General features: G+C 45.2%; 1 protein-coding gene and 1 non-coding gene across 2 annotated transcripts; both read left to right on the top strand.

The window, feature by feature from the left end:
• The first annotated feature begins 202 nt into the window (after window positions 1–202).
• SHROOM3 (shroom family member 3) lies at window positions 203–78,852 on the top strand. Its single transcript, XM_061145753.1, is given in 11 exon segments — window positions 203–679; window positions 19,034–19,165; window positions 36,576–36,707; window positions 43,121–46,319; window positions 53,407–53,480; window positions 57,067–57,873; window positions 59,136–59,642; window positions 61,699–61,849; window positions 71,626–71,898; window positions 75,861–76,179; window positions 76,182–78,852. Coding segments are annotated over 11 exon segments (5,751 nt in total). The 5' UTR covers window positions 203–569; the 3' UTR covers window positions 76,229–78,852.
• A 3,003-nt stretch (window positions 78,853–81,855) lies between these two features.
• Window positions 81,856–81,927, top strand: TRNAC-ACA (transfer RNA cysteine (anticodon ACA)). The gene has a single exon. It is a non-coding gene; the product is annotated as a tRNA-Cys (tRNA).
• The last annotated feature ends 39,969 nt before the right edge of the window (window positions 81,928–121,896 follow it).

Genomic DNA, 121,896 nt, shown 5'->3' with positions numbered 1-121,896 from the left:
AAAGTTTGCAAAGCTGAATCCAGAATTTCCTTTAAGATTACAGTCATAACCTGTTAATAATCACCTGTTCCTCATCTAGAGATGATGCTCAGGAAACAAAAGAACTGGGAAGGGAGGTTTGAACAGCATTAACGATCAGAAACAACCTGAATCTCTCCAGTTGATTTATACTGGAAAACGACCCACGGAGGAAAAGGATGGCTATTTTCCTTGTAATGCGAGCTTTGTTTTTTGTTTTTTTTTTTTTTAAGAAGTGAACTTTTTACCTTGTTCATTCATGCTTCATTTGATCAATTACTAACTATATAGCCCCTGAAAAGCGAGCGCGGGCTTTTTGAAGTGGATATTTTGTTCTGGGGTTCCCCCCTTCATTTCAAAATGGGCGGGGAGGTGGAGTTAAGACACCTTTCTGACTGTGAACCGATCAAGCAGCGCCCGAGTGTGTGAGTCGGCCCCCTGAATACCACGAGGACCCGAGGACGTGGACTGCGGGGAGACGGCGAGCGGAGCCCGGCTCTTGCAGCCGGGAATCCTTTTTCAAACCTTCGGGAGCCAGCGCTGCCATTGAAATGCAAATCCCGTCCTGGGCGGCCGGGCCAATCGGCGAGGCTTCCTGTGCGATTACCTGGTGGCGAGCGCGCAGCGAGCGCGGCCCCTCCGGCTCGGCCCCGGCGGCCCGGTAGGCGTGGTGGTCGGGCGCCCCCGCACCCTCCGGGCCCGGCGCCCCGCTTCACCCCCAGCAGCCCCGCGTCCCGGGCTCGCCGCTGTAGCCGGGGCGCAGGGCGCGGCCGAGCCTCCCATTGTTAAGCGCGGCCCGGCCCCGCCGGCGATGCCCCGCGCCGCCTCCTCCGAGCGGCGGCGAGGTTTGAACTTGGCGTCGGGCCCGAGCCCCGCGCGGCTGCGGGGGGCGACCGCGGCCCGGCAAGCGGCGATGGTGAGTGTGGGGCTCGGGTCCGCTTTCCCCGGGCGGGGCGGAGGGAGGGCGGGTACCCCGCCGTCTGCTCTCTAAAGGGTGTCTATTTCGGTCCCCGCCGCGACTCTGGAGAACCCTCCCTGCAAGGATGAGTCCTCGGGCGGGCTTTCTCTGCCGGCGGCTGGGGTAGGTGGCGCCCTCCGAGAGTCCTCCTGACACTCCTGGACCTTGGCTTTTTTTTTTTTTTTTTTTTAAATAATTTTATTAGGGAGGCAGAAACTGCTACTCCGAGAGGAAAAGAATTGCAGATTATTGACAGCATGAAAACTTTTCAGGAGAAATCATCTGTGAAATATTTTAATTTTGATAAATTGCTTCTTACGAGGGCTCCTGCTGAGTTTAGAACGACTGGCCTTTCTTGGTTTCACTGGATTTGTTTCTGTAGGAAAGATCCCAAGAGTGCTTTTGAGGCGCATGCCTGCCCCTCCCCCCTTCCACTTGTTCCACCTCGTAAGGCAGTTTCTTTTTAAAGGTGTGTTCCACTGTCATGGTGCAGGAATTAAATCATAAAAGTGAAATGATACCTGACACACGCTTTGCTGTGAGCTGCCAGAGAGAGAAAAGTGCTTTGCTGAGGGGTGGGGGAGAGGTAATGAAATTTCAATACATCCAGCATCCGGTGGGGGAGGTGTGACCGGCTTTTTCTTCTCTCTGATGTATTTTGGCATTACTTTTTTTTTTTTTTAATCGTGTTATTGTTGTGGTGCACTTTTGTGCATGGAGGCTTTTGGAGAGGAAGGGAATAGAAGCCCACATGTATATAATCTCCATGTGAGATTTCTCTGAGATGTCAGGGTGAGGCAGGAAATCTTAGCACAGGGGCTTCTAATGATAGTTCTGTGCGTCTCCTATTTCTAACTAGTTAATATTTTAAGGCTAGTTATATTATCATTTCCAGCTAAAAGCACATTGGTCAGACATATGCTTAATCTTGCCTCAAATAATCTCACCGGAAGTTGGTTTACATTTTAATTAATTTTGATGGTTAATTTTTGTCTTTAAAAAATTGTTGTCTTAATTACAAAAGTGTTTGATGATCATGGCAGAAAAGGTGGCATATACAGAACTAAACTGTCCTTAACAATAACATTTACGTTCTATTGGTCAGGGCCTAGTTTTTTCATGGAAGCCTAGTTATTTGAAAACTTTGCAGCTGTATTGGAGTTTTTAAAATTGCTAACAAACCTGGTTTAGGAATTTAGGAATTGACAAGGAAATAAATTTATACTTTAAAAACTGTTATAACCAACAATAATTTATTCAACATGGTTCATGGGATGGAATTTATTGTGGCAGTTTCTCTTGAATCAACTTCCCACATCTGCTCCAGACAAATGGTTTCTGTTTGTATAGCCTGTTTTGTAAATACATCTCTACCATGAAGGCAAAGTGCCCAAACACATATGCCTTTCCAGTGCTGGTAACTAGGTTCATAGAGTTAATATTTTTATTGGTTTCTGCATCAGAACTTCCTTGCTGTACTCTTGATAAAACCCTGGAGAAGGTTACCAAGGGATGTTGTAGAGAATTTACTTCCCTGGAGATTTTAAGAATAGGATAAACATCCATCTGCCTAGGATGGCTTTGGTGCAATACTGTTTGGATAAAGGCAGGCAAGGTCACTTCTCAGAACCCCCAAATTGAGAAATTCTAAACAAATTTCAGTCCTCAGCAACCTGAAATCAAGGGAAATAAAGATTGCCTCAGAAGCACCTGAGCCCAGGATGTGGCAAAGCCCTGTTTTGATTTATGTTAAAAAAAAAAAAAGATTCTCCTTTGGTGAACAGGATTTTAAATTTACCCCCAGGACTTGCCAGTCCTTTTCTGTTGATGGATAGAAAATCAACAATGATTTATTTATTTTCTAAGACGTTCTAGGTTGACTAGCACAAGTTCCGTAATTTCAAGTAAATGAGCAGATTCATGGAAATTAAAAGTTCTGCCTCCCGAGACTTAGAAGGTAAATAATCTGCCTGCAGTGCAGAAGACCTGGGTCCGATCCCTGGGTTGGGTAGATCCCCTGGAGAAGGGAATGGCTACCCACTCCAGTACTCTTACCTGGAGCATCCCATGGACAGAGGAGCCTGGCGAGCTATATATAGTATATGGGGTCACAAAGAGTTGGACACAACTGAGCAACTGACCCTTTCACATCTTATGTGTTAAGTCTGGTTACATTTTTACATCAACGTTTTACTGTCTCCTCCAAATGTATTCTTGACTTTCCATTTCCAATGTAGAAACTGTGTGGTACTTTCCCCAAAACCAAGTATTCCTGCATGTAACTTGTGTCGGAGGCCGTCCTCCTGAGCGCCTGCTCTGCCAGTAGAATCTCACGGGTTGCTGCTTCCTCCGCCCTCCGGTTTGACAGAAGTATCCTGTAATCCTAACCACCATGTGACCTCAATTGCAGCGACACCTTCCTCCCTTTCCGTGGGCACTTGATCAGGAATAGCCATCCCTCGCCCTCCCTACAGGATCACTGGGAGGGATTTACTTTCTAGGAAAGGTCATGTCAAAAAAAAGAGTGGGGGGCAAGTCAGGAGTCTCCTGGCTGGCTGGTTTTTTACCCCCACCTCACAACCCTTCAGCTTGTCCTGTTTCTCCCTGCACACCAAGCATGTTTTCTTACGCTTTGGTAACACCCAGAGAAGGAATAGGAGTATGAACAATGATCGTTCATTTGTTCGACAAACATTTGCTATGTGGGAGGCCCAGCAACTGCAGATTGGTCCTCTGTCCTCAAGGAATTTGTCGTATAAAAGAAGAAATCAAACATGTCAATAAGCTAGTGCCATTCTGAGGGAATAGAGTCCAGGGGTTAAGAACTTGTTTGTTATAAAGTTAAACATACATCAACCTTATGACTCAGCGTATCCACGCCCAACTATTTACCCAAACTGACGAAAACAGATGCCCACAAAGAGGCTTGTACTGGGTGGCTATGGCGATGTCATTCATAATTGCCAACAACTGAGAACAACCCTGTGTCCTCAACCAGAAAACAGATAAAGTGTGGTACAGCCACACCAAGGGAATACCACTCAGCAATCAAAAGGGGTGAACTTGTGATGAACACAAGAACCAGGGTGAATCTCAACCATTATGTTAAACTGAAAGGAGGCCGACACAAAAGAATAGATAAGCAGTTCTATTTATGACGTTCTAGAACAGGCAAAACTAATCTATGACCATGGATATTAGTGGTGACTTGGGGGTGGGGATCGAGAGAGTTTGACTGGAAAGAGGTGACTTTTGGAGCCATGGAAATGTTGTATGTCTTGATTTGAATGATTGTTACACAGTTATCAAACTCCATTGAACTGAGCATTTGAGACATGTATTTTATTGTATTTGAAGCATTAGCTCAATTAGAGGCAGGGCTTAGTTCCTGGAGATAGACAAGAGTATATATCTTATCTCTGCCTCTAAGTGTATGTTACTTTGGGCAAGTTATTAAATGCATCTGAACCCGGAAGCATTGGACAGTAATAAAATACCTCCTTCATAGGGTTGTTTTAAGAATTGTTAGATAATCAAAGTATTTAGTTAAGAACTCAGTAAGTGTCCCCTCATAATTTGTTTGGGAAAGACAATGTAAACTTTGCCAAGTCCAACAGAAGCATTTTGTTATTAGAATGATTTAATTCATTCACTAAGCATTTACCAAACGTTTACTGAGAACATATTAACCCCTGGGAATTCAGTGATGAATAATAAAACATTTTACACCCAAAGGTTCATAGCTGCCCTGATTGTGTGAATGTGTGCCCATTTCTCATGGACTTTTTTTTTTTTTTTCAGAGCAGAGGCACTCTCTAGGGTGGTTTTGTTAGTTTAAAAAAAAGTTCGGGGACTTCCCTGGTGGTCCCGTGGCTAAGACTCTGCACTCCCAATGCTGGGGGCCTGGGTTCAATCCCTGGTCAGGGAACTAGATCCCACATGCTGCAATTAAGACCCAGTGTAGCCAAATAAATAATTTAAAAAAAAATTTTTTTTTTAATAGTTTAAAAAAGCCTCTTGCTTAAGGTGGAGATTTAAAATCCTGTTTTTTTTTTCTTTTTTAATGCTGTTTTCTTAGACACCAGAATTTCTTCTTATCCTTACTACAAATCACAACAAAATGGTCTTCCATAAAGGCAGTATAGAATTGTGGAAGGGTCTTAGGCTATGAAAGCAGAGCAGCCTGGGTTTGAATCTGAGCTCTGGTGCATGCGTGCTCACTTGCTTCAGTCGTGTCCGTATCTTTGTGACACTGGACTACAGCCCTCCAGGCTCCTCTGTCCATGGGCTTCTCCAGGCGAGATTACTGGAGTGGAGTGGGTGGCCGTGCCCTCCTCAAGGGGATCTTCCCAACCCAGGGATCAAACCCGCATCTCTTAAGTCTACCTGCATTGGCAGGCAGATTCTTAACCACTAGTGTCACCTGGAAGCCCACATCTGAGCTTTACTGCCTAGTAATTTAGGGTAAGTCCTTAAATTCTTTAAGCCTGAGTTTCCATATCTGCAAAATGGTGATAAAAGAAGTGTTAATATATATTATCAGATTAGGCTGTTTTAAGGATTAAAATATAAAAATAACTATCCTGGCACCTAGTGGGTATTAATATCTAATGTGTATCGAGTCCTTGCTAAGAGTTAGGCTCTGTCTGCAACTTTTCTTATACCTTCTTCATACTTGTATGAGGTGTAGGCACTCTTATTGAGCCCTTTAAAGGTGAGAAAACTCCAAAACCACAGGAGAGATGCACTAGCTGCTGAGGGCATGGAGGTGCCAGGGTTGTAACCCCACAGATCTTGCCTCTCGACTGAGGAGGTTGTTAATAGATGTCAATTACTTTTCCCTTCTTGTTGCTGTTGTTCAGTTGCTAAGTCATGTCCATCTCTTTGCGACCGCATGGGCTGTGGCACGCCAGGCTTCCCTGTCCTTCACTATCTCCCAGAATTTGCCTTTCCCTTTTAGGTGAAATTATTTTTAAGATTTAATTACTGCAGGTAGAAAGTGACACCAATAAGTGGTGCTTAGGCTACAATGTTGGGCGGTGGGCAGGTGAGCACCGGTGATGGAGAGTGGGTGTATCTCAAATACTTGATGTGTCTACTTTCTACCTTATGGAGGGGGACTCGCAGGAGACACGCTTGTAAATATGGTCAGGGTCTTTCCCCAGCCCCTCAGAAGTGTTCCTGTCAGCGGCCCTCTCTGACTTGTGCACAAAGAATGTGGATTTGGTTGAGATTTTGTAGAGCCCTAGTAGGAGCTGACATAGATGCAGTATTATCTTGGTCTCTACCAGCAAGGCAAGGTGAGAAATGTACCACAAGCCCTGAAAGAGAAATGTAGATCCTTGTTGTAATCTATTTTATATATATACAAATATATATTAGTGTATGTCTGTTAGAATATTGTTGTTCGACCCCATGGACTGCAGCACGCCAGGCTTCCCTGTCCTTCACTATCTCCCAGAGCTTGCTCAAACTCATGTCCGTTGAGTCAGTGATGCCATCCAACCATCTCATCCTCTGTTGCCCCCTTTTTCTCCTGCCCTCAATCTTTCCCAGCATCAAGGTCTTTTCCAATGAGTTGGCTCTTTGCATCAGGTGGCTAAAGCATTGGAGCTTTAGCTCCAATATATATGTTAGAATATATATATGACTGAATCTCTTTGATGTACACCTAAATCAAATACATTATAAATCAGCTATATTTTTTAAAAATTCAGAGGAACATTAAACTGTTGCCCCAGGATATTTTATATTCCCCATTTTCGTGGCGTTTCCTCAACTGCCAGATTGTGGAGAACCCTGAGCTAGAACTTTATAAAAGAAAAAAATCCCAAGTGATAGATTGAGAACCCTACTGAGTTAATGAAGACATATGAAGTCACATTGGCCAGTTAAAATAATATGTGGATGCCTTGAGGGGAAGGTAGTTAAACAAGTATACGGACATGATTCCCTATGTAGATATGAGCCTTTTTCACGGAATTCCCAGGCCCTGTCCCCGCCGCCAGAGTACAGGTTTTTATGCAAGATGCTCTCTTAACGTTCTCAGTATCCATGGCTGTCTTCTGTAGTGTAGCTTGTCAGCCAACCTCCAGACCAGTTTCTCAACCACCCAGGTGTGTGTAAAACCCACCAGGGAAGCCCCTCAGCAAGTAGAGTGGGTGCTGCTGGGGCCACAGGCTGAAGCCAGGGGGTACGGAGGAGCCCCTTTACCAAGTGCTGCTTGTATTTAAAGGAACGTCACCATGTACCAGTTTTGTCCACCCAAGTGAGCCATGTTATCTCAGGGCAAAAGTCCTGGTGGATGAAACTTTGGGCGTATCACTCTGAAGGGGAGAAAAGAAATCTGGAGAGAAACCCTGCAGCTCTCTGGTTGTGTCCGAGCCCTGGAGGCTGCTTGGCTCTATTCAGGTTCCACTAGTCTCTTACTCTGATCCACAGTAACTGTGCTGGGCTAAAGCTAGGAGTCTTGCAGGACCGTCACTGGAAGGTCCCTCTCTGCTTCTTCCCCATCGCCTCCAGCCTCTTTCACTCAACTTAAGCCCTTTGTGTTGGTTCCCATGGTTACCTCTTCACCACCAGCAGCTGGAATTCAGTAGTGAGAGGAGGCCGCCTCCCCACTGAGCCAGGTCTGGCTGGGGCGGAGGCCGCTGATCCGCCCCTGGTTCGTGGCACGGGGTCACAGTCCAGTACCTTCTCTTTGTCGTGGAGTCTGTACTTTTCCCAGGCTTGGCGTGCTGGCATTCTAGCGGGAGGGGAGACGAGGGGTGATGTGCGGCTCACAGGGTATTTCCTGCTCTCAGCTGGCCCGGGGTGGACCTGCCAAGCCCCTGCCCATTGCCACCACCTTCTGTGTGCTGGTGCCCAGGCGAGGGGGTAGGACCTGCTGTGCTTATTCGGAAGAAGATGACCACTCACTTTCCCACCTGCTTTTGTTTTAGCTTTTGTGCCCGGCACCATCTGTTTATGCCTGGTGGACGTTAACAAGACCAGGCTCTGGTCTGGAAGGAATTGGCGTCCACGGCAGGTTTTCCTCCAGCTTGGAGGACCAGGCAGGCTCAGGAAACCTGGGGATCATGGGCAGCCCCAAGGTTCAAGAGGAGAGCATAGCCAGCTCAGAGTTCATCTTGAAGCTTCAAATCAGGTGCTGTTTGAGGCCTAGATTCCTACTCGGTGAGAGTTCCATTGGCCCCAGAAACAGGAACTGTAACTGCAGGTGGAAATTAAGCAGCCCTGATGGTGAAGGTGAGAAGTTACCTATAGAAGCCACCACAGACCGTGGCTCCTGAGGATGCCAGTACTGGAAGAATAGTCATGCTTTTCCTGGAATCAGGCAGCTCTATTCTAGAGTCCGCTCCACCTACAGGTATCTGAGCCCCTAGGTGATGTTCGGATCAAGGTTAAGGGCATGCTTCCGAGCCTTATAATGTGTGGAGTCTTGGCTTTACCACTGTCTTTGTGATCTTGCTGTTGCTGCTGCTAAGTCGCTTCAGTCATGTCCGACTCTGTGTGACCCCATAGACAGCAGCCCACCAGGCTCCCCCGTCCCTGGGATTCTCCAGGCAAGAACACTGGAGTGGGTTGCCATTTCCTTCTCCAATGCGTGAAAGTGAAAAATGAAAGTGAAGACGCTCAGTCGTGTCCGACTCTTAGCGACCCCATGGACTGCAGCCTTACCAGGCTCCTCTGTCCATGGGATTTTCCAGGCAAGAGTACTGGAGTGGGGTGCCATTCTCCTTGTGATCTTGAGCAATTTACTTAAATTACCCATTCCTCAGTTTCCCTTTTCTATGAAAGAGGGAGAACACTTCATAGGGTTATTATGAGGATTGACTTTGTTATATAAAAGTACTTTGTAAAGCCCTACACAGGTGCTGGGCTTCCCAGGTGGCACCGTGGTACAGAACCCATCTGCCAATGCCAGAGCACATGAGACATGGGTTTGATCCCTGGGTTGGGAAGGTCCCCTGGAATAGGAAATGGCACCCAGCGCCAATATTCGTACCTGGAAAATTCCATGGACAGAGGGCCACAGTCCATGGGGTCACAAAGGGTCGGACACAACTGAAGTTTAGCACACACGTACACACAGTTGCCAATTTGTAATATTTTTAAATGATGTTCTGAGAGTGCCATGCTAAGCTAAAGACAGATTTTTGTCAGTCTTTAGTTTACATGTGTCCGTGGGTCCAGAATTACCTGGAGACAATAGGGTAGTGTTGGGGTGAGTGGGGACACCCAGGACTATAAAAAAGAGAAAGAGAACCCTGGATTGTATTACTTTAACCCTATAGTAACCAAGGGCTTCCCAGTTGGCGCTAGTGGTAAAGAACCAGCCTGCTAGTATAGGAGACATAAGAGGCACAGGTTTGATCCCTGGGTCAGGAAAATCCCCTGAAGAAGGGCATGGCAACCCACTCCAGTATTCTTGCCTGGAGAATTCCACGGATAGAGGAACCTAGAGGGCGACAGTCCATAGGATTGCAAAGAGTCAGACAGACTGAAGCACCTTAGCACAGCATTGCACATAGTTACAGAAGGAAAGGAAAAATGATGGGGACAAGTAGAAACTTAGCCAGTGGAAACATAGTTACAAACACCTTGAAAAGATATATTATAAACCACAGACCATTACTTTTCTACAAGTTGACTGCAGTTTGGGTACCTTGCCTTCCATTTAAAATGTATTTCCAAAGAATATAAAGCAACAGCTGGGGCAAAGCTTGGGAGACAGAATCCCACTTTGGGTGATAGCAGAGGTTGGAAACATTTAGGTTTGAGATTTGGAGGGAGGTAAATAGCATGGAATGTCTGTTATCTACCCCAAAAAGCAGAACGAATCTTGGATATTGTGGTCACAAATGCAGTTAGCATGAGCTTAAAAAAAGTGCATGTGAGCTTCTTTCTAAGACCCGGTAATCCTCTTGGGCAAAGTAAGGATTAGGCCTCCCCCACAAACAAGGGGGTGAGTTCCATTTTGCTAAGATCCCTCAGCTGTTACCAAATTTAGCCAGGGACCTATTTTCTTGTGATGAATGACCACCTCCATTTACATTTTGCACGTCCATCCCTCTTCTCCAGGCAGGTCTAGGATAGGAGCAACTTATTTGCATGTAGATGGAAGAGAGAAGGGCTTCCTTGATGGCTCAGTGGTAAAGAATCTGCCTGCCAATGCAGGAGACCTGGGTTCGATCCCTGGGTCAGGAAGATCCCCTGGAGGAAGAAATGGCAACCCACTCCAGTTGCCTGGAGAATCCCATGGATAGAGGAGCCTGGTGGGCTACAGTCCATGGGGTCACAGAATTGGACATGACTGAGCGACTGCACCCGCATGGGAGAAGGAAACCCCACCTCCCACAGACTGCAGTCCCCTCCCTTCCAGAGCCAGGGTCTGTCACCCACTCCCACTTGCAGGAGGATAAGGGGTCTCACTCCCTAGAGCCTGAGGTGAGAGGACTCCAGAGGCTAAAAAGACCTGGGCCCAACCTCATCGTGTTTTGAAAACAGCCATGCAGACACATTCGCTGATTCCCATCCCTGCTCAGTGCCTGAAGCTCCCTCTGCTGAAACGAGGCTTGTAGAAGAATCCTCAGGCTGATGCTGTCAGCCTTGATGCTCCAGAAAAGCATTTCTTTCACACTGGTTGCTGGGCCTTCTGCCCCAGTCTGTTCCTAAGGGGCCCAGGGAATGCCTTTCATTTCCTGTTCTTATATGCGAGAACTGTGACTTTAAACATTTATATCTCTCACCAAATGCTTTGGACATTTGCAGTTGCCCTCTGTAAGGAATGAAAGAGCCAATCGTTACACCCGCATCCTATCACACACCCATTGGGTGCCTTCCCGTACTCATCTCTCTCATGTAGGCCACTTGGATCATATGATAATAGCTCCCTTCTTGTGGTGGTTATCACGTGCTAGACTTACCAGATCCCACAGCTGTGTCACCAGGCAGATAATACTCTGTCCCCTTTTTACAATGAGGTCCTAGGGCTCAGATGGAATAGTGGCATGAAGTCTTTCCATTGCCCAAACTTACTCCTAGGGTAGTACATCCACTGTCATTTCCCGACAAAGATTTTCCTTTAAAAATATAGAGAAATTATACTGAGATTCATTCTAGTGAGGAAAAAGAAAATTAAGGCTGATTTTACTTTTTCTGATAACTATAATCATAAATGTTAATTGTAAACAATCTGCAAGATACAGAAAAAGAGAAGAAAAATATCACCCTTAATTCTATCACCCAGTAGTAACATTTTGGTACTTTTTCTGGTCTTTTGTCTTCATTCATAGCTTTCTGTCATATATGAATGGCAAAAGGGTCATGTGGCAGAAATGGTCATGTGGATTGGCATGTGGCTGATGCCTAAGAAAAAAGCATGCACAGTCTTGGGACCCTCAGGCATTGCATGAGGAGTGGTGTGGTCTCCGGCCAGACTACTTTCTACTTGTCTTATTTCTTTTTGCTTTCTTTATCTATGTGAGGATCATTGCTGTCTCAAATGATAAGATTAATAACCTATTAAAGCACAGTATCTGGTACACACCATGTGTCCAAGAAATGTAAATTTCCTTTCCATTGATAAGAAGGAAACACTGCCAGGCACCGTTCTAAGAGTGTGTTACACATATTCATTCAAGCCTCACAACTACCCTTTGATATGGGTATTATAATATTTATAGGGGAGGAAACTGAGGCACAAGAGGCTGAGTGACCTGCCCAAAGTCAGACACCTGCTAGGTGACAGAGCCAGAATAGGAACCCAAGCAGCTGGCTGCAGAATCCACATTGTTCATACAGGTTATGCAGCCTGCCACTTACTGTGTTGATTTAAGGTCACACTCTTGAGTGTGTGTGGCTGGGGCAATACGCTCCAGTGGTAAAGATGTCACCACTTTAATATAAGTGAGGGCCCTTGGTTTTCTTATGCACTTGCCCTGGACTGGTCATAGGGCCCTGGAGGTGGTAGCATTGCAGTCCAAAGTAAATATGGAGCAGATTAAGTATTTAATAGGTAGGTTAAAAGATCTGGCTAATCATTTGGCTTTTTCCCCTACCCACCCTTTTCCAGTCTTCGTGCAAGTTTGGCATTGAGGGTCACTGGCTTAAGATCTGGAGATAGTTAGGCTTATGGTTTCGGAAAGGGTCAGAAATATGCTGAATGTTGGTGTTGTAAGTTGTACACTTGTTCCATTTGGGAGGTTTCAGGGGAAATCAAGTGAGAAAAAGCGTCAACACGAGGCACAGGAGGTACAGGTAGACACAGGGCCGAGACCTACAAAGCACCTCTGTGCACGGCTGAAGGGTTATGCGTGGCCTCCTGTAATAACCATACTACCAAACCAAGGAGGGTGAGCAGAAAGAGGAGGTTTCTTTGAGGACAAGTAAAGGGCATGCCTGGAGTGTCCCTGGTAGCTCAGCTGGTAAAGAAACCACCTGCAGTGCAGGAGAACCCAGTTCGATTCCTGGGTCAGGAAGATGCCCTGGAGAAGGGATAGGCTACCCACTGCAACTGGACTTCCTGGTGGCTCAGATGGCAGAGAATCTGCCTACAACGCGGGAGACCCAGGTTCAGTCCCTGGATGAAGAAGATCCCCTGGAGGAGAGCATGGCAACCCACTCCAGTATTCTGGCCTGGAGAATCCCATGGACAGAGGAGCCTGGTGGGCTACACGGGGTGGCAAAGAGTCAGACAGGACTGGGTGACTAAGCACAGCACAGCAAAGGGCCGCTGACAGTGGAACTCACTGAAGAGGATGCAGGCCTGAGGGAACACAGAGTGAGCTTCTTAGATGGTAAGTAATAATTTAAAAAGCAAGTGAAAAAAAATAAAAAAAATAAAAAGCAAGTGAAGTGGAAGTCTCTCAGTTGTGTCTGACTCTTTGCAGCCCCATGGACAATACAGTCCATGGACTTCTCCAGGCCAGAATACTGGAGTGGGTAGCCTTTCCCTTCTCCAAGAGATCTTCCCAACCCAGGGATTGAACCCAGGTCTCCAGCACTGCAGGCGGATTCTTTACCAACTGAGCCACAAGGGAAGCCCCAAGAGAGGGGAAGAATGAAGATGACCCAAAGGTTCCATCTAAATACATAGGAACCAAAAGATCAGTAATAGGAACAAGGGGCTTTTCAAGAGAGGGCAGTTCATTGAGAACATCTGTGACACCTTTGATAGATGCCCAGTCATCAGCCAACAAAGAACAGCTACGTTAGGCCAAGAGCGGAAATCTGAGTCAGCGGGCATGGGTTCTTAATATCTTCCTCCACACACTGAAGGGGCGGAGAATCCACACCCTCTCTGCCTCCTAGAGACTGAAGGGAAGCAAGGGGCTGGGGAACCTGAGGTTCTGATACGAGGAGAGGCCTGGAAACAGGATGCAGAGAGGATGACATGCAGCTTCCTGCATGATGGACTTGGAGCAGCAGAAAGAGAACATAGGGACCCAGGCACCCACAAATGCAACTTCACAGAGCAAATTATGAAAAATGAATACGTGCAAGCACCCCGCCTAAATCTAAAGGAATTTCTCCAGGGAACTCTGAGGACAACTTAGCCCAGTATAAGTGCACTTCTGTCTGTTTAATCTCAAAAAGCATTTTGGCGGCTTCGAAACATAAGGCAGCAAGATGGTGCTGAGCTGTGCCAACTGTTGGGTGAAGGGCGTGGTCATTGGTCCCCCTGCACTGTTCCTGTCTACTCCATGAAAGCCAGCTGCTGTGACAGGGTCCAACAGTTAGAGACAAATTCTACTTTATAAAGGAATCAACTCACAACCTTACATGCTGTTGTTTGTTTGACAGCTCAGACGAGTCCGACTCTTTGTGACCCCATGGGCTGTAGCCCGCCATGCTCCTCTGTCCATGGGAATCTCCAGGCAAGAATACTGGAGTGGGTTGCATGCCCTCCTCCAGGGGAATCTTCCTGTCCCAGGGATCGAACCTGCATGTCCTGAATTGTTGGCAGGCGAATTCTTTACTACTGAGCCACCAGGGAAGCCCTCACAATTTTATATAGAAAGTGACTAGAAGAGGTCCCCACCTTCCCTAAAACGTGTAAACAATTTAATGCCTTTAAAAGTTGAAGGGCATAGAGCTCCATTTTGTATGCATCACACAATTCTTCCCTTTACAGTCAACTGTGATTGCTTCTATAAATCTGCATTTTTTGTCTGCCTATCATGAGCCACTCACTGAGGCCCTGGGTATGTAGTGGTTTAAAAGCACAAAACTGAAGAAAAGCCAGCCCTGGACCCTGAATTGGCTGCACTTTCTGTCCAGTGCAATCCGTGTGGAAATAAACATTTACCTGCAGCCCCAGGTGCAATGACAGGAAAGACCAGGTACCGGGCAGAGACTGTATGAGGCAGATGCAGTGGTCTCTAAGGAGGCGGTGTGCTCCCTGGACCAAAAGGCTGAGGATGAGCTGGCCAAGCAGAGAATCAGGAGGAAGACTATTCCAGGCAAAGAGAACCACATGTGTGAAGTGGAGGGCTTGGCAGGCTCGGGGCGCTCAGGACAGGCCAGCGAGGACTGGGCAAGCGAGAGGGGAGATGTTAAAGAGCAGGCAGGAACCAGGTCACTCAGGCCTCACAGTCATGCTAAGGAACTTGGATTTTCTCCAAAGTGCATGCGGAAGCTACACAAGTTTTATTATTAGAGATGACATAATCCACTTAGTTTTCTTTTTAAAGGTGGCGCTGGTCCCTGGGTTGGAGGGGGACTGGAGTGGAGGTGGCTGGCGAGGAAGCTTCCCCAGGCAAAACACAAGCAAAAGAACAAAACTGCTGATTGTCAGAACTGAGCTCTTCCTAAGGCTGTAACAGCCCATGCTAAGGAGATTGGAGCCCCCTCTGCCCATCCTCATGGAAATGTAGTAGAAATCAGGAGCTAAAGGGATCTGGAGAGACCCTCCCCAGACACCTCCCCTTGGTGTTCAAGAGAGCTACAGGAACAGGGCGATCTGGAACTGCTTCTTCAGTATTGGCTGAAGCTCAGTTCAGAAAGCAGGTAAGGACTCTATTAAAATACCAAAGAGTAGAGCAGTTAGTACATATTCATATCTTATGACGTACATATTCATACCTTATGACCTGTGCTGTTTTTCAGTAGCTAAGTCGTGTTTGACTCTTTGCGACCCCATGGACTGCATCACAGCAGGCTTCCTTGTCCTTCATCATCTCCCAGAGTTCACTCAAACTCTTTGAGTCCACTGAGTCAGTGATGCCATCCAACCATCTCATCCTCTGTCATCCCCTTCTCCTCCTGCCCTCAGTCTTTCCCAGCATCAGGGTCTTGTCTCATGAGTAGGCTTTTCTCATCAGGTGGCAAAGTATTGGAGCTTCAGCTTCAGTCCTTCTTCAGGGTTGATTTCCTTTAGGACTGACTAGTTTGATCTCCTTGCTGTCCAGGGAACTCTCAAGAGTCTCCTCCAGCACTGCTGTTTGGAAGCATCAATGCTTTGGCACTCAGCCTTCTTTATGGTCCAAGTCTCACATTCATGTATGAACAGTGTGGGCTGGGAATATGAATGTACTTATCATAGGAAGTAGAAATACATAGGTGGTTGGCCTGGATTTCTTGCTTCTTATCTGGCAGAGAAAGATGACACTGCACTAGTGCATCACAATCATTTTGTTTTAGCCCCTGGTAAATCTTTCAAGTCAGCTCTGATTTCTCTTTCCTTGTTCATAGTTTGTGGTACTGAGACTGGACAGTAGTAAGAAACAATATTAAAAACAGCCCTCAAAAACATCTCACCAGAATTTAGAAAGATGGTAATGATAACCCTATATGCAAAACAGAAAAAGAGACACAGATGTACAGAACAGACTTTTGGACTCTGTGGGAGAAGGCGAGGGTGGGATGTTTCGAGAGAACAGCATCGAAACGTGTATATTATCTAGGGTGAAACAGATCACCAGCCCAGGTTGGATGCATGAGACAAGTGCTCGGGGCTGGTGCACTGGGAAGACCCAGAGGGATTGGGTAGAGAGGGAGGTGGGAGGGGGGATCGGGATGGGGAGTACATGTAAATCCATGGCTGATTCATGTCAATGTATGACAAAAACCACTACAATATTATAAAGTAATTAGCCTCCAACTAATAAAGATAAATGGAAAAAAAAAAAATCTCACCAGTTTGGCCAACAAGATTCACTATGGAATTTCTTTTCACTAGAGCATGTGAGTTTAAAAGTTGTTTATTTGTTGCCCCGATTATTCCAGAAAGAGTTTAAGGCAGAGAAGGTGTGTTCTGGGTGCTGGTCATCCTTCCTGCCTTCCTTTCAGCCTTGCTTCCTCCTTGGTGTCGAGCATCCAGGCGGCCCACACGGGAGCCTTGTAACCAGCCCACCCAGGGTGGGGGGAGGTGAAGATTGGCAGGGAGGCTGTGCTGTGACTTAGCCTGGGTGCCACCGTCAGCAACACGCAACCTAGGTTTTCTGAGCGCTCACACCTGGTTGTTAACCTCAGCCTGGTCCCCCAGAGGTCATTGCTGGGGTGCTGATCTCTGCTAGGGGTGAAAAGAATCCTGCATGAAAAATCCTTAAAAGAATAAAACAGCCTCCTGTTCTTCTTGCTTCCATCTCTTTCCTATTTGCCTCCTCTTCCTTCCAGCCCTTCACTCCAGACAGCCTGCACCTTGGACCTTCCATCCCTTGGTGCTTCCCAGGGAGGGGTAGGGGCTAAGGAGAGAGAAAAGGGCTCAGTCATTGTGCAGAGAGGGCAGAGCCAGCAACTGTGGTTTTGGCCCCAAAATGAGGAAGTTATTCAATGCCACAAAGGTTTTGTGAAAGCTTAGGCCTGGTGTTTCTTTTTTTTCTCCCACGGACAGCAGCAGGATCTAGAGGAGAACCGGAAAGGCAAGCTTGCTATCCAAATGGATTCTACCAATGGGTGGCTGTGGATGTACTGTGTTATCTTTACATTCATGGATTTGATAAGATGCCTTTGAGTCTACTTTCCACCTCAGCTTAAACCAGATGGCCACTGGGGCAAAAGGAGCCTTGTCTGGAGTTAGCACGTCAGAGCTTTTTCTTGTGGCTTAGGGCTGTAGGAGAAATCCTAATTAGAGACCACATGATGAATTCTGCAAAAGGCTCTGACGTGCTAACTCCGGACAAGGCTCTTTTTGCTGTTACTTCCAGCATAAATTAGGTCTTTTAGTTGTGTCTATTTTACATAAAGATCTTGGCTGAAAGGAGCTCTAAAATGAAGGTTGAAGACAATAATGAAAATGATTCATTAATTAAGCAGATACCCCATGTGTAGGCAGTATGCTGGACAGTTAACAGACATTATCTAGAAGCTTGATAGCAACTCTGCAGGATACATATAATTATAGGAGCTGATTTGCTGAGTGCTGAATAAGTGAAAGTTGAGTTGCTCAGTCGTGTCCGACTGTTGGCAACCCCAGGGGCTGTAGCCTACCACGCTCCTCCGTCCATGGGATTTTCCAGTGCTGAGTAGGTACAGACATTATTCTATGTGCTTTACCTGAATTGGGCTTCCCTGGTGGCTCAGATGGTAAAGAATCTGCCTGCAATGTGGGAGACCCAGGTTTGATCCTGGGTCGGGAAGATTCCCCGGAGAAGGGCATGGCAACCTACTCCAGGATTCTTGTCTGGTGAATTCCATGGATGGAGGCTGTAGTCCATGGGGTTGCAAAGAGTCCGACACGACTGAGCAACTAACACAGTACTTCTCAACGACGCTATGAAAGCCGTTGTTCCTTGCACCTGTTTCAGAGATGCAAGAACAGAGGCAAGAGGGGACACGGTCACAGAGTTTGCTCAGTGGCTGGGGCCAGGACTTGACTCAGACTCCAGGGCCAGGCTCCTCCTGCACTGTGGGTCCTGCCATATTCTCAGGTCTCCCATGAGGAGCCCGAGGCTCACCATTTACTTGCCCGATGTCATTCTCGGCTCACAAGTGACAGAACCTCAACCAGGGCTTCAGACTTCCAGTCTAGGGGAATATTGAATATATTCCAAGTCAGGCATCCTCAAATCGTTGAGAAACGTAAGGTAACAAAGGAGGCGATTACACTTAGATGAAACTAAAGACAAAAGCTTAGAAGTGGAAGCTCCCGGCTGACTGCCTGATCATCTCCCTCCCTGCCCTGAAATACAAAGAAATCAATACCATGCCTAATCCCACCACTTCTCACCCAAGGCCTGTGTAGAAGAGAAACCGCAGGTATTTGCACCTTCTTCAGATTCCTGCTTATAGGAAGTGGTGTGGAGGCTCTCAAAGAGACATGAAAGCATATCACTGGTTCTCAGCATGGCAAACCTGCCTCAGAGCCGGATGCAGGGAACAGACAGACTCTGATTAAGAGGACACCTTGAAGGTGCAGTCAGGGTGTTTGGAAATTAAGAAGCCAAGACTTCCACAGAGAGGAAGTGCATCTGTTCCCATGGGGAACACACTGGCCACTCGGGGCTTAACATTTTTCTCTGGCTCCCTGGGTGTATGGAGGAAAAGTGTTAGGGAGATGGTGTTAGGGACTGGGGGCGGGAGGGTGGATTTAAATGGACACACAAAAGGCTTGCCTCCAGTGCAGTGGAATCTAAACCATCTGAAATAGCTTGGGCTCCAGCGTTGGCTTGTGCAAACGGAGCCAGGGCTGGTGCTCTGGGAGTTGCTCTCCTTCCAGCTACCCTGGGTCGGCAGGCAGCAGAAACTTCTCTCAGGAAACCACCTCCTTTAGTGAGTTCAAGTTTTTCACTTATTCACTAACAGATCCTAAATTATAGGCGGGTTCTTCTTCATAATGGTCAATGCTCTTTCTCCCCGCTTGGTTGGAAAAATCTAGAATTCTGAGATTGGGAAGTACACCTTATTGCTTATTGTAGAAACACAGATAGGAGAGGGTGACAACCCCCACCAGTACAGAGCGCCTGGGTGGGTGCAGGCTTAGACCTCTGCACTCAGCTGCGCTGCTCTAAGCCAGCTCCGCGGTGAATTCTCATACCTTATCCATGTTGGATTCATTCATCCACCCTGCCTGTGAACACCACCACACTCAACTTCTTGTTTTCCTCTTTTCGCCAGAGATGCATGTGCAGACCCAGGCCCTGCAGACACTGGCACCTCTGACTCCTTCGGCCCAGAGCACCTCACCTCTGACCCCCAGCACAGGAAAGTGGCATGGTCAGGAGGGGTTAAACCTCGACTGAAGCACAGGTAAGAGGCACGGAGGACCTCGTTGAGTGGTCTGCAAGAGGGACTTGGCTGCGGAAAGAGGGGATGAGAGCCGAGGCTGGTCACGAATACAGACGAGTGAGAGAGGTGAGGAGGTCAGGCGGAAGCTCGGAATTCAGAAGGATAGCCATCCTGATGACAGTTTCCAAACTAGGTTCTGAAGAAGCATCGGGTTCCTGGCAGGTAATCTGAGGGGTCCCTCAAATCATTTGATGCAAATATCTTTTTAAAAAATACATTCACAGCCATTTTTAAAACTGTAATTAAAAACACTCAAAGAGATGTACCAATGTCCTACACTTTGGAAATAACTCATGTGTTACACTGTACAACAAGATGGATTCGTCTTTGAGCTGATAGATACTCATTGAAAATTTCTCATCTCTAATTGAGAAATGTCCTGAGATTACAAAGTTGGCCTAATGAAAGCTTGCAACTACTTATCTGAGCCTTCTGTGTGCTAGGGCTTTGCGTACCTCATTAGATTCTCACCCCAGTGCTGTGAGGTTTGCACTAGTGTAAAGGCATCTAGTTAGGAGGTGGTGGGTTCAAATTCAGTTTGAGCTCACAGTCATTCCATTCAGTAATCAGCATAACTGCGTACTTCATAGGACAGTTGTGGGGATTCAGTGAGATGAGGTATTCAAAGCACTTAGCACAGAGCCTCCTCATGGGGAATGAGATATAAATGTTAGGAAGTAAATATTAGGTGCTGGTATATTGATGATGTGGTTCTCATTACTATCATCCTTTTCATCACTGTCATGTAAGTCTGTGTGCCAGCATGAAAGGCAGTATAATATAGTAAGATGGGGTCCATGGAATCAGTCTACCTAGAATTCACATCTTAATTCTGCCTTTTAATATATAATGCAGGGGCAAGAAGGATGGGGTGGGATGGATTGGGAGATTGGGCTTCCCAGGTGTGGGGCCTAGGGGTAAAGAACCTGCCTGTCAATGAAGGAGACATAAGAGATGTGGGTTCAATACCTGGGTTGGGAAGATCCCCTGGAGGAGAGCATGGCAACCCACTCCAGTATTCTTGTCTGGAGAATCCCCATTGACAGAGGAGCCTGGTAGGCTACAGTCCATAGGGTCACAAAGAATCGGACACAACGGAAGTGACTTTGCACGCACGCACACATGTATAAAATAGACAACTATTGAGAACCTACATGAGGAACTATAGTCCGCGCTCTCTGGTGACCTAAATGGGAAGGAAATCCGAAAAAAAGGGGATATACATATGTGTCTAGCTGACAGGCGATGAGATGGCTGGATGGCATCACCGACTCGATGGACGTGGGGTTTGGGTAGACTCCGGGAGTTGGTGATGGACAGGGGGGCCTGGTGTGCTGCGATTCATGGGGTTGCAAAGAGTTGGACACGATTGAGCGACTGAACTGAACTGAACAATGTTTCACTTTGCTGTACAACAGAAACTAATGATTGTAAAGCAACCATAAGCAATAAAAAAATACATCTGTATATAACTGCAGGCAAGTTCTTTAAGCTCTGTGTCCAATATGTAAAGTATGTTTAATAACTACTCTTCGCCATTCAGTTGCTGAGAGGATTGAAAGCATATAGAACATTTAGAGTGGTACCCAGCCCATCATAAGCTCTCAGCATGTCAGTGATCATTCTTCTCAGTTATCCTGATTTCAGTTTGGGGGCGGTTCTTTCATGTAGACATGTGAGCTTGGATTATAAATAAATATAAATTTAGATTTATTCAGTGACCCTTTTTATGAATATGCAACTATACATAAATATATATTTTATGCAATCAAACATTTGTATCTGATGTCTACATTAGGATTCTTTGTAAGGTTTCATTTGAAAGAAAGATTCAAAAGCAGTTTGAACATACCAGATGAGGACAGGCTGAGATGTGCAGAGGCCTCCATCTATGAGAGAAGCTGCTGGTGTAAGGTTACCCCAGGGACAGCCCAAAGAAACAGCAGCCCCGAGGTTATCTCTCTTCCCTTCAGCCTCCTAGGATCTTCAGAATGTAGAGGATCAGAGCCTTTTATTTCACGAGACTCCATGAGCTGTGTAGGTTAATGTAGCATCAGTGCCAAAGGACTTTAGGCCAGAAAGTTGTAGTTAGGAAGTTAGTGTAGTGGCCTGAGCAGACAGTGATCAAGACTTGAACTTAGCAAGAGGTGATGGGACAAGAGATGAGACAGATTTGAGATGAATTTAGGAGACATATCAAGAACAGGTGAGGGTGGGAGAAAATATTAGAGTGTGACTCCCAAGTTTCTGCCACAAGGCACTGGCAGGTAATTGTGGGGCCCATTCACCAGGTAGATGAAGGCAGGTAGAACTGAGATTAACTGGGGGCTGAGAAGGTGAACAGTGGAATCACACAGATCTGGGTTTGAGTTTGAAACAATTGAAGTGTTTCATAAAACAATGAAAAATTTTATGAAAAAATTTTTCGTAAAAAAATCCCCTTAACAGCTGGATAAAACAGACAAACCTAAATGTATATCTAGGTGGTATCCTAACCATGCAGAGATTGTGCTTATAACCATGAAGGGATAGCTTTGAAATAAGCTGGGGTTGCCTTCATCATGTTCATGGTTAAAACTGGCTCATGATGCTGGGTTTCTATGAAGGGAGACTGTAAGGGAGCAGCTAGACTTTTTCCTTTTGAAAAAGGCATACCTGCTTATATCCTATCGGCCGGAATTTTTACTCTACTATCCTCTAAGGATTTTACATGTGTGTATCTTATCTCCACAGGTATATCGTAAGTCCCTACAATAGTCCACCCATAATTCTTTCCTATGCTCTTAGATCTCTGCAGCCCAGGTTTTACTGATGTAGGACTGAACCTGGAAATTGGTCTGGTTCTCATCCAGTTTATTCAGATCTCAAATCCTGCCTGTTTTGCTTCTTACTTTTTATTTTGAAATAATTTTAGACTCACAGAAAAGCTGTGAAAATAGTAAAGAGGTTTTCTATCCATCCATTACCCAGCTTTCTGTAATGTGAACATCTTTTAAAACCACAGTGTGAATGTCAAAACTAAGGACTTAGTGTTGGTGTAGTACTTCTAACTACAGACTATAACCCTTGATAGACTTTAGTCAGATACCACCACCACCACCCCCCCCCCACCAGTACCCCCAATACCCTTTTTCCATTCCAGGATCCTGCACTGTGTTTAATTGTCACACTCCCTTTCTTTAGTCCATCATACTTCCTCAGTCTTTCCTCATCTTTTATGACCTTGACACTTTTTGAAGAGTATGGACCAGTTATTTTGTCCAATATTTCGGTTTGTCTGGTATCATCTCATGGTTGGATAGAGGTTAAGCATTTTCAGCAAGAATACCATAGAAACGATGTGTCCTTTTTAGTGGGTCATTTCCAGTGTTACATGGTATCAATATGTGTTATTACTGGTGATGTTAATCTTGATTACCTGGTTAAAGGTGAGGTCTCCAGGTTTCTTCACTGTAAAGTTGTTAGTCTCCTTGCAATTGACACATATCTTGGGTAGGGGGGAGGTAGTTTTGAGGCTCTGCAAAACATCATTTCTCCTCAGACTATCTCCCACTGATTTTTAGCATCTGTCGATGGATGTTGCCTGTGACAATTATTACTGTAATGTTCTAAAGATGAGTCTGTTTCCCTCATTTCTTCTGCATTTGTTAATTAGATGTCTTCTGTAAGGAAGAGCTCTCTCTTTCCTCTGTTTATTTATTCAACTATCTGTATAAGTAAGAACTCCTTCATATTACTTTATTCTGTGGGTTATTTATTTTATTGGTCGAATTGTTCCAGCTTTGGCCATTAAGAGTTCTTTCAAGTTGGCTGTGGTCTGTTGTTGTTCAGTCACTCCGTTGTGTCTGACTCTTTGTGACCCGGGGGACTGCAGCACGCCGGGCTTCCCTGTCCTTCACTATCTCCCAGAGTTTGCTCAAATTCATGTCCATTGAGTCAGTGATGCTATCTAACCATCTCACCCTCAGCCACCCGCTTCTCTTCCTGCCCTCAATCTTTGCCAGCATCAGGGCCTTTTCCAATGAGTTGGCTCTTCACATCAAGTGGCCAGAGTATTGGAGCTTCAGCTTCAGCATTAGTCCTTCCAATGAATATTCAGGGTTGATTCCTTTTAGGATTGACTGGTTTGATCTCCTTGCTAAGTCCTGTTTTGAAACAGGGGAAGGGGTGAAATGCTGATGTCTTTAGAGAGAGCAGAAATGATGTGTTTATTATCTTAGGAGTCTACAGGTTTTGAGGTGGAAGGTTAGTAGTGGGCAGTGAGCAAGTCTAATTCATGACAGGCCGTGGAAGCCTACACCAATTTGGAAATTGAAAAGGGCTGGGATCATGTCATGAGCCAGTTCCAAGTCCAGGGGATCATGGATATATATAGCTCCTTTTTCATGGAGAAAATAGAAAGGATTTTCTTGCTTATTTATAAGAAAAAGAACAAAAAGAAAAACTCCCTCCTCCCAAGTATGTATAGGGACCTGCTAAATCATCAAGTTAAAGAAGAGGTGAAGCTCTTAGTGGTCCAGGGCCTAATGTTCTCACAGATCCAGTCCTATTCTTTTCCTGGTTGGATCCCGAATTCTCTTGTCCAACCTGTCAGTAGGAATCCTATGATCTAACTTATCTTGGCAGAACTTCTACCTAAATCCTGTCAAGCCTCAGGCTAGAGTTAGTCCAGTGAGTTAGTTCAAAAGACAAAATATTCCAGCTTAAAACTCAAGATTTTCCAAGCCAGTGCTTTCTCCATAAACGTCTTGTCCCCTCCTCACCCTCCACCACCAGTCACCATCATCATTGTAATGACCGTCTCATCTAATTAGTAAGTGCTTACCAGACATGGTGATATGTGCTCTGTTGAGATGAATGGGCCGTAGAAACTCAGGCTTTGACTCTCTGTTCCGTCTCATTTGGGCAGCAAGTTTAGCTCAGCTGGTACTTTACACTTCCATTGGCAGTGAGTTCTGACGCCAACAGTGTGTCTCAGGAAACCTCAGTGGATGTTTGGTATAGGACCTCCTTCAGTAGTCTCCCAAACTGTGGGAAGCTTAAAGCCATTAACACACATTTTTGCAGACAGTGGCATTTTTGGATGTGGAGGAGGGCTCGGGTTCAGCAGAGAAGATCAATTAAAAAGGAAACTTCCTGAGTACAGTGTGATGCATTTTATCAGCAGATGGTTTTCCTTCCTCCTCTCCTCCTCCTGCCCACAGGATAGAGTTCTGGCATTCCTGAGCTGTGTGCTGCTGTCTGAGATGCTGGTTCTTCTCAGAAGTTACTGAGGGTCAGTTTCTCTTCTTCCCTCTTAGAGAGCAGGAATTGAGTTTTAATTGGCAATTTACAGAGGTGGCTGGAAATGAGTCCCTCCCACTTGCATGAAGCTTAGTGAGTTCTGGGTGGTTCAGGCTGTCTGATGGGAGATGCTGGCATCATTGAGGAGCCTTGGCAGCCCCAGAAGCAGCAGAAAGAGTAGTAGCAGAGTGCAATGGCTTTTTATCCCACTCCTGAGTATGATGTGCAGTTGGCCAGAGGGTTGTTATCTAGGATGTTTCTCTTTGCCACAAGGTAAGCCCACGGTTATGTTAGAGTGAGATTTAGAATCTTGCATTGCAGGATTCTCAGCTGACAAGCCTTTCACAGGTGTCTATTTGATGTTGTGCTATATTGTATTAAGTTTAAGCCCATTTCTCTAAATTGTCCTGTAAGTTCTCATTACTTGAGCACCTCTGATTATTCTGTGTACTATCAATAGTCTTTTGTGGGAATTTTCAGTCATTCTCTCTCCGACATGTACAGTCAACTGTATTTCTTATGGTGTATGCATTTAGAGTGACTTTTATCTTTTTCAAGTTAGCAATTGCTTTGCGTTGTGTAACTTCGTGGTTTTGCTTCCCCATTTCCCCAGGGAATTTCAGAGTAGTAATTTCTGTTTCTCACAAGGAATGGCTACTTATCTATGTACTTGTAACCAAGTTCTCTATTCTCTTTGTCAACATTTGCATAAAGAAAAGGAACCTGCAACTGTAGTCTCAGTTTTAAAGGAAAGGTGTAGTCTTCTCTGAGTTTGCATGAAAGAAGTGTTTATTGAGATTGCTGAGTGTACCTTATTGACGTCCATCAGAATGGAAGGCTTAAATATTTGACTATCTTTTCCTTTATTCACAATAATTCAAATTCAGCTTGTGTCCTTATACAATCTTTGATTTGAAAATTTTATTCAGAGCTGTGCCAGTGCTTGCCTCAGGGATGCCTCTACTTAAAATATGATATGGCAAAGAACAGGTGGCTGCACCAGTTGTGGTCTTGTCCTGGATCTCAATGTGACTTGAATATTTATTTATTTTTATCATTGTACCATGTAAAAGGTAAAAAGGAAAATGAACTGCTTAGATTATAAAGCACGTATATCGAGAGAAGGATCCAGGGCTGGTTTTTCAAGTTTTATTTGGCATTCTTTCACTTAAAGGTGAATAAGAGAGAGCATTCTTCCAAGTTTTATTATTTTCTCCCCAGAGTGTCAGGTTATGTGTGAATGGTGGTAGCAATTAAATTCCTCCTTGCTGTAAAATTTATCATGGAAATGTTAGCAAGTAGGAACTGAGGGGCTGGAGCAAGTGTTCATAGAGTTTTCAGCCTCTTTGCCTTAAAACTTTCATTATTCTTTTCATTCTAGTTTCAATAATATTTGAAAATTTTAATGAACATTCTTTTCTGGTATGATTTTTAAAATATAGATCCTTCTTTTGATCATTGATTAAGGTTCTTATCTAAAATTAATGCTTTCTACTCTTTTGTTTGTTTTATTGTTGCCTTTAATTCCTCATTTGTTAAAAAAAAAAAAAAAAAAATTCCTCATTTGTGTCCTCTTCATCTAAAGAAAGAGAAACTGGTATAGAGAAGAGAAAAACATAATACAATGCATAACACTTACTCCAAAAGAGAATCATGTCTTTAGTGTTGGAGATTTGCAGAGCATTTATTTCTTTTATTTTTTTAATTGAATGGTGTTTAGAAAAAAATCACTACCAATAGATAAGGCTTCTATCTCACACACACCATACACCCTTTCTTTCCTTGTTTTGGCAAATGAAATTTAATTCATACTTTAGCACTGTATAAAAATTAATTAGCTTGCTTTTGAAATATCTTGGTTGGTATTTGATGTAAAGGTTACCCTTTATACATACTCTGGCACAAAGAAGTAATAGGGAAGAAAAAATTTAACTTGTAGTGTCTGATATCTGAAGAAATCAGTAAAAACCAGTCCCTCCTTCCTTCCTCCAACAAAAAAATGTCTAGTTCCAAATTGAGAGTTGAGAAGAAGAAACTGTTGTTAATTAGAGCTTATGCTTATCTATTTATTCTATGCTTTTTTACTGTAGTTGAATTTGAAAGTCAAAGAAAAACAAAGACGAATGCTATTACAGAACAAAGATCCTGTTGGTGTCAACCTCTGCCATCACTTATAGGCAGACTGTGAAGTGTGGGAAGGAGAGTTGACTGTTCTGATTTCTCTGTAGATGTCAGAGTTGAGGGGAGGAAAAAAGAAAGAGGGCATAGTGAGAAAAGACATTTCAGCATTATCACCCATTGGTGACTAAGTGAAAAACACCCACCCACCCCTGTGGCTAGTCCCTCTTTTTTATGGTAATAGTTTTGTGTGGTCATCAATAAAATTTAAGCTTAAAAATGTTTCAAAATGAAGGGTGAGGAGGAGATAAACTAGTAGTGAAAGGATGTTGGAACAGGTGTGGAAGAATGGCGTAAAGCTTCTTACAAGAAAAGATTTTGCTTTTACTTTTTATGCAAATTTTAGAGGTTAGACTTCACTCTTACTTGTGATTCAGTTGCCAAAGCCAAAAGTCCCCAGGGCGTATTATCAGGATGTGACATTTAAAAAGAACTTCTCTTTCCAGAAAGGACTGTGTGTTGCTATGGGGTTATATTACCTAACGCATACCTTTCTACCCACTGAGCCACTTTTTAAAGACACAGAAGTTAGGCAGTTATGAAAGCCTTGGAAATGTTTGCTTGTTAGATTTTTCTGTGAATCCAAAAAATCTAAAGTATAGCTTTGAGGAGCCCAGTAGTCACAGAAACTAGAGGTGAGGGATGCTGAAAAGGGCTAAAGGATATCTCAAAAGCAATGCCTTTGCCAAAGAACAGTTCCCACCTTTTTTCTTCTTCTTCTTTTTTTTTTTTTTTTTTTAACATTTTGGAAGATGATGGGTTTTGTGTTTGAGGTACATCATTTTCCCATAAACTAGAAATGCCTGAAAAGACATTTTTGTTCAAATACAAATAATGTATTCTTCTATACTAAAGAAGATATAATATCCTCTAAGAATCACTTGCACAGTAACATTTAATTATTCATGTTGTTTGTCTTCATGTTGTTTTCTGCTTTAAAGCAGAAAAGGGGCAATTTAGCAATAACTACCAGATTGCAGTGGTTCAGTGGTAAAGACTCCACATGCTAATGCAGGAGCTGCAGGAGACACAGGTTCAGTCCCTGGGGCCGAAAGATCCATTGGCGTAGGAAATGGCAGCCCACCCCAGTATTCTTGCCTGGAGAATCCCATGGGCAGAGGGGTCTGGTGGGCTACAGCCTATAGGGTCGCAAAGAGTCGGCCTGACTGAGCAACGCTGCAGCAGCAGACCACCACATAACTTCCCTATTGTGAAGGGAGTGGATAACAAATCACTAGAAAAGATAGATAAGAAATTAACCACAGAGATTAGCTGGAGGGAGGAGAGAAATGGGTGGAGAGGGCTGGGAGGAAGAGTAAGCCTTCACAAGTGTCCTACATCATGAGTACAAAGGTTAGGTGAGAAAATATGTCAAGTGCCCAGAATGATACTTGGCACTCAGTAGGCACTGAAGTATTTTTTGAGTGGATGAGTAATGCTCTGATGCTGTTTAATATTTTTTCTCCCATTCAAGGCTCCGCCCCCAATAGGGTTATAAACTCCTTGAGGCCATCTGTGACTTCCCTGAGGTCCAGTTGTCCTACATCAAGCTGGTGGTGGTGTTCAGTTGCTCAGTCGTGTCCAACTCTTTGCGACCCCAAAGAGGGGTCTGCAGCATGCCAGGCTTCCCTGTCCTTCACTGTCTCCCAGAGTTTGCTCAAATTCATGTCCACTGAATTGGCGATGCCATCCAACCATCTCATCTTCTGTCGCCCTCTTCGCCTGTCCTCAGTCTCTCCCAGCATCAGGGTTATTTTCCAGTGAGTCGGCTCTTCACATCAGGTAGCCAGAGTTTTGGAGCTTCAGCATCAGTCCTTGCAATGAATATTCAGGGTTCCTTTCCTTTAGGATTGACTGGTTTGGTCTCCTCACAGTCCAAGGGACTCAAGAGTCTTCTCTAGCACCACAGTTTGAAAGCATCATTCTTTGGTGCTCAGCCTTCTTTATGGTCCAGTTCTCACATCCATACATGACTACTGGAAAAACCATAGCTTTGACTAGACAGACCTTTGTCAGCAAAGTGATGTCTCTGCTTTTGAATACACTGTCTAGATTTGTCATAACTCTTCTCCCAAGGAACAATCGTCTTTTAATCTCATGGCTGCAGTCACCATCTGCAGTGATTTTGGAGCCCAAGAAAATAAAATCTGCCACTGTATCCATTGTTTCCCCATCTATTTGCCATGAAGTGATGGGACCAGATTCCATGATCTTAGTTTTTTGAATGTTAAGTTTCAAGCCAGCTTTTTCACTCTCCTCTTTCACCTTCATCAAGAGACTATTTAGTTCCTCTTTACTTTCTGCCATCTGTGTATCTGAGGTTGTTGATATTTCTCCTAGCAATCTTGATTCCAGCTTGTGCTTCATCCAGGCTGGCATTTTGCATGATGTACTCTACATATAAGTTAAATAAGCAGAAGCAGGGTGACAGTATACAGCCTTGAGGTACTCCTTTCCCAATTTGGAACCAGTCCATTGTTTTATGTCTGGTTCTAACTATTGCTTCTTGACCAGCATACAGGTTTCTCTGGAGGCAGGTTAGGTGGTCTGGTATTCCCATCTCTTTAACAATTTTCCAGTTTGTTGTGATCCACACAGTCAAAGACTTTAGCACAGTCAGTGAAGCAGAAGTAGATGTTTTTCTGGAGTTCTCTTGATTTTTCTGTGGTCCAGTGAATGTTGGCAATTTGATCTCTGGTTCTGCTTTTTCTAAATCCAGCTTGTACATCTGGAAGTTCTCAGTTCACATACTTGAAGGATTTTGAGCATTACCTCGCTAGCACATGAAATGAGGGAAACTGTGCAGTAGTTTGAACATTCTTTGGCATTGCCCTTCTTCAGGATTTTAATGAAAACTGACCTTTTCCAGTCCTGTGGCCACTGCTGAGTTTTTCAAATTTCCTGGCATATAGAGTGCAGCACTTTAACAGCATCATCTTTTAGGATTTGAATAGCTCCACTGGAATTCCATAATCTCAACTAGCTTTGTTCATAGTAATGCTTCCTAAGGCCCACTTGACTTGCCACTCCAGAATGACCACACCATCGTCGTTATCTGGGTCATTAAGCCCTTTTTTTGAGTAGTTCTTCTATGTATCCTTGCCACCTCTTCTTAATCTCTTCTGCTTCTGTTAGGTCATTGCTGTTTCTGTCCTTTATTGTGCCCATCTTTGCATGAAATGTTCCCTTGGTATCTCTTATTTTCTTGAAGAGATCTCTAGTCTTTCCCATTCTGTTGTTTTCTTCTATTTCTTTGCATTGTTCACTTAAGAAGGCTTTCTTATCTCTCCTTGCTGTTCTTTGGAATTCTGCATTCAGTTGGGTATTCCTTTCCTTTTTTGCCTTTCACTTCTCTTCTTTTCTCAGCTATTTGTAAGCCCTCCTCAAACAACCTCTTTGCCTTCTTGCATTTCTTTGTCTTTGGGATAGTTTTGGTCACTGCCTTCTGTACAGTATTACAAATCTCTGTCCATAGTTCTTCAGGCACTCTATCAGATCTAATCCTTTGAATCTATTTGTCACTGTATAATCGTAAGGGATTTGATTTAGGTCATACCTGAATGGCCTAGTGGTTTCCCTACTTTCTTCAATTTAAGTCTGAGTTAAATTGAATGAAAACCACAATCACAGCAAGGTAGAAGGCACATGGTAGGAGATGAGTGAATACTGCTCAAAAGACATGAACTAATTTATTGTAAATTTCTCCAGAACATGCTTTGCATTCAAATCTCTCTGTGTGTTAGGACAAAATCATCTAAGAAGGACATAATGTCACTTGCCTGGTTCCAGTTTCATCAGCCTACCCATCCCACGCAATGAAGCTTCCTTGTTTGTGGTTAGGAATGCAACACAAGGGCTTTGTTTGAATTACACCCACACACAAAACAGTTTGCTCAATTTTAAAATTAAATGGTCCTCTGACTCTTATTGATATGCTCATGATGTAATGTGCTTTAGGAAAATATTTCCTTATCTTCTTTAAGATCAAAGTGATCCTAAAAGCTAAAGCATGCTATGCTCTTTAGGAATGCTTATTAAATTACTTGCATCATTGAAAAGGTCAATAAACAGCTGTTTGACTTTTTTGGTTATCTCCAGGTACAGTGAATTTTATTTTTAAAAATGAGTTTTTAATACTTGGCTTTTTAATAGGTTACACATGTACATGGTATACAATTCAAAAGTTACAAAAGGAAATACCTGAAAAATAAATGTCTCTCCCCAGAAGCAGTCATTGATTGGTTCTAGTTTCTCAAGAATTCTTCCAGAAATATTCTTTACATTAATCAACAGAAGTATGTTTCCCCCATGTTCAGCAGCATACTGTATGCATAGTTTTGTGTCTTAAGTTTGTCCTTTTACCATATATTTTGGAGATAATTTCCAAGTCAACATGTATAGAACTACTCAGTTCTTTTAATGGCTACATGCATATTCCATTGTTTGGAGGTACCACACTGACTTAACTGGTCTGCTGTTGATGAGCATTTATGTTGTGTTTCAGTCTTTTGATGGAATATGTTAATTAAAAATTATCTTGCTGAATGTTACCAAATTGCTCTTTATTCAGACTCTGAATGTTGGTGGGCTGTATTTTGGTCATCTTTTTCATTGTTCTCTTTCCTCATGTCATCTCTAAATTGCATATTTTGGAAGACTGTTGTAAAACAAAGATTTATCTCTGAAACCTCCAAACATATGTTCTGCATCCAAATGAAAGGGCTGTGTTTTTCAGGACTTATTGATTTGTTTGTTTCACAAGCATCCTCCCCCCAACACACTTCCACCCCTGAAAGGGAAAGTCGCTCAGTCCTGTCCAACTCTTTGTGACCTCATGGACTATACAGTCCATGGCATTCTCCAGGCCAGAATACTAGAGTGGGTAGCCTTCCCCTTCTCCAGGGGATGTTCACTACCCAGGGATTGAATCCAGGTCTCCTGCACTGCAGGTGGGTTCTTTACCAGCTGAGCCTCAAGGGAAACTCCCACCCCTAATCCAAGGCAAACAGTCAACCTCTGCAGTCTACTCTGGAGAAGCATCTTCCCAAGTTGAGTGTCCTGTCTTGGCATTGCAGGTCTTGGGCACTTTATCTTTACTGTAAGAATTATTTCTTTATAGTTTATTCTTTATTAGAGAAATACTTCATTTGGTCCCCCCACCAGAATGTAAGCCTAAGAGCAGAGAACATATCTTAGTTATTCAATCTTTTCAATGTCGTTAGTTTCAACACTTCAGTCCTCACCTGTCATGCCCCTTGGTCCCCACCCACCACATCGAGCCTCTCACTGGTCCCTCCAGAGGACAACAGGTGTAACGTTCAGTCCTTTCAGCTGTCCTCCCACCCTCTTTCATATGACCACCACCACCTTACCTCCTCCTTCCTCATCCCAGGGGATCTGCCTTCTCTTCCACATGAAGTCATGCCTTTCATGTACTTCATGCCCTTCATGTGCTCTGGAATGCTGTCCTTTCCTATTTCCTCATATGAGTCTTAAGGAGTGGCAGCCCCTCTTCAGCTGCACATGCATCCATTCCCTGTCTCATATAGACTTGCTCATACTTCTCATCATTTAAAATAAAACAGCAAGAACAAATCCTTTTCACTCCCCAGCCCCCTCTAGCCTTCTAGCTGTTCTGTTCAGTTGCGTCTGACCCTCTGTAACTCATGGACTGTAGCCTGCCAGGGTCCTCTATCCATGGGATTCTCCAGGCAAGAATCCTGGAGTGAGTAGCCATTCCCTTCTCCAGGGGATCTTCCCAACCATGGATTGAACCCATGTCTCTTGCAGTGACCCCGAGCCACTAAGGAAACCCCAGTCTTCTAGCTATGACCCTCTTTATCTCCTTTAGAGCCAAGTTCTTGAAAGAATTATCTCCCCTTGCTATCTCCGTTTTCTCTCCACTCACCTGTTCAGTTCAGTTCAGTCACTCAGTCGTGTCTGACTCTGTGACCCCATGAATTGCAGCACGCCAGGGCTCCCTGTCCATCACCAACTCCCGGAGTTTACTCAAACTCATGTCCATCAAGTCGGTGATGCCATCCAACCAGCTCATCCTCTGTCAGCCCCTTCTCCTCCTGCCCCCAGTCCCTCCCAGCATCAGGGTCTTTTCCAATGAGTCAACTCTTAGAATGAGGTGGCCAAAGTACTGGAGTTTCAGCTTCAGCATCAGTTCTTCCAATGAACACCCAGGACTGATCTCCTTTAGGATGGACTGGTTGGATCTCCTTGCAGTCCAAGGGACTCTCAAGAGTCTTCTCCAACACCATAGTTCAAAAGCACCAATTCTTCAGCACTCAGCTTTCTTCACAGTCCAACTCTCACATCCATACATGACCACTGGAAAAACCATACCGTTGACTAGACGGACCTTTGTTGGCAAAGTAAATGTCTCTGCTTTTTAATATGCTATCTAGGTTGGTCATAACTTTCCTTCCAAGTAGTAAGAGTCTTGTAATTTCATGGCTGCAATCACCATCTGCACTGATTTTGGAGCCCCAAAAAGTAAATTCAGCCACTGTTACCACTGTCTCCCCATCTATTTCCCATGAAGTGATGGGACCAGATGCCATGATCTTAGTTTTCTGAATGTTGAGCTTTAAGCCAACTTTTTCACTCTCCTCTTTCACTTTCATCAAGAGGCTCTTTAGTTCCTCTTCACTTTCTGCCATAAGGGTGGTGTCATCTGCATATCTGAGGTTATTGATATCTCTCCTGGCAATCTTGATTCCAGCTTGTGCTTCTTCCAGCCCAGCATTTCTCATGATGTACTCTGCATATAAGTTAAATAAGCAGGGTGACAATATACAGCCTTGACGGACTCCTTTTCCTATTTGGAACCAGTCTATTGTTCCATGTCCAGTTCTCAATGTTGCTTCCTGACCTGCATACAGGTTTCTCAAGAGGCAGGTCAGGTGGTCTGGTATGCCCATCTCTTTCAGAATTTTCCACAGTTTATTGTGATCCACACAGTCAAAGGCTTTGGCATAGTCAATAGAGCAGAAATAGATGTTTTTCTGGAACTCCCTTGCTTTTTTGATGATCCAGCGGATGTTGGCAATTTGATCTGTGGTTCCTCTGCCTTTTTTAAAACCACCTTGAACATCTGAAAGTTCACGGGGCTTCCCTGGTGGCTCAGAGCGTAAAGCATCTGCCTGCAATGCAGGAGACCCGGGTTTGATCCTTGGGTCAGGAAGATCTGCTGCAGAAGGAAATGGCAACCCACTCCGGTACACTTGCCTGGAAAATCCCATGGATGAAGAAGCCTGATAGGCTACAGTCCATGGTGTCACAAAGAGTCGGACACGACTGAGCAACTTCACTTTCACTCACCTCTTACCTGATCCTGATCAGGCCTCTTCCCTGTCATTCCATCGCAGAGACTTATCAGCCATCAAATCAAGTGCATGTGCAGGTGCGGCATCAGACTAACCTCTCTGTAGCAGCTGGAATGGTTGGCAGTTCCTTGTCCTTGTTTTCTCCCCACCCTCTCCCTGGAGGATTCTGTGAAACTCCCATGCCCTCCTGGTTTTCCTCCTGCTCCTCTGGAAGCCTTTTGATAGCCCCCTCCAGCCCCCTTCCACTCCAAAATTGGGACAGTTCTCGGAGGCCTGTCTTTAAAGGACTTCCTTTCAGTCTCCTAGGCGCTCTGCCCAAGCAGCTTATCTTTTCTCAAAGGCCATGTGTTTCGTGACTCCTCAATTTCTACCTTTAGCCCAGACACCAGTCCTGTAGCTGCCACTGCCTCGTGTCCCCCACTGCAACCCCCCAGGCACCTCACATTGCACACCCCACTGTGTCTCCCTCCTTCCTCACTCTGCTCCCACCCCTCATCTCACAGTTCTTTATATAAGTGAGTAATATTACCATTCTAGCTCAGGCTGCAAACATAAAGGCCATCCTTCCTCCTGGACTACACTCTTCTGTGCCAGCCACATCCAAGTACTCACTAGGCTGGGCGTTAGATCTGTTGTCTGTTTAAGTTCACTGCTCCTGCCTTAGTGCTGGGTCTTTGTTTAATCTCTTACCTTGGCCAGTCCAGCAGCCTCCAGTCTTTTCTCTCTCTCAGATTTGTTTTCGTTATTGGCAGTATCTTCCTGAAACTCAAATTGGAACATGGCCCTCCTTGGCCCAGGTTCTTCAGTGGCCTCCAATTCCATAGGATACTGTCTGTTGCCTTCAGTGAGGCTGGTTAAGATCTGGATCCTCCTACCTCTTCATCTTCATCTGATGCCTTCCCCTCACTCAACATCTCGTCTCCACTTACGTAAGCTGTTTGTACCACGTTCTTCTGTATTTTCATGCATCTATGCTGTTTCTTCTACCTGGATGTGCTTCCCTTCCGTTTCCCATCCCCTTCCATCTGGAGAAATCTTTCATGGCTTAGTTAAATGTGAAACCCCCAGTGACTCCCTCTTTTGAGTTTACTGAGCACCTTATACACATCTCTACTATGGACCCCGTCTCAGTGTATTACAGTGGTCTGCTTGGCCATCTCTTCTACCACTGTGAACTATTTGGGTCTAATGATACTTTGTATCCCGAGTGCCAGCATAATGACTGCCATGTAGAAAGTGTCTATGGATGCCCCTTGAATAAAAGGGAAGGAAATTAAAGAGACGTCTGGACAGCTTACAGTGAAAACAGCAGCCCCCAACCTTTTTGGCACCAGGGACCAGTTTTGTGGAAGACAGTTTTTCCCCAAATAACTGGGGCTAGGGGATGGTTTCAGGATGATTCCAGCATATTACGTTTATTGTGTGCTTTATTTCTGTGACTATTCCATTGTGATATATAGTGAAATAATTACACAGCTCACCATAATGCAGAATCAGACTGTAATGCAAGCAGAGGGGAGCCACTGTAAACACGGGTGAAGCTTTGCTTGTTCACACACCGCTTACCACTTGCCATGTGACCTGGCTCCTAACAGGTCATGGAACAGTAACCAGTCCATGGCTCGGGGGTTTGGGACCCCCGATTTAAGAGAGCCTTACTGTTGTCTTTAAAAGCACAAAGAGAATTTTTTTTTTTTTCACTTAATCTTTGATGAGACCGCTCCATTGATCATTGTTCTCTACACAGCCTCCTTTCCTGCTTCAGAGTCTGATTCAGAACTTTCAGCAAGGTGTCTGCTCCTTCCTGAAGGAGGTGTACCAGCTGATATTAAGCCTGGGCAGCTCCATGCTACTTCAGGGCACCCCCAAAGTACACAATAAATGTAATGTACACAATAAATGTAAACTGAAATTTCTAGATTTCAGTCTAGAAATCCCTGAAGTCAATGATAAACATTATCTCACTTTTTTTGCCAAAAATAAAGTTCAGCCACTCTCTGACTCAGAACTTGTACAATAGTGTAATCCTCCCTACCAAATTCAACCTTCAGCCTTGCAGTCTGAAGAACACCCACTTTTTCCCTTCAGCTTTGTCAGTTCTGTGTGTATTTAGGGTATCTTAAAGATATAGGTATCTTAAAGATACCCCTTTAAGATCCTGATTTCCGTTTCTTTGGATAAATACCCAGTCGTGGGGTTGCTGGATCCTATCATAGCTCTATTTTAAATTTTTTTAAGGAAACGCCATACCGTTTTCCATAGTGGCTGCACCAGTTTGCACTCTCCACAGTGCACAAGGGTTTATGCAGGAATTAAAGCTTTAAGTTTGCCCTATTTGTATGTAACTGAAATCATGTCAAAATGAAAAGGAAAATAAAAATAATAATAAAGCAGAAAAAAAAAAAATGGTTAGTAAGAGAAATGAACAGTAAGATCTGTTTTCCAGTATTTACCCGACTGTGTTCCATCTCTGAGATATAGCAGTCTCTGCTTCCACGTCCATAAATCTCGCTGGTGAAGAGGTCAGCGGAGACTGCTCCTAACGCAGGGGTCCCCATGCTGTGTCTCCCCAGACGCACTGAACCTGCAGGCCGGCCCCACTCTTGGCACTTGACCAAACTTGGGGAGAACCAACCCGATGCCAGCATGATGCAGATATCTCAGGGCGCGATTGGCACGCCTTGGCCCCAGAGCTACCATTCCAGGTAAGTGAGCACAGCTGAGACCCGGGGGCTGGGGGTGGGGGTTGCTTTCAAATGCCCTGTTCCCAGAAAGGATTGTTTTCTTTTACTCACCCCAAGTATTAAGTCTCTCTACCCACTATCCGCATCCTCTTAAAAGCCCTGACGCGCATATGAGTCATCACCTCCTGGGCTAGACTGGCATGGAGGGAGGCCAGGGTTATTTTGAACACTGACTAGCCATTTGAGATATTTATGGGGTTTATTGATCCTCAGTCAGACATTTCTCAATTACACACTATAGCAGAAAAACTGATGGCTCCTTCCCTTGATGCTTCACATCCTTTCTTTTAGTCAAATATGTATCTCTTTTTTATCTGAATGGTTTTATTCAGTATTTGAACTTCCCACTTGGTTTTCCTCTCTCTGTTAAAGCCAGTTATCCAACTTAGTTCCAGTCAAAGCAGTTAACATACTGAGGACTGTTCATTGTGTTCATCATCTCATGCGGTCCTTCGTATGCACCCTTGAAACAGACACAGTCTTCCTGACTCCATCTGATAGGACAGGACATTGAAGCTGGAGAGATGGGTTTGTCCAGGCTCAAACATCTGCTCAGTACCTGAGTCATGAATCAAATCCAAGCCAGGTTTCACAAAGCCATTGCCCGTAACCTCCTATACTTCCTCTATACTAACTATACAAGTCATCTTTCCTCTTATCACTCCAACAATCAAGGTCCAGTCAGGAAAAAGCAGAGCCATCACGAGGGATGCAGGAGAAGGGATTTATTACAGTAATCAGACCGGACACAATTGAAGGGGACTGAGGAGAAGGGAGCCAAGCTCGACCCACCCCCCCACACCCCCAGACATATTAAAGAATGAAGTCAGGACACCCCTGCATTTACTACAGACTTGGAGCCATGCAAATTAGAATCCATCTCCTGATGCCAGGGAGGCAGGCCCAGTCGCTTACCACCTTTTGGAAGTACTTGGACATAGGTTATAGTAGGGAGGCAGGAGGGCTTCCCAGGTGGTGCCAGTGATAAAGAATCCGCCTGCCAATGCAGGACACACAGGACACGTGGATTCAGTTCCTGGGTTGGGAAGATGCCCTGCAGAAGGAAATGGCAACCCACTCCAGTATTCTTGCCTGGGTAATTCCATGGACAGGGAGTTTGGCAGGCTGCAGTCCGTGGGGTCATAAAGAGTCAGACACAGCTGAGTGGCCAGGTACAAAGTGCTGGTCAGTCTCAGGCAGGGGAGGATGTTGCTGGAAGGATCACTTAACAAACAGATGGTGGCCACGCATTTGGCGAGGCCAAGACTCAGAACCCCCACAACCCACGTCTGCTCAGATCAAGGGCCAGATAAATCCTGGAGCTCGGACTGGTGGACATGGCCTGTTAGGATACTTTTTGGTCGCCCTCCTTGTTACAGACACTGCTTTCCCTTGCCCACAGCCCTCTCCGTAACCCTGAAAAAATTTCACCACCTGAGCCGTGCAGGCACAGTGCTTTGGCTCTGTGGGCATGGCCGTGTTACAGGCTTTTAGAAGGTTAGATGCAGGGGCCCAACAGTGTGAAGGGACACCAGATGGTGAGGTACTTGGGCTTATAAATCAGACCTCAGTTTCAATCTCAATTTCATTACCTACTGCATAAGCTTGAGCAAAGCACTTAACCTCTTTGATCTTGGTTTCTTTGTCTGTAAAATGAAATTAATAATATATATCTCATTGGATCATAGTGAGAATTAAACAAAGTAACATATATAAGACACTTAGCGTAGTTCCTGGAACATAGTGAGCACTCAGTAATTATGAAAAGTAATTATAATAATTAAGACTGAAAACTTGTCCGAGACACAGTGAAACATAATAATGAACTAGGTTAATGGCATGAACCAGTACACATTTATAAAATGCAGGAGTGTATTAACAAGGTACCCCTCCTAACCACTAACCTTTGTTGATGTTCAGTTGCTAAGTTGTGTCCCACTGTTTGCGACTGCATGTCAGACTGCATATCGGAGTCTGCCAAGCTCCTCTGTCCATGTAATTCTCCAGGCAAGCATTCTGGAGTGGGTAGCCATTCCCTTCTCCAAGGGATCTTCCCAACCCAGGGATCAAACCCAGGTTATTAAACCCATTATTTACCACTGAGCCAGCAGGGAAGCCCATTAACCTTAGGAGGCCCTTAAATCTGAAGTCATACTGTGACCTAAATACACACTGGGCTGAAGGCAGAAATAAGACAACTGCGATTGGTGCCTAGAATCACTGCCCACAGTAACTATGGTGAGCTCCCAGAGGCCCCAGGAGAGTGGCAGTGTTGACATCAGAAGTCCAATATTCTACAGGCTCGGCTTTTCCACCTGCTGTTTCTTCCTCATCCCAACCTCCAGAGGGGTTTAGGCAGGTAGAGCTTGCACTGTACCTGCCACTCTGCCCTCTAATGCAAGCTTCGGAGCAGCCTCCCCTGACACAATGACTATCAACACAAAAGATCTGGGTGGGGTACAGGAGGAGAAAGGAAAGCTTGGGTTACCCCCAAAATGACACATACATTTGGATTTTCTTCTACCCCAGCTCAAAGCATCCTGTGGTCTGTTCATTCCATGCCTCGGGTTTGCAGCTCTGAGTTCTGCTTATAGGGGTTGCCCTTTGGCAGCTGTAGGTGGAGAAGCTCTCCTGGTACATTTCTGAGGGGCACAGTGGCATCTAGTGGTCTGGTGGGCAGCATCCCTGGGACAGCCTTCACACAGCCTCAGTCCTAAATGTGTGGATCTGTTTCTCATTAAGAAGCAGGAAAAGGAGAGGGAGCTCAAGGGATGGGGAGGGGCAGGACTGAGGAGAGAGGGAGAGAGATGTTCAAAGAGACAGAAGATACGTAATTTTCACTGCCTGCAAACTGGCTCAGATCTGGAATTTCACTGAAACTGTGTTTCAGCTGCCTTCTCTCAGATCCTTGTCACTGTCTTTCTGCTGTCCTACAGAAATCTCACGATGGTCCTAAAGTATTAGAACTTCTAAAGCACATAGTACTTTAGAAGAAACCTCCAAAAAATCCTGTAGTCTAGTCCCTTCCCAAGAGGCTGAAATAACACCATCAGAATACTTAAGAACCAGTACATGCTCATTGATTCATTCCTTTAATAAATATTTATGGAATACCTACTGTGTCTCAGATAATTTTTAGTTATTGAGAGTAGAAGACTGAGCAAGACATCAAAAAGTAGTATTTATTGTTTCCCCAGGTATGTTCCATAGAATAACAATCCATTAGATGCTCCTTGGGGAAAACTTTCTAGGGTCATATAAGTTTAGAAATCACTGCTTGGGACTTCCCTGGTGGTCCAGGGGTGAAGACTTCGCCTGCCAGCATGGGAGTGCAGGTTTAACCCCTGGTCAGAGAACTAATATCCCACATGCCTTGTGGCCAAAAAATCAAACTACAAAACAGAAACAATATTGTAAGAAATTCAATAAAGACTTTAAAAGTGGTCCATGTTTTTAAAAAAAATTTTAAAAAGCACTGCTTAGTTTTTTGCCTTGAAGAATATCACATGAACAAATTTATTAAGGACTCAGAAGTCTTTAATTACAATTATTTGCCTTATCTAGCCCAGTATTTTCCAGACATATTTCATCATCTGAGGAATTATTAATGTTCTGGAAGTACACTTTAGGAAATGTTTTCATATAATTGTTTTGTGCTCTTTGTTGTGTTTTAAGTATTTAGAAAATACTTCTAAGAAGAAGTGATGTAATGTCAAGTAAGTGCTGTGAAAGATAATAAAGCAGAGTAGCAAGAAATAAGGAGATAAGAGGTACTTTTAAGATAGTGAGTGGCAAGAAGTCTTCTCTGATGCAGTCATGAATAAAGGAAGGGAGTGAGCCAGGTGAAGAGCATTCCTTACGGTGGAAACAGTGAGTACAAAGGCCATGAGACCCTGATGTGGGAACATATCTCATGGGTTTGAGATGCCATCAGCGGCCATCATGCCACAGTGCAGTGAGCAAGGGGGAGAGCGATGGAAAACGAGGGTGGAGAAGTCGTCAGACCACAGTGAGAACTCTGACATGCTCGACGCACTCATCTTGAGAGTAAGGATGTCTCTCTGTGGGCTGGAACTGCTGCGGGATTGAAGACCTGCATGTCAGGTTCTTATCGGCCATCTGTAAGAGTGCCGTCTTGGAAGCAGGAATGGCAGGGGTAATCAGAATGACTGCTTCCAGAATGTGGTAGAAGAGCTTGTTCCTAGAGGGTGATGTCAGGGCATCCATGGCATGGCATTGGTCACTGGGTCTTAGTCCCCAGTCAGCTCGGAAATGAGAATTTGGGGAGACAGAGCTACTCCCTGAGTAGCAGTGAAGGGGAAGAATGGTCCTCATGGGATGCATTCCCTCTGAGGATTGGTGGGTTAAGTGTCCTTTGGCTGCAAGATGGAACCCACTCTACCCTGGCTCTGCTTGGCTCGAGATACATTTACCAGTGAGTTGATATTTCTAGATCCATCTGTATTTTGCGATGGCATTTCCTCCCATTCAGTAGTGTTTCAGTTAACCCATCAGTTTATTCACTTTGATTTTTTTTTTTCACATGTTCCTAAATTAGATCTGGATTATCCTTTTAGTGAAAGACTGCTAAAATTCTTAGCAGTGGGGAGGAGGATTAAGTAGTGTCTACCACCTGCATGGAATTGGTGAGCAAAAACAGCCCTTGTGGGATCAACTGCTTCCATGTCCCCTCAAAGTATTAACTCTGAGTCTTCTGTTAGAGGAGATAAACGGGAGCACAAGTGGGTCATAGGGGATTATCCTCAGTCACGTCATATGCATTTCCAGCACATCCTCTTCATTTGGGGGTGGGGGGGGTAAATGCTGGCAGTGACATATTCCATGACATGGAGTGCCAAGACTGACTTCCCTAATCAACCCTTCCTTCCTCCTTGAATTTATACCTGCCCCTGCCAAAGCAAGATGTTCCATTCAGTAAGTTTACTTGCCCTGATAGAGAAATATTATTCTGGAGGGGGGATTGCTGAAAATGTAGTCTTCTTTTCCTTGAATTCTGCTCCAGTTTTGACTCAGAATATGATCCTTCTAGTCTCTTCCCATATACTCTGGAGACAGTCCAGGAAAGCATTATCACCTATTCAGCCATACACCATATTTACTTACACGAGATCTAGAAATATAATAATAGGCTCCATGGATTTTAATAGTGTTTAAATGCCTATTCATTTAAAAATGAAAAGCCTCAGGCAAGAACTCTTCTTTCTTCTTTTTGTGACCCTGTGGACTCTAGCCCACCACGCTTCTCTGTCCATGGAATTTTCCAGGCAAGAATCCTGGAGTGGGTTGCCATTTCCTCCTCCAGGGAATCTTCCTGACCCAAGGATCAAACCTGTGTCTCCTGCATTGCAGGTAGATTCTTTACCGCTGAGCCATCAGGGAAGCCCTCTTTAAAGAATAGTGAATCACAAATGTTTGAACTAATGAGACTGCTGTTTGATTTTTGAGCTACTTATTCCTTCCTATATCTCTATTCTCTCTCGCCCACCATGCTGGGTGAAGTATATTTGGGGTTTATAATTAAAGTTAGCTATGAGTAATTCTGTTTTATGGCAACTTTTTAGAGGAGCTAGTGTAGGAGAAAGTCTTCCTATCTAGTGTATGAGGCTTTGCCCAGACTCTGGGAAGTCCTCCATGGGTGATGGTCTCCCAGCACCTGAGAGCCTCCTGTGATTAAGACTTCTTATCCAGCCTGCCTCTCCTCCTCTCTCATCCACTTTTTCTAGCTCTCAATTTCTCTCAGTATTTCTCATTCAGTTTTGTGTTTGGCTTTCTTACCACAAACAAATTGTCTCTTGTACAGTGGAAATTCCAGGAAGATTGCCAGGGAGTAGCCCTTCAACTCCATAAAAAGGAAAGATATTAACTAAAACCATGGACATGTGCACAGCTCCCCTCACCCATCCGCGTGCCTGGTCTCTTACTAAGCTTTCCCCTTCTTCCCACAGACGCCCCAAGAGATACAAAATGTCAGTCTCTGTCCCTCTAACTCATCTCGCCCTCCGCTTTCCTCGCCCACCCCTCTCATTTTTGGGGCACGTGCAGAATGTCACTTCCAGCACAGAGCATCATCGTGTTGCCTGAGCCCTAAGGCCCACATGGCGTCGTCTTGCTCCCCACTTCTCCCCTGGCGAGCCTGGGTGATTAATTAGAGACACGTAGGTTACCGTGTTGGGCAGTTACTCCTAGTGACGACACATAGGGAGGCCAAGCAAGGCCCAAATATGGCCCTTTCACCCACCCTTCCAGAAACCAAACATCTTGCACAACAGTCCATTTATAAGCTAGTCCTGTGCCTGGAAGCCTCCTGAACAGTCAGGGCTCACCGCTGACTGCCCTGCCTCCCTTTCTTCCAGCTCCTCCACCAGTGACCTCTCTGGCTATGAGCACGCGTATCTGAGGCAGAGCCCCGACCGGTGCAGCTCCCAGGGGAGTATGGAGAGTCTGGAGCCCGGCAGGGGATGCCCACCCTGCCATCTTCTCTCCCCAGCCAAGTCCACCAGCAGCACTGACCAGCTCAGCCACCTCCACAGCAAGAGAGACTCGGCTTACAGCTCCTTCTCCACCAGTTCCAGCATCCTCGAGTATCCACCCCCTGGCGTCTCTGGCCGGGAGCATTCGGGCTCCATGGACACCACTTCTGCTCGAGGTGGCCTCCTAGAAGGGATGAGGCAGGCAGATATTCGCTATGTTAAGACGGTCTATGACCCCCGGAGGGGGGTCTCCGCAGAGTATGAGGTGAACTCTTCAGGCCTGCTTCTCCAAGGTAGGGAGACTCGAGCCTCGGCTGATGGTCAGGGCTATGATAAATTCCATAATGTTCCTCGAGGCAAAGGCGCGCCCCCCTCTTCCTGGAGCCAGCAGTGCTCCGGTTCCTTAGAGACCGCTGTGGACAACTTGCCTCCTAAAGTGGGTGCGCCCCTGCCCCCAGCTCGAAGTGACAGTTATGCAGCCTTCCGGCAGCGAGAGCGGCCCAGCTCCTGGTCTAGCCTAGATCAGAAACGGTTCTGCCGGCCTCCAGCAAACTCGGCAGGCACCCTGAAATCTCCCTTCATAGAGGAACAGCTGCATACTGTGCTAGAGAAGAGCCCAGAAAGCAGCCCTCCAGTGAAGCCCAAGCACAATTACACCCAGAAGGCCCAGCCCGGCCAACCTCTGCTGCCAACTGGCATCTACCCGGTACCTTCCCTGGAGCCACACTTCGCCCAGGTGCCCCGGCCTTCTGTGAGTGGAAATGGTACCCTCTACCCTGCCCTGGCCAAGGAGGGTGGGTACACACCTCCTCAGGGAGCGTGCGACAGAATGGCTGCCCTTGACGAGAATGGGAACCAGAACGGATCTAGCAGGCCTGGCTTCGCCTTCTGCCAGCCCCTAGAACGGGACTCAGTGTCCCTAGTAGAGAGGAAACCTGAAACTTCAGCCAAATGTGTCGCCTATAAAGTCCATTTTCCCTCAGTGCCTGAGAACGAGGAGGAGACCTCCCAGAAGAGACTTCTCACACCTCTAGAAGGCCACAGCCCACATCCCAGTGAGAGAAAGAGCACCCAGGGCAACAAATATTCTAATTACCACAGCCTCCAATCCCCTCAGGTTCAGGCGTGGCAAGTGGGTGAAGACAAGAGATCCTTCCTGCCCTCAGAGCCTTGGGAGGGGGATTCCCACGAAGACCACAATGCCAACCTCTGGGGGAGGTTCCACAGAGGCAGTCTGGGCCAGAGTGTGCCAGGCAGCTTCAGCAAGACTGCAGCTGCCTTCTCCTCCCTCCAGAACATTCCTGAGAGTCTAAGAAGGCAAAGCAGCCTGGATCTCGGAGGAGCAGCCCAGGAAGTCTATCTGGAAGGCTCATCTGCCTGCGCAGTCGATACCAAGGGAGAAGAGTCTGGAAGGACTGCTCTTGCTGATCACAAGAGCCAGCTGGACAGGTCGGTGTCCTATCCAAGGCCCGAGGGGAGAACCTTGGCCTCTTTCCACAGTTCAGACCCAACATATGAAGAGCCGCCCTCCCCATCCCCACAGGAGACCTCCAGTCTGGGCCGGAGGAGGCTGAGTTCCAGCAGCGCCTCGGCTCTGCAGGGCTTTCAGTACGGGAAGCCCCACTGCTCCGTGCTGGAGAAGGTTTCCAAGATCGAGCAGCGAGAGCAGGCTGGCCAGAGGCCCCCGAGTGCCGGCGGCTCTACCTACGGCTATAACTACAGGCCCCACAGGACACTCCCAGCCTCCAGTACTTTGGGGAATGACTCGGAGGAGACTAAAGGCCGTATACATTTTTCCGAACCCACTGAAGCCCTAGGCAATGGAGAGCAGCACTTCAAAAACGGGGAGCCAAAGTCAGAAGAGGTTTCCTGGCAGCCGTGTGGTCAACCGCCGAGGCGGGCTGCGGAGGGTGGCCGGGGTGCCCCACTCCGGGGCGGGGAGCCCCCGAGGCGGGACGCCCGTCTGCTCCGCAGCCAGAGCACCTTCCAGCTCTTCAGCGAGGCCGAGAAGGAGGCCATGTGGTCGGACGACAGGCCCCGCACGCCCGAGTCGCCCGTGCAGGACGCCCCCTTCAGCCGCGCCTACCGAAACAGCATCAAGGACGCGCAGTCCCGCGTCCTGGGGGCCACGTCCTTCCGACGCCGGGACCTCGAGCCCGGGACGCCCGTGGTCTCCAGACCCTGGCGCCTGCGACCCGCCTCGGCCCACGTGGGGCTGCGCAGCCCGGAGGCGCCGGTTTCCGCCTCCCCGCACACCCCGCGCGAGCGGCACAGCGTGACCCCGGCCGAGGGGGACCCGGCCCGGCTCGCGCCCCCCGCCGCCCGGAGGGGCCCGCGCCGGCATCTGACCCCCGAGCAGAAGAAGCGCTCATACTCGGAGCCTGAGAAGATGCACGAGGTGGGGGTCTCGGAGGAACCCGAACCCGAGCCCCCTGGGCCTCCGAGGAAGGGGCCGCATTTTGTGGAGGGCTCGGTGACCGACCGGCGCCGCATCTTCGAGCGAGACGGCAGAGCCTGCTCGACCCTCAGCCTGTCGGGGCCCGAGCTGAAGCAGTTCCAGCAGAGCGCGCTGGCCGACTACATTCAGCGCAAGACCGGCAAGCGGCCCGCGGGCGCCGGCTGCGGCCTGCAGGAGCCCGGGCGGCTGCTGGAGCGCGCCCAGAGCACCTACCTCCTGCCCGAGGGCCCGGGCCTCGCCGCGGCTTCCAGTTTCTGCTCGCTCCGGGAGCCTAGCCTGCCGCCCCGCAGGGAGACCGCCCTTCTGCCAGCCACTGCGGTGGGGAGTGCTGGGGAGACCCAGCGGGCCTCCCGAGATCGCAGCAGCTCCTTTGCCGGCGGCCGCCACCTTGGGGAAAGGCACCGCGGGGACCCAGCGCCGAGAGAACTGCTCGGTGGAGCTAACAGTGGATCAAAGGGCCCCCAGAGACTGCATGGGACCCCAGGGGAGCCCTCCCCGTGGGGGGCCACGGCTGGGAGGGCCGCAAAGTCCATGTCGGCCGAGGACCTGCTGGAGCGCTCGGATGTCCAGACTGTCCCTGTCCACATGAGGTCACGGTCATCTCCCACAGCAGACAAGCGCCAGGTACGTGCAGCCGGCTGATCCTAGCGCTACCGCTTCTGTCCGCCAAGCCTTAGTGCGACTCCTCTAACCCCTCCTTCCCCCTTTGTTCTCCTTTAGCATGCAAGAGAGTAGCATTTGTTTTCATAAGGGGATGTCTTTCTCAGTGCCCCTATCTGATCTGGGGTCCTTACAGAAAGAGATATTCATAGGTATCTATATAGTTGTGTCTTAGATAGAAACATATATATCAATATAGATATCTATATATGTGTGTCTATAGGTATATATATATACACACACATAGTAGGCCTCATTTCTGGTTTTGCACTGGAATGGAAAATATTCGGGAAAATTCCAGAAAGTTCCAAAAAGCAAAACTTGAATTTGCCAGCACACCAGCAACTACTTGCATAGTATTTGCATTATAAGTAGGTTATATGCAAATATTATGCCATTTTACATAGCATCAGGCAGATTTTGGTATCCGTCCCAGGGGAATCCTGTAGCCGCAGGGAGTCAAAGGTGGCCGCACAGCACTGGAAGACAACTGTATATAATATATATTCACACATATGTTTATATAGGACGTGCATGTTATGTTTGTTCAGTTGCTCAATTGTGTCCGACTCTTTGTGACCCCCATGGACTACAGTATGTATGTGTAAAAATTACATTTTAGTGTCATCGTCTTCTCAGTGTAAGAATTAGATTAGGAAAAGTTAGGGATTATCTTTTTATCTTTCATGTTTTTTGTTTTGCTTCTTTTTTTTTTTTCTTTTACGTTCCTGCGATAGAAGCTGTGTCTTAGCATTTTAAAGAGTTTTATTTTCGTACCCTCTTTGTTTCTGTTGGACTTTTGCGTTAGCAAAATAGGTATTATTATTGACTTTGATCATGGTTATTGAGTTCCAGGCCCTCAACTAAGAATGCTTTTACATTTAGGTGTGGATACATGCACAGTCTTGTCCGACTCTTTGCAACCCCATGGACTGTAGCCCACCAGGGTCCTCAGTCCATAGGATTTTCCAGGCAAAAATACTGGAGTGGGTTGCCATTTCTTTCTCCAGGGTATCTTCCGGACCCAGGAATTGAACCCACATCTCTGGCACCTCCTGCACTGGCAGGCAGATTCTTCACCACTAGCACCACTTGGGAAGCCCCACTTTAACATTTATTATCTCATTAATCCTCAAAATAATCCTGTATAGTAGAATATATTATCCATGTGCTGTGCTGTGCTTACTCACTCAGCCATATCCAACTCTCTGCAACCCTATGGACTGTAGCTCACCAGGCTCCTCTGTTCATGGGACTTCTCCAGGCAAGAACACTGCAGTGGGTTGTCATGCCCTCCTCCAGGGATCTCCCCAGCCCAGGGGTCGAACCCATTGTAGGAGGATTCTTTATCGTCTGAGCCACCGGGGAAGCCCATATTATCCATATCAAATTTGTATCTCTGTCTCTTTCTTTATACTATCTTGGCGAGATAGGAGAATGTCAGACTTTCAGATTCTCACACTAAAGGATTTTTCTCATAAAGGCTCCAAACTGTGGATAGATCATGAGGAACTTTCCCCTGGAAATTTTAGGAGAGCTGGGGATAAAGTCCAAGCACTCTGACGCCCAGGACTCTATTAGTTGCCCTAATTCATAGCCTGTCTTGAAGCTCTACTGGCATGGCAGCTCATTGGCCTACCTCGTGATTCCCTTCCCAGATCAGAAGATACGAGGAAGTCACATGTATGTTACCACACGGGGAGAACATCCCTCCATTGACCCTTCAGAGAGTCTCTTTTCTCCAGCAGAGAGTGCAGTGATTCAGCAAGCATTTGTAGAGCCTATGTTTTATGAACAGGACTGCATTATAGGTTTGAAGGAAACATAAAGGAAAATAAAGGGCATGCCTTTCTGGGGTTTACAATTGCGCAAAGACTATGTACTTATATACAGATAACACGAATGGTGAGTGCTTTGGGAGTGATCATGAATAACATGCTATGGGAGGGACACCGATTAGTTCTAATTGAGGGTATCTGAGAGAGCATCTCTTGAAAGAGAAGGGATTTGAACCAGGCTGTAAAGAACGGGCAAGATGTTGACAAAGGGTTGCAGGTTGTGTGCAGAGGCATTATAGGTTGGAGGAAACAGCTTCACAGTTAGCCATCGCTGCCTGAGTGATCTGTTTGCTCCACTGCTTCTGAAACACACATACACACAGCCTTCTGAGGGAAAATACCACTCCCGTCCAGACACTTTCTCTTAAGAAATATTTTCTCCCCAATATAAACCACCACCCCCCACACACACATACACACAGAATCTATAGAAGCAATTCTCCATAAGCCTCCAATAGCTGTTTTTCTCCCCTTGGAATGTTGAACAGAGCTAATTTCCAGTGCTTATCCTACCTCTAAAAACACTTTAACAATCCATATATGTGGGTCCCCTCTGGTGGTCCAGTGAGTGGTTAAGACTCCATGCTTCTGCTGCAGGGGCCACGGTTTCGATCCCTGGTCCGGGAACTAAGAAAAAACACAGTCTATGTAGCATGCCATTTCAGCTAGTTTGATGGGCTTCAGAGGCTCACTACATAGCAAAGCAAGCATTTTCATTTCTCTCCCCATGTTCTAAAGGAAATAGAAATGTTTAGCTGAAAACCAAATCATCTTCTATTGTTTATTCCCCACTACATGTCATTATTCTCTCCTGGGAAAGTGGTTGGATGGTTCCGAATGTTATTTTGCCTTCCCTTCCAAATATTTCTCAAACCTGATAAACTGGGAAATAGAGCTCAAACATAGGCTGTATAGAAAAATGATTCCAATTAAATCCCAATTCTTGGGTATTATTTGAAAAACTTTCTAGAAAGACGGCATAAATACATGACATTATTTATGTTCTCTTAAGTATAGCGACTGCTGTATTTAGAAAGTGGGGGATGTGACGGGGGAATGAAATATTTCAACGTGAAATACTGCTGCTTTGTTCCTACAGATTCTGAACATAGTTTATCACCCCCCAGATGGCAGCTACGCCAAGACCTTGTTCTCAGGCTTCCTCCTGCATTCCCTTGCTCAGCAGCCTCACCGTGCCTGCCCTGAGACCTGTTCACTGGCAAGATCTGCCCCTTACATCTTCATATATCCATTGTCTGCCTTGGTTGTAGAACTAATTAAAAACAAAACTAGTCTCCACGTAATTATTGTGGTTATTATTTCAAGATACTATTATTTATTTGAATAAAGTCCAGGAACTTTTTACCATTATCATTAAGCTTTGGTGGAGGTGTTAAATAAGGATTTTTCTCATCTCAGCTTTAGAGAACTCTGAGAATTTAAATGACCCTGTAGAAAGTAAACCATCTGCCTGAGTTAAACCAAAAATATGGAGTCTATTTCTGGTGCCAGCTCAGTCAATGGCCTCCCAAACAACTGCTGCTTGCTCCTGCCGGCCAGATGCTAATAGCACAGGATTTTGCAAGTTTTGGACCGGGATTCAGCTCCATTTCAAAGGTCTATTAGGATAGTTTCTGCTTCCAAAACAAGGTCAGCGCAGAAATTGATTTCTCTGTTTATAAAACTTGGTCATTCTTGGGTCTGAAATGATGGCTGCAGAAGGCTGCCACCACTTGTAGCCCAAGACCTGCTCAGACACTCAGCCTTCCCTTAGCCAGCGGTGGTTGTCTCTGAACAAACCGCCTCTTATTCCCTCTCCTTTAATTCCTGTTAATTTGAAAAGTGTAATTGCAGAACAAATGAATATTAGTGATGGAGCTGAAGTGCCCATCAAATTCTTGGCTGCTTTCTGTTTTCTAAGACACTTTAGAAAACTTAACTGATTTAAATTAGGTAGGCCCTGCAAAGCAGCTGGAAAAAATTCAAACATTTTTGCCTTGGAGATGGAAATTTATACCCATTCAATGCATAGATCTAAAATATAGCAGAAGCTATAAAAAGAAATCTTTTGGAGAAATGAGATTTCTGTTGGGGTATTTTTTTTTTTCCCCCAGATGTTGAGGTAGAGTCTTCTCTGGTTCTCACTGTGTTTTCAAAGATCTTCATTTCTTGTTATGTGGCACATTGACCATATGAAGATGTGACAAACATTTCATTGCTGAGGAGATTTGCATGGAACCCCACAGTGTCGGATTATAGTCTCGATTCTGTAGGATACAGCTTGCCAACCATTTTTAGTACTTCTCAACAAGCACCCATTCAAGCTTGGGGATGAATAACAATCACTTTCCACAGAATGTAAAGTTGCAAATAGCTACTATTAATTAAATATACACTATGTGCTAGTCACTGTGTTTTATAAGCATAAAACTAATCCTACATCTATGCAAAGGAGGAGATACTATTGTTATTCCCATATTACAGATGAGGAAACGAAGGCATGGAAAAACTGAGAAATTTGCCCTACCTGGTAGAAGTGAGGTTTTGACTCCTACTGTCTTGACTCCAGAGGTTTTAAGTCACTATACCGTGCTGTCTCCTGGTATAGAAAAATCCTGAGAGATGAGAGTTAACACCTTATATCTGAAAACTCTAGCCAGTGAATTTATTTCATTTTAGCATTTATCAGTTACTGCTACTTAAACAATATTTTTTTAAATTTCTAATTCATTTTGGTAGATACTTGAAGTTGATATTCCAAAGTAGATGAATATTGTCTTCATGTTTTATTGATCTTAGAGATATTAGGATATCTTAATTCAGAACTCAAAGTAAGAGTGAGAATCAGAATTTGCTAGGATTTAAGTTTATAGTTTTAAGTGTAGTGTGCCTAATAAAGAATAAGAACTGGTGTGCTTCTAAGTCAGTCAAACAAAGTTAGAGACAAAAAAACAGACACTTAATGAGTGTTGGTATTACTCAGTATTTCCCCCATAGTCACTGCTTTTTCCTAAATTGTCATAGTAGTTTTTATTGCTTACCAGTTTACAGAAAATCAAGTCGTCTTTAACAGTGCATACATGCCCAATCACAGCAAATATGTACAGCAGGAATGAATCCTCCTTGGGTTTTCTACTGGGTTGGGAAGAGAATTTCCCTTCAGTCCAAATGGTGTTTCCTTTGACAGGAGATGTAGAAATTTCTCTCAGTGGTCTATTACTGGCTCTCAGTTCCTTTATTTTATGCATATCCTCATAAATATCAAGCACATACTGTAATTTAAAGGAAGTAATAGAATGGAAGTATATATTTGAACATTACTAGCTTTGAGGGGACCTAGAGGCTTTTCCACTTAACAACTGGTGAAGCTGAATATTCTTGTCAGCGAGGGAGTGGAGTGGAGAAAGACTTTATTTTTTTTTATTTTTTTGAGAAAGACTTTAAAAGAGACCATAAGGGTTTTGTTTTGTTTTCTTTCATTGAACAATGTGTACGTTTTTTTTTTCTATACTGGAGTATAGTTGATTAACAATGTTGTGTTGATTTCACGTGTGTAGCAAGGTGATTTGTCTTGGACCTATTCAAGTTCTCTTTCTATTTATTTCCCTGGATTTCCCTGATAACTCAGCTGGTAAAGAATCCGCCTGCAATGCAGGAGACCTGGGTTCGATCCCTGGGTTGGGAAGATCCCCTGGAGAAGAGAACAACTACCCACTCCAGTATTCTTGCCTGCAGAATTCTGTGGACAGAGAAGTCTGTCAGGCTACAGTCCATGAGGTCGTGAAGAGTCAGACACGACTGAGCAACTTGCACTTCACTTCCTATTTAGGTTATTACAGAATATTGAGCAGAATTTCCTGTGCTTTGCAGTAGGTCCTTGCTTGTTATAAATGGCCTATAAGGTTTTGCGAAGAGTAGGAATTCCCATTCCCTCTAGTGATACTTGAGCAAATCAGAGACGCGTGGAATTCTTTTTTCTCAAAGCATTGAAGTATTATTGCATCCAACTGAGCCACCACTCAACTTAATTCTAAAGATCACCCTTAGGCTTTGAGGAAATCACGGTTAGAATCCCAGCTCCTTACTTAATTGTCGGTACTACACTCACCCTCTCTGAGCTGCAGTTTCTGCCCCGCTCCCCATTGTTATAGATTAAATTACAGAAGAAATGCCAGGTGCCTGACATGACTCCAAGCACGTCACTTGAGGATCATAAGGAACTTGGCAGAGTGTCCAGCACATAGTAAATGCCCAGTAAGAGGAAGCTGTGGTTATTAATAATATTTAGGCTTGTTTCTTCTTTGGGCCTGTTCCCACCCACTTCTGGCTCTTCTTGCTTACTATTACCTCTACCACTGATTAGGGGGAAGGGGCAGGAAAGAAAGAGAAAGGGGATGAAAAGCAATTAGCCCTTGGGACAGAATAAAGGGGGAAATGCTGAAATTAAGTTTATGGATTACCTGTGGATTTAATTTTCTTGTTTTCTATCTGACTCCTGTTATAAATAATTGAGAGTTTTATGAAGAGCAACATCATGGTCTTCATCAGGAACCTGTACATAGGAACTGATTTTACACTATCAAAAACTGACCTATAACCCACCAGAAACCAGTATATACCCGTATTAAAAACAGAAACAAATAATGACTACCCTTGAAGTGTCCCCAGAGTTACTGATATGACATGTGGATGAGATGTTTTTCCCAGAAAGAATGTATATCAACCTGATTACAAGTCAGATTCCTATCTGATTCTTGGGATTTTGCTAAATTTAATAAGCTCTCCTTTTCTTGTCATCTCCTGTATTTCCCTGTTGCTATTTTGAAAGCTTTGCCCTTTGAATTAATTTTCATCTTTATACTTCAATTATAGCAGTTGTTTCTGAACTCTGAAGGTAATTGTCATCAGACTTCTCTTGTTTAGAAAATGTCTTGGTTAAGAGAGGCACCCAATGAGACAGACTGAGGTTCTACCGCTTGTGACCTTGGAAAAGTTAACATCTTGGGCCTGGGTCCTCATCAGTGCAGTGGGGTTCACAGCACCTCCTGAGGCTTTGAGGATAAACTGGGTTAGTATGTAACAATGCTGCCATGAGCCTGACAATAAAGAGTGGACCACCAATAAATGTTCCATCTCCTTTATACCTCCACCCCCTTGGTAAATTTTAACACCCGTTTGTTGGTAATAACGCTGTGCGTCTCTTCTGTTTTCAGGATGTGCTTTTGGGGGAAAACAGTGACTTTGGTCTCATGAAGGATCCGTGTTATTTGGCTGGCCCAGGTTCCAGGTATGTGTCTATAGTTACGATGCTCTATGCCTCATGAATGCTGCTGGAGTTAAATGCTTCTGTTCGTCTCTACTAGAAATTGAATTAAGATGTTATGATGTTTCATGGTGTCTGATGCCGCCTTTTCGGTTTGTCTAGGCTATGGGAAACTTCTTTATCTACAGATGACTTTGTCTAAGAATGGTACTATTCAGAATAGTTTTGAACATGTGCTGTTGAGGCAGTGGGTGACTTCTCGTATGTTCACATCAGAATGGTTGATGGTTGTGCTCTTCTCCAGCATATCCTCTGACTTTCTCAAACGGGTCCTCTCTGTTGTGGCTGATCTCTTCTGGCTGGGACCCGCAGGATCAGGTCTTTGAATAAAGCACTACGGGAAGTATGATCGTTCATGAACAGCTTCACATAACAAGTCAAATCATTATTGTAGGCACTTAGAAGACAGCAAGAAAGTCTTTTTTTTTTTTTTTTTAATTGCCTTCAAAATCATTTCTCCTTGAAAAAATATAGTGGATAATTTTTAGAAGTAGGATCTTTGGACTATTCACTTGGAGCGTAATGAGTAGGAATTTCCAAAGAGAGTTTCCTCTGAACCACGTGTCTGTATATAATTTTAATGCAGCATTGTAGGACTATCTGCTGTAATCTGTTATAACTAATGGTAATATATTTAATATCATGGTTTTTTTTAGGCCAGTTCTTTAATATTTATTTTGTTTCACTCAGTCGTTGCTTCTCTTTTTCTGTATTTATCTTCTCAATAATTCAGCCTAGTAACTGCAGCATGGTCAGGAAGTGGATATTAAGTTACCTCCTTCACTGCCAAGGGCAGCCTTGTATAGTTGCTTTTGCTCCTGTAGCTCTTCCCAAAGTGAAGCAAGGAGTCAAGGTGAGGCTAAGGGCGTTAGTTAGTTTGGGTGCATTGATTCAGAGCTAGAAAGAAGAGAAGGTTAACTAGAACTAGAGCTCTGCCAAAAGAGGACTGTTCTGAAGTCTAAGGTGAAACTAAAGTCAACCACAAAAAATCAAATTGCCCGATTACACAAAGGACTTGAATAGACATTCTTCCAAATAACCAACAGGCACATGGAAAGGTACTGCACATCACTAATCCACAGAGAAATGCAAGTCGAAAGCACACTCATTGGGATGGCTACAATCAAAAAAACAAAAGAACAAGTGTTGGTGAGGATGTGGAGACATTGGGACCCCTGTGCTCTGTAGGTAGGATTACAAAATGATGTAACTGCTACAGGAAACACTATGGAGGTTCCTCAAAAAATTAAAAATCTATCATGACCAAGCAATCCCACCTCTGAGTATAAATCCAAAGAATTGAAAGCAGTGTTTTGAAGGGAGATTTTTATACCCATGTTCGCAGCAACACTATTCACAACAGCAAAGAGGGGGAAGCAACTCAGTTGTCCACAGGTGGTTGAGTGGATAAACAAAATGAGGTGTGTGCATACACTGGGATATTGTTCAGCCTTTAAAAGGAAGGAAATGCTGTCACAGACTGCAACGTGGATGAACTTTAAGGACGTTATGCTAAGCCAGTTAAACCAGTCAGAAATACTTGATGGTTCCATTTGTATGAGGTATCTAAAGTAGTCAAATTTGCAGAAAAGTAGAATGGCGGTTACAAGGGCTGGAGGAGTGGGGAAAAGAGTTGTTGCTTACTAGTTGCCTAGCTTCAGATTCGCAAGATGAAAATGTTCTGGAGGTCTGTTTTGCAACAATATGGATATACTTAACTGAACATTTTTAAATGAATTTAAAGTAGTAAATTTTATGTTATAGGATTTTTTAACCATATTTTTTAAAATGCTATGAGGAAGAAAATCAGACTAATCAAACTTCATTCATGAATACTATGATTCCTGAATACATATCAGTAGATGCTTGTCTCACACTCGATTATAAAAGAGACTGAAACAAAAGCTTTATGACACTAGTCTTTATTCTTGGAAAACAATCACCAGGAAGACATATTCTCAATCAAACTAAGCATTTAACTAAACTACTATCTTCAAAAATATACAGTTTAAGTGTAGTTTCTATAAACTAAGAAGATTAAGCATAAACTAAAAACATTATATCAAAGTTTATTTCGGCTGGATCTTTAAAAGATACACATTATTTTATTGTGTGTTTTAGTGATGTCTCCCCTTTTTTAAAAAGCAATATGAATTTACAACATGAATTAGTCCTTAAAACATCAGATTCCAGTTATTCCATGTCCTATTAGAGGATGCTAAGTTCAAAAATAATTCATGGCCTACAATCTAAATAGCAGCGGGCAAAAGAGACATTGTGTGTTCAACAGACATTTATTGAGGGTACTTTGTGCCAGGATCTTGGGGGGGTGGGTCCCAAAATGAATAAGACATGGAAGAAGAGAACACCCTCAGCCAATCTCCCACCCCTGGGTTTCTGGTGTACCCATTTGGGAACCCGCCAAGGATGACAGAATAGCCACTCTTGGATATTGAGAGGTTCTTGATAAAGAAGCTGCCTATAAATGAAAAGATCTGTAGTGGGAAGGAGGGTTTGCATCTGAGTGGAAGATGGATACCTTACTATGTTTTATATTAAAGAGAAAATAACGGCAGGAGAAGAGCTAGTTGGGCTCTTTGCAGTCTTTTCCTTCTTTATGCTGCTTTAACCCTCATCTGGCCTTAGACGATTTTGTGGCCAGGACTGTGCTGACTGGCTGGGCCCGAGACACAGCCCCCTCAGGATGCGGGTCTGTGGAATGAAGAGTGCCATCTGCTCTCCAGATTCACTTGCACACTAGGCGGCGAGCTACAGATGTGGGATTTATGAACTGTGGATGTTTGCTGGAGACTTTTCAATCCTCACATTAACTCTTGCATGGCAGGCAGGCAGTGCTGCAGACGTGTTTTCTTTGTTTTGTTTTCCTTTTTTTCCTTTCAAACACAATAACAAAAGTACTGGGAATTGTTGGGTTTTTCCTTGGAGCCCAGAAGACAGCTGTTTAAACCACCGTGCACGCTGTTTGCTCATTACGGTCTGTCTCTTTCTCCAGAGGAAACTGCTTATTAGCTCCTTAGGTGAGACACTCCTTTTCTTTCTTTCTTTCCTTTTGGAGAAATGAGAACACTGGGAATCCAAGAGAAAGTTGTTTCAGCAGCCCATGCAAATACTTTCCAAACAGACCACCCCTGTGGGGGTTCACTGGCAAGAGAATGAGGGAGCATTCTTTCCCCGAGAAGTCAGGAGCTGGTTCCCAAACTTGGTCTAAAAGGAGCAGAAGAAATGTCCTGAAGCCTGTTCTCAAATGCTGCCTTGCATGGTGGAAGGGGGATGAGAGAGAATTAACAAAAAGAAATGCCCTGTAACCCCAGGCTTGCCCTGTGACATTTTCCTGCAGGAGTTTATGGCTGTCCCGCCGCTGCATTTAAACTTTTAAGTTCTTTGTCTGAGCAGCCAGGGGGAAGCAGTGTGCAGTTTCTCCAGGGTCCTTCTCCCCATCAGAGGCTTTTCCCATCTGTGGAATGCATCTTGGGCTCGGCGTTTGCCCCTTTTCATCAGCGCTAACCCACATTACTGTATCCTGCTCTAGGCCATTCAGCTGTTCCAGCCGTGAAGAGATGCCAGCGCTCAGACACCATCCCAGCCCTCACTGGGGGGATTCGGGCTGCAAAGCAGGTAGTGGTGGCACCTCTGTGCCCAACGGGGGTCCGGGGCCGCTGGACCCTCCGAGACAGGCCAGCAGAACGCCTTGCCCTCCGCCACTGTCCTCGGGAGCTCACAGGCATCTTCCAGACGCCAGGGCTGCACCTCTGAGCTCAGTCCTGCCTGCCCCTGGCCCTTTGAGCTATTGCTCACAGGCCGCAGCCCAGCCCTCCACACCAGCCGGGACCCCCAGAAGCGGCGGTGGCCACAGCCCAGCCCAGCCTCCCAGCCCTGAGCGTGGGATGGAAGAGCGCGCAGGGATGCGGGCCTCCCCACCCTGGATGAAGCGGGCCTATGCGGTCAGAGAGGAGAGCCTCCCCGAGGACTCCCCGAAGCACTATCCCAAGCCACGGGATGCCCCCAGCTCGAGCAGCACTTCCGACCCGGATACGCCTCTCGGGGCCCCAGGCATGCCGGGCAGGCTTTCCCTCCGGATCTCCGAGTCGGCCTTGCTGGCTTCCCCGCCACCTCGTGAGGACTGCGAGGACGACGAGGTGTTTGTGAGGGACCCACGCCCCACCACCACTTCCAGCCCCCGCTGCGATGACCTGCTGCTGCCCCCACCGCCGCCGCCCCCGCCGCCAACAACCAGCCAGGCATCCCCGGCCCAGGGCCTGGACCACTTCCCTCCGCCTCCCCCCGAAGCTGTGTGCCCGGCCCAGTGGGAGGAGGGCTACCTGGAGCCCTGCGCCAGGTGAGATCGCAGCCCTCTGCCAGGGGAGAAGGGTCTGCCACCCTGCTAAGATTTCCATGCTGCCGGCTGCCCTGAGCTGCCTCTGCTGGCCCCTGGAGAGCCATGTCAGTTTCACGAGATGACAGAACTGTTTCATCTGTTGACCTTGGTAGTCCTTATGCAGGGCTTCCGCAATGGCTCTGCGGTGAGGAATCCACCTACAGTGCAGGAGGTACAGAGATGCAGGTTCCATCCCTGGGTGGGGAAGATTCCCTGGAGGAGGAAACGGCAACCCACTCCAGTATTCTTGCCTGAAAAATTCCATGGACAGAGGAGCCTGGCGGGCTACAGCCCACAGGGTTGCAAAGTCAGACATAACGAAGGACAGCAACAAGTCATTATGCTAGCAGTCCTTCAGCGCTGAGGAGTGAGACTAGTGGAAATGGAAACCAGAACCCAAGAGGCCAGGTTTACTTCTGTGGGCGTGGCAGGCTCAGAGAGTCTAATAAACAGCATCCCTCTTCCCTGCTGAGAGTTCTGAATCAGAATAAGACAGAAGGAAAAGGCATACAGGAGACAAAAATAATCACTCTTATTACTGAGAGAGCTGATCCTGGAGAGTATGGCTTCTGTCTGAGTATAAGTGAGGCTCCTGACACTGAACCTCAAATTAAAAAGGGTTGCCCACCTAGTCACAGGCTGTGCTACGCACATACACGCAATGAGCACACGTGAGCATGCCAGAGCGAGTCTAGCGGCAGCCTTACTCTAAAAAAGGAGGCTGTGGATGGGCTGTGGGCAGCTTCTCTTTGCAGAGTCACTCTGTATCTATAGGGAGGAATGAAGAGGAAGGCTGAGGGTCAGTAATGTTTAGGGAAAACCTCTTCTTGGAAGCCAGAAGAATGGGGAAGGAGCATTTCCCAACACATAACTCCCTAGGACAACACTGAAATACTCAGCACCTTTGTGGTAACTCCCTCTAAACACCACTATAATCCTCTGTTCACTTTTCATAAAGCTCTGGAATCTGAGAGCAGCATTCACCAAAACTGAACTCCTGTTCAGTCCGTCCCGCTTAATAAGTCACATCCCCCTTAAAGGGCACACATCCCCCTTCAAAGCCTCTCTGTGGCCCTTTTGAGCCCTGCTGTTTGTGGGGATGACAGCCTCAGAGTCTCCTGACGTGTGTGGGAAGCTGCACCCCTGTGCCAATCTCTGTCTGTCTTCTTTCACCCTCTGCTGACTCTTCCCTCACCCCCTCTCTTTTTTAATATCCCTGGCAGCTCCAGCAAACTTGCCAAGGTGACAGTTGCCAAGGAAAGGTCCATGCCTGGTGCAGCCCTTCTGGTTGATAATCAGCTGCTGGGTTCCAGATCGCAAACTTCAGGCAAGAGTTTCGAGGCCAAGGAGACCAACCAGCCCTCCACCACGGGTGCTCTGCCCCAGCCTGCTGGGTCCCTAAGCAAGCAGCCAAGCCCAGGCCAGCCACTTCCCACACAGACCCACAGCTTCATGCACGAGCCAGCCAGTGGGACTGCAGGTTTAGAAAAGCATGTCAGTTCTGGTCCTCAGAAGACCTCAGAAGACATAAGAACAGAGACGCTGGCCAAGGAAATTATCCACCAAGACAAATCTCTGGCAGACATTTTGGACCCAGACTCCAGAATGAAGACAACTATGGACCTGATGGAAGGTTTGTTTCCTCGAGATGTTAATTTGCTGAAGGAAAACAGCATGAAGAGGAAGGCCGTGCAGAAAACCATCAGCTTCCCAGGATGTGAGACCAAGAGGTAAGTCCCTGGCATTGTCCCCAGACAGACTTCAAATTAAATTGCTTCCGTGGGGGTGATGATCCGGTGAGGGGGCTGTGAGCAGTTTGTCTTTTTCCTTCTTTTGATTTCTCCTGGGTTCCTACAGTATTTTCTTGCATGTTTGATTTCCTTGAAGCTACTATGGGAGAGATTGAGTGTTTTTTTTTTTTTATTTTATTACAAGTTTTCAATGAAAACTATATGAATCAACAGGCTGGAACTCCACAGTTGGTGGCTTCAAGACCACCAACAAATCAGAGGGCATTTCATCTAAATTTGGGCTTGCATTTTAGAAATTTCCAACTGATCCTAACGAAATTACAGGAACACTGTGTTTTGAGTTGTGGGGGTGGGGGGGGGAGAAAGGGAAGAACTATGTGGTGTTTCCAGGCTCTCCGATATGTTATCGGAGGCTCTGATCGCCTTATCCAAGCCCTCAACAGTAACCTTGTCCAGCCTCTCCTTTTTCAGTCTCTTACAAAAACTAACAGGAAGTGACTTATCCAGGGCCACGTGCTTAGCAAACACTTCTTAAGCACCCACAATGTGCAGGGCAGTCCACTGGGTCCCCCGTGGACCCACAGGTGAATTTTTATGGATGTGCCGGTCGGTTCACCATGGGTGGTTGTCTTCCAGCCACTCGCGATAGGAAGACCAGAGTAGTTGACACATACATTCTTAGAAAAGCATTTCCTGGCATTATCCCTGAGAACAAAAGTTGAGAAGTGAAATCTTCACGTGGCTCTGGCAGCATGGAGAGCTTCCTCAGGGATTTCAGGAGGATGACGTGCGCCATCTTCTGGTTAGAGTGAGCATCGTCCTGTCGTGTGTGAGACTGCAGATAGCCACTGGGGGCTTCAGGTGATCGGATAAGACGCCCAAGAAGCCCATTTGTAAGGCAATGATTGTGTGGGGAGGCAGGGCATATCAGAAGACCTTTTTACCATGTTTTTTTTCCCCCACCCCCCCACTAACTGCAATAATGTAACTGTATTTTTTAGAGGAATAACCTCACCAATTGGGAAATTAGTGAAAACAGCCTTCTGGTGGTTCTGAATTCCATAGTAAAATGATGGTTTAGATGTTTAAATGATGTCACAGGATTATGTCCGAGAAAACTAATCATGCCCACAGAGTCCTTTATTCAGTGAGTAGGGTCTTAGCTACTGACTCCCTGGAAAAGACCCTGATGCTAGGAAAGATTGAAGGCGGAGGAGAAGGGGACAACAGACAATAAGATGGTTGGATGGCATATGAGTTTGAGCAAGCTCCAGGAGTTGGTGATGGACAGGGAAGCCTGGCATGCTGTAGTCCATGGGGTTGCAAAGAGTGAAACACGACTGAGCAACTGAACTGAACTGAGAATCTTACCTACAGAGTGTGAGGGAGAGCTTGATTGTAATAAAACGAAGACCATAGTTATCAGGTCCACAACTTCTAGATTGTCCTCCATCCTTGAAAAACCCCCTACTGTTTTAACCAGTGAGTAGGTTTTACATTTTGTATGGGTTCATTGTTGACCAGCAAGCTCCAGGTTTTTCAGGCTTACCTGGAGCGTAAGCCTCAAGCGTTCATGAAAAAGGAAAACTGGTAAATGTCCAAGCAACAATTATAGTAGGCATCAGAAACACTATGGAAACTAAAGAGGAGTAGGAAATAATTAACCTAAAAACTGAGTTTGGTGCAGCACCTTGAAAACACTGTCACATTGACCAAGTCTTGGCTCCCTATTGTCTCTCTGTGAAACAGGAAGTCAGTGTCATTCTGATATTTATCACAAGAGCAGAACCATGCAGAAAGGTTAAATGCCCACAGTCCACTCCCCATCGTAATATTGCCCTTGGTGGTTTTCCGTCCCAAATACTGTGGCTTCAAGAGCCCCACACATAGTGATCAGTCAATCATAAATATTTATTAGGTCATCCTAACCCCTGGAAAGATATTACATAGAATTTTTTTACACGTTTCCAAATGGACAGACGTGTGGTGAAATGAAGCTGCATGTGGCTATACTCTTTTGTTCTCTCTGACCCAGGAGTGACGACAAGGAAGCGGTGGGCATGTTGGTCAACTGTCCTGCCTACTACAGCGTGTCTGCTCCCAAGGCCGAGCTTCTAAACAAAATCAAAGCTATGCCAGAAGAGGTGAATGAGGAAGAGGAGCAGGCAGACATCAACGAAAAGAAGGTAAAGAAAGAAAGGGGGCCTTTGCTCTGCTCCCCCAGAAAGAGAGTTCTTGCAGGCTTACTGGTGCCTTATAGCAGCGGTGGGTGGGGGCCGGGGGAAGGCCTGTGACATCACCAACCTCCCTGCGCCATCAGAGATTCTCCACTTGCAAGGCCCTTGGAGCCGTTGCCTCACAGATGTCCTGTCTTTGTCCTTTTTACAAATGGCAAAAGTGAAGGGTTAGAGGGATTAAGGTGGATCTCCTGCAAGTCACAGAGCTGGGACTAGAACCCAGGTCCCCTGCTTCAACACAGGGACCCCAAAACTCAGCAGTTGACCGACCAATGCCAATGGTCTGTGTCATTTTCTTTTCGTGTTTCATGGTCAAAAGGAAAACTAGGAAGTCTAGAAACTTTTAAGGAAAAAGAGACTGATTGTCAAAAGATACTTCAAGAAAAGGAAGAGTTGCTCTTTAGATCCGCTCCCCTGTACCGCAGGGAAACGCTTGAAAGCACAGTGTTGGAATTGAGTTGGTAGCATCTGCTGCTCCTACAGAAATTTTAAATGTAAAGCACCTCCAGAACAACCGTGATACTGCTGTCTTCCCACATGCCCTGGAGATCTCAGCCCAGCTGTGCCCGGCTGCTTTCCCCACAGCCCCAAAGGGGCTGCCTGCCTCTGTGCTTATAGCTCTTCATACATCTCAGGCCGGTCTGCTGAAAAGGGCTCTCTGTTAAAAAACCTCACGCCGTGCTGAGCCGGGAATGTAAGTGCTTCTCAGTGGTGCCGGTTCCAGGTAACCTTCTCACGTGACTCTGTCTCATTTATTCCATAGTATGTGTCCTAAGCTCTCTTGTTTATGTGTTGGAACGAGACCAGAGGATATAGACCGTGGGAGCAAGGAGCAATGGGGCAGGAGGATTTAGGGGTTTTAGAAACACCTCCTTCAGTGACATCCTCTCTTCTGCCGACTCACAGCGCATGGCTAACGTGCTGACATGATGCAGCTGCTGTGGTAACAAAGGTTCTCCCAGCCCAAGGCCTCCCTACGTCCACGCCTGCTTCATAGCATGTCTCCTGGCCCCCATTCAATGGGATTGGAGGGAGGAACCACCTTGCTATAGTCTGTCTATATTTGTCCCAAAGAGGGGGCTATATAAACACCCTTATAGATACTAAGTTGCCATAACATCTTTAACTGAATATCTTACAGTTGTTTTGGTTTTTGCGTGTAGACATACCCTGCCCTGCAAGTAGCAGTGTGCCAAATTATTTGTTGCTTTTTCCTCTCCATCTTAATTCTTTTCACTGCTTTTTCATCACTTTATCATCACCCTCTCTAAGGATTATGTGACAAGAAGTATTTTTAGACTGAGAACTGAAGGAATAGGGGATTAAACCTCACAGGAAATGACATTAGGTACTATTTGTCGAGCAAGTCTTAGTCCCAGATGAGGGCTGTGGTTTTTTTTACTTAGTGCTTTATTACCTTCTTTATTTACACAAAACTGCTCTGATGCCTGTATTGTCGCATTGTAGGCTGAATTAATCAGAGCCAGTCAGGAGAGGAAGAGAAAGGGGCATTTGAGACAAAGGGTATAGCCTAGGAGAAGAGGCAGAGGTGTGATAAAGCATTGGGAGCTAGTGTGTATTGAAGGGCAATACTTCCTTCAAGTGTCAAGGAGGCTTGATATTGGAGATGTATAATAGTCTTGTGATTAAATCAGAATTTACCAAATTTACAGGGTAACAAAGAAAGGCCGTGAATGGCAGGAAGGAGGTGAAATGGGGAGGATTCATGGGGGCAGGAGGTCATGGAGGTTTTGTCTGGGGCTTTGTCTGAAATACTAAAGCTTGGATTTTATCATGTGGCAATGGAGAACCTTATGAGATTGTTTTAATGAACTACAGGTTTATTAATGTGTAATAGAATGTCTGTGTCACTTATATTTATATATCTGGTCTGGAAACAGGAAATATGTAGGCTTTAATTGATGTTGTTGAAGGCATTTATTAATAGATGCAGCATGAAGTTGAAATACAGTTCTCTTCCTGATGTATAACAAGCTTTTCTAAGGATGGTTTTAAAAACGTGATGCTTGGTCAAGATTGTTTTAAGGCCAAGTATAGCCTTCCACCAACTTCTGCAAAGCAATAATGTTTAAAGTTAGTAGTAACTGAAGATGTCTTTCTCGGCATGGAACTCACTAAGAGTCAATGGAAACTAAGGTCCTGATTTATTAATATTTTAAAACTTAAAATTAGCATTTCCAATCCATTCTCCTTTAACATACTTTTATTTATATAGCCTGGATGATGAATTATAATATTGCTCAGACAGTAAAGAATCTGCCTGCAGTGCAGGAGGCCTGGGTTCGATTCCTGGGTCGGGAAGATCCCCTGGAAAAAGAAATCACAACCCACTCCAGTATTCTTGCCTGGGAAATCCCATGGACAGAGGAGCCCAGCAGGCTACAGTTCATGGGGTCAGACAGGACTTGGAGACTAACACGTTTTATATAAGTATTACTTAAAATATAAAACACTCACTGTGTAAACTTCTGACAGACATAAAATCTAAAGACAGTTTAATACTTTCAGCTGTTTGGCTAAACTCTGCCATATCTATTAGACAAAGATCTGCTTAACCAGATCCCATGATTCTCTGTTCTGAAGGCTGGAAGACTTTGGCTTAGAGACTTGGTGGAATATTTCAAAACGCATCTTTTGTTCCTTAGAACTGGCTTTCCCCAGGAGACCACTAGTGACCCACATGACTCTCAACTGCCTGTTTCTGTTGCTCTTGCTTCGTTCTTGAAGTTCCAAGCTTCCTTCTGGTCTGTCTTCCTTTCAGCCCGAAAAACTTCCTTTAGTGTTTCTGTTTTTAAGCATTTTTCTGCTGGTGACAAATTCTTTTAGTCTTCCTTCATCTAGGTATGTCCATATTCTACTGTCATTTCTAAAGAATTTTTACTGGATATGGAATTCTGGGTTGATTATTCTTTTCTTTCAGCCGAAAATGTTGTCCCATTTCTTCTTGCTTCCCTCGTTTCTGATGAGAAATGCACAGCCGTTGAATACTTGTTCCTTCTATATGCAACGTGTTGTTTTTGTCTGGCTGCTTTCAAGTTTTTCTTTCTTTGATTTTTCAGCAGTTTGGTTATGATGTGCATGGGCCTGGTTTTTTTCATTTGTCCTTTTGGGGTTTGCTAAGCTTCTTAATTCTATAAATTTATGTTTATCACTAATTTCAGGATGTTATTAGCCAGTATATCTTCAATTTTTTTTTTTAATGTGCTAATCTTTTCCTTTTATCCTTTTGGGACTCCAGTGACTCAAATATTAGACCTTTTGATATGGCCCTGCAAGTCTGAAACTATTTGTTCATGCTTTTAATGTTTTCTGTCAGTTCGTTCAAACTGGATTATTTCTATTGATCTTCAGTTTCACTGACCTTCCTGCATTCTGCCAGTGATTTTTTTTTTTTTTTTCTTCAAATATTACAGCTTTCAGTTGTAAAATTTCTGTTCAGTTACTGTCTTGTAGTGTCTGGCTGTTATTTCAGGAATGTTTATTTCTACCATGGAGCATAGTTACAAAAGTTATTTTAAAGGCTTCAATAGTCCCAGCCTTTGTTTATGTCAGGGTTAGCACCTGTTGATGGTCTTCCCCTGAGAGCTGCTCACATTTTACTGGTTCTTTTCATATGGGGTAATATGGTATCTGAACATTTTGAGTATTATGAGACTGGGTTCTATGAAAATGCTCTGGGGAATGTGGATTCTTTGTTTTGTTCTAGCAAGCAGTCAGCCTAGTGAGGTTCAGGCTACAAGTTCCGTCCCACCCTGGGTGTCGGTCCCAGAGTCAGTTCAGTTTTCAGGACCTCTGCTGTCTCCTGCATGTCTGTCCCCCACGGGCACCTTTCAGGGCCGAGCTGGCGGCTCGGGTGAGTTCTCCTGTCACACTTCAGTCCTGAAAGCCTCCGCTATGCTGCTTTGGGTCTGTCCCACACATGCAGCTTCTGGGTGAGCCAGGACCCAGGCAGTTCAGACACAGAGGAAGGGGGTCTCCCTTCCCTGCTCTCTCCTGCCCAGTATCCCCACGCCTCCTCCCATCCCCCTCCAGCCTCTGGCTCCCAGAGGCCCCTTTTCCTGGACCTCTGCTAGAAATAGACAAGTTCTCGTGATGTCACTGCAGCCTGCATGGCCATATTGTCTGCATGGGACTCCCCTCAATGAGAGAAAGAAATAGTGGGGAGACCCCTCACAGTTTCGGTCTATGGGGTCATTTTCCCAGTTCTTTAGACAGAAAGAAGGGTTTTTCTCTTGCAGTTTTAAGTGCTCATGCCATGTGGCTGTACAAGGAGAGTCAGCTCGGGGAACAGGGCTGGGAAAGGGGGCAGAAAATGAGAAGGAAGGGGAAGAACAGGATTTCCGCCACAAGCTTTATCCCATAGTAGGTAGGGCTTCTTTCAGCATTCTTGCTCCCATACCATCTCTGCAGTGTTGAGGCTATTCCCAGGGCAGAGCTAGAACATAAAAAGGGGGAGAAACGGGAAGCTCACCCCCATCTGGGTCATCCTCCAGGCTTGCTCCCTCCCCAGTGAGCTGCCAGTTATCCTTGCAGAGCCCTCTGCGGGGTCAGGGTGGTAGCTGTAAGAAGGGAGAAGGGGGCCTGACATGGGCTTCTGACATCTGCCCACCATCAGCCCCCTCCCGGGGTTTATCATCAGGGAGAGAGATGCGGTGGATTTGCATCCAAGAAAGTCTCTCTAGCAGCTACGTGCGGACTCAGACAGTAGGAAGAAAGGGTAGTTGGAAGGGTTACAGCCGCCCAGGAACTTGATGATACGGGTCAGAGAGGGAGGCGCAGTAGGAGCAGTGAGAGAAGCCGATGGATTTTAGTTTTCAAAAGAGGAAGTAAAAGGGACAGCCTGGTAGCAGATTAATATTACACATGGAGCATGGAAGAGAGGAAAGAGGGCTGACTCCGGAGTTCCTGGCTGAGGTGACTGTTGTAACAGAAATAGGAAAACACAGGGAGGGAGGAAGAGGAGCTGCGTTGAATTTTGAGGAATTTAATCATGTTTCTTCTTATATGTCAGGGATTCCTGTTACCTCAGAACCAAGAGATCGAGCTAGGTAAATGTGAGAGCTTTCTGGTCACAAGCCTTCCTGAGAGAAAACGAGAACCACTCTTGACAGAGAACGTGCTCGAGAATATCTGCCTTGGCAGTGGGCACCCCCGACCTTTCTGCTTTGTCAGGCCACACAACATGGGATGGAGGCTTGCTCACGACAGAAACTGCCCCCCGACTTCTCTCTCGAGTGAAACGCAGCTAAAGAGAACAGCCTGTGCTGCTGCTTGGATCCTCGAGTTGAATGTCTTCAGTCCCAGTTTTTACCAGCAGGAGCCTGAATTTCTCTCTGTCCTCAAACCCTGGCCATGGGGCTGTATTAGTCGCTCAGTCATGTCTTTTTTGCTATCCCACGAACTGTAGCGCGCCAGGCTCCTCTGTCCATGGACTTCTCCAGGCGGGGATACTGGAGTGGGTAGCCATGCCCTCCTCCAGGGGATCTTCTCAACTGAGGGATCGAACCCAGGTCTCCCACATGGGCAGATGGATTCTTTACCACTGAACCACCTGGGAAGCCCTAAGGATCCTGAATTACTCTGTTTAGATGAAGACAGGCCATTGGTCGAGGCTGACTGTGTGTGTAGTGACATTACTGGCAACCCTGTCAGCACAAGTCTGCTGAGCAGAAGGCAAAACAGTCTTGGAGGTAGGGAGTGGTTGGCTATATTCCCCTAGGGTCATCTACCCAAGTGACTGACTGGTACGTGTTCTTCAAGGGGCTGGCTAATCTTAACCATAGCACAAAAGAGGAACAACTTGAATGTGTAACACTTTTTATATTTTCCAAAGTGCTTGCTTCATCTTACCTGAGCCTCATAACTTTCCTCTGAGCTGTTTTAACATAGCAACAAAAAGCCTGAATCCTGCAGCTGGGTGACCTGGGTCTAAGTCCAGAGCTGCCTCTTTCTGTCTGCCTGAGCTTGGGCAAATGACATAACTGCTATCCACCTCACCTTCCTCATCAGTAAAAGGGGGATAACAGCACCCATCTCACTGGGTTGTTGTGAGTAGTGATTGAAAATAGGAAAATGCCTAAATGGTGTCTGGCATAGAGAAAGAGCTCTGTAACGAAACAGAATGATTATTTTCAGGCAGGCATCAGGATGCCCGTGCTGTGGATCAGAAAAACAGATACAAACAGTCGAGTGACTGGCCTGAGAATGAATTTCTGTCATAGCCAGATCTCCTGACTCCTGGTCCAGTGTCCGAGTTGGCGCTGGAACCGTGAGGAGCTGGACAGGGCCCAACAGGATTTCAGCCTGCAGATGGCAAGGTGGGAGGGAGGGACTGTTAAAACTGGGTTTCCAGCGAGAACCCTTATAAAGAGCAGCTCAGGCGGGTGAGTTAACAGTTTATGCCAGATGAAAAGTGGTTAAATGTCAATGATTTTGCAAATTAATTAGCTCCTGAGAGACTAGTAAGTTTTTTGTTTTTTTTTTTTTAGTAAGTTATTTTTAAAAAATCAAAACACCTCTCCCCTCTCTCCCCATTGAATTCCGTGGGTATAAGTTGGTAGTTTTTTTGAAAAGATCTGCCTGGCAGAGAAATGGCTATTGATTGCAGCCAACTTTCCCTTGCTACCTTCAGTTATTCAGATTCCTCTTTAACTACGTTTTAAAATCTAAATCTTTGCATGTTAAGGGCTTGGCAAAATGAAAAATTCAAATACCATCCAAATGTGCAACCTTTGGGTCAGGAGTGATTGGTGTGACTGCTCAGTGATGCTGGTATTAGCTGATCTGGCTGGGCTCTGACGGATCACATTACAGCCCCACCAATAGCTTTCAGCAATCAAAATGCAAAATGTAGATGGTTCTTCCTGCAGAAGCCTCCCTGCATGGCTTCTAGGCATTTTCTTCTTGTTCTGTCCATCCTTGTCTCATGAAGCCCAGAGTTCATGTCAGCTCCTGTACAGGCAGACCTATGATTCTTCTGCCAGCGTTGATGTCTTTGAAAAACAAAACAGAGCAAGCGCCCAGCACTGCCCCTGCGGTCCCAAGAGTGTGCAGACAACAGCTGCCTGCCTGAGCCCTGCGAGCAGGCGCCAAGCATTGCCCTCACTGTCCCAGGAGTGTGCACGGGCCATGCATCTGCACAGCGCATATCGAGGGGACAGTGGCCGGCACATGCTGGGGAAAGAGCCAGCCAGCGCCCAAACTAAAAGCAGCCCCTTGGTTCTGGGAGAGATGGCAGGGTAGAAGGACCTGAGCTCTCCCTCTCACGAAAACACCAAAATCACAACTAACTGCTGAGCAACCAATGACCAAAAAGACTGGAATCCACCAGAAAAGATATTTTACATTCAAAGACAAAGAAGAAGCCTCAGTAAGACAGAAGCGGAGGACACTTTCACGACATAATCACACCCCATACCTGCCAGGTGGGCGACCCACAAACTGGAAAATAGTGATATCACAGACATTCTCCCGCAAGAGCAAGAGTCCTGACCCCCCACATCAGGCTGTCCAGCCTGAGGGTCTGGTATCCGGAGGAGGAACCCCCAGTGGGGCTTGAGTTCAGGAGTTCCACAGGGCTGGGGGAAACAGAGATTCCACTCTTGGAGGGCACACACAAGGTTTCACGCACAACTGGGACACACCAGGAAGAAGCAACGCCATAGGAGCCTGAACTGGACCTACCTACGAGTCCTGGAAGGTCTCCTGGAGAAGCAGGGGTCAGCTGTGGTTCACTGGGGAGCAAGGATACTGGTGGCAGAGGCCCCAGAGACTATTGATCAGTGTGAACTCTCCTGGAGGTCTGCCATTGTGGTATCATGACCTGGTCCCACCCAGCAGCCTCCAGACCAGTGCTGGAACACTCAGGCCCAACAACCCACAGGAACACAGCCCCACCCATCAGCAGACAGGCTGAGCTCACAGCCACCTCTGGACACACCCCTTGATATAGCCCTGCCCACTGGAGGGACAGGGCCCAGCTCCATCTACCAGCGGGCAGACACCAGTCCCTCCCACCAAGAAGCCTGCACAAGCCCCAGGACCAGCCTCACCCACCAGGGAGCAAACACTAGCAGCAAGAGGAGCTATGATCCTGCAGCCTGAGAAGTGGAGACCACAAACACAGAAAGTTAGACAAAATGAAACGACAGAGAAATATGTTCCAGATGAAGGAACAAGATAAAAGCCCACAACTAAATGAAGTAGAGAGAGGCAACATATCTAGAAAAGAATTTAGAGTACTGATAGCAAAGATAATCCAAGATCTCTCAAAAAAGAATGGAGGCGCAAATCAAGAGGATACCAGAGAATGTTTAACACAGAGTAGAAGATTTAAAGAACAAATAAACAGAGATGAACAATACAGCAACTGGAATGAAAAATATGCTTGAGGGAGTCAATTATTCTGTTGTTAAAGCAGAAGAATGGATAAGCGAGCTGAAAGACAAAATGGTAGAAATTGCTGCCATGAAACAGAATAAAGAGAACAGAAATGAGGACAGAAACTGACAGATATGGAAAACAAATGTATGGTTACCAAAGGGGAAACGTGGGGGGAAAGGATAAGTCAGGAACTTGGGATTAACATATACACACTACTAAAAAGTAGGTAACTAACAAGGATTTACTGTATAGCATAGGGAACACTACTCACTATTCTGTGAAAACCTATATGAGAAAAGAATCTAAAAAATGAATATGTTTAACTGAAACACTTTGCCGTACACCTGAAACATAACATTGTAAATCAACTATACTGCAATAAAATTAAAGCTAAGAAACCAAAGGCAGGGTCTGCAGAGGAAAGACTGGGTGGGCTCGATGCTGACCCTGGTGGCTATTCAGCCTTCTTTGACCCATCCTTGCCCACTGAACCCCACTCACTTGGTGACTGGCCTTCTAGTACTGCTGACCTGTCACCTTTCATTCAAGGCAGAACTTGGACATTTCAAGGACATCGTGAACCCTACTTAAATTGAAGGAGCCTGAGAAAATTAGGGAGCCAAGCTCAGTAGCATCTCAGAAGAAGAGTTCTCCCTTCTCTTCACCACTCACCCCCAACATCTGAGGACAGACTTATTGGTTAATGCTATTTGCCGGTTAAAACTCAGCACACTCCACTGTCCCAATTTCCTCACCTAGTGCGCTGCATAGATGAGGGAGTATCTCCTAACAAGACTGCTGGGAAGGCTCAGTGAGATAATCTGTAGACTTCCTCACCATGTCTGACTCATAGTAATTGCTCCACAAGTGGTATCTGTGATTAATACTCAACTCAGCTCTGTAATCTTAGGCAAATCCCTAGTTCCTTTGAGTCTCGGCTGCTCTATTTGTTGAAGAAGAATATATACCTTGCCTGCCTGCGGTATTGTTGTGAGGATCAAATGAGAACATGTCTTGGAAAGACTTTTTAAAAGTGAGCCATGATCAAACCAGTTGGGAAGGCAGTGTTGCGCATAGCACGACATGACTGGACAACATTCCAAGGTGACATGTGATCGTGCATAGCCTGTGAGGACTGAACAGGTTCTGAGACAGGAAAGGAGACTGTGGTCTAAGGTTGGGGGCAGTCCATACAGTGCAGGAGAGGGCCTTCAGCTGAGGGTCAAAAAAAAAAGACAGGGAGGATGTGACTAGAAGTGAATCTTATTCCTCTGACCACTCGGCTGGCTAACTTTTGCTGTGTGTCTCCTCTTTCATGACAGGCGGAGCTGATCGGAAGCCTCACCCACAAGCTCGAGACCCTCCAGGAAGCCAAGGGGAGCCTGCTGATGGACATCAAGCTCAATAATGCCCTGGGGGAGGAGGTGGAGGCCTGGATCAGTGAGCTCTGCAAGCCCAACGAGATTGACAAGTACAAGATGTTCATTGGGGACTTGGACAAGGTGGTGAACCTGCTCCTGTCCCTCTCAGGGCGCCTGGCCCGCGTGGAGAACGTGCTCAGCGGCCTCGGTGAAGATGCCAGCAATGAGGAAAGGGTAGGCGGCCTAGCAGTTCCCTTCAAGTCTCCTCCCTACCTCCCCTGAGTCCCATGTACACAGAGAAGTACAGTGAGACAGGAGTCCTTCTAGAGAAGACCACCATCTCTCTGGGGCAGGGAGGGGGGTCTGGCATACAGATGAGCAGGATTACAGAGGGGAAGGCAGCTTCCACGCCACAATGTCGTGTCATGACACCTCAGCCCTCAGGGATACTTCCTAGGAAAGTACAGACGTGGGCGCCAGGGTTTCTTTCCTCCCTTTCTGTCCCAGAAGAAGGCAAAAGGCAGAATGAAGATGGACATTAAAAACAGAGAGGAAAAAAATAAAAATAAAAAAATAAAACAACAGAGAGGAATGACAGAGCTGTTGGGGACAAGGAGAGGGCCCAGGAACGTGAGCTCGGGCTCCAGGGAAGCTGCAGGTGAGGGGCCAGGGACACCGAGGGAGGACCTACCCGCTGTCGTCACCACACCCCTCCCTGGAAGAACATGACCACAGCGGTGCTGACGTGACACAGAATCCCAGGGGGCCCTCTGGGTCGGGCACTGTGGGCTTAGACGCTGTAGACACAGCCTCAGAGAGTTCTCCCTGGAGGCCAGTAAGCGACGCAGCCAGGAAAGGAGTCCTGCTGTGGTCCCCAGGTGTTATCCACGTCCTTGAACTTCACTGCAGAGCTACAGAGCACTCTTCCTCTGCTCATCGGTACAGCAAATATTTCCTGTGTGTCCGGTGTGGGCCACCTTCTCGTGGAGGCACTTGGGATACTATGAATAAAGCCATCAGATCCCCGCGTGCATGGGAGTCACTTACCAAGGAGGTCAGACAATAAACAGAGCTGCAACGTCACGTCCACACCAGCTGTCCAGCACTCCAGCCAGTAAGAGGCAGCTCTCCTGCTTCCTAGCTCCTGGAAATTAGGGATTTCCCAATCATTTCTCCGAATGTACTGCCTTAAAAGGAAAGGTATGTCTTGGCAAATAGATTTTTGAAAGATTAGGAGAGATCTAGATGGTAAGCATTTAGGATTGGGACTCTGAGCACCCAGGACCCCCACCCCCCACCCCGGACCAGTGCCCTCCTGTGCATATGTGTTGGGCCTTTGTTCCCTCCAGACAGTTTCCTTGGAAATTAACTGTCCTTGCCTCAAAAGTGTTGTCCCTCCTGCCTTCCTTCCATCCAGCGAGCAGTGAACAAGAACCTGTCAACTACCAGCTGCTCTGACACTGGCTAAAAACAGGCCCCCCGGAAGGCACTCAGCAGACAGTGCGGGGGACCAGTGTAGAAGCAGCGATTGTGTCTAGTATGCGGCTGCACAGGGGTAAACTCAGGGCCACGAGAGCACTCTTCGTGTGGTGCTGGGGTCAGGAGGGACTTCACACGAGTGCCGCTCGAGTGGTGTCCAGAGGGCTTTCTTAACGCCAGGCGGACTAATGGGAAAAGCTTCACCATTTAGAAGGAATGTTATGGACAAAGCCCAGGCAGACCATGGTGTGTTTAGGAACTGAGTTACATGTGGTTGGTGTGTCTAGAGCATAGAGTGAGTGATTCCTTGACTACTTGTTTTTAAGGGAGACCAAGAAGGGCTTCCCAGGTGGCGCTAGTGGTAAAGAACCTGCCTGCCAACTCAGGAGACATAAGATACATGGGTTCAATCCCTGGGTCAGGAAGATCCCCTGGAGGAGGGCACAGCAACCCACTCCAGTATTCTTGCCTGGGGAATTCCAGGGACAGAGGAGCCTGGTAGGCAAGAGTTGGACACGACTCAGCACACAGGCAAGAAGGGATAATGAAGCTGCTCTGTCCCCATGGGGCTAGCATCAGTGGGCAAGCCATTACCACCTCTGGACCCAGAGCAGCAGAAGGAAGGGGCCCTTATCAGAACTGCAGCCATAGCTCTGGAGGAAAGGTTGCAGCCGCCGCCACCTGAAAGGAGAGAGCCAGGAATACAGGCCTCCGTGTCTGCTTTCTCCCACCTCCCAGGCTCCTGCCGTGGCTGCCCCTGGCCGAACCCAGCACCCAGCAGGGTTCAGCTTCACTAGACATTGAGTCAGGCTGGGGAGAGTGGGTCTGGAGGGGTAGTAGAATCCAGTGCAGAAAATCACCACCAAGACCTATGGGTCAGTACTGTAGAGTTTACCCTAGAGAGCCCTGAACTCATTTCATTACATGATTGGCCTAGGGAGTGGGGAGAAGGATGTTACCATGGGGAGACTTCTAGAAAGATGGGTTTAGGCTGTTAATTTAGACCATTGTCTTGGGAGTGAGTTAGAGCGTAAGTTTGAATCAGCAAGGCGTGTTAGATGAGGGGAAGGACAGAACAGAAGGTAATTCCAAGTTTCCTCTTTGGTCACCTGGCTGGATGCCACAGGTCTGTGAGATAGGGGACACTGGAGATACTTAGAGCAAGATGAGTTGTTCCAGAATTGAGCTCAACTTAACACTTAATGCCTTCTATACTCTTAAGTACACATAAGTGCTTGCTCACTTGCAAAATACATCAGGATTACTTTTTATAGTTATTGTTGTTCAGTCACTAAGTCAGGTCTGACTTTATGCAACCCCAGGGACTGCAGCATGCTGGGCTCCTCTGTCCACTGTCTCCCAGAGTTTGCTCGAATTCACGTCTGTTGAGTTCATGATGCTATCTAACCATCTCATCCTCTGTTGCCTTCTTCTCCTTTTGCCTTCAGTTCTTCCCAGCATCAGGGTCTTTTCCAGTGAGTCAGCTCTTTGAATCAGGTGGCCAAAGTATTATAGCTTCAGCATCAGTCCTTCCAATGAATATTCAGGACTGATTTCCTTTAGCATTGACTGGTTTGATCTCCTTGCAGTCCAAGGGACTCTCAAGAGTCTCCTACAATACCACAGTTCAAAAGCATCAATTCTTCAGCACTCAGCCTTTTTTATAGTTCAGCACTCATATCCAAACATGACTACTGGAAAAACCATAACTTTGACTTCCTTGATAATTGGCCCTTTTTTCCCCCTTCAATTTTTTAATTATGGTAAACTACATAAAGGACTTCCCAGGTGACGCAGTGCTTAAAAAAAAAAAAAAATCCACCTGCCAATGCAAGAGACACGAGTTCGATCCCTGGGTTGGGATGATCCCAACCTGGATTCCTGGAGAAGGAAATGGCCATCCACTCCAGTATTCTTGCCTGGAAAATCCCATGGACAGGGGACCCTGGGGGGCTTCAGTCCACCGGGTCGCAAAGAGTCGGACACAACTGAACCCACAGTACATAGGTTTCTCTGGTGGCTCAGTGGGAAAGAATCCACCTGCCAATGCAGGGGAGGAGAGTTCAGTCCCTGGGATGAGAAGATCCCCTGTAGGAGGAAGTAGCAACCCGCTCCAGTAGTCCTGCCTGGAGAATCCATGGACAGAGGAGCCTGGGTTGCTACCTCCCCACGGGCTCGCAAGAGTTGGACATGACTTAGCAACTAAACCATCACCACCACATATAAAATTTGCTGTCTTAACCATTTTTAGCTGTACAGTTCAGTAGTGTTAAGTGTATTTACATTGCTGTGCAACAGATCTCCAGAACTTTTTTCATCTCGCAAAACTCTGTACCCATTGAAACAAGTCCTCCACTCTCCCCTCCCACCAGGCCCTGGCAATCACCATCCTCCTTCGTGCCGTTAGGACTTTGACTGCTCTAAAGATCCCCTGCAAGTGCAATCCTGATTGTCCTTCTAAGACTAGAAGCCTAAAGTAAAGCCATCACCCCCACCAGTTGAATGTAATGCCTCTTGGGTTAAAGCTGGACCATACATAAGCACCGTAAGGGTAATAAGCTGATTTTCAAAACACTTGCGCCTCCCTACTTTAGAGTGATAGTTGAAATAGCACCTTAGATATTGTCCCGTCCTATAAAAAAATCTCTCTGCAGGCACTTGGCTCTCTTTCCCCCCCACACTGGCCCTCTGCTGACCCACTCATCTCGCCCTGGCAGAGCTCACTCAATGAGAAGAGGAAGGTCCTGTCTGCTCAGCACGAGGACGCCCGGGAGCTCAAGGAGAACGTGGATCGGAGGGAGCGTGTGGTGCTGGACATCCTGGCCAATTACCTCTCCGAGGAGCAGCTCCAGGATTACCGGCATTTCGTGAAAATGAAGTCGACACTCCTCATCGAGCAGAGGGAGCTGGACGACAAGATCAAGCTGGGCCAGGAGCAGGTCAGGTGCCTGCTGGAGAGCCTTCCCTCGGACTTCGTGCCCAAGGCGGGGGCCCTGGCTCTGCCCCCGGGCCTTACCAGCGATGTGACTGCCGTGGGGTCTGCACTGGCCGCGGTGGTTTCCCAGCGGTGACCTCCCCACTTTAACCTCCTCTCCAGTACCCACCCCAAAGACTACCCCTTCTGTCAACACTATTTAATCTGAAAAATGTTTCAGTACAAGCCGCCCGTTAAGCTCTGTGGGTTATTGGGTTTTTTTTTTTTTTTTTTTTTCTGGATAAAAGCAAAAATTCCATCCAGGAAAAAGCCTGTACTTCGCCTTCTCGCCCTTCATGATTGATCTCCCGAGGGCTTGAATGCCACTGGGAGGTGACCCCCTTTCTATCGTTACTTCGTAGTAGAAAGAAAATTAATGGAACTGTGAGCAGAGATCGGAGGGTGTCTGACTGATGGTCTAGTTTTTCACAGGCCGAGGCAACACGGATCCATGGGAGTCACCCTCAGGACCGCATCCACAGTGGCCTTCCCGGCCTGTGGCCAGTGCTTCGTGATGACAAGTACACATACTTATCAGTGAAGGGCCTGCGACGTACCGCCTTAAAGAGAAACACACGGGAGAAAATTGTCCAACCTTGAACACTGTTATTTATATTTTTAAAAATGAAAAAGATCATTGTGTGCTAACCACTTACTTGATTCTGTTCTGTGGTGGATATAGACAGTTATGTTTGAGCTTTGTATTTTGTGAAAACCTTAATGAAATGAAGAATTCCAAAGACAGTCACCTTGAGTGTGGAGACTTTTTTTCTTAAACTCCTGACATGTGAGTTGAGCTTCAGCGCTTGTTTTAAATTGAGTATGGGGAAGTCCCAGCCGCCACGGCTGCCAGCTCACCACTTTACCCCTGCAACAAGCAGAACACCACACTCCTTCCCAGGAAGGCTTTATGCACCATGGTCATCACATCCTTTCCTAGTGCTTCTTGTCATTATCACTGGGGCAGAGAGAAAGCTAAATCCCACTGATGAGGACAACTCTCCAACCCAAGTCAATTCAAAACTGAGTTCATGCTGTCCTGCTATGAAATTTGAGCTAAGTCCAGCTTATTTAGTGAGAGATACTAGCAGGCTGTCTTAATCATGTTTTTCACAAAAGTTTCTTCTGAAATGTCAAACTCATCAACCACACTTATGAAAACTCCCCTCCTCAAACTCTGAAGACTGATTTTGCACTGTTCTGCTTCAATAGCAACATCTGAGAGGACACTCGTGAGCCCAAGCTGTAAGTCTCTTAAGATAGACTGGATGGTGGACAGGAGTGATGGGCCAGTGACCAGGTTGTGTCGTCAGCTGCTGGAGATGCAACAGCCATCCCCAGCTGTGCTTTCATGTTGAATCCTCAGCTGGGGCCCACCTGTGCTGATCTGGGCTACAAGTATGATAGTAGCCAGTCCTAGAGAACTGGGAGGATAAAATTCATAGAATATCTTGGTACAGTTTAATTATTGAAAGTTTTCTGGTTAAGCACTTCAAAAATGTTTAGTTTTGGTTCCTGATACAGATGTATTTTGATGAACTTAAGATCAACGGGCCACCCACAGATTTCTTGTGAACCATAACAAAATCACTGCTACATTCTTTGGGGGTTTTACACTGTCAGACTGCATTACAAGACTGTTCCTTGGTTTCCCAGGAATGTTTTCAAAAGCTTCTCTTGCATCTCAAGGCTCCAGAATCCCAGGAAATTAGTAGAACTGGGGACAGCATGCAACAGCCACCCTGTGTGGTCATTTTGAAGTAAAAAACAGTGCCTCTTACGGACCTTTCACCAGAATTAGGCCAACACAGGAGCCTGAGAGCAACTCCAGCTGGTAGTTAACCAAGCGGTGTGCCTCACTGACCCTTGGTGGTGTCTTGAGGTCAAAACAGGTTAAAGGTAACCAGCAAATGTCTCTGGCAGCTACTAGTGAAATTCCCGAGGGGATGCAGGGCGGGGGGGGTCCCAACTCCCATCACTTTTTTAAATTCCCGATTTCATTATTTATTATTTTTGGTTGTGCTAGGTCCTCACCGCTGGCGTAGGCTTTTCTCTAGTTACAGCAATCCAGGGCCACTCCCCAGTTGCAGCATGCAGCCTTCTCGCAGCGGCGGCTTCTCTTGTTGTGGAGCACGGGTTCTAGGGCGTGAGGGCTTCAGTAGTTGTAGCTCTAGGGCTCTAGAGCACAGGCTCAGTAGTTGGGGTACACAGGCCCGGCTGCACTGTGGCATGCACGATCCTCCTGGACCAGTGATCAAACCTATGTCTCCCCCACGGGCAGGTGGCTTCCCTATCACTGAGCCACCAGGGAAGTCCCCAACACTCTTCTAAATTCTCCTTAAGCATTTGGGAACATCATACACATTCAGTCTTTTTCATCACTTCTCTAACTGATACATGTCAAAGGAAGTGACCCCCCCCAGAGAAGAGCAGCAGGTGATGCTTCAAGGCGCCCCAAGCACCCGAAAGTGATGACACTCTGTGGTATTCCTTCTTTTGCTCCACTGAAATGTTCTGTAATGTGACCGGAGTGAGGAACCGAGTGTGACTATGAAATTAACTTGCAAGTGGATGTGGTATTTATAATAGGACTTGACCTCTGTGCTCTGATGAGAAGGAATCTCTAACACAGGTTTCATTATTAACTTTAACTAGAAAATCCGCCTATTCTTTATCCCTTTCCTACTTCACATTCTTTCCCCACTATTTAAAAAAACAATCATCTACAGTAGAAGCCACATTTTCCCTCCAGTTATCCTCAGCCAAAATCATGAGCACAGCAACCATGAGCAAGTTGCTGGTCAAGATCTCAGGGCACAAATGACATCATCAGGAATGTTTGTTCAAACAATAATTGTCCCTGTGGATGCGGTCCTTTCAGAGAGAGCAAATCTCATGAGAATCAAGAATCAGCAAGGATGGCCTTGCTGCTTATAACTCAAGAAGCCTTCAAAGTTCCAAGGAAGGACAACACTGGGAGGCCTCCGGTGTCCTGGGCCCTTGGAGAAGTGCCTGGGCTTGTTGCTACATGTCATCTGACTCAGCCTTTTCTCATGCTGTTTTGCTTCTTGTGGCTGCTTAACCCCAAAGAATGCAGGGAGGGTCCGTAGTGAAAGTGTCTGGAGTTCCTCCCAGAGGCACTGTCGAAACCAAATATTTTTTTTTCTTTTGCTCCAGGGGATCATTTTAGGTTTTGTTTTGCGCAACTGGTTTTCAGACTTGAACATTAGCCAGTTTGGGTCAGCTCCCAAGAGTCTATTCAGGTGAGGAATGAGGGCTTAACTGAGGTTGGTTGGGGCATATAAAGCAGAAACCAGTCTGGGACATCCCAGTCTTCCTATTACTCCATTATTACTGTCTGATCCAGAGTTACTTCTGAGTTTAAAAGATAGATCACAGTCATTCCTAATATGAGTTCTACCTTATTTGGGATTTTCCCTGGAGGCTCAGTGGTGAGGAATCCGCCCGCAATGCAGGAGCTGCAGGAGACGCGGGTTCGATCCTTGGGTCGGAAAGATTCCCTGGAGGAGGGCATGACAACCCATTCCAGTATTCTTGCCTGGAGAATCCCATGGACAGAGGAACCTGGCAGGCTACAGTCTATGGGGTCTCAGAGAGTCAGACATGACTGAAGCGACTTAGCACACATACAGCTTATTCAGGCATGTTAAGATATTGGGCTGTTTTTCTTCGAGACCTTGAAAAATGCTGGCTTTTTATTCTTCACTCAAGTGTTAGTCACTCAGTTCAGTCCAACTCTTTGCGACCCCATGAACCGCAGCACGCCAGGCCTCCCTGTCTATCACCAACTCCCGGAATCCACCCAAACTCATGTCCATTGAGTCAGTGATGCCATCCAACCATCTCATCCTCTGTCATCCCCTTCTCCTCCCACCATCAATCCTTCCCAGCATCAGGGTCTTTTCAAATGAGTCAGCTCTTCACATAAGGTGGCCAAAGTATTGGAGTTTCAGCTTCAACATCAGTCCTTCCAATGAACACTCAGGACTGATCTCCTTTAGGATGGACTGGTTGGATCTTGCAGTCCAAGGGACTCTCAAGAGTCTTCTCCAATCCAACACCAGACTCAGTCATGTCCAACTCTTTGTGACCCCATGGACTATAGCCTGCCAGGCTCCTCTGTCCATGGAATTCTCCAGTCAAGAATACTGGAGTGGGTTGCCATGCCCTTCTCCAGGGGACCTTCCTGACCCAGGGATCAAACCTGGGTCACCTAAGTGACAGGCGGATTCTTTACCATCTGAACCACCAGGGAAGCTTTTTATTCTTTTTTTTTTTTTTTAGCTTTTTATTCTTAACATGATTCCAAACTTTTCCCTTTAATTTTCCATGATATTATTGGCTTTAATCGGTTGGATTGGAATTATTTTCCTTTCTTGGAACAAATGAGTTTTATTCACCTTCCTGCTGGGAGGAAAAAGGAAGAACTTCAGCCATAAATAACTTTTCCATTTCCAGCCAGACATGGCCAGGTGAATCGAACATGAAGGGGCCTTTCTACACAGAAACAGGTTATTGGGGACGGGGTATTCTTACTGCCTGAACTCTGGGACGAAGCATAGAGTAAAATGATAAAGGCCATTTTAGTATCAGGGACACACGAACCGTGTTCCAGTTTATTCTTATTTCTAAATTAAACTTCACTTTTCTTAAGGGAGCTCATTCAGGCACTAAGTCAGTCATGGTTTCTCAAAATACAGTCAGCATCTTCATCAGAATAAGAGGTACTTGATAAAAAGGCCAGTTACTGGGACACAACCAAGTAGTCTGGGAACCTACCCCTGAACAAGTTCCCCAGTTTATTCTAAGGTATTCTAACATCCAAGAGCCTCTTACACCTGTCATTTAGGATCACAATTAGACTGGCATAAACACATGTCATAAAAATCCCAGAAATTCAAAGCCCTGTCACATTTACTCTCATGATTACATTATTATGAGTTAATATTGTCCCCATGATTATATCATCCTCAGGATTGTGATGTAGGGTTTTTCCCCCCTACTCATTCTCCCCTCGATTTGTTTTAAACAGTCTAAGAGCTTCCCAAGTGGCTCAGTGGTAAAGAACCCGTCTGCCAATGCAGGAGATGCTGGTTTGATCCCAGGGTCAGGAAGATCCCCTGGAGTAGGAAATGGCAACCCACTCCAATTTTCTTGCCAGGGAAATCCTGTGCACAGAGGAGCCTGGAGGGCTACAGTCCACGGGGTCACAAAGAGTCGGACACGGCTAAGCACACATACATGCAAGCTCTTATTCAGGCTCAAGTGCACGAATTATTTTTCCCCTGAAGGAATCAGCGTATCTCTCACAACGTCGCTAATCTGAAGTGCTGCCATGATGCCTGTGCATGCATGCTCGGTCACTTCAGCCATGTCTCTTTGCAACAATGGACCATAGCCTGCCAGGCTCTTCTGTCTGTGGGATTTCCCAGGCAAGGATACTGGAATGGGTTGCCATGCCCTCCTCCTGGGGATCATGCTGACCCAAGCATCGAACCCAGGCCTCCTGCATTACAGGCAGATTGTACCATCTGAGCCATCGTCCCAAGCACATACATGATACCTATACTAACCTGAAATTATGACTGCCATTTCAGTGGGGACCACACTCAGATTTCTATTGTTTTACCACTAGTTTCATGCTATCTGTGAGTTAGAATTTCTCTTGACTTGAATCTGACAGTCAAGCTAATGAAACAAACAATATGTTCATGACTTCCCTGGTGGCTCAGACGGTAAAGCGTCTGCCTACAATGCAGGAGACCCGGGTTCAATCCCTGGGTTGGGAAGATCTCCTGAAGAAGGAAATGGCAACCCACTCCAGTACTCTTGCCTGGAAAATCCCATGGACGGAGAAACCTGATGGGCTACAGTCCATGGGGTTGCAAAAGAGTCGGACACGACTGAGCAACTTCACTTTAACTTTCATGTTCATTTCCTTTGAGAAGTAAAAGATGCCATCACCTGATTTCAAAAGCCTAAAATCAAAAGTAGGTAAGAAAAAGTTGTGAATGAAGAAACCAGTTCCCTTATCCCTATGTCATTCTAAAAATTATTCTCAAATCTTCTGCGCATAGAAAAGTAACCGCATTTCTTGCTAAAACCTCAGTATTGCTATTGCTTTACCTGTGGAAGTTTAAGAAATTACTGAATTTTGATAAACAAGTGTCTATTGAATGTAACAAAATTCTGTAAAATACCCTTGAGCTAAGGAGGAGTACCCAAGGAAAGATTAACTTGGAAAGCCCCGCCACCTCCCTCACAAAGGCCGGGATTCAGAGCTCCTTGGAGAGCTCAGTCCACTGATACCAGAGAAGTTTGCTGGTTTTCCCAGAACAGAAGCCAGTCTGCAGTCCCTGGGCAGGCAGGAGGCAGCCCGCAGCTCAGCTATTCACAGGGAGTGGGTGTCTACAGAGGGGTGTGGCCGCTCAGTGGCCTGCGAGTCAGGTTATCTGCACAGGGTCTGGGGGTGGGTGCTGGCAGAATGCCTCTGGGACATGGACGCAAGCAGAAATCCTTCAGGGGGTGTAGTTTCTAGTCCACAGAGCTGAGACTGAGGCGACCCATGGATGGGGCAGAACTCCATCAAATATCCTCACACACGCCACACCAGCACCAGGCAGCAGCCCAGATGGCAGGGTAGTCCTCTCCTGCCCTCCAGCGCCCTCTACTGAGAAAGCCCAGCATCACACTCAGTGAAGGTGATTAAAGTGACCACCCACTGTCTCAGAGCAAAGGGTGACTGTGAGGCTAAGAGGCAGTAAATCGATAACTGGTAACTGGTACAGATTTATTCTTCTAGATTATTCCCCTAACATTATCTTCTGGTATCATATAGAATTTTGTAGATGTTGTTTCTGTAAGAACTATTCTTCTGATGATAAAAAAACATCAGTGGACAATTTCTGTCTTTTGAAGAAGGTATCAAAAGGAAAGCAGCTTCTCATTTACTTTCTTTAAATGTGTGACACATTCATATTCCTCAGAACACCTAAAGTGATAGAATGAGGCCTGTTTAAGGGCATGTGGAAGTTCTGTCATGAAGAACGCACTGTGGATCAAGTTTAGACGATCTCTAAAATCCTCACATTGCATGGAGACTGTGCTGTGCATGTCTTGTTTCCTGGAGAACTAGTTTATGTTTGGGGCACTTCCCCAGGGGCTCAGCTGGTAAAGAACCCACCTGCTAATGCAGAAGACACGAGACGTGAGTTCGGTTCCAGGGTCGGAAGATCCCCTGGAGGAGGAAATGGCAACCCACTCCAGTATGCTTGGCTGGAGAATTCCATGGACAGAGGAGCCTGGCGGGCTACAGTCCACGGGGTCATAAAGAGTCAGACACGACTGAACATGCATGCACAGAAGTTCTGTACCTGTCTGTCCCTGTCTCTGCCTCTGAACACCTCTGTGGGTCTCTACATCTGATGTGTCTCCACATGGATACCTTTCTTTCTCTGTACTTGTCCACCTCACTCGACAGTTGTCATCTCTCTGCTCTTTCATTTCCCAAATGATTCCAATTTTCTTTTTTGGGGGGAGGGGGTGGGTAACTTAGGATAATACGAATGAGTTAAGAGCTAGAAGGGAAGATGACCTAAGTGTAAAGTTAAGGATGAGTTTCTTTTTTCCAGTTTAGGAAAAAATTTTCACTGCATTCAAGCTCATACAAAAAAGAGAGAGACAGGTACAGGATGATTTTACATGACTGTAATATGTATAAGAGTGAATGAGAGCTGTTTCCCTTCTCTCATGAGAACAGAATATAGGAATTGGCTTTATTTTTCAGTAGTAGGCACTGAGGGGATAGGAAGGAACAACCCAACAAAGAGGACTCATAGGCACTGGACTGAGAAAAGAACATTCATTTTCTTCCCTGACAATTAAAAAAATAAAATATAGGTCTACCTGGTATGAAGTGATTTGGAAGCAGGTTTATTAAAAGGCAAGAAGATGGTCTGACATCCCTTCCAGGGTTAGGATTCTGTGCAGGTAGGTGAGCAGAAAAGTAAATTTCAGCTTAGGATGTCAATAGACATTCCCCGAATTTACTCAAAAAGCTTAATGATGACTTTAATAATCAACTCAGTTTATTAGGCTGGTGCAGAAGTAATTGGGGTTTTGCATTGTTGAAATTTGCCATTTGATATTGGAATACATTCTTAAATAAGTGTGATTATGTTATACATCATTTTAATGTACATTTCTCACTCTACATTTTTTTTAATTAATGACTTACTATTTGCTGTTTATTTTATATATATTTTAGACTATGGAAATGTATGGATGTGAGAGTACTCATGTACAGATGTGAGAGCTGGACCATAAAGAAGGTTGACCTCTGAAGAACTGATGCTTTTGAACTATGGTGTTGGAGAAGACTCTTGAGAGTCCCTTGGTCTACAAGAAGATCAAATCAGTCAATCCTAAAGGAAAAACCCTGAATATTCATTGAAAGCACTGATGCTGAAGCTCCAATACTCTGGCCACCTGATGTGAAGACCTGAGTCACTGGAAAAGACCTCGATGCCAGGAAAGATTGAGGGCAGAAGGAGGAGTGAGTGACAGAGGATGAGATGGTTGGATGGCATCACCAATTCAACGGACATGAGTTTGAACAAACTCTAGGAGATGGTGAAAGACAGGGAAACCTGGCGTGCTGCAGTGCATGGGGTCTCAAAGAGTCAGACACAACTGAGTGACTGAACAACAATGGAAATGTTAGACAAAAAGCAAATTCAAGCCATTTTCTTATTCAAGTCCAAAATGGGTCTTAAAGCAGTGGCAACCACTTGCAACATCACCAAAGTGTTTGGCCCAGGAACTGTTAACAAATGTACAGTGCAGTAAGAAGTTTTGCAGAGGAAACGAGAGCCTTGAAAATGAGGAGCACAGTGGCTGGCCATCTGAAGTTGATAATGACCAACTGAGAGCCATCATCAAAGCTGACCCTCTTACAGTTATAAAAGAAGTTGCCCAAGAACTCAGTGTCAACCGTTCTATGGTCGTTCAGCATTTGAAGCAAATTGGAAAGGTGAAAAAGCTTGATAAGTGGGTGTCTCATGAGCTGACTGCAAATAAAAAAAAAATTGTGATTTTGAAGTGTCACCTTCTCTTATTCTATGCAACAACAATGAACTATTTCTCAATAGGATTGTGATGTGTGACAAAAAATGGATTTCATACCACAGCCAGCGATGACCAAGCTCAGTGGTTGCACTGAGAAGAAGCTTAAAGCCCTTTCCAAAGCCAAACTTGCACCAAAGAAGGTCATGATCACTGTTTGGTGGTCTGCTGCCAGTCTGATCCACTACAGGTTTCTGAATCCCAGTGAAACCATTACATTTGAGAAGTATGCTCAGCAAATTGATGAGATGCACCAAAAACTGCAGTACCTGCAGCCAGCATTGGTCAATTGAAGGGGCCCAATTATTCTCCATGACAACGCTTGACTGCACATCATACAACCAACGCTTCAAAAGTTGAACGAATTGGGTTATGAAGTTTTGCCTCATCAGCCATATTCACCTGATCTCTTGCCAACCAACCATCACTTCTTCAAGCATCTCAACAACTTTTTGCAGGGAAAACACTTCCACAACCAGCAGGAAGCCGAAAATGCTTTCCAAGAGTTCATCAAATCCCGAAGCACAGATTTTTATGCTACAGGAATAAACCAACTTATTTCTCATTGGAAAAGATGTGTGATTGTAATGGTTCCTATTTTGCTTAATAAAGATGTGTATGAGCCTAATTATAATGCTTTAAAATTCATGGTCTGAATTTGTACCAACATAATACTACTATATCACTAGACATGTTTTGATATTATTGCTTAATATTCTGAGGAAACTTTCCTCAAATTAAGGAATAATGACTTTAATCCATGTTTGAAACCCTGAATAGAAACGTATTCTTTACAGTAAGGATGCAGATCCTTCACATCTTCCATTTTTTCCCCAACCTTTTCTACAAATCTTACCAAAGACTTCTTGGTTTTGAACAGTAAAACTTGAAGGTGATATATTAACAGAGTTGAGCAACAAATTGTAAGGCCTCCTTGCAAATGTCAGTTAAAAGCTAACTAAAGAATAATGTGCTTAGGAATAAGTAACTAAGGAAATAATTTCAAGATGTGGTTAAATGATGTGCCTCCACAGGTAGCTAAGAGAAAAGCATCTTTGAGAAGTACAGCAGGAAGTTTGCATGTGGGCCATTATTCTGGAAACATGCTTTGGCATGGCTGAGAAGGTATATCATGTGCCTGCTAACAAAGGCAGCACCACAGCTCTTCAGATCGAATTGATCAGAAATCAGTGGGAGGGGAACTTCCCTGGTGGCCCAGTGGCTAAGATTTCCTGCTCCCAGTGCAGAGCGCCCAGGTTCAATCCCTGGTTAGAGAACTAGATCCCACATGCCGCAACTAAAGATCCTGCATGCTGCAGCAAAGATCCAAAATCCCCCCCAACTAAGACCTGGCATGGCAAAATCAATACATATTTTTTAAAAAATCATTGGGAGGTAGCTAACAAAAGGACTTCTGTCCATCATGCACAAATACAAATATGCATAACACATGAAGATAAATCAGCAATAAAAAGATGACCCAGTTTAAAGAGCTTGGCAAAGGTTAGTTTGGGGGAGAATGGATACATGTATACATATGGCTGAGTCCCTTTGCTATCTACCTGAAACTATCACAACATTGTTAATCGGCTATACCCCAATATAAAGTAAAACGTTTGGCAGTGTCTCCCTGGTGGCTCGGTGGTAAAGAATCCGCCTGCTATTGCAGGAGACACAGGTTAGATCCCTGGTCCAGGAGTATCCCATATGCCAGAGTAACTAAGCCCACGCACCACCACTACTGAGCCAGCACTCTAGAGCCCAGGAGCCACAACCACTCAAGCCCACATGCCCTGGAGTCTGTGCTCCACAATGAGAGAGGCCACGTCAGTGAGAAGCCCACACACCGAAACTAGAGAAAGCCTGAGTGCAGCAAAGAAGACCCAGAATAGCAAAAATAACTAAATGAAATCTCCAAAAAAAAGTGTGGCAAAAGAAGTAATGAGGCATTTCAAAAAAGAAGATACATGAATGGCCAATAAGCACCCAGAAAGGTGATGGACATCTTCAAATTCTCAGAGAAACAGACATTTAAAACACAATGAGATTCCATTGCCCACTCACTAAAATGACTAAGATCAGGTCAGTGTGTGGGGCAAATGGCATTCTTACACATTCTTTTCCCACTTTAGAGAACCATTTGGTAGTTCTTTACCAAAAAAAAAAAAAAATGCATTTATCCCATGATCTAGCAGTTCCACTTTTAGGTAGTTACTCTAGAGAAATTAAAGTATATCTCCACAAAAAAGATGTTTATAGCAGCTTGAATCACAATAGTCAAAAAACTGAAAACAATTCAAACCTCCATCAACAGGTAAACAGATAACCAAACTGCAGTATATTAATACAATGGAATATTACCAATCCATTTCTTTAAAAAAAAAAAAAATATTGGTACATGTAACCATGTGGATGAAAAACATCATGTTAAGCAAAAGAAATTATAGAGGAAGTACATACTGTATGATTCCATTCATATCAAACTCAGGCAAAACTAGCAAGAACAGGCACAACTAATATGTAATGGTAGAAATGATAAAGTGATTGCCTGGGGATGAAGAGAAGTTGATGTATTCAAACTGAACAAAAGAGATTGAAGATGACAGATACATTCTGTATATTGCTTGAGTTGTGGTTATATTGGTATATAAAAATTGTCAAAACTCATCCAACTAAACATTTAAGATTTATGCATAATACTGATTGTTAATTATACCTCAGTTTAAAAAACAGTGATGAGGAAAAGTGAGAAACTATGACAAATTAGTTATTTGATACTGACTAAATAGGTAACTGAGCTTCCCTGAGTGGCTCAGTGGTAAAGAATCCTCCTGCCAATGCAGCTGATGTGGGTTCCATCTGGGTCCAGGAAGATCCCCTGGAGGAGGAAATGACAAACCACTCCAGTATTCTTGCCTGGGAAATCCCTTGGACAGAGGAGCATGGCAGGCTATATAGTCCATGGTGTCACAAAGAGTCTGACACAACAGCGAATGAGAACGAAATAGGTAGCTGGTTTTTATCCTTCATACAATTACTGGAGATCATAATGATAGAAACTCCCAGGGATTATTTTTTATTATGGCAAGGGTGTAGCTCAAGCTGCTGTAACAAATAGACTTTTAAAAATTGAGTCCAGTTCAAAACAGCAACATAGGAGTCTCCTGAATTTACCTCCTCCCTCTGAATCTACAGCTACACATAGAACAATTCCCTCTGGAAAAAAAATAAAAAAGAAACTAGTTGAGCAACTCTTAGACACACACACATTGAAAGAGGCTAGAGAGGTTGAAACACAATCTCACCAAACCCCACCCTGGGTGTAGTTAACAACAGCTGGGGGTGGGGGATTCCTAACTCCTAACTTCTCCATGAAGAGTAAAGGGTTTGGATTACATACCTTCTGCCCAACTTTTACGGCCCCTCAAGGTATCTACCTCTGAAAGCCAACAGGGCTTCCTGTCCCTAAGACTCATCGGGCTATCGTGAAGGAAGAACAGTGTTTAAAGCGCTTGTACAGACTCACTAAATATCTTACCCAGGGCACAGCACAGAGACAGCAGACAGAAAAGCCCAATCTTTCTATGAAAGAGGCCTATTTGCAGATCTTAAAAGCTATAGCTTGAGGGTCAGGCTTCTAATCCAACACATGTGGGGGCCTACCGCAATCCTCTCCAGAGACCAGGGAGGCCAGTGGGAACCATTCCATGCTCTTCATCTACCCTGCCCCCGGCTGCCAGTGTCTCCATAAAAAGGATGTTGTCCACACACCTGGCATCCTGGCTTTCATGGCAGCTGCCCAGAGGACACATCCCACGATGGCTCTGGTGGCCAGCAGGGTGTCTGTTCCTGGGTTCAACAGAATAGTCGTAAACAAGGAACAGGTCTTAACGGCTACCACCCTAGGGCTCAGTGCAAAGGGAAGAGGCAGAAATGTCCATCTCCTAGTCTTCCCCCGAAAGAGGGACCTTTGCATACCTTAAAACAAGATGAAAAGACAACCCTCAGGATGGGAGAAAATCATTGCAAACAAAAAAACTGACAAAGGATTAACCTCCAAAATATATAAGTAGCTCATACAGCACGATATCAAAAAAAGAAATAGCTCAATTAAAAAAATAGGCAGAAGACCTAAACAGATATTTCTCCAAAGACACACAGATGGCCAATAAACACATGAAAAGATGCTCAACATCACTAATTACTAGAGAAATGCAAATCAGAACTACAGTGAGGTATCACCTCACATCAGTCATCAAAAAATCCACAAGCAATAAATGTTGGAGAGGGTGAGTAGAAAAGGGAGCCCTCCTACACTATTGATATGAATGTAAACTGATACAGACATTATGGAGAACAGTTATAGAGAGTCCTTAAAAAACTAGGAATAAATCTACCATATGACCCAGCACTCCCACCACTGGGCATATACTCTGAGAAAGCCACAATTCTAAAAGACACATGTATCTTGATGTTCATTGCAGCACTGTTTACAATAGTCAGGACATAGAAGCAGCCTAGATGTTCACTTACAGATCAATGAATGAAAATGATGTGGTATACACACACACACACATATAATGGAATAATCATCAATCATAGAACAAATTTGAATCAGTTCTAGTGAGGTGAATGAACCTAGAGACTGTCAGACAGAGTGAAGTCAGAAAGAGGAAAACAAAGATCATATATTAAGGCATTTATACAGACTCGAGAAAAATGGTATTGATAAACCTATTTGCAGGGAAGGAATAGAGACGCAGATGTAGAGAACAGACTTGTGGACACAGTGGGGGAGGGAGAGGATGGGACAAATGCAGAAAGTAGCATCGACATATATACACAATCACATGTAAAATGGATAGCCGGTGAGAAGTTACCATGTAACACAGAGAGCCCAGCCCGACACTCTGTGATGCGGGTGGGATGGGGGAGGGGAGGGAGGCGATACACATATTATGACTGATTCGAGTTGTTGTATGGCAGAAACTAACACAACATGGTGAAGCAATCCTCCAATTAAAAACAGGATATAGGGATCTTACACATTCTTTTTTACTCTCTTATCATAGTGATACTGCTTATCAGAAGAAACCTTATGTCATTTCTAAAAACGTGGGGTCAAGGAAACACAGTCTTCTGTGTGACCAGAATGAAATAAGAACTGTAGAATGTCAAACAAAAATATTTAATGAGGTAGATTAATGGATTTAGGGAAACAGATGAATGGACAGAGTATGATAAAGCAAGTATATATTAATATTAATGGTAAAATCTAGTTGATGAGTAAGGGATCATTATAAAAGTCTTTCAACTTTGCTGTGTATTTGGAAAACCTCTATAATAAATGTTTGGGGCCAACTCAGTGAATATACTCTTAAGACTGGTGCATTTTATTGTATTCAAATTTTACATCAAGAGAAAAAGTAAATACTGAATTCTGGTTGATAATAGGTATGTTGAAGGATATAGGGGATGTCTGCAATATTCTTTGAAACTGTCAAAAACTAAAATAGACAAACGGATGGGTGGAGAGAGAGAGAGCATGGATAGATTAGTGATAAAACAAGAAGAGTAAAATGTTAGCGGTAGAATCCAGGTAGTGGGTCTATGTGTGTTCATTGTACAATTCTTTTTGTTTTATGTCTAAAGTGTTCTGAAATAAATTGTCATGGAGGAGGGGTGGGGAACTCAGTGAGGGCAAAGGTCCTGTATTACTAAAACTTAAATTAAAAATGGATACGGGAGACAATTAACAGCATTCCTCAGTGGTTAATGTTTACTTGCTAACTGAGGTGGCCTATTCCCTTCCATCCCACCTTTCCTGGGAGTTATATTCTACTCTTAGAGAGGCACTCCTTTGACTGAAATTCGACCCTTGTTGAAATTTAAATAGCTTGATTGTTCCTTTCTGTCTCCTTTGACTTTGTTTCCTTCACTCCCCCTACCCCTAAGTTGTGTCCACCTCTTTGCAACCCCATGGACTGTACCCGCCAGACTCCTCTGTTCATGGAATTCTCTAGAATAGTGGAGTGGGTAGCCATTCCCTTCTCCAGGAGATCGTCCTGAGCCAGGGATTGAACTCGGGTCTCCCACACTGCAGGCAGATTCTTTACTATCTGAGCCACCAGGGAAGCCCCCCTACCCCTAAAGCTCAGTGTTATTCTGTTTTTTCCTAAATGATTGAATTTATTCCATGGCACCTACTACCCCCATGTAGTTGGCTCCCAAACCCAACACTGACCTCAGTCTTAAAGCTCCATCTGCACTTGCCCAGCTGATTCACATCTAGATACTGGGCTTATAGCACTGCCCCCTCAAAGCAAAACTATCTTTCAAACCAAAACTATCTTCCTTCCTAAACCCATTTCACTTCCTGTCTCTGTTTTCTATTATTAGCACTACCTTTCTTCCTAGGGCACAGATTTACCTCATTCACTCATTCATTCATTTATTCAGCAAATAGTTTTTAAAGTTGACTTTGAAATGCTTTTGCTAGAAGGTGTTGAACAAGACAGACATGATCCCTGCTCTTATGAGACTTGTTTATTACCATCTAGCTAGTTGTCCCTTCTCTCTTCTTCCCCTTCCAAGTTTAATGAATAGATGAGTAATATTCATTTTTATCCTGATGACTTCTAGGCCCATTCCCCTCTCCCAGCATCACTTTGAGCTGTGCCAGGGTTCCAGGGAACTTAAGCAAAGGCCATAGAGGGAGGGGAGAACACCATCAATGAATTGTTACCCAGGATACCACTGGGACTCCATGCATCACTCCTGTTTGCAGGGCCCCTTCAGGCCCAGTGTTTGATGCCCCCATGCCCTGCTTAGGGTATTCAGTTCTTTCCTGAGGCAGCCTCTGTTCCCAGTTTATACATCCCAGTTTACCTGGGCCAGGCCAGTTTTGATTCATGCTTATTGTGAAAGTGAAAAGTTGCTCAGTCATGTCTGATTTTTTGCAACTGTAGCCCTCCAGGCTCCTCTGTCCATGGGAATCTGCAGGCAAGAATACTGGAGTGGGTGGCTTCTCCCTTCTCAAGGGGATCTTCCCAACCCAAGGATCAAACCTGGGTCTTCGGCATTGCAGGCAGATTCTTTACAGTCTGAGCCACCTGGGAGGCCTTATGCTTATCACTCTGGTATAATTATTGATAGTATCCCCATCACTGTCAAATGTGTCCTAATTGGATCAATAAGTTAGAAGCAGGTGGTTACTTTCTCCTAAACCAGACACAGTCATTTCTCATCGGAGTACTTAACTACTTCTTAGTGTGAACCAGCAGGCGAGCAGAGCGACTCTGTTTCTTGAATCTCTTTCTATTAATAATCCAAGGGATTAGGAAGTAATACTCCTTCTCTGCTCTTTTAGGGGTGACTTTCTGTTCTAGGGCATTTCCTGCTTCTAAGAGTCTGGACTTTTTGACACAAAAGCCAAAACAAGGAACTTTCCTGGTGGTCCAGTGGTTACGAATCTGCCTGCCAATGCTGGGGGATATAGGTTCGATCCCTGGTCTGGGAACTAAGATCCTACATGCCCTGCAGGAACTAAGCCTGAGCCACAACTGTGGAGCCTGTGAGCCTTGAGCCCATGCTCCAGACTCCACAACAAGAGAAGCCCCTGCAGAGAAACCTGAACACTGCAACTAGAGAGCAGCCCCCACGTGCCACAATTAGAGAAAGCAGCAACAAAAACCCAGCACAACCAAAAATAAATTAAAAGAAAAATTTTAAAGCCAAAAAGAGCTACCACCTTCTCCAACTTTCCCCAATCAGCCATATACACTGCCTTGGATGGGGGCAGGCAGGGAGGGAGAACATAGAGAAAGGTAAAACCTGACTTCTGATCTCAAAATATCTTAGCGTTAGAGCTCAGTTTTTTGTGTATATGTGCTTTATCTCCTCTGGGCTTCCCTGGTGGCTCAGATGGTAAAAAATCTGCCTGTAATACAGGAGACTGGGATTCGATCCCTGGGTTGGGAATATCCCCTGGAGAAGGGAATGGCTACCCACTCCAGTATTCTTGCCTGGGAAATCCCACAGACACAGGAATCTGGCATGCTACAGTCCATGGGGTCACAAAGAATCTGACACAACTGAGTGATTAACACTTCATCTTCTCTAATGACTAAAAGCTTGTCGGAGACAAAGATCTGTCTTATTTCTTTCTTTACCAGTATTTCTTCCTCCCCATTCCCATATAGTTGTCAAGGCCTTGAAATTTTTCGAACAATCAACAAAAAATAAAGAATTTTGCAGTGAAAACAATATGCTCCCTACCTGGATTCTACTAACATTTTACTATTCTTGTTCTATCACTAATCTACCCATTCCATATATCCACCTATCTATCTTGCAGGGTAGACTCATTAAATGCTTGTTGAAAATTAAATGCTATTAGCTATTTGGACCTTAGTATGAATGAATTGAGGAGGGCATGGCAACCCACTCCAGTATTCTTGCCTGGAGAATCCCATAAACAGAAGAGCCTAGCGGGCTACAATTCATAGGGTCACAAAGGGTCAGATATGACTGAAGAGACTTAGCACACACACATGCATGAATGAGTTACAGTTCTGTTTTCATGTACAGTTCAGTTCAGTCTCTCAGTCATGTCCAACTCTTTGCGACCTCATGGATTGCAGCACGCCAGGCTTCCCTTCTATCACCAGCTCCCGGAGCTTGCTCAAACTCATGTCTATAGAGTCAGTGATGCCATCCAACCATCTCATCCTCTGCCGTTCCCTTCTACAGATCTAGACAAAGAGGAAGAAAGCAGTTCGGTATCTAAGAGATTAGAAAAGTCTATTGGGGAAGTGTAAACAACTGTGGGCAAAAACAAACTCCATTCAGTTCTTATTTGTCCAGCTGAATTTGGCCTCACCTCTTTGTTTCACCCAGAATATCATTCTGTACAAAGATACTAGAACTTAGTTTTCCCCTTTTTATTCACTGGCTGCTTCTCTGTACTATAAACAAGAGTCCCTTGGTTAATAAGGATCCAGTTTTCAATGCTGGGAATGCCTGATCGATCCATGGTGGGGGAACAAAGATCCCATATGCCTTGGAGCAATTAAGTCCACGCGCTACAACTAGAGAGAAGCCCAAGAAACTAAAACCCAATGCAGCCAAAAATAAAATAAATAAATATATATTTTTAAAGGGTACCTGAGCCACCTGCTCCAGAATTCAGTCAGGCAGGCAATTGGCCCAACTCTCCTGGAACCAGGAATCCAAAACATAAGGGAGAATTTTAGGGGTCCTACTCTCAACTGCTGGAAGAGCAGAAATGTGAGCATAAAAGCAAAGATCCTTCATCCTAAGAAAAACTCAAGCACTCCCCAATCTCTGAAGGCTTTCCACTCTCCCTGGTAAATCAATTTCTCATTTCAAAATTTATTTCTCATCTATTTATAGAACTAGACTTAACGCACAGGTTTTGTAGCCAGACAACCTATATTCAAACCCAGGTTAACTACGTGCCCTTGTGCAAGCTACTCTATCACTCCATGCCTTAGTTTGATCATCTGTAAAATGGGGCTAACAAGCAATTATGCTGAGGGTCAGATGACTTCATATATATGTGAATATATATGAACATATATATATAAGGTATATACACACACTTATATATACACACATTACATATATACCGTACATATGTACATTATATATCTCATAGGCACTTAGTGGACGCTCCCATTCTAGTTCCCAGCAGTTATTCTAGATGGCAGTAAGAGAGCAATGAGAAAAACATAGTTGTCCCCCTGCCCTCCTTCAGGTGCTTGGCCTTCCTAAATAATCATCTTTAGACTAATAACCGTGGCAACACTGATTTACACTCCTGTGTGCTAACCAGCCTCTGTGAAAAGGCCTAAAAGATCTTCCCCTACTCTGGCGTAATTCTCTTCCCACCGCCCATCTCCTCCCAAGCCCGCGGGCCCTGGGATGCAGAGACCCCACGTTCTTACCTTTGGGTCCCCGGGCCTTAGCGTGGCGTTGGCAGCGGGCAGCCCCCGGGCCCTCGGGACAGTCTCCGTGACCGTGACCGCAGGAGCGAGGCTGGGGGGGGGGGGGGGGGGGGGGCGGGCACTGACCAGGGATGGAGGCGACCCTGCCCTCCCCTCCGCAGCCCGCAGTCTCCCGGCGGCGTCCGCTCCAGTAGCCCGTGGTCCGCTCCCGCCCGGACCCCTTCCCCTCTCTCCTCGGCTGCTCTCCCGCATCCGAAAGACGAAAAGCTCCTCAAGGTCCCCAACCTCGTTTTCTTCTTCTAACTAGCCCGCATTTCCTCTGGGCTGCTTGGACGCGGTCGCCAGCGCCGGCTCCATCTAACCCCCTTTGTGACCTCCCCACCCCAGGCTGGGCAGCTCTCCGGGCGTGGGCATTATCTCAAAGGGGAAACAGCCGTGTTTCCTTTTAACAAGGGCCGTCTGTGGTTAGTGGTGCGGCTGTCCTTCGAGGAGGAGGAAACCCCGCAACGGCCGGCGTGAGGGGTCGTTGGGCGCGGGGAGGATGGAGCCTGGCGGGGACCAGCCCCCTCGGCACTGAACCCACAGACTCCCCTGGCGGCTCCGGAGAAGGCTGTGAAAACAGAGGGCGAAAAATCTTCCTACGACGGAGACTCCCTCATCTTTCCCTTGGCTTCTAAGTGGGGACGACCACGCCAGGCGAAGAATTTCGACCCCCCACCCTAGTTCATCCGGGATAGTGCTGTGCGCAGGAACGATCACTCTCTGCTTCTGTGCGTTAGATGAATGCAAGGCACTAAAGTCTTCTCAGAGGGTGAAAAAGGCCTAAATTACTTCAGTGGGTGCTCTGAACCTATTTTTGAAATGAAGACATGCCAAAACAGTTACAAGAATTCGAATGGTGGTGTATTTTAAAGATCCTTCAATAAACCAATGCTCTCGACATGCATGCACAAATACAATGACCCCATGTGGGTACTCATCTGGAGATGAGGCCCAAAGGCCCTATGTGAGGCCCTTGATGTCCATGAGGCCAGCAACAAATGGTGTTTCTGCTCCTTGCCCACCCCAAGATGGGCTCTGTGCTTGCAAAAGCCCAGGAATGGGAGAGGAAGTAGACTGCGGGGGTGGGTGAGGGGGATTAAACCCAGGTGTATAGTTCCCGTGCTGAGTCGTTTTCCACTCTGCAACCCCATGGACTGTAGCCCACCAGGCTTGTCTGTCCATGGAATCTTCCAGACAAGAATACTGCAGTGAGTTGCCATTTGCTTCTCCAGGAGATTTTCCCAGCTCAGGGATGAAACTCATGTTTCCTGTGTCTCCTGCATTGGCAGGTGGATTCTTTACCCAAGGGCTAAGGAAACTCTCCTTGAAACCAGGTTCCTATGGGGACCCACACTGAGTACTTCACCTTCTTCATGCCTCATCACCCATCTGTAACCTGAAAAGTGTTGAAAAAAGGCTGTGAAGAGAACAAAGATAAAAAGACTTCTAAAGAAGAAAGTCACCAGTGAGTGGGAGTGGAAAGCAGGAACCACATTACAAGATGCCCCCCTGAAGAGGCTTCCTTCCTTCCAGCCTTCCTGAGCTGGAATCAAAAGGCAAAGAACAGCATTCATCCCAAACAAGTAGTTTAGGTTTTCATGTTTGGTATTTATTGACAGCTTGGAATGCCATGTCTCATCCACGTTTCCATGTGACCTCTCTTAATGCATAAACAGAAAAAAAAAAAAAAAAAAGGATGCTGCTGGTCGAATATACTTGTCAGGGAGCAAATCCCAGCGTTCTGTTTTCTGCCTATATTGGGGGGGTGGGGGTGGGGGTGGGGGAACACCCTCAAGACCATATGTCCATTCATTAACAAGAGCCTTGCCAGCTTATAATCAATGAAATTAATCAGGTGGTGCAAGTCAGAAACTGTTTTGAAATATTAAGAATTAAGTCTGTGACGCTTTATTTTTAGATTTCTGACTTGCCACTGCTCAGGCTCTCCACACCCGCTACTAGAAAAGAAAGAAAAAGAGGCATTCTCTCTGAAAGTCTATTCTCCCGCCCTCCCCACTGTGAATCACGTGTGGAAGAAACCATCACGGTTACGGTTACACATTGTTTGGCTCTCTAACCTTCAGCTGTGTCGCCAGGCGACCCAGTTGCCGGTCACTTAACCTGCCTGGATGGATGAATCGTTAGCGGGCCGCCCCAGGGGCTTTTTCTATTGGCGGGTCTCCCAGATGCCAGTCCTCTTCCTCCGTCCAACTGCCTTCACCGGCCGAGATTAACAGGCCCTCGGTGTCCCGCGGAGCGAGTCCTCCAGTTGTACATCCTTCCCTTTCCTGAAGGAGAACTCGAATGGGCGGTGGGAGCAGTCATTCCGAGCATCCTGCTGACCTAGCCCTTTTCACAAAGGCCACCCTTTCTCCCGAACACCACCAGCTCTCCAGAACCCTCCCCCGTTCTGGGGAGGGAGGGTGAACCTCCCAGCAATTCTTGTTCCTTGCTTTGCCAAGGGGCTGCTTCCCCTCGCGGATCAACGCACCTACCTGGAATCCCTGAATTCTTCTCCTTGTTCCCCTGACCATGAAGCTGGGTATCGCTTCCAGGGATCTGAGAGTTACCAGAGCTGCCTGCCTGGGGTGAGGGGAGAAGGAAGCGACAGGGCTTTTCTCCTAAAACAAGGCAACTCAGGCTCTCCCTAAGCATCCCTCTAGGGCAGGCACCCTGGGACGTCCTTTCAAGTTAAAAAAAGAAAATAAAATAATTAATAAGCCCCTGGCTTTTTCTCTGCCCAGGTCTCTCCTTTCTAAGAAAGGCACACACACATATACACACACAAATTTTAATTAAAGTCCAGATTTCCTGTTGTGGACCCAGAGACCATGGAACTCCTCCTGTTTCTCCTAGGTCTGATCTTAGTATGTCCACCCCATCTCCATATTGTTTCTCCAACCAAATGTCTTCTGCCTCCTTACCCAAAGGCTTCTTGGTCTTTTTTTCTTTCTTTTTTGGTCACTCCTGGACCTAATTCTAACTTTGGCACTATCTCCACCAGCTTCAGACAGGAGCTGCTTGTAAAGAAACCCGCCCAGGGTCAACACTGAATAGAATAGAGCAACATTTTCTGAATTCTTCTAACCACTAGAGTCTTGTAGGGATCAAGAGCACCCCAAGAGAAAAACACCATTACAGTATACTAACACATATATGTGGAATTTAGAAAGACAGTAACGATAACCCTATATGCAAGACAGAAAAAGAGACACAGATGTATAGAACAGACTTTTGGACTCTATGAGAGAAGGCGAGGGTGGGATGATCTGAGAGAACAGCATCGAAACATGTATATTATCAAGTGTGAAACAGATCGCCAGTCCAGGTGGGATGCATGAGACAAGTGCTCGGGGCTGGTGCACTGGGATGACCCAAAGGGATGGGATGGGGAGGGAGGTGGGAGGGGGTCCAGGATGGGGAACACATGTAAATCCATGGCTGATTCATGTCAATGTATGGCAAAAACCACTACAATATTGTAAAGTAATTAGCCTCCAACTAATAAAAATAATTGGGAAAAAATTTTAAAAAAGCACCCCAGGACTCTTCTATTTGTTGAAACTCAGAATATTTTTTTTAAATTGATAAATGCCAAATAGCTACAAGTTGTAGAATATTTTTAATGTTTACATTAAATTACAGACTCACAAAACAATATAAGTGAGTTGCTTTCAGAAGACATCCTCAGAAGTCTAAATGTAAGACTCATTGTGAATTTGTCAAAATCCAGTCCAAACCTTTGATATCCATTTCCCTTCAGAGAAACTTCTGGCCCAATTATCATCACTTTTCTTATCTAGCTTTCAACCAGCCACTAATGAGTTGGAGCAGAAGAGTAAAGGGTATTTGATTCCCTCCAGCTATCAGCCCAGCCCCCAGGCCAGGAAAGTCTGAGACATCTCCCCTGACCGCCCCCCCCACCCCCCACACAGACTCTTCACTCCTCCCCAAAAGATGCTTCGAGTGGGAAGCTGTTGATTCTTGCCTTTAGGTGATCACCACTGATGACTAGGGCTTCCCTGCTGGCTCAGAGGGTAAAGTGTCTGCCTACAATGCGGGAGACCTGGGTTCGATCTCTGGGCTGGGAAGATCCCATGGAGAAGAAAATGGCAACACTTGCCTGGGAAAGTCCCATGGATGGAGGAGCCTGGTAGGTTGCAGTCCATGGGGTTGCAAAGAGTCGGACGCGACAGCAACTTCACTTTCACTGATGACTAGATACTAGCTGCTAAGGTCATTCTTTTCAAACCAAGGAAGGTTTTCCAATATCACACACTAGGGTATTCCTTAATCAACCTAATTGCTTTTAGCCCTTTTTTTATGAATTAATGAAAGTGTTTTAAAATAGGCATCATTTGAAAAAACAGCAGAATGTTGGTAATTATTGGATGATCGACAATCAGTATGCCAGTCTCTAGTTTTGTGTATGTATGGTTTTCTATAACAAAAATAAAATAAAAACAAGTAACTCTTCTTGAATCTATATTTACTCTCAATGTTAGCATTTAGAACAAATTATTTTGAATTTTTTTTATAAGTTGAGAAAGTTTTTACTCCATCCTATTTCCTGTCTTTTATTTAAGTGTCTTGCGGCTGTGTGTTTTTGTTTGCTTTTTTGGTCTGAAATATAAGGTCTAACTTATTATCAATTTATGATTTTTACATTAGAACTATTATTGTTTTAAAGCACTTGACCTTACTGAAAAACTTTTATTAAAACTTATTAATGTTAGGGGAAGCACACTGATTGAAACCGCCCACCCTGGTCAGGTACCATAGTAACCATTTGCATGAGTTGTTTCATGGCAGGAGATCCTGATAAGGAATACGGAACTAATAGGCCACCACCAGCCGGAAGAGTTCGGGAAAGATCGAGAGGAGACACTACCTGTCCGTCCACTTCCCAGAATCCCTCTTGCTAGCATCCATCTTGGCTGAGCGATGCGTGCGCCACCAGGAAAGACTCTGAATTAGAATGATTGGCCAAAGACCACCCGGAAACTAATCCCATCACCATAAAACCCGAGACTGCGAGCCACGCGGCAGAGCAGTTCTGCTGGGTTCCCTTACCTACTGCTCTCCACTCGGGTGCCCTTTCCCAATAAAATCTCTTGCTTTGTCAGCACGTGTCTCCTCGGACAATTCTTTTCCGAGCGTTAGACAAGAGCCCAACTTTGGGCCCTGGAAGAGGGTCCCCCTTCCTACAACATTAAGATACAAACTTTTGGTTATAAAACAAGTGATGGGAAGCGATGTACAGTATGGGGACTACAGTTAATAATATCATATTGCATATTTAAAAGTTGCTAAGAGAGTATATCTTAAAAGTCCTCATCACAAGAAAATTTATTTTGTAACTGTGTGGAGACAGATGTTACCTAGACTTATTGTGATCATTTCACGATGAATACAAGTGTCAAATTATCATGTTGTACGTGCGTGTGTGCTCAGTTTTGCCTGACTCTGTGACCCCAAGCCTGCCAGTCTCTTCTGTTCCTAGGGTTTCCCTGGCAAGAATACTGGAGTGGGTTGCCATTTCCTCCTCCGTGGGATCTTCCAGACCCAGGGATCAAGTTTGCTTCTCTTACATCTGCATTGCAGGCAGATTCTTTTACCATTGAGTCAAAACAAAAACAAAACAAAAACCTATAGAATGGGAGAAAATATTTTCAAACGATGCCACCAAAAAAAGATTAAGTTCCAAAATATACAAACAGTTCACACAGCTTGATACCAAAAAAACAAACAACCCAATAAAAAGTTGGGCAGAAACTTTAAATACACATTTCTCCAAAGAAGACATACAGATGGCAAACAGTCACATGAAAAGATGCCCAATATCGTTAATTATTAGAGAAGTGCAAATCAAAACTACCATGAGGTATCACCTTATACTTGTCAGAATGGCCATCATCAAAAACTCTACAAACAAATGCTGGAGAGAGTGGAGAAAAGGAACCCTCCTTCTCTGTTGGTAGGAATGTAAATTGGTGCAGCTACTACGGAGAACAGTATGGAAGTTCCTTAAAAAACTGAAAATAGAACTACCGTATGATCCAGCAACATCACTCTTGGATATATATCTGGAGAAAACTGTAATTTGAAAAGACATATGCAGCCCAATGTTCATAGCATCTCTATTTACAATACCCAAAACATGAAAGCAATCTAAATGTCCATCTACAGTTAAATGGATAAAGAAGATGTGTGTGTGTGTGTGTGTGTGTGTGTGTGAATATTACTCAGCTATAAAAACTGAAATAATACCATTTGCAGCAACATGGATGAACCTGGAGATTTCATGCTGCTGCTACTGCTGCTGCTGCTAAGTTGCTTCAGTCGTGTCCAACTCTGTGCGACCCCATAGACGGCAGCCCTCCAGGCTCCCCCGTCCCTGGGATTCTCCAGGCAAGATACTGGAGTGGGTTGCCATTTCCTTCTCCAATGCATGAAAGTGAAAAGTGAAAGTGAAGTCACTCAGTCGTGTCCGTCTCCTAGCGACCCCATGGACGGCAGCCCATCAGGCTCCTCCATCCATGGGATTTTCCAGGCAACAGAACTGGAGTGGGGTGCCTTTGCCTTCTCCGAGATTTCATACTAGGTGAAGTAAATCAGACGAGAAAGATACATACCATATGATATCACTCATATGAATATAAGAAAAAGTCACAAATAAATTTATTTACAAAACAGAAATAGACTCAGACATAGAAAACAAAGTTATGATTACTAAAGGGGGTGGGGGGAGGGATAAATTAGGAATTTGGGATTAATATGTACACTCTACTATGTATAAAATGGGGCTTCCCTAGTGGCTAGAGAAGAATAAAATCAACAAGGACCTCCTGTATAGCACAGGAAACTATAGTCAATATCTTGTAATAACCTATAATGGAAAAGAATCTAAAAAAGAATATATGTATATCTATAAAAGAATATATATATATATATTCAACTGAATCACTCTGCTGTACGTACACCTGACACTAAAACAACATTGTAAATCAAATATCTTTCAAGGAAAATTTTTTTAGTTAAAAAAAAGTTCCAGCTTTAGTAAGTCCAGGATGGGGCCCAAGATTCTGCATTTTAACAGGAACCTTAGATAATTCTGATGGAGGTGGTCCAAAGAGCTCACTATAAGAAATACTATTCAGAGGATGCCCAATGTACTTTGGAGGCAAACATACCTGAGTTTCAGTTTTACTCTGCCTTGTTCTAGCTGGCAAATTTGTGGCAGGCTACATAATATGTCTGGAGAAGGAAATGGCAACCCATTCCAGTATTCTTGCCAGGGAAATCCCATGGACAGAGGAGCCTGGCAATTGCAGAGAGTCAGACACAACTTGGAGAGTGAAGGACAACGAGAAACAGTAACACAGGGTCTACATATATACTCCCTAACGTCCCCAGTGAGGTCCTTGTCTTCATGCACATATTAATAATATACCTGATTACAGGAATCTGCCTGCAACGCAAGAGACCTGGGTTCAATTCCTGGATCAGGAAGAACCCCTGGAGAAGGAAATGACAACCCACTCCAGTATTCTCATCTGGAGAATCCCATGGACAGAGGAGCCTGGCAGGCTACAGTCCATGGGGTTGCAAGAGTCAGACATGACTTAGCAACTAAACCATCACCACCACATAATATGTCTAAATGTCAACTTTCTAACCTATAAAATGGGAATAATATAGATTCTTGCTTCCTAAAGTAGCTGTGAGTATTAAATGAGATACTTAGCACAGTGTCTGGAATATTAGAAGATATATTAGCTCAAAATATATTAGTTGCTATTGTTATTTTGCTTAAAAAGTTAACCCTGGCAGCTCTGTAGTAGGCAAAAGGAATTTGGAGAAAGTGACAGAAGACAAATATTCCTAAGATGTCAGGCATGCTGTTAGGTGTGAAGCACCAATGACACATAAAACTTGAACCTAACCCTCAAATACAATCAAAGTGTGCTAATAAGATTTATTAGGGCCACTAGGTAGAGTTGTACAGGTTGTGCACTGCACCATGATGCCACGTCTAAAAGAGTACCATGTCCATTTTAGATATCACACATTCACACATTTACTACAATGATTTTTTTTAAAGCAGATAACAGTGAAGTGTCTTGTTCCAATAAAATGAATATACTATAACAATTTTCCAACAGATGGAAATAAAGTGTCTTGAGAAACTGAATGGTAGCTTGTTACAGTAACAGCTCCAGTGAATCATGTTTCCTGGTATTTCAGTCTTGTGTGGTTCTCTGAGCTTGGCTTTAGCCACTGGGATATCAACAAATGTGACATGAGCAAAGCTTGCAGAACTCCCAGTTATTAGAGCCAGCATCTCTGGTTTTCTAGGACTTTCTCTATTAAAAAAAAAAAAAATATATATATATATATATATTGCTTGTGGCATGTGGGATCTTCACTCTTCATTGTAGCACACAGGATCTTTAGTTGCCATATTCAAACTCTTGGTTGTGACACATGGGACCTAGTTCCCTGACTAGGGCTAGAACCTGAGTCCCATGCATTGGGAGCATGGAGTCTTGGTCACCCAATCATGAGGGAAGTCCCTAGGACTTTTCCTCATCATCAAAATATAGCTGCAGATCCATAACGGCTATAGGAATCACATCTTCATTCAAAGCAGGAAGGAGCGGTATAGACAATGCCAACTAGAGCTTCTTTTATTAGAAAAGAAAAGAAAAAAAACTTTTCCAACAACGTTTGAGCAGACTTTCCTTTGTAGCTCATTGACCAGGTCTGTGTCATGTGGCCATCCTTAGCTGCAAGGGAGTCTGGAGAGTGAAATACTTAGCTTTTCCAGGCTCTGTAGTAGCATATGGCAAGCAGATAGGAGTCTGGGAGAGGTAGTTGGGTTGGCTAAACAGCAAAGCCTGCTATAGAACTTAATCATAGATCCCATTTCCCTATTAATACCACAGAGACATGCAACGTGGAGACATGAAGACATTAATTAACTTCCAAGTATACATGAAAATTGTTAAAGTTGGTTATTCATTTTTGAGGCCAGGATCAATTCACTTCTATCAAACATTCATAGTAGTGCCTCTCCAAAGAGGTGAGAAAGCGTCTTGTAAATCAAAGTTACCCCTGTTAGGAAAATAAAAGCCTGAGTTATGTACAACCAGCTCCTAAGCCAGTGAATGTCAAAGTTTGTGGACTCAGGCTCATTAGTAAGAATTTTACTTTATATCATAATCCAGAATACATGTATCCACATAGATTTCATAAGACAAATCCTTATTATATATTTTCTATTATATTTCTTGTTGTTCAGTTGCTCAGTTGTGTCTGACTCTTTGTGACTCCATGGATTGCAGCACACCAGGCCTCCTTGTCCCTCACCATCTCCCAGAATTTGCTCAAACTCATGTCCATTGAGTCAGTGATGTCATCCAACCATCTCATCCTTTGTCATCCCCTTCTCCTCTTGGCTTCAATCTTTCCCAGCATCAGGGTCTTTTCTAAGGAGTCAGCTCTTCGAATCAGGTGGCCAAAATATTGGAGCTTCAGCTTCAGCATGAATTCTTCCAATGAATATTCAGGATTGATTTCCTGAATAGGAAATAGGATGGACTAGTTTGATCCCTTGTGCAGTCCAAGGTACTCTCAAGAGTCTTCTCTAACACCACAGTTCAAAAGAATCAATTCGTCAGCATTCAGCCTTCTTTATGGTCCAACTTTCACATCCATACATGACTACTGGAAAAACCATAGCTTTTGGATCTTTGGATGGATAGATCTTTGTTGGCAAAGTAATGTCTCTGCTTTTTAATATGCTTTCTAGGTTGGTCATGGGGCTTCCCTGATAGTTCAGTTGGTAAAGAACCTATAATGCAGGAGACCTCGATTTGATCCCTGGAGAAGGGAAAGGCTGCCCACTCCAGTATTCTGGCCTAGAGAATTCCATGGACCGTATAGTCCATGGGGTTGCAAGAGTCTGACATGACTGAGTGACTTTCACTTTCACTTTCAGGTTGGTCATAGCTTTTCTTCCGAGGAGCAAGAATCTTTTAACTTCGTGGCTGCAGTCACCATCTGCAGTGATTTTGGAGCCCAAGAAAATCAAGACTGTCACTACTGCCATTGTTTCCCCATCTATTTGCCATGAAGTGATGGGACTGGATTCCATGATCTTCATTTTTGAATGTTGAGTTTCAAGCCAACTTTTTCACTCTCCTGTTTCACTTTCATCAAGAGGTTCTTTAGTTCCTCTTCACTTTCTGCCACAAGGGTGGTGTCAACTACATATCTGAGATTATTGATATTCCTCCTGGCAGTCTTGATTCCAGCTTGTGCTTCATCCAGCCTGGCATTTCTCATGATATACTCTGCATAGAAGTTAAATAAGCAGGGTGACAATATACAGCCTTGACGTACTCCTTTCCTAATTTGGAACCAGTCTGTTGTTCCATGTCCAGTTCTAACTGTTGCTTCCTGACCTGCATATAGGTTTCTCAGGAAGTGGGTAAGGTGGTCTGGTATTCCCATCTCTTTAAGAATTTTCCATTTTCTACAATATTTTTTAAGTTGGTTATGACCTACTAAATTAATTTCACTGCCCACTAATGGGTCATGACCTGTAGTTTAAAAAGTACTATCGGAAGCAGAGGCCAGGGACATTTTTCTAGGTAAAGGGAATAGAGATACAAAGGCCCTGAGTTTGGAGCTCTCAGAACCTAGGAAGGCCAGTAGGGCTGGAGCCCGTTGGGTGGGAAATGAGGTGTTAAAGATCAGCAGGGACCTGTCATGAAGTCTGCAGGCCAAGGCAGGAGCTTTGGGATTTACTTTTATTCTGATGGAAGATCCAGTGGTTTCAAGCAGGGAAGTGACATGACATAATCTATTTTCAAAAATAGTTTCTCCTGACCTCATGTACAGACCAAGGATGATTCCAGGATGACCTAATTTTCTCTAAATTTAAAACAAGCTTGGAATGACTTTAAGATCCTCCAGAGGATCTTTCTCACCCCAGATTCATTCCAGCAAACTCCTTCCATGGTTCTTTCCCTTACGCACCAGCTTCTACCCTCTGCTGGGCTCCTCTGGAGACCAGAGTCTTGCAGAAAAGACTGAAGGTTTAGACTTCGCCTTCTATCGAGATCAGTACCTTTATTGTCCTCCCATCCCTAAATACCCACGTTTGCTCACCACACTGCCTTGCTGACTGGAGTCCTGCCCACCCAGGGATTTGTTTAATTTTCTGATTTGCAGTGTTGACACTTGGAAGGTCGTCTCTCCCTTTTGGCAAGGAGCTCCTTGCAGCCTGGAAGCACGTCTCCTCTCCCGGCGGGGGTCTCCACATCTGCCGGGACAGCGGGAGCACCTTCTGTTGGGAGCCTCCACCAGTGGGCTAAGTCCTGTGTCACACAGGCTGCAGAGGAGGCTGGGAGGGGGTTGTGTAACAGGAGACAGGAGACAGGCAGATTTCCCAGGGTCTGGGCCTCCTTCTTGGCCAGTCCCCAGGAGATGAGTTCCAGCTGCTTTTCTTTCCTTAATCTTCCTCCTCTCCCCATCCCCCTTTCCGGCTGGGTTCCCAAACCCTCCTACCTCTGGCCAGCCCCCAAGACATACAAGATTTGGGGTAGAAAGCCTGCAAGTCAAAAGGGAGGCGTCCAGGGAGTGGGCAGCTGAAAGGCAGAGGAGGATCCACTTCTCTTCCCGAGACCTGGTCCACTGCCCTGGCGTCTCTTGTCCGGATAAAGACCACAGGGTGCAGCAAACATAGCAAATGTGCTTTCCCTTTGTCCATTAACCCCCTCACCTCCCTCTGGCCCCAAGTCGGTGAAGAACATCCAAGCAGGTTTCTTTTATTTACTTGTGGTTTCCAAAATAGGAGTTTCCAAGGCCTGGAAGTAAAGTTACTTTTAGGAAAGAGATAGAGGGAGGCAGAGGAAGAAGAAGGAAAGAAGAGCTTGCTTTGGAAAGTGGAGAGCTGAGTGAGTCGGTAAACGGAAACAATTAAGAGCAGAAGTCCAGGTTCACATCCAACCTGGTTGACAATCCTGTCTTTGCTACATGTTCATTGTGTGAAACAGGGTTGGCTATTTTCACCTTGCTGAGCCTCTGTTTCTTTATCTGCAAAATGGACATGTTTGTACCTACTTTCAAGACTGAGAACTAAATGGGGATTCTATTATTTAATATTTATGTATTTGGCTGTGCCGGGCCTTAGTTGCAATATGTGTAATCTTTAGTTGTGGTAGGCCGGATTTGCAGCATGTGGGATCTAGTTCTCTGATCAGGGATTGAACCTGGGCCCCCTGCATTGGGAATGAGGAGTCTTAGCCACTGGACCACCAGGAAAGTCCCTAAACAGGGATTCTTAATGCAATTATTATCTACCCTGGTAAGAACTTGATGAGTGGCAGGTTTACTATAGCTAATATTAAAAAGAGCATTGGAATAGGAGCTGCCAGTTACTTTTGCTGGAAAGAAGACCAGGAGAATAACTGTTGAGGAGTTTCAGAAACATGAGCTGTAAATTTAATATTGTATATATTTTAAAATCATGTTTGGTGTCTTCCCATGGACTCTGTGTCTCATCAGTCATGATCTTTACAAGTGTTCTGATAAGCAGATATGCTTATCCCCATTTCACAGATGAAGAAATTGAGGCCCAGGAGGTGATGATGGAATAATGAATGTAAAAGTACCTCGGGCTTCCCAGGTGGCACTAGTGGTAAAGAATCTGCCTGCCAATGCAGGAGACGCAAGAGGCGCGGTTTTGATCTCAGGGTCAGGAGGATCCCTGGGTCAGGAGTAGGAAATGGCAACCCACTCCAGTATTCTTGCCTGGAAAATTCCACGGACAGAAGAGCCTGGCAGGCTACAATCCATAGAGTCGCAGAGTTGGACAGGACTGAGCCATTGAACACACACGAAAGTACCTGGTATATTGCAACATAGGACACAAAAGCAAGATTGTTTCTTGTCACACAGACTGACTAGCAGTAAGACAGTATCCAAAACCCAAATGTTCTATCTTCAGTGTTCTCTGCACTGGGTCTCAAAAGAGGAAGGACAGCTGGCCTAATGTGTGAAGAGAAACTGAGCCAAGTTTAGGCAGATGGAGGAAGGTCTCAGGTATGAGCTTGATGATTTATGTGGTTGAATCTTCAAGCCTGCAAGGACCTTGAGAAAGCAGGACCAGGCAGGAAAGATCAAGGTCAGTCACTGTTCCCAGAAGTAATGTCAGAAGTTTGCAGCCACAGTGATAATAGATGTAAAATGGGAGTTACGCATAATCTAAAAACAAAGCAAATTAAATAATAGAAATACCTCCCCAATGAAAATCCTTTTGAAGGCAAGTAAAGCTTAGAACAAAGAAACCATTCACAATGAGATAAAATTAGGGGGTTGCATTTTATAATGTGGAAAAACTAAAGGGTCTTATTCTTTGCTTTTAAGCCCTGAAAATCACGGCTTGGCTTTCAATCAGCAAGCCCACAGAACTAGTTCTGGATCCCAATCAGTGATTTTGTTAATGAGAACCAAGAGAAGCAAACTGAGTGTGGGTTACTTGCTGAAAATAAACATAAATCAGAAATCAGACTTGTACTGGAAGATGCCAAAAGTATTCAAGCTGCACATCTGGTCCTATATTCTCTTTGGAAGATTTCTGAACATTACTTTTTTTTCTCTCTCTCTCTTTTCTTTTTTTTTTTTTAATCTCAATCTGTTCTTCTAATGGATCCTTCTGAGTCTTCTTTGTATAAAATTAAAACTGCTATTTCCTTTAGGATAACTGGCTCCTTGGATATCTTGCAAGCCTCTTAAACTCGGCATGTCCAAAAACAGAAAACAGACGTCTTTGTTTCCCCTAAGACATTCGACCCACTGTGGCCACCTCTCAGCTGCAGCCTTCTCATCCACCGTGTCACCCAAACCAGAAACCTGGTGTCTGCCTCAAGTGCTCTTTCTCTGTATGCTGCTCTTCCGGTCGGCGACCACTAAGCTCTTGCAAATCTCTTCCCTCCATCTCTCAACCCCACATCTGATGCAGGCTCCCATCTTCTCCCACCTGCATTGCTAAGTGACAGCCGTAAAGGCTTCAAGCCTCAGCCCCTATGCCTAGACTCCTTGCCTAGGTCCCAGTGCAGACCTCAGCAACCCACACACTGGCTGCATGGTCCCTACAGCAGAGCAGTAACCAGCTACCCTACCAGGCTAACCCCCCTAGCAGTCCCCAGAGGCCACCACTGAGGGCCAAGGGAAAGGAAAGCTTCCAGACCAGCCAGGGAAAAGGAGCTGAAGAGACAAAGGTATCAGTGGACTCAGCAGATGAGCAGATGGAGTTGCTCGAGTTGTGGCCTACTCGCAATGTTGTCGCTGTTTAGTTGCTCAGTCATGTCCAGCTCTTTGGGACCCTATGGACTGTAGCCTGCCATGGAATTCTCCAGGCAAGAATACTAGAGTGGGTAGTCATTTTCTTCTCCGGGGGATCTTCCCAACCCAGGGGTCGAACCACGTCTCCTGCGTTGTCAAGTAGGTTCATTACTGCTGAGCCTTCTTAGCAATTACAGCTATTTTTTAAGGGTACTATTTCTAATAGGTGGCTCAGATGGTAAAGTGTCTGCTTACAATGCAGGAGACCCGGGTTCAATCCCTGGGTCAGGAAGACCTCCTGGAGAAGGAAATGACAACCCACTCCAGTATTCTTGCCTGGAAAATCCCATGGATGAAGGAGCCTGGTGGGCTACAGTCCATGGCGTCGCAAATAGTCGGACACAACTGAGTGACTTCACTTTAAGGGTGCAGTTCAGCAGCCTTAATGCAGTCACATACCTGTGCCACCAGCACCACCATCCATCCCCAGAACTTTTCAATCTTCCCAAACTGAAACCACATGCCTGTTAAGCATTAGTTCCCATTCTCTCTCCCCCAGCCCCTAGCAACCAATTCTACTCTGTCTCTATGAATCTGAATACTCTTATGTACCTCATAGAAGTGGAATCTTGTGTGTCCTCTTCTTTTGACCTCATTTCACCAAGAATAATGCCTTCCAGATTCATCCATGTATCAGAATGTCCTCCCTTTTTAAGGTTGAACAGTATTTCATTGTATTTATATACCACATTTTATTTGTTTTTATTTATTTGGCTGCTTTGGGTCTTAGTTGTGGCATGTGGCATCTTTCCTTGCAGTGCATGGGCTCTAGTTGCAGAGCTCGGGCTTAGTTGTTCCTTGGCTTGTGGGACTTAGCACCCCAACCAGGGATGGAACCTGTGCACCCTGCATTGCAAGGTGGATTCTTAACAACCGGATGACCAGGAAAGTCCCTGTATATACCACATTTTGTCTATCCATTCATCCATCAGTGGACACTTGGGTTGTTTATACACTTTGGCTATTGTGAGTAATGCTGCTATGAATGTGGGTGTACAGATTACCTGTTCAAGTCTGTGCTTTCAACTCTTTGGGGTATATACTCAGAAATACAATTGTTGACTCATGCGGTTTAATTGTCTTTTAACTTATCTCCCCACAAAGACTGTCAACTCTTAAGAGACAAAGACTGGTTCTTGATACAAATATTTGTTGAATAACTGATCATTAACCCAAGTGAAAAGGATTTTGTAAGAGACCAAAGTTACAAAGGATGGGAAGGGCAGGAGGGGTTGGGACCTTCAAAAGGTTCAGATCCTGGTGAAATTGACAAACCTTTGACCAAGATCTTAAACAGATTAGAAGAGGGGTGGGAGCTGCCTGGGAGGCCTTATCACTTGTGGCTAAGCTCCATAAGCAGATCTTGGAGCCAGACCACCAGCCCATTGCTCTACACCCAGAGGGAGAAAAGAGCATAGACGCAGTTTCCAAAAGTGTTTCTTGGCCTGGTGTATCTTTCATCATTTTCTTTTAGACATAGGTTGGAAGCCACAGGACTAACAACATTATTGGTCTGTATACTAGCAGAAAAATAAATAAATAAAAATTAAAAAACATTGTTTCCCAGGCACCTATTAGGAAAGAAGCCAACTATATAAACTGAATCATTCTAGCTCCGTTGAGTAAACAGTGATATGAATAAAATATTATTCCTAAAACTCAAAAGAAATGTTAATAAATGAGTGCAATTCTTTTAGCTTTCCTCCATACCTGATTTTCCCCTGGGAAAATAAATGTAATTTTTTTTTTTTTTGCGAGCCTATTGTTAAAAGCCACCCTGTAACTATTTGTTTGTTAATGTATTCACTATTTATTCAGAATATATAGTTACTCATGCTTTCATTCAACAACTCTTGTCAGTATTTCAGTAGTCATTCATTCTTTCAACAACCCTTGTTAATATTTCAATAGTCATTCTTTCATTCAACAACTCTTGTTAGTATTAAGAAAAAGTTAAAAAAAGAAAACCAAAAACACTTACATAAGACTCCTTTGTGCATCATGCTAGACACTTGAGGAATAAAACTGCAGCAAGCTCAGCCCCTGACAGTCCAGAGAAAGGTTTGTTGAGAAGGGAAAAATAAGACAACAAGAAGGAACCAGAGCTTATCAAAAGCGGCTGAGACTTTCCTGCCAAGAACTGCTCAAATACGGGGCAGAGTTTACATATGTAAATGTAAAGTCTCCATTAAAATACATTAAGTAGCTGCAAATGGGGAGAAAAAAAGGAGGGCCAGTGGGCTGGGCTAGAGGAACAGGCCTCCTCAAACTCACCTTCACAATGCCCATCTCACTTGTGAAAATTCTCCCCATTTTAACATCTCTGTCTTCCAGGGTCTCCCCTCCAGGACGCCTGCTCCTACCTCCTCCTCCACAATACTAAACCACTTAGTATTTTGATCCTATAGCATAAAGTTAGGTGTGCAGGGGAAGGGTTGATTAAATAACTTCGAAAATCCCCAAAAGTTTAATGATCTAAAATTCACAAGGGGGAATTCCCTGGCAGTCCAGTGGCTGGGACCCTGTGCTTTTGATGCGGGGGCCCAGGTTCAACCCCTGATCAAAAAACTAAGTTCTGGCAGCATAGCCGAAAGTAAATAAATAAATAAAATTCACAAGAATAATTATCATTTATCTGAGCACTTACTAATATGCCAGGTATTTCACACTCATTGTCTCATTTGACTCTTACAATGACTGTAAGAAATACATACTTTTTTAACGTCCATTATATAAAGAAATGGAGCCGTGGGGACTTTCCTGGTGGTCCAGTGGCTAAGACTCTGAGCTCCCAGTGCAATGGGCCTGAGTTCAATCCCTGGTCAGGGAACTAGATCCTACATGCCACAGGTAAGACCCAGCACAGCCAAATAAATCAATACATTAAAAAAAAAAAAAAAATGGACCCATGGAGAGTTCAATGTCATGGCCAAGTTTACACAGAAATGGCAAAACCCATGACGGTCAGACTATAAAGCCCATATTCTAGGTGCTTAAGAGTTAAGTAAGATCTCCGGTGGCCTTGACCTCCAAAGGCTTGGAACAGGGCTTGCATTCCCAGCCAGAGGTTGAGGCCAAGTCACAGCGGTGAGAGCACCAGATCCTAGCCCCTACACCAGTGGTCAGTGGTCCTTTGGTTTTGCAGAAGAGAATTCCCACAAAGACGGAAAGAAGTGAAGCTAGTGAAGTACTTATTACAAGGGAAAAGAGTACAGTCCATGTGGGCAGACTCAGGGAGAGAGCGAGCCACTGAGTCACGCCCTCATGGCTGTTTGAATCACTTTTATGGGGTATTTCTTCCGGGTTTCCTTTGGCCAATCACTGTGATTTGCCTGGTTCACAGTCCATAGTTGGTAAATCTCAAGATGCTCCTGCATGTGCGCACTCATCTCTTAGCCAAGATGGATTTTACTGAAAAGGCATCTGGGTAGAACATCCCTTGACAATACTCCCCTTTGGCCTGCAAGGAGCCTTTTCTGGTTATGTGTGAGAGAGAAGTCTCCTGACTTCAGGGAGAATATGTGGTCTGGGCAGGGCCCAGTCTCCTCCCTTAATTGTCCTATATTGTCTTGACAGTTCATGAATCTGTAGTTGCTTTACCCTCTGGGGGGTGGCATCTGCCTCCTGCCTCAAGTACACATGGCACTCCCTTTCTCTCTCTTCCACCTCTGTCTCGTAGCATTGGCAGCCCCTATACCACATTTATCTGTCCTCCTTGTTGTATAACCATCTATATAAATATCTTTTCAAATTATGAGTTCCTTAGGAGTGGGAACATGACCATCTTTGTAACACTCTCTTCTCAGAACACGGGAACTGGCACACAGGTGCTCAGATGATATCAGTCACCAGAAACTTTACAATGGTAAGAACACTTCATTCTTACCAAGTATTCATGAAGATCTTGTAGCTTTCTCCTGCCCTGTTGTGCTGTTATTGGAGACTATGTCTCTGAACATAGCATTAGCTCTTTTCCATATTTACTGAGCATTTCTTGAAAGCCAAATACTCTGCTACATCCTTTAAAGGATACTGTCCTTCTGGAGCCTATAGGTTGTCAGACAAGACAGACACATAAGTAACTGTTGGTTAGTCACTCAGTTGTGTCTGACTATGCGACCCCATGGACTATAGTCCACCAGTCTCCTCTGTCCATGGAATTCTCCAGGTAAGAATACTGGAGTGGGTTGCCATTCCCTTCTTCGGGGATCTTCCTGACCCAGGGATTGAAACTGGGTCTCCTGCATTACAGGCAGATTCTTTACCATCTGAGCCCCCAGGGAAGCTCATGAACAAGTGAGATCACTGTAAAGCAGATTGTGATAGGCAGTAAGCCAGAGATATAAAACATTTCATTGAATTTGATGCCCTTGATTAGGTGCATCCTTATTTTAGATATTACTAAGAGAGAAAGACTGCTGCTAATTACCCTACACACAGCCTTGATGTGAAGACGAACCCTTATTTCAGAGATGTTAGAATGTCTTTGAAATATGCCTCTTGGGTGAAGTAGTGCTCATACAAGTGACAACGTGGATGAACCTTGAAAACACTATTCTAATTAAAAGAAGTCAGTTCCAAAACACCACATACAACATGATTCTATTTATATTAAATGTCCTGATAGGCAACTCTATAGAGACAGAGAGTAGACCATGGTTGCTTAGGGCTGGAGAAGATTTGGGAAAGGTTTAGGGGAGTGGATTGGTGAGTGACAGTTAAAGTGTGAAATGGAGGTGGGTGATGAAAATACTCAAGAATTGATGGTGGAGTTGGTCGCACAATTCTGTGACTATGCTAAAAACCATTGAACTACATGCTTTAAGTGGATGGTATGTGAATTATATCTCAGTAGCTGTATCAAGAAAGCTATAGCTCAAAATAACACAATAGAAGGGCAGAGGTTTTGGGGAGAGAATAAGTCAGATGGGAAGGGACCAAGGAAAACTTTTAGGCATGGGCTTTAATACTTAGAATATAGTCGAGGAACTTTCCTGGTGGTCCAGTGGCTAAGAGTCCAAACTCCAAACGCAGGGGACCAGGATTCCATCCCTGGGCAGGGAACTAAATCCCCCATGCTCCATCTAAAACCTGGTGCAACTACATAAATAGATATTTTTTTAAAAGAAAAGAAAATAGTAGAAATTGTGCCATGCAGAAATAGAAGATGGAGTGGGGGAAGGTGATCCAGGCAGAGGTAAGAGCTTAAGCAAAGTCCAGGAAGCCAGGGTCCTGGATAAAATTTCAAGTATTAGCTGAAGGAAGGGAGGGTGGACTGGAGGAAAGGCTTGCAGGCAGACTGGCCCTCATGTGGGAAGGCATCGAATGTTGGGCTACAGGCTGTGGTTTTTTGTTCAGTTTGTAAGGAGACGTCTTAAAATTTTCCCAAGTGCCAGCCTTTAAGATTTTGGCAACCCTGTATCCAAGGAAGATGTACTATTAAGGCTTTTCTTCCAGCCACAGGGCATGGTTTCTGACCTGACAGGCAGTAAAATCCCCTTTGGAATTTGGAGCCAGATGACAAAAAGGTTAGAAAGGCAAAGGGCATTGCCACCGGAAGTGTGGTGTTTAAACAGATGCTGGGAAGAAGGGAGGTCTGTGGCAGGGAGCCATGAAATTCCAAAGGTCACTGCAGCAGAGCCAGGAAGCTGAAAGCAAGAAGACATCCGTGTACTAGGCGTCGCACAAGAGGAATTAGAATCGCACTTCTCTTCCAAAGAGAGTGAAACTGAGAACTGAATGAAATGGGGAGGAGGAAGTGTGCAAAGTTACGGGAAAGAAAACAGTGAGCATCTCAAGCCCAGGAGAGTCAGTGCATTGAGGCAGGAGCTCCTGGGCTCAAATATTGTTGTCGGGGAGCCAAAGCCTGAATTTGCCTTCCCTGAGCTAAGTGGCAAGAACCTGGGGCCAGGGAGGACACCGGGGTATAGGGGAAGCCCAGGTCAGAGTTTGAAAGGCACTCTCGTCAGGTGATTCCCCTGCAGGTAGGAAGCAGTCCTGGGTGCCCCCTTCCTGCCCCTGTTCCTGGGAAGGGGACTCCAGGCAGCTCTCCTAATTTAGCCCAACTCTGAAGAGGGAGGAAAAGGAGTGTGGAGACGAGTGTACAGAGGTGGGAGGACTGCAGAAGGTGGAGCAGCAGGGAAACCAGGTGGGAAAGCATTGCACTAATAGGCAGAGAAAAAAATGGAGAGGCTCACGGGGGTCTGTCTGCCCTTTAGCTCCATCTCTTCCACTTCCGGGAGAGCTTTTGCAAGGGAGCTAGTCACTCAATTTAAATAATATAAACAGCACAGTCCACTTTTTTTTTTTTTGGCACACTGGGCGGCTTGTGGGATCTTAGTTTGCTGACCAGTGATCCAACCCAGCCAGTGAACATGCCAAATGCTAACCACTGGATTGCCAGGGAATTCCCCACCGTCCACTCTTATTCTAACCCCAAATGCTGACACAGTTCCCAAGATGGACAGAAGGGGAGCGGGAACTCAGAAGAGCTGCTATAGAGGGCCACGGGTGTGCCCAGACCTCCTTCTCCAGGGGAAACAGCCTTTGATTTAGAACAATCATGCTCAAGCTAACCAGTGCTGAGTGGGGTGGCAGGCAAAAATAATAGCTAAGGGCAAAGTGTGCTAAATAGAAGTGTGTTTTTTACCTGGAATGTAAACCTACCTACTACTAGGAGGCCGTGGAATTGCAGCTTGTGCCTGTCAGGACTCCCTGCCCGCAGAGATTAAGTGCTGACAGAGGTCACGCAGTCCGGGTTTTTTCAGACAAAATCTGAAATCCTTTCCTCTTGGTCTGTACCCACACCCCCAGGAAGAACCACTTGGCCAGTCCTGTAGATCAGATAAGGCTCTTGTTTTCTTCCTTAAGGTAGAGAGAGGCCTGTACCCTGCCCTCTTCCTGGATCCAACTCAGCTGCCCTCTTCAGCCCAGAGGTTGTGACACCCGAGCTCTGGTTCCAGCCAAAGCCATAAATGTAGGGCAGGGCAGGGCAGGGCAGAGAAATCAGTCTGGAAGGGCTATAGACTTTTTGTTTGTTTGTTTTGGCTTTACCCGGTCTTGGTTGCAGCACAAAGGCTTTCTCTAGTTGTGGTGCTTGGGCTTAGTTGCACTAAGGCATGTGGGATCTTAGTTCCCCAACCAGGCACAGAACCCAAGTCCCCTGTGTCAGAGGTGGATTCTTAATGACTGGATCATCAGGGAAGTCCCAGGGTTACGGGTTTTAAAGTGTAACTTGAAGTGGGTATTTCTGTCAAAACTGTGTAATCACTCAGTCCGGTCCAACTCTTTGCGACCCTATGGACTGTGGCCCGCCAGGCTCCTCTGTCCATGGAATTCTCTAGGAAAGAAAACTGGAGTGGGTTGCCATTTCCTTCTCCAGGGGATCTTCCCCATTCAGGGATCAAAATGGTAGGTACGGCTGAACGTGGGCTGGAGGATGTCCTGAAATTCACATGAGCTCAGCCCCAGATATAAAACATTCCAACCTGCTCCCTCAGAGACTTCAAGTACTTCTGGCAGATCTACACCTGTTGTGGATGAGCCAATCACAGCCTCTAGTTCAAATTGCAATATTCAACAAATAACTTTGTGATGATAACTTCCCTCTGAAATAGTGCCTAGGGGGAAAATGCATTTATCCCATCAAAATTAAAGCTGCACAATGATTTGAGATCTCACCGTAAGCAAATACATTGCCATTCTGGTTTTATACATCAGGCTCCCTAAGCATGATTAATTTGAGCTTTCCTCTTGTGCTTCGAGGACAAAAATTTCTGGCTCAGGAAACTGATGGTCAGTTCTCAAAGGATGTTGAGATCATCCTGTGAGTCCTCTTTGCCCCAGGTGTTCTAGCGTCCGTAATTTATTCTAAAGTATTTAAGTGTTTACAGGGCTTCCCAAGTGGCCCTAGTGGTTAAAAACAAATAAAACCCACAAAAACCCACCTGCCAATGCAGGAGATGTGGATTTGATCCCTGGGTCAGGAAGATCACCTGGAGGAGGGCATGCCAACCCACTCCAGTGTTCTTGCATGGGAAATCCCAAGGACAGAGGGGCCTCTTGAGCTACAGTCCATAAGTCTGCAGAGTCGGACACGATGAAAGTGACTTAGCACCCATGCAATCGTTTACAACGTGATATTACATGTGTGTTTCTTAAGCCCAAATCCTTGGACTAACCAAGAAAGCACAGTGAAGCGGCAGGCAGCTAGCATTTCATCAAAGTGCCCTTCTCTAGAGCCAGTCTCTGCATTATCATACTTCAATCAACAACCAATTATTTTCCAAAAGTTATTCTCAGTGTCAGAAATGGATTTTTATTAGGAAGATAGTGACTTTCTTTCTTTTTTTTTTTTTTTGGCCATGCCATGTGGCACGCAGGATCTTAGTTCCCCAATCAGGAATGGAACGTGTGTCCCCTGAAGTGGAAGCACGGAGCCTTAACCACTGGGCCACCAGGAAAGTCCCAGTAATTATATTTTAATGCACATAACTGATGTTAGAAATGGTCTTTCAGTGGTGAAATTAAAGGAATTCTAAGTAGATAGAGTGGCTAGAAAATAATAAAAGTAATCCCTATCCTTCCACGAATAAAGTGTAGAAATCTGGCAAGGCCTGCACCCAGATCTTTACTGAGGGGATCTGAGGCTAACCAGTTCCATGATGAGCCACTGATTTGTGAGAATTTCTGATTGTCTGATGCCCATTAGAAGCCATGGATGCCTTCCTGGAACAAACCTTTCACGTGCAACTAGTGGAAACACCAAGGGCTGAGATCTTGGACTTAAACTCCGAGAACGTTTAGATGAACTGTTGTGTGTGTTGACTAGCAAATATTTATCTAATTATGTCAGTATATGTGGCACAACTTAGTCTGAAACTTGCTTTCATTATAACCTTGTAGTGAAATACAGTTAAGTAGCCAATCTTTAAAAAAAATATTTTTATTTATTTGGTTGTACCTGGTCTTAGTCGCGGCATACAGGATCTTTAGTTACAGCAGGAGAACTCTTAGTTGCAGCATATGGGATCTAGCTCCCTAATCAAGGATGCAACCTGGGCCCCAGGAATTAGGAGTGTGGCATCCTAACCACTGGATCGCCAGGGAAGTCCTGGAAGTAGCCAGCTTTTACCCTCCTCAAAACTTCTTTGGGGGCTACCACTCTCTCTCAACAAGAACAAGTTTGCTGACCAAAGTGTCTCATTTCAGATCTCACCACCATGCTCTAATTCCCACTCCATACCCTGACAGCAACACCCCAGGCCTTTCATATTGCAAGTTAATGGCTGATGCCTAGAAAATCCCTTAGCAAACACTGGTTAACACATTTGATGGGTAAATAAATGACTAGATGACTTAAGTGAACGAATGGAAGGAATTGGAAAGCTCTAGAATGGTCATTTCGGTTACTGAGACCCTACTCTCCAGTTTCCTTCCTAAAACTTTCCCTTCCTAATCGACTTCCCACCGTTATAAACTAGTGAATATGACCCTTTGTGTTAGATCATCTTAAATCTCCTAGGATATAAATTCTTTCAAGGCAGAATTACATATTTCTATGTTATGTAGAAAACCCAACATGCATTTTAATATTCTATTGGAGAATATTTCTGAATATTTCTGTAATATTATAAACAGTTGTCCCTGATATGGATAATTGCTTCCAGGGCCTCCTTAGATACCAAAATCTACAGATGCTTAAGTTTCTGACATAAAATAGTATAGTATTTGCATGTAACACGTGTCCTCCTGTGTACTTTAGATCATCCCTAGATTATTTATAATACCTAATACAATGTGAATGTTATATAAATAGTTGTAAATACAATGTAAATGTTATGTGAATAGTTGCCAACTCACAGACATTTACGTTTCGGTTTTTGGAACTTTCTGGAATTTTTTTTCAAGTTGTTCTCCTGCCCCAACTTCCCGAACGGTGTGGCATGCAGGATTTTAGCTCCCTGACCAGAAATCAAACTTGTGTCTCCTGCAGTAGAAGCACAGAGTCTTAACCACCGGACCTCCAGGGAGGTCCCTTTTCCAAGTATTTTTGATCTGCCATGAGTTTTGCAGAAGACTGGCTATATCAGTATATTTCTATAGTATTCTGTAAAAATGGGGAAACAGTGGTAACAGTGTCAAATTTTATTTTTGGGGGCTCCAAAATCACTGCATATGGTGACTGAAGCCATGAAATTAAAAGACGCTTACTCCTTGGAAGGAAAGTTATGACCAACCTAGACAGCATATTAAAAAGCAGAGACATTATTTTGTCAACAAAGGTCCGTCTAGTCAAGGGTATGGTTTTCCCAGTGGTCATGTATGGATGTGAGAGTTGGACTGTGAAGAAAGCTGAGTGCCGAAGAATTGATGCTTTTGAACTATGGTGTTGGAGAAGACTCTTGAGAGTCCCTTGGACAACAAGGAGATCCAACCAGACCATCCTAAAGGAGATCAGTCCTGGGTGTTCATTGGAAGGACTGATGTTGAAGCTGAAACTCCGATACTTTGGCCACCTCATGCGAAGAGTTGACTCATTGGAAAAGACCCTGATGCTGGGAAAGATTGAGGGCAGAAGGAGAAAGGCCGACAGAGGATGAGATGGTTGGATGGCATCACCGACTCAATGGACATGGGTTTGGGGGGACTCCGGGAGTTGGTGATGGACAGGGAGGCCTGGCGTGCAGTGGTTCATGGGGTCACAAAGAGTTGGACACGACTGAGCAACTGAAGTTTTAAGTTTAGTCACTCAGTTGTGTCCGACTCTTTGTGACCCCATGGACTATAGCCTACCAAGATCCTCCATTCACAGGATTTTCCAGGCAAGAATACTGGAGCGGGTTGCCATTTCCTTCTCCAGAGGATCTTCCTGACCCAGGGATCGAACACGGATCTCCCACATTGTAGGCAGACGCTTAACTGTCTGAGCCACCAGGAAAGTCCTAAACTGAACTGTAAAAATGAAGGTGCCAAACAGGATGTGTTTCATGAGGATTAACTGTTGATGATGTAAACCTAATAATGATAATAATAAAAATAGCTGATAATACTAAGCATCTACTCAACACCAGGCTATCTAAATGCTTTGTTAAGTGCCAGGTCGTTATTTCACACAATATCCCCATAAATTAGCATTATTATTTCCGTTTGACCATTAAAAATTCCTTAAAGTTATATTACTTGCCCAAGGTCACATGGCTCGTAAATTCCAGGGCCTGTGTAACCCCACGCCAGTGCCCTGGTCATTATGACTGTGGAATCTCTGGCCATGGGATGTTCACCAGGTCAGCAGGTCCAGACTCTAGACTGACTGCTATACTCTGCCTTAAGGAGTTAGTCCCTGCCCCAGCTCTCTGAGGATTTAAAGTGCCTGCCTATTTCTCTTCCTTCCCTGGAAAAGTTCAGCAGGCTTCTCATGAAGAGTGACATTCACAGACCCTGCCAGGACAACTGTCTGCGTGATCCCCTTTTTTTTTTTGAAGTCGTTCGGTCATGTCCGACTCTGCGACCCCATAAACTGTATAGTCCATGGAATTCTCCAGGCCAGAATACTGGAGTGGGTAGCCTTTCCCTTCTCCAGGGGATCTTCCCAACCAAGGGACTGAACCCAGGTCTCCCACGTTGCCGGTGGATTCTTTACCAGCTGAGCCATCAACAATCTTGGGATCCCTTAGGACCCCAAGGTTCAAAGAGAAGTCCTGTTGTCCTCTCGGAGAAGACCCAGCCTTACTGCAAAGACTAAGGTCTTTTATTTTTCCCCTCCTGGATTGCCGGGAACTGATTTGGAAAGCCAACAATGCCATGCTTTCTGAAGGGCGTTACATAGGAAACAGATGTTCAGATTCAGCTTGGGTTCATGTTCCTTTGCGGCGGATAATTCCTTGGCTCACCTCTCTGCCTGAGGTGCTGCCACCCACCTGATGGTTGGTGGAGACTGAGTCCCCACAGAGCAAAGGAGGGGGACCACAGCCTGCTGAGCAGGGCAGCGAGGAGACCACCTCTGGCTCCTCAGGCAGCAGGCGGAGGCTCTCATGAGCAGCCGGCCTCAGCCATCGGCGTGTCGTTGGCTGCCAGTCCTGCTGGCGGAGAGCCCCGGGCCTCTCGCCAGGGCTTTCAGCATGATGGATGGGGGCAGGCTGGCAGGCCCACTGCATAGCCGTGACCTGAGACTGTGCACGGCCTGGCTCAGACTCTGGGGCTCATCAGAAG

The sequence above is a fragment of the Dama dama genome, chromosome 6, assembly GCF_033118175.1.
Source record: "Dama dama isolate Ldn47 chromosome 6, ASM3311817v1, whole genome shotgun sequence".
Taxonomy (NCBI): domain Eukaryota; kingdom Metazoa; phylum Chordata; class Mammalia; order Artiodactyla; family Cervidae; genus Dama; species Dama dama.
Note: the sequence above shows the minus strand (reverse complement) of the source record. Positions and strands in the feature narration are given on the sequence as shown.